The sequence below is a fragment of the Polyodon spathula genome, chromosome 4, assembly GCF_017654505.1.
Source record: "Polyodon spathula isolate WHYD16114869_AA chromosome 4, ASM1765450v1, whole genome shotgun sequence".
Lineage (NCBI taxonomy): Eukaryota > Metazoa > Chordata > Actinopteri > Acipenseriformes > Polyodontidae > Polyodon > Polyodon spathula.
Window position 1 is genome coordinate 50,597,510 of NC_054537.1, and position 144,179 is coordinate 50,741,688.

The following is a 144,179-nucleotide window of genomic DNA, read 5'->3' on the forward strand; positions in this document are numbered from 1 at the left end:
CTAAGGCGATGACCGACCTAATAGGGGAGTTAGGTCAGGCTTCAGGGAGGTCGCTGGCAGTGCTGGTTGCCATCCGCCGGCATTTATGGCTGACACAAGCCAAGTGGAGACCGAGAAGGTGGCACTACTGGACACCCCATTACACCGGGGCAGACTTTTGGGGCGACCATTGATGTGAGCCTTGAGAGGTCCCACAAGGCCTCAGAGGTCACCTCCAAGTTTTCGCACCTTCCGGCTTACCGTCAGCCCAAGGTGGCATCGCCCTTCACCCCAGAATAGACAAGCAGGCAGAGGGAGAGGCAGGGCCAGCGGCAAGGGACCACCGCAGGCCAGGGATAACCAGTTCTCCAGCTGGAAACCGAGGCCAGGGCCTAAGAAAGACCCACCCCCTCCCAAGCCCAAGAGAGACCGCCCCTGGGGCTCCAGCTGCCACCAAACCCCCCCACAATCGGACTGACCAACGGCAATGACCCATGGCAAGGCTGCACCCAGGACTCCTGGGTGCTATCAACAATGAGACAATTCCACATAGGTCTACAATTCCGCATAGGTCCGCAACTCTTCAAGGGGGTGCTCCCCACCACCGTCGAACCAGCGAGGGCAATATTCCTTCAACAGGAGATCACCAATCTTCAAAGGAGGTATGCTGTATGCTTGGTAAGCCCAAGTGATGCCCTCATCAGCTTGGCAAAAGCACACGCTGAAGCACATACAAAAGAGGTCATAGATCATGTGACGAAGTTAAGGCTCTCAATACATCAACAGAAGAGCAACTTCGTACCGTCTCAGTCTACAGTATTCCTGGGGATCAAATTGAACTGAGGGAGCATTCTTGCCTCGACGTCGGAAGACAGGATTCGGTTGTTGGAGGCCACACTCTCCCTATTCAGAGAGGACGGTCTCCTACAGGTCAGAATATATCAAAGGTTGTTGGGGCTGATGGCAGCCACCTCGAGAATCCTTCCACTAGGGCTGCTGAGAACACGCCCGCTTCAAGCCTGGGTAAATACGCTCAAGGAGCACCCAGTCCGAGATCAGTACCGGCTGATGCGAGTATCCAGACAATGCCGGAAGACACTGGAGTGGTGGCTCCGTCCTGGCAATCTACACCTCAGGTCTCCCCTTGGATCCTCTCACAGAAGGGAAGTGATCACTACAGATGCCTCCAGCCTGGGATGGGGAACGGTCTGGAACGGAGGAGGAATAAAAGGTTAATGGAAGGGACTTCGACTGGCACAAGTCGACCTCTTTCCCACAGCTGAGTCCACTCATTGCCCCCTATGGTTCTCCATGGAGAGAGACAGGAGCCCCATGGGAGTAGACACGCTAGCTCACCCCTGGCCACAGGGGCTATTTTATGCGTTTCCTCCGCTACCATTATTACCCCTGACACCAGAGAGGATCAGGGTGGAGAGAGCACAGGTTTTGTTGATTGCACCCAGATGGCAGAGGCGCCCCTGCTTTGCCCTCCTCTCCAACATATTGTCGGGTCAGCAGTGGCAGCTCCCACTGCGCAAGGACCTCCTGAGCCAAGTGGAGGGGCTATTATGGCACCCAAACCCAGCCGAGCTCCAACCCTGGGTCTGGCCGTTGAACGGCACTGTCTATTTGGACGAGGTTTGCCAGATGCAGAAGTAGAGACACTACAGTCTGTTAGGGCGTCGAGCACTAGAGCCCAGTACTCATATAAATGGAAACTTTTCCAAGACTGGCACCTTGCTGAAAGTCACGATCCTGTGACTTGCCGTATTGAGACAATATTAACCTTTTTCTTGTTTGACGCGGGAAAATCAGCGTCCACTTTGAAGGTATACCTGGCAGCAATATCAGTGTGCCATGACAAAATTGACTCGGTGTCCCCTGGGGCACATTTCCTGGCAGTGCAATTTCTTAAAGGGGCTCGGAGGCTTCGTCCTCCCATGAAAAGTATGGTTCCCAAGTGGGATCTAGAACTGGTTCTGCGGGCCCTTATGGGACCCCCATTTGAGCCCATGGCATCAGCAGAACTGCGCCCTGTTTCATTAAAAGTGGCATTTTTAATAGCCATTACGTATGCCAGACAAGTAAGTGAGCTTCATGCGCTGTCCATCGATGACACATGTATGGCTTTCACTGGAAGTGACTCGCAGGTAACATTAAGAACAAATCCATCCTTTTGGCAAAGGTGGTATCCTCATTCCATATTAACCAATCAGTGGTTTTGGAAACTTTCAGACCTCCCTATCATGAGTCAGAGGAGGACTGTAGACAACACACACTATGCCCAGTTTGGGCTCTGCACTGTTATTTGGATAGGACGGCGTCCTGGAGACAGTCCAACCAGCTGTTTGTCTGCTATGGATCCCGCTCTAGAGGTCAGGCCCTATCGAAGCAATGTCTAGTGCACTGTGTGACAGATGCGATACACTTGGCATATGAACAGACGGACTCCCCGTTATTGTTGGACATTACAGCCCATTCTACCAGGGGCCAGGCAACATCATGGGCTTTCCTTCACGGCGACTACTTAGATGAGTTATGCAATGCTGCTACATGGACAGTTAGTCAGACATTTGTGCGTTTTTACCGCCTTGATGTGACAAACTGAACGAGACCCTCACTGGGCACTAGAGTTTTGCAGGCGGCATGCCCTTAGGCATCATGTGGGCTTGTGACGGAGAGCGAATGAATCCGAATCAAAAATCTCCCTCTTGACCAGTGAGGGCACTGTACAACAGGAGCTGCGGGCTTCCTACTGAATGGTTGGGCAGTTCATCCTGGGGACAGTCGGGAGCCGGCCATTCAGGAAGAGGGCGGCGTTATGGTACCTGGAGTCATCGCCCTAGTACGCTGAGCGAAGTTTCAGTCATGAATTGGAGGAGACGTGATTGAACTAGCTATTGGAGGGGGCGGGGCTTAGGGTACTTTAGGGGGACGTGACGCCGTAATCGGCTCCTTTGTTGTGGTTAATGGGAGGAGACAAGGACGGAATCTTGAATGAGGTGTGGGTTCATTGAGGAGTATTGTGTTTGTTTTGCCAGACGGCTGATACGAAGCTGGAGCTGCAGCAAGAAGCCCGGACCTGAACGCGCACGAGCACCAGCACTCAGAGCACCGCACCTGCACCAGAGCACCCAGTTTGGAGATGTGTTTTTGTGTTTATTGTTTCGGGACTGCAACCCCTTTGTTTTGTAGCTGGTAATACCCATTGCTGGGTAGAACCAGCTTTATTATTTTGGGTCCAGTTTTCAGTGGCAATACTCATTGCTGGGTAGAGCCAGCTTTATTATTTGAAACCCGGTTTAAAAAGGGCATTAAAAGAAACCTGACCGGTAGACTTTGTGTTTGTCCTTTGTTGGAGCACCTCAACTCACCTATACACCGGAGCACTACAAACCACTTTGCCACAGGGCTCTGTTGCTATTGCTGTGGGGCTGTACTGTTGGTAATCTTGAGCCACGACAGCTTTGGTACAGCTTTCCCATTCGGTAATGGTTGTCATTCAAATTGAAAGGGAACCTTAGGTTATTATCATAACCCTGGTTCCGAAAAGAGAATGACAACTTTGAGGTCGTGTCCCCAGCTAACCTCTGTTTTTGAAAGAAAATGGCGATGTGCTACTGTGAGGACGTCCCTCTTCAGCAGGAGGTGAGCGGGACTTCCCCCTCACAGCAGGGCCCTGATAGGGCAGCTTTTGTAGATTTGCTTAGAGATTGACGGTCAGAGAGGCTCTTCCCATTCGTTAATGGTAGTTATTCTCTTTTCAGGCAACCAGGGTTATGGTAATAACCTAACACTTTTTTTACCAATGATTTTTCAGTTGCTATTACAAGTAGATCACTCAGACCAGGATTGGTCATGGAAGTTTGTAAATCGTTTTTAACCAATCTTAAGACAGAAAACAGACCCTCATTCTTGCAGTGGTTACTGGAAGAGTGAAGACTACCTTGATGATTTTTAGTAATATATAAGTGTAAGTAATAGTAAGTATCCTTTTAGAGTTGTACCAGTTCAAAAAAAGAATAAAAACTACGTTGTCAGTGGTGGCGTCAGTTTCGCTTTTCGTTCCCCTCTTCGACTCAGTAATAACTTCTTAATTAGTTAAAATGGCACTGGTTATTATCAGAGCCGGCACCATGTTTTTGTGGGTCAGGGGCAATTGCAAATATCTTTCTATCAAAAAGGTTTTCATAATCAGTAGTCCCTCCCTAAACTGGACATGTTGGAGACATGAGTTATCTGATTTAAAAAAAAAAAAATGAATAGCTGTAGCACCCTTTCTTGTTTACTTTACCTTACCAATAACACACAATAAATCATGCTGCTGCATTTTACACATTACTATATAAGGTGAAAATAGTATTAAATATATATATATATATATATATATATATATATAAAACTATCGCTACAGTAGGCGCCCGTTAACCAGTGTTTCAATAAACCATGAATTTTAATCAGTGACGGCTGGTGGACAAAATTCTGGGGTGTTCACACCTCAGATCCAGGTGAGGGGGTGGGGTCCAGGTGTGTGGGGTCCAGCAGACCAACCTCAGTGGTAGAAGCACTGTCCAGTGGATTTGTTTCTTGTCGGTAGCAATTCAAAACGTTTGCTCTGCAATGTCTTATCGTGGCAAATTTTTCGATTATTTTATTATTAAAGTCAGGCATCATGTCTTTTTCAATTGATAACAAGGCTACAGCATTTAATCATTCAGTTTTCATACATTTATATATATATATATATATATATAGATATAGATATATATATATATATATATATATATATATATATATATATATATATATATATATATATATATATAAGTGAGATGTTGAAATAAGACAAATACATTAAACACAGATGTATATTTATTTAAATTTATGTTGTCCTCTAAATCAATCCCAAATTCAAAGACCAGGAACAGGAAAAAATAATACCTGAAATGAAAGTCACAGTTAAGGCCAAAGGAAGAGAAAAAAAAACACTAATTAACAAAAAAGTAGATTTATATTGTTATTTTCAGGACACATAACACTTACCCATCTTAATTTATATTATATAACTAAGACGACTGTTTCTGACTGTTTGTCACAACAGCAAAAAATAAAAGATTAAAACACCTAGGAAGTGGAAAAAGCCTGACATCGGACTACCGATTTTTTTTATATATATATATATATATATATATATATATATATATATATATATATAGCTCTGGAAAAAATTAAGAGACCACTGCCCAATTATCAGTTTCTCTGGTTTTACTATTTATAGGTATGTGTTTGGGTAAAATGAACATTTTTGTTTTATTCAATAAACTACTGACAACATTTCTCCCAAATTCCAAATAAAAATATTGTCATTTAGAGCATTTATTTGCATAAAATGACAACCGGTCAAAATAACAAAAAAGATGCAGTGTTGTCAGACCTCGAATAATATAAGAACATAAGAACATAAGAAAGTTTACAAACGAGAGGAGGCCATTCGGCCCATCTTGCTCGTTTGGTTGTTAGTAGCTTATTGATCCCAAAATCTCATCAAGCAGCTTCTTGAAGGATCCCAGGGTGTCAGCTTCAACAACATTACTGGGGAGTTGATTCCAGACCCTCACAATTCTCTGTGTAAAAAAGTGTCTCCTATTTTCTGTTCTGAATGCCCCTTTTTCTAAACTCCATTTGTGACCCCTGGTCCTTGTTTCTTTTTTCAGGCTGAAAAAGTCCCTTGGGTCGACACTGTCAATACCTTTTAGAATTTTGAATGCTTGAATTAGGTCGCCACGTAGTCTTCTTTGTTCAAGACTGAACAGATTCAATTCTTTTAGCCTGTCTGCATATGACATGCCTTTTAAGCCCGGAATAATTCTGGTCGCTCTTCTTTGCACTCTTTCTAGAGCAGCAATATCTTTTTTATAGCGAGGTGACCAGAACTGCACACAATATTCAAGATGAGGTCTTACTAGTGCATTGTACAGTTTTAACATTACTTCCCTTGATTTAAATTCAACACTTTTCACAATGTATCCGAGCATCTTGTTAGCCTTTTTTATAGCTTCCCCACATTGTCTAGATGAAGACATTTCTGAGTCAACAAAAACTCCTAGGTCTTTTTCATAGATTCCTTCTCCAATTTCAATATCTCCCATATGATATTTATAATGTACATTTTTATTTCCTGCGTGCAGTACCTTACACTTTTCTCTATTAAATGTCATTTGCCATGTGTCTGCCCAGTTCTGAATCTTGTCTAGATCATTTTGAATGACCTTTGCTGCTGCAACAGTGTTTGCCACTCCTCCTACTTTTGTGTCGTCTGCAAATTTAACAAGTTTGCTTACTATACCAGAATCTAAATCATTAATGTAGATTAGGAATAGCAGAGGACCTAATACTGATCCCTGTGGTACACCGCTGGTTACCACACTCCATTCTGAGGTTTTTCCTCTAATCAGTACTTTCTGTTTTCTACATGTTAACCACTCCCTAATCCATGTACATGTGTTTCCTTGAATTCCTAACTGCGTTCAGTTTGAGAATTAATCTTTTGTGCGGGACTTTGTCAAAAGCTTTCTGGAAATCTAAATAAACCATGTCATATGCTTTGCAATTATCCATTATCGATGTTGCATCCTCAAAAAAATCAAGCAGGTTAGTTAGACACGATCTCCCTTTCCTAAAACCATGTTGACTGTCTCCCAGTACCCTGTTACCATATAGGTAATTTTCCATTTTGGATCTTATTATAGTTTCCATAAGTTTGCATATAATAGAAGTCAGGCTTACTGGTCTGTAGTTACCTGGTTCAGTTTTGTTTCCCTTTTTGTGGATCGGTATTACGTTTGCAATTTTCCAGTCTGTCGGTACCACCCCTGTGTCAAGAGACTGCTGCATGATCTTGGTTAGCGGTTTGTAAATTACTTCTTTCATTTCTTTGAGTACTACTGGGAGGATCTCATCCGGCCCAGGGGATTTGTTTATTTTAAGAGCTCCTAGTCCCTTTAACACTTCTGCCTCAGTTATGCTAAAGTTATTTAAAACTGGATAGGAACTGGATGACATGTGGGGCATGTTGTCAGTATCTTCCTTTGTAAAAACTTGTGAAAAGTAATCATTTAACATATTTGCTATTTTTTTTTCTTCCTCTACGATTTTGCCATTTGTATCTCTTAAACATTTAATCTCCTCTTTGAATGTTCTCTTGCTGTTGTAATATTGGAAAAACATTTTGGAATTGGTTTTAGCTCCCTTAGCAATGTTCATTTCTATTTCTCTCTTGGCCTTTCTAACTTCCTTTTTGACTTGCGTTTGCAGTTCCGTGTACTCTTTCTGCGTACTTTCTTTTTGGTCCTTTTTTAATGCTCTGTAAAGTGCCTTTTTTCGCTGAATATTTTTTTTAATTGATCTATTAAACCATTTTGGCAATTTAGTTTTACATTTAGATTTGTCTACTTTAGGGATGTAATTGTTTTGCGCCTCTAGTACTACATTTTTGAAGAACAACCATCCTTCTTCTGTGGGTGTTTTCTCTATTTTACTCCAATCTACTTCTGTTAGTCTCTGTTTCATGCCTTCATAGTTTGCTTTTCTAAAATTGTAAACCTTAACTTTAGTCTTTACTTTTGGGGATTTAAAAAACACTTCAAATGAGACCATGTTATGGTCTGAGTTTGCCAGTGGTTCTCTGACCTCTGTTTTAGTTATTCTATCTTCGTTATTTGAAAAGACTAAATCAAGGCATGCCTCCCCTCTAGTGGGTGCCTTCACAAATTGTGTTAGGAAGCAGTCATTTGTCATTTCCACCATTTCTATTTCATCCTTCGCGATACCCACCGGGTTTTCCCATTTTATTTGGGGGAAGTTGAAATCCCCCATTAGTATGGCTTCTCCTTTGCTACACACATTTCTAATGTCATTGTATAACATATTATTGTGCTCACCGTCTGAATTTTTGTCCGTTATTCTGACCCATATTGATTCGGTTTTATTTTCTTTGTCCAGGTTTAACACCTGGGCTTCAAGACTGTTTCTTATGTATAGCGCTACCCCTCCTCCTCTTCTGTCCTGCCTGTCTTTCCTATACAGTGTATACCCACAAATATTATATTCGTCCCCATCACTCTCAGATAACCACGTTTCTGTAACACCTATCACATCATAGTTACCTGTTAGTGCAGTAGCTTCAAGTTCTAGAATTTTGTTTCTGATACTTCTAGCATTTAGATAAATACATTTAATGGTTGTCTTACCTGAGTTGTTGTTCTTGTGTCTTACCTGAGTTGTTGTTCTTGTATAATGCAAAGAAAATAAGTTTATATTCATTTTTAAACAACAAAATACTAATGTTTTAACTTAGGAAGAGTTCAGAAATCAATATTTTGTGGAATAACCCTGATTTTCAAGCACAGCTTTCATGCGTCTTGGCATGCTCTCCACCATTCTTTCACATTGATGTTGGGTGACTTTATGCCACTCCTGGCGCAAAAATTCAAGCAGCTCGGCTTTGTTTGATGGCTTGTGACCATCCATCTTCCTCTTGATCACATTCCAGAGGTATTCAATGGGGTTCAGGTCTGGAGATTGGGCTGGCCATGACAGGGTCTTGATCTGGTGGTCCTCCATCCACACCTTGATTGACCTGGCTGTGTGGCATGGAGCATTGTCCTGCTGGAAAAACCAATCCTCAGAGTTGGGGAACATTGTCAGAGCAGAAGGAAGCAAGTTTTCTTCCAGGACAACCTTATACTTGGCTTGATTCATCCCAAAGCTGCCCGATTCCAGCCTTGCTGAAGCACCCTCAGATCATCACTGATCCTCCACCACATTTCACAGTGGGTGCGAGACATCGTAGCTTGTAGGTGTCTCCAGGTCTCTGTCTAACCATTAGACGACCAGGTGTTGGGCAAAGCTGAAAATTGGACTCATCTGGGGGTGCTTCATAAGAACATCAGAACATAAGAACATAAGAAAGTTTACAAACGAGAGGAGGCCATTCGGCCCATCTTGCTCGTATGGTTGTTAGTAGCTTATTGATCCCAGAATCTCATCAAGCAGCTTCTTGAAGGATCCCAGGGTGTCAGCTTCAACAACATTACTGGGGAGTTGATTCCAGACCCTCACGATTCTCTGTGTAAAAAAGTGGCTCCTATTTTCTGTTCTGAATGCCCCTTTGTCTAATCTCCATTTGTGATCCCTGGTCCTTGTTTCTTTTTTCAGGTCGAAAAAGTCACTTGGGTCGACATTGTCAATACCTTTTAGAATTTTGAATGCTTGAGTTAGGTTGCCGCGTAGTCTTATTTGTTCAAGACTGAACAGATTCAATTATTTTAGCCTGTCTGTATATGACATGCCCTTTAAGCCTGGAATAATTCTGGTCGCTCTTCTTTGCACTCTTTCTAGAGCAGCAATATCTTTTTTATAGTGAGGTGACCAGAACTGAACACAATATTCAAGATGAGGTCTTACTAATGCATTGTACAGTTTTAACATTACTTCCCTTGATTTAAATTCAACACTTTTCACAATGTATCCGAGCATCTTGTTAGCCTTTTTTATAGCTTCCCCACATTGTCTAGATGAAGACATTTCTGAGTCAACAAAAACTCCTAGGTCTTTTTCATAGATTCCTTCTCCAATTTCAGTATCTCTCATATGATATTTATATTGTACATTTTAATTTCCTGCATGCAGTACCTTACACTTTTCTCTATTAAATGTCATTTGTCATGTGTCTGCCCAGTTCTGAATCTTGTCTAGATCATTTTGAATGACCTTTGCTGCTGCAACAGTGTTTGCCACGCCTCCTATTTTTGTGTCGTCTGCAAATTTAACAAGTTTGCTTACTATACCAGAATCTAAATCATTAATGTAGATTAGGAATAGCAGAGGACCTAATATTGATCCCTGTGGTACACCACTGGTTACCACACTCCATTCTGAGGTTTTTCCTCTAATCAGTACTTTCTGTTTTCTACATGTTAACCACTCCCTAATCCATGTACATGTGTTTCCTTGAATCCCAACTGCGTTCAGTTTGAGAATTAATCTTTTCAGCAAGGCTGGAATCGGGCAGATTTGTCTTTGTGAAGGGCGCATGAATCAAGCCAAGTATAGGTTGTCCTGGAAGAAAACTTGCTTCCTGCTCTGACACTGTTCCCCAACTCTGAGGATTGGTTTTTCCAGCAGGACAATGCTCCATGCCACACAGCCAGGTCAATCAAGGTGTGGATGGAGGACCACCAGATCAAGACCCTGTCATGGCCAGCCCAATCTCTAGACCTGAACCCCATTGAAAACCTCTGGAATGTGATCAAGAGGAAGATGGATGGTCACAAGCCATCAAACAAAGTCGAACTGCTTGAATTTTTGCGCCAGGAGTGGCATAAAGTCAACCCAACATCAATGTGAAAGAATGGTGCAGAGCATGCCAAGACGCATGAAAGTTGTACTTGAAAATCAGGGTTATTCCACCAAATATTGATTTCTGAACTCTTCCTAAGTTAAAACATTAGTATTTTGTTGTTTAAAAATGAATATGAACTTATTTTCTTTGCATTATTCGAGGTCTGACAACACTGCATCTTTTTTGCTTTTTTGACCAGTTGTCATTTTATGCAAATAAATGCTCTAAATGACAATATTTTTATTTGGAATTTGGGAGAAATGTTTTCAGTAGTTTATAGAATAAAACAAAATAAAACAAAATCGAATCATACTGCTTCTATTTATAGCCTTATTGTCTTGGCACATGAGCTCTGATCGCCTGATCACCAGTGTTGCCAACTCCACAAAGTAGGAAGTCGCTAGAGAAACCACATAAAGTCGCTAGATGTCACTATTCAGACATTCTAAAGTCGCCAGAAATGTCGCTCGACAATTTATCACTCTTTGAACCGCTTAACCAGAGTAAACACCAATATAAACAATATTAAATGTATTAATGATAGATGGTCATTTTTAAACGTCCTGTTTATGTTTGTCTGGATTATGTATACAGATAATCTATATATAGTTAGTCTGGAGTAATTGATTTTATTGTAACATTATACATCACTTATCACTGATTTAGTACATTACGTTTGTTTAAATAATTGATGTCGTTCGCTTCCGCTAATAAGTGGGCAGCAGTTGTAGTTATTTGCATTAGGATTAGCAGGTCACTCGTGATCTCTTTGGTTCTTCATAGCCGCAACCAGCTCTGCAGCAACTTTTCAAAGCTGCGCTGGGCTGTGCAGGATCTGCACAGATTTCTGCGGTTGGAGTTGAGTGACGTGACGCAGCAGCCCTCGAAGAACGTGTATCTCTGCGATTATGTCGATAACTGCAGATCTGTGCAGAACTGTAGGAATCTGCACTACGTGAAAAACGCACTGTGCTACTTCAGAGCGACAGAAGCGTGGTGTATTGAGCTGCGTGTGACTTATGTTGTGATAAGTATCTGTACGGTGGGAAATATTAATACAACACTTTCAGACATGCCACCCTTTATAACATATGTTGTGGACGAAGGTGGGTAATTTGTCTACCCTACCCCCCCCCCAGTGTCACAGGTGAGCACTCGTTGACCCCCCCCTCCCCCCCCCCCCCCACCCCCCACCCCCCCTCCATACAACAGGGTGTAGTCGCACACCATCAGCGTGTGGTGTGTGGGGGTGTCCATGTGAGCGAGGGGGGGTTGAGTGTCCAGGTGAGTCAAGTGGGGGGGGGGTTGGGTTTCCACGTGACTTGCTCAGGGGGGTTGGGGTCCACCCCACAGCTCAGGTGCACTCAGTCACATGCACAGGCACTCAGGGCATTGACAAAACACAAAACAATGACACAAAACCATATACCACATAACACAAATAGTCCAGATCGCTACACAGCTGTCCCCGAACAGACAATACTACAGTCCTGAAGTGATCTGCTATTGGCCGCAAGGTTGGCCAAGGTGAACTCATGTACCACACTGCCAAGTTGTGGTCACGGTCACGGCGTTGTCAACTGCTTCTGGGGGGGGTTGAACTCTGCCCCCCCGGCTGTGCTGTTGTGTCCTCATTGCTGTCATAGGTGCAGTACATCTCTGCCGTCTCCCACTGGCTGGATGAGCCCTGACGTTCAGCATCGGCGTAAGGTGCTCCCTCTAACAAAGACAAAAAGTTTGCCCCTAGACAGCAATCAAGATGATGTGTCAAAACAGCAACTTCGTGCACTCTTCACACATTCCATAAAGGAAAAATCAAAAGCAGGCAAAAAAAGGAGGATAGCAGAAGCCAACAAGAAATGTATGTTTAGATAACGATAGGCTGTGGATACAACCCTGGTTCCCTGAAAGAGAAAATAACCATATGTGGGATATTGCCACCAGGCAGTAGGGATTGGCTGAGCTTTATGGCAAAGCTGCCGATAGGCCTCTGCGCGAGCTGCCGTGTAAGCCCGCCCCCCTGGGAGCTTACTATACGCAGCGTGCAGAGACTCTCTTCCTCTTTTGCTCTTCAAGCTGTCCGGAGCGACCTCGCGGCTTGATGGTTATTTTCTCTTTCAGGGAACCAGGGTTGCATCCGCAACCTATCTTTCCCTTTCAAGTTGAAAATAACCATCAAGGTATGGGAACAGTGTATCCAAGCTGTCGTGAGGAAGGATTCTCGGCAGCAGGACAGACTTGCGTCATAACGCAACTGCACAGCCAATACATCTACGCATATGCGAGGCTGCGCCTCAGCGTCTATGCTCGCAATGACACCTGTCCTAAGGTGGAATAGTCAACACCATGTTGGCATCCTGAGGTGCCATAGAATGTAGTACAGATGCTCCAAATAGTGGAGCAGAGGAATCCAGTATGCAGAATCCATAAAAGTATGCAGTGTAGCCCAACTGGCTGCCGCAGAAATGTCAGACACCGACACCCCTCTAAAGAGCGCTAGGATTTCGCCATACCCCTAGTGGAATGCATCTTCAACTGCCCTGGTGGCGGAAGGCCTGCAGATTCATAAGCTAATTTAATAGCATCCACTATCCAATGGGAAAGGCGTTGTTTAGACAACGGCTGACCCAAAGTCTTAGAACCACGGCATATGAACAATTGTTCTGTTTGCCTCACAGTCGTTGTATGGTCAGTATAACACCTCAATGCCCGCACGGGGCGGAGCATGTGCAACCGTTCTTCCTCTGGGGAAGAAAAAGGAGGAGGATGGAATGCCATCAACTCGACTGGTTGGTTCATATGAAACGAAGATATGACCTTGGGTAAAAAGGCTGGATTTGGGCGCATGGAGACCTTAGAACCGTCTCCTGTGAAACAAGTACACAATGAATGCACTGACAGTGCATGTAACTCGGTTACACATTTGGCTAATACCACTGACAGCAAAAACACAGTTTTTATAGACATGAGTTTCATATCCACGGTGTGGAGAGGCTCGAATGGTGCCTTGGTAAGGGCTTCTAGCACCACGTCAAGGCTCCATGATGGTAAACTGGTCGTTTTTGGAGGCTGCAAACGTCTTGCACGAACTGCAAGCCAGAAAATGGCAATCTGGTGATAAACCGTCAATGAGTACATGACATGCCGATACGGCTAAATACACTGTAAGTGTAGTTCCCTTCATCTAACAGTTTCTGTAGAAACTGTAATATCACTGCCATAGGGAAAGATATTGGGTCATGGACCCCCGCCAGACACCAATCTTGGAACAACTGCCACTTGTATGTGTACTGTGATCTAGTAGAGGGCGCTCTAGCAGTTTGAATGGTCGAAATCACCGCCGTAGAGAGCCCTAAGGCTGACAGGCGCTCCCATTCAGGGGCCAAGCCCATAGCTGCATGAGCTTGGGGTTCGGGTGCCAAAGCCGTCCTTGGGCCTGGGACAATATGTCCGCTCGCAGGGGAAGCTCCCGCGGTTCACCATGCAGCAATTGCACCAGGCTCGGAAACCATATCCTCCGAGGCCACCAAGGTGCGACCAGGATCACTGTTGCCTGCTCTACCCTGACTTTCTCTTAGAAGGCGGGGAGCTTCGGAATCAGTGGAAAAACATATAGGAGCCCTGGCGGCCATTCGTGAGCCAGTGCATCGACTCCAAGGGGGCTGTCAAAGTTCCTCACCGAGAACCATAGGGGGCAGTGCGTGGTCTCTCGCGAAGCGAAGAGATCCACTTGCTCTATGCCAAACCATTCCCAAACGCACCCTACCAACTGAGGGTGGAGGTGCCATTCCCCCTGCAAGAGGGCCTCCTCTGGATAGGAGATCCGCTGCATAATTGACTCTGCCCTGTAGGTGAACCACACGCAGAGAGGTCAAACGCGACTGTGCCCATAGCAACATCCGTGTTACCATCCATAGAAGGCGAGGGGAACTGTAGGCCGCCCTGGCAATTGATATACGCCACAACCGTGGTGTTGTCTGACCACACCAACATATGCTTGCCTAGAAGCACTGGCAAGAAGTGTCGAAGGGTGAGGTCCACTGCTCCGAGTTCCAGAACATTGATGTGGGCTGACCTCCAGGGTCCTGACCACACTCTGCGGGTCCCTGAGCCGTTCCAGACAGCTCCCCAACCTCGGTTGGAAGAGTCGGTCGTGACAACCTCCCTTCGGAAGATGGGACCCAAGCGCACGCCCTGGCGGATGTTCAACAGAACTTTCCATCAGCTCAGTGCTTTCCAGCAGGTTCGGGATACCGTCAACCTGCGGTGTTTGTCTCTCCGCGGATGCAACGCGAAGGCATTGAACCAGGCCTGCAGAGGTCTCCGGTGTAATAAGCCCAAAGGAAGGGCTTGCGAGGCGGCAGCCATCAACCCCAGCATGCGCTGACACAGCTCCATGCTGACTGTTTCTCTCAACCTGAATAGGGAGAGACACCGCTCCAGCGAGGCAACTCTTTGAAGAGACAGGGTCGCTTCCATGGACACTGAGTCTAGATGCAGACCCAAGAATTCGGTCTGTTGGCTTGGCACGAGGTGGCTCTTTTCTGAATTGATCTTCAGACCTAGCCGCTGAAGATGGTCTGTAACCATCACTGTGTGCTGTGCCAACTGCTCCTTCGACTGCACGCAGACGAGCCAGTCATCCAGATAGTTCAGCAGTGGGAAGCCTTGAGCCTGCAAGGGAGCTAGAATAGCATCCATACATTTCGAAAAGGCTCTTACAGGCCGAATGGGAGGACACAAAACTCGTACACCCTGCTCTGAAATGCGAAACGCAGATACTTCCTGTGACCCGGGCAGATGGGAACGTGAAAGTACGCATCTGTCAGGTCCACAGTGGTGAACCAGTCGTCGTGTTGGACTGACTGAATGACGTGCCTGTGTGTAAGCATCCTGAATGATAACACCCGCAGGTATTTGTTCAGTACTCGCAGATCTAAAATAGGGCGGAGCCCGCCGTCCTTTTTCGGCACCAAGAAGTATTTGGACTAGAACCCCTGGTCGAACAGAGCAGGGTCTACTTGTTGAATGGCACGTTTCCTGAGCAATGCCTGTATTTCAACATTCAGAGCTGAGGACTGAACTGAGTCCTTCACAGCAGTTACGACCACCCCCCTGAAGGGGGGAGGCTTTAACTGGAACTGAAGTGTATACCCGGTGGATATAGTTTTGTGTACCCAGATGTCGTCGGTGCATTGTTGCCAGAACTGGAGCTGTGGGACAGTGTAGGGGTGGGTTAACAGCTGCCTGGAGATTTCAGGGCTGTTTTGGCTGCCCTCATTCGCGAGGGGACTGGCCAGAGCCACGAGGGCGTGGCCTGCCACCTCCTTTAGGGCGCTACCCTCCGCGCTGCAGTCCTGAAAATGGAGGCTGACCGCGCGCTGCTGCAGCTGAAGGAGGTGTCTTAGCACCCCGTGGCCGCGGAAGGTGTTGCGGTGGTGTTCTACGCCACTGGTGCTCCTATTGGAGCTTAGGCTGGAAGGGCTTATGCGGCCTGTCGTGGAACTTTTCAGGTCCGCAACTAAAAGAGCCAACTGCACCAGGCATTCAGAGATATAAAGCCTTATTAGTTCGCGCAAACGAGAACAGCTCAACACATCAGTGTTAGAAAGCCCGAGCAGTGTTCTCTCATACAGAGTTAGCATACAGTTATTATACCTTTACAGAGAGAAAGGTGGTTTCCCTTTCAACCAATAAGCTAGAGCCAACTCAGTTGGTATAACAAAGAAAGGGGGACAGGTATTTACAAGGTAGTACAATAAAGGTTAGGTAGAAAGGTGGGTTCGCCCTGATCAACCGATAAGCTGGAGCCAGCTCAGTTTTTTTGTAGCTCTGAATGTTCAGTACCTGACTGTATTTTTTTACTCACTTGCTGAAAGTATGTAAATGTGAAGAAGCAAAATAATTAGATTTTTTTTTTTCAAAATAAAGTGGTTACATTCATTCAGCTAATAATAATAATAATAATAATAATAATAATAATAATAATAATAATAATAATAATAATAATAATAAATGTAGTGTGGATCCATTACACTTATAAATCCTGAAGAGGCTCCAATCCATCTTCAAATGCTGCATCACAGACGCTGAATCAGGCTCTCCAACCCAGAAAGTCATTTTCACCGTCACTTTCACTATTATCCATCTCCTCCAAAACTTAAAAAAGACTGAATCGACTTCTTTTGGGATGCTTTGGAACACTGCTCACCATTTCGTTCAATTTTATAAATTTTATAAATTGAAAAATGATCAGAAAACGGTAAGAAACCTTGATCCTATGTGCATAACACTGCGCTCTCGTTTGCAAATATGTGTCTTGTTTACATACGCACATTGATTACTCTTCAATGGATTAGGCTACAAACAAAGTCAAGGTATGATTGGACAGCTTGTGACCTCCCCTACAACGTGATCACAGAGATTTCACCATCAACAGATACATGTAAGGCCAGAGTAGTGAAACGCACAGCTAGTCGATCGGAGTTGTTTTTGAACCGTGAGGTACTAGACACATTACGAAGGGAATATCTCAGCGGTGAAGTGACGAATTCGAAAAATTCCTTCGCTGTTTGATGATAGGAAAACAACGTTTCTGATATTGAGTCAGTTTTTTGCTGTTTTGCTTTTGTAATAATATTACAGATGATTTTGGAAATATAATGTGCCAGCGGGACACAGGGGCGTAAGAGGTTAAGAAAGGGGGACAGGTATTTACAAGGTAGTACAATAAAGGTTAGGTGGAAAGGTGGGTTCGCCCTGATCAACTGATAAGCTGGAGCCATGTTCCTTTTGTCACACCACCCACAGTTTGGTTTTCAGCTACACATACCTGCAGTTTAATACATTTACTTTATCTCTAAAGTCTTGAAATGCTTTAAAGCATATAAGATGCTGTAACAAAGTGCCCACCCCTGTGTATATTATCTGTTATGTGTTGCGTGTGGTGTGTTTAAATGTTGGTGTATAGACATTGGTACACGGGATATAAACGGGTCTGTGTAACACGAGTGTTTAAAAATGTATATGTGTATTTAGGCACGAGGATTGCACAGCACTTCACGTGCAAGTAAAATGTAGTAATATGTGAGCACGGGGAATTGCACTTTATTAATTCACGTGCTGGGATTCAAGTGAATAATTAATTGGTAATTGAATCCCAGCACAATAGTATATATAGATGCACGTTGTCACATACTGGCGGTTGGGTGTTCGGTGAGCGGAGAACGGGATTGGAGACGGAGGAAATAAGTATAGTAGTAGTAATAATAATAATAACAGAAAGTATCTGCTCACCGTGTTTGTCAGTGTCTGTCCGTGCACCGTTTTGTTAAGTTTAGTCTGTTTTTGTTTGTCTATTTTGGCGTAGAGTGCCGTGTCGTGTGTTTTCGTGTTTGTTTAAACCTTTTATTTTGTAATAAACCGGCGCCAACAGGCGTCTTCATCATTTCATTTCACATCATCGTCTTTGTATATTTCATTCCTTCCTGGTTCTGACGCCGCCCACTTGGCCGTCTTTGTGACACGTGGTGTCCTGTGTGGGATTTAACAGCGCCTCCAAGCGTCAGACCAGGAGAGGTTTTTTATGTGTGGAAGAAAAAAAAAAAAGGGGGCGTCTTTGGATTACAAAAAAAAAAAAGAAAGAAAGAAATGGGGAGAAGCAGGAAAGAGGATAAAGAGGTGAGGGACAGGGAGGAGGAGTGCCGCCTAAGGGCCAGACATCCCCGGCGATGTAACCAGTCCTTGCCGGGGTGCCTCCTCTGCAACCAGGACCATCTCTTTGCCAATTGTCCCTTCCGCTGCCCCTACCAGGAGGGAGAGGAGGAACTGCCACAGAAGAGGAAGGCAGAGGTCCCACCGCTGTCTCCAGAGCCGCACCAGTCTCCTGCAAGCGAGGGAGAGCCGCTCCAGTCCCCTGTAACAAGGGGAGACTACATGCCGCTCCCACCTCCACCACCAGGAGACTACACGCCGCTCCCACCTCCATGGGCAGGAGCAGAGCAGCAGGAGCTGCCTCTGCCTCCGCCACCTCCACCGGCAGGCGCAGAGCAGCAGGAGCTGCCTCTGCCTCCTCCACCTCCACCGGCAGGAGCAGAGCAGCAGGAGCTGCCTCTGCCTCCTCCACCTCCACCGGCAGGAGCAGAGCAGCAGGAGCTGCCTCTGCCTCCGCCACCTCCACCGGCAGGAGCAGAGCAGCAGGAGCTGCCTCTGCCTCCGCCACCTCCACCGGCAGGAGCAGAGCAGCAGGAGCTGCCTCTGCCTCCGCCACCTCCACCGGCAGGAGCAGAGCAGCAGGAGCTGCCTCTGCCTCCTCCACCGGCAGGAGCAGAGCAGCAGGAGCTGCCTCTGCCTCTGCCACCTCCACCGGCAGGAGCAGAGCAGCAGGAGCTGCCTCTGCCTCTGCCACCTCCACCGGCAGGAGCAGAGCAGCAGGAGCTGCCTCTGCCTCCTCCACCAGCAGAGGGTGAATGCCTGCTGGGTCCCTGTCCACCAGCAGAGGGTGAATGCCTGCTGGGTCCCTGTCCACCAGCAGAGGGTGAATGCCTGCTGGGTCCCTGTCCACCAGCAGAGGGTGAATGCCTGCTGGTATCACTTCCCCCACCAGCAGAGGGTGAATGCCTGCTGGTATCGCTTCCCCCACCAGCAGAGGGTGAATGCCTGCTGGTATCGCTTCCCCCACCAGCAGAGGGTGAATGCCTGCTGGTATCGCTTCCCCCACCAGCAGAGGGTGAATGCCTGCTGGTATCGCTTCCCCCACCATCACGAGGAGAGGAGCTGGAGCTTCCTCTGCCTCCACCTCCATCAGGGGGAGAGGAGCAGGAGCTGCCTCTCCCTGCACCAGAAGGGCCAGGACTAGATGCTGGCGGTCCTCAGCAGCCCTTGCATAGGCTGCTGAGGGAAGCACGGGGAAGAACCTCCCGGCTGCAGTGGCCGAAAAGAGGGCCAACACCCGCACCCCAGCTTGTCCTGACTGCCAGCCTCGCTTCGCCCAAGGATGCCAGCCTCGCTTCGCCCAAGGATGCCAGCCTCGCTTCGCCCAAGGATGCCTCTGCATCGCCTGGGGTTGCCCGCCGCTCTGCATCGCCTGGGGTTGCCCGCCGCTCCGCATCACAGCCGGAAGTACTGTGGCCGGAACCCCACGAAGGGGAGCTGCCGGCCACGAAGAAGGGGGAGGAGGTCTGGAGACCGCCAACCCCAGCAGCAGTTTCGCTGCCGGAGAAGGGGGAGGAGGTCTGGAGACCGCCAACCCCAGCAGCAGTTTCGCCGCCGGAGAAGGGGGAGGAGGTCTGGAGACCGCCAACCCCAGCAGCAGTTTCGCCGCCGGAGATCGTGGGGGAGGTCCGGAGACCTGCTCCCTCTGCAGTTTCTTCCCTGCAGGAAGAACGGTGGTTGAAGCCCCACCAAGGGGAGCTGCCGGCGCCGAAGAAGGGGGAAGGTCAGGAGACCACACCCCAAGCAGCCTTTCCGCTGCTAGGACTACCCTGGCAGGAGAATGCTACCCCGCTGACAGCATTACGACCTGTGGGCCCCTGGAAGCCTCTGGTCCTGGCCAAGGACTTTGGGCGGGACTTTTGGGCTTTTAAGGGGGGAGGTGGCCATTGAGGCCATGTGTGCTTTGCACAGGAGGGGGTATATGTAACAAAGTGCCCGCCCCTGTGTATATTATCTGTTATGTGTTGCGTGTGGTGTGTTTAAATGTTGGTGTATAGACATTGGTACACGGGATATAAACGGGTCTGTGTAACACGAGTGTTTAAAAATGTATATGTGTATTTAGGCACGAGGATTGCACAGCACTTCACGTGCAAGTAAAATGTAGTAATATGTGAGCACGGGGAATTGCACTTTATTAATTCACGTGCTGGGATTCAAGTGAATAATTAATTGGTAATTGAATCCCAGCACAATAGTATATATAGATGCACGTTGTCACATACTGGCGGTTGGGTGTTCGGTGAGCGGAGAACGGGATTGGAGACGGAGGAAATAAGTATAGTAGTAGTAATAATAATAATAACAGAAAGTATCTGCTCACCGTGTTTGTCAGTGTCTGTCCGTGCACCGTTTTGTTAAGTTTAGTCTGTTTTTGTTTGTCTATTTTGGCGTAGAGTGCCGTGTCGTGTGTTTTCGTGTTTGTTTAAACCTTTTATTTTGTAATAAACCGGCGCCAACAGGCGTCTTCATCATTTCATTTCACATCATCGTCTTTGTATATTTCATTCCTTCCTGGTTCTGACGCCGCCCACTTGGCCGTCTTTGTGACAGATGCTTTAAAGCATATAACTCAGTGAATAATTGTAGTACAGAGTAGCAACAAACAGGTACAGGAATGGTTCTATGCAATTATTCCCCTACAGGCCACATCTTTGCCATCTGCTGAGATGCCTCCCAGGCTTGAGCAGAGCGCTGTAGCATCTCTTCAACCGCTGGGCCAAACGTGTGCCCTGGTGTGATGGGAGCCAGAGCTGCCTTCTGGTGACTACCAGGGATGCAATACTCCTGCCTTGAGCCTGTGCGTTTAGCTGGGCTATATTAGCTAGGAGCTGAGCGACCAACACCAGTTCCGCCCTCAGAGACACCGAAAGGTGCTCTGGGAGAGCTTTCACCAGCGACGCCTGGTAAACTGAAAGGAGGCTGGCCACGTTGGACAACCTAACTGCCTCTGTAGCCACTGAATAGCCCTTCTTTAAATGAACCTCCGTGGTCCTACACTGTCTGTTAGGACATGCAGGGTCTTTAGTTAGGCCCGAGAGCGTCGGCGTTCTCGGGGGCTGCAAAGGCGGCATCAACTGGTGGGTGACGCCAGTCCAGCCTCACTCACTCCCTGCATGGCAAAAGCGGAAGCCTTCCGCGAAGTTGCCGGTGAAGAAGCTGGGGCTGCCCAGGTGGACTGTACCTCTTTAATAAAATCAGGGAAGGCTGAGAGCGTCCTCCCAATAGTACTCAAAGAAATGAAAGAAGTTATTTACAAACCGTAACCAAGATCATGCAACAGTCTCTCTACTCTCATAGGGGTGGTATCGACAGACTGGAAAATTGCAAATGTAATACCGATCCACAAAAAGGGAAACAAAACTTAACCAGGTAACTACAGACCAATAAGCCCGACTTCTATTATATGCAAACTTATGGAAACTATAATAAGATCTAAAATGGAAATTTACCTATATGGTAACAGGGTCCTGGGAGACAGTCAACATGGTTTTAGGAAAGGGAGATTGTGTCTAACTAACTTGCTTGATTTTTTTGAGGATGCAACATCAATAATGGATAATGGCAAAGCATATGACATGGTTTATTTAGATTTCCAGGAAGCTTTTTACAAAGTCCCGCACAAAAGATTAATTCTCAAACTGAACGCAGTAGGGATTCAAGGAAACACATGTACATGGATTAGGGAGTGGTTAACATGTAGAAGACAGAAAGTACTGATTAGAGGAGAAACCTCAGAATGGAGTGTGGTAACCAGTGGAGTACCACAGGGATCAGTATTAGGTCCTCTGCTATTCCTAATCTACATTAATGATTTAGATTCTGGTATAGTAAGCAAACTTGTTAAATTTGCAGACGACACAAAGGTCATTCAAAATGACCTGGACAAGATTCAGAACTGGGCAGACACATGGCAAATGACATTTAATAGAGAAAAGTGTAAGGTACTGCACGCAGGAAATAAAAATGTGCATTATAAATATCATATGGGAGATACTGAAATTGAAGAAGGAATCTATGAAAAAGACCTAGGAGTTTTTGTTAACTCAGAAATGTCTTCATCTAGACAATGTGGGGAAGCTATAAAAAAGACCAACAAGATGCTCGGATACATTGTGAAAAGTGTTGAATTTAAATCAAGGGAAGTAATGTTAAAACAGTACAATGCATTAGTAAGACCTCATCTTGAATATTGTGTTCAGTTCTGGTCACCTCACTATAAAAAATATATTGCTGCTCTAGAAAGAGTGCAAAGAAGAGCGACCAGAATTATTCCGGTTTTAAAAGGCATGTCCTATGCAGACAGGCTAAAAGAATTGAATCTCTTCAGTCTTGAACAAAGAAGGCTACGCGGCGACCTAATTCAAGCATTCAAAATTCTAAAAGGTATTGACAATGTCGACCCAAGGGACTTTTTCGACCTGAAAAAAGAAACAAGGACCAGGGGTCACAAATGGAGATTAGACAAAGGGGCATCCAGAACAGAAAATAGGAGGCACTTTTTTACACAGAGAATTGTGAGGGTCTGGAATCAACTCCCCAGTAATGTTGTTGAAGCTGACACCCTGGGATCCTTCAAAAAGCTGCTCGATGAGATTCTGAGATCAATAAGCTACTAACAACCAAACGAGCAAGATGGGCCGAATGGCCTCCTCTCATTTGTAAACTTTCTTATGTTCTTATGTTCTTAATAGACCGTACAGACTGAGAATCAAACAGTGACCGCCTAGGTAATTCTACGGTTGGCCACTCAATCCCCAGGTGGCGAGTTGCTCGCTCCACCAGTGACCACAAGGGATCATTGGTGTCCAGCACCTCCAACTCAGTGTTTTGCTCTGACTGCTGGGAGGTTAGTTCAGCTTCCACACTGTCCTCCTCAAGGAGAGGCTCCACAAGCATCCCTTGAGATGGCATCTACATCCCAAACCCCTTGGGGCTGTTGGGCGATTGGGGCGGGCAGAGCCGGTTGATCGGCAATCGGCCCGACCTGTGCGTCAGTAGCCTGTGGCACCATGTTAGTCAGTGAAATGAGCAGCGATTGCTGACCCATCATCACGTCCATAAACTGGGACATCTTTGACGTGAGCTCTGCCACATCTGACTTGTCCCTATAACGCCTGTCTCGACGAGGGGAACAAGAATGTCCCCTATGGCGAGGTGACACGGAGTGAGACCGTGACCGACAAGGGCGTTTCCTGCGAGGGGAGGGGCCTCGGGGTTGGATAGACAGGCTATAAGAGCTTTCCCGAGCACATCTAGCGTCTGGGGATCTCTGACCAGCTGTAAGCTGAGAGGGGCTCCTGGATAGTCGCAGCTTGACAGCCGAAGTCGCTGTAGTTGACGGTGGGACAGACAAGGTGTGAGACGACCCAGAGGAGGGGGATTGGCTCCCAACCGCTTTCCTCGCCCTCTGGTAAATAGCGCTCGGCTGAAAATTAGCGCACAATGCGCAAAATGATCTGTCTGCCAAGGCAGACGCGGCGTGCTTTGGTTCCAGGCATGCCACACAGTCCTCATGCGGGTCGCTTGCCGGCAATTTTGCCTGGCAAATGATGCAACGGTGGAACACAGACATCTTTAGACACGCTGATCGCCGAAGCATCACATGTCGATGGGTTGCGTCGAGCCCAAAGCATCAAAGCTGGGCGTGTCAACAAACGTCCAGGTGCGTGCACCGATCAATGCGCCGAGCGTCAAGGCATCGATGCACCTAGCGTCGAACGCCGAAGCGTTGAGCGTCAAGGTGCGTGCGCCGAGCATCGAGGCGTCGAAGCGTCGAGCGCCGAAACGCCGAGTGTCGAGGTGCCGAGTGCCAAAGTGTCGAGGTGCGTGCACCGAGCGTCGAGGAGTCAATGCACCGAGCATCGAGGCGTCGATGCACCGAGCGTCGAGCTCCGAAGCGTCGAGCATCGAGGTGCATGAACAAGTTGCCAAAGCACTACACCAATGCACCAAGGCGCTGACACCGAAAACTCCAAAGCGCTATGCGCCGGAGTGCGTGTACTGAGACGCTATGCATTAGACGCCGAAACGTCAGCTGACCCGTAGAGCAGAGACGCTAAATGCTAGTACAGTGTCTTAGTCTAAAAGACAATGGTGTTGTGCTATACTTACCTGTTGTTAAAAGGGGCAACTGAAAAGTATAGTTGGCGGTAGTCTTCGTAGTATGTTGTACGGGAAAAAATAAATCTTATTATTTATAGCGTAGCTACAGTTATACAGCAACTACGCAGTGTGATGTTATAATCCAAAAATTACGTGGCCTACCAGGTGTGCAACGAGTCCTCTAAACTCTATTTAATACCTAGGGGGAGAATAGACAATACCAAAAACCCAAAAACAAAAATATATATCAATATTAATAATATTAAAATGAAGGAAGACAGAGAGCCAACGCGGAAAGAACACAATGCCGAAGCAAAGCGTGAAAGTGAAAAGAATATATATATATATATATATATATATATATATATATATATATATATATATATATATATATATATATATATATATATATATATATAATGCTCAGTAGAGCGAACACTGAAATAAACTCAAGCTCAAGGCTGACGAGTACAATCAGTGATGTAAAACTCTCAGAGGAAAAACTTACCAGCTCAATGTTCTACAAAGGCTGAAGGCAAAAGAGGAAGAGAGTCTCCGCAGGCTGCAACTAGTAAGCTCCCAGGGGGGCAGGCCTACAAGGCAGCTCGCGCAGAGGCCAATCGGCAGCTTTGCTATAAAGCTCAGCCAATCCCTACTACCTGATGGCAATATCCCATACTTTGAGGGTTGTTTTCGACTTGAAAGGGAACTGCACTATTATTTCATCATATTAAGAAATTAATATGAATATTAATATTAAGAAATTAACTTAAGTGATGAGGAATCCATTGTAGGGAAGAAATGTGGTCAATTGAGCAACTCCACAAAGGATGTCTCTGGTTTGTTATTCTGTACACTCATGTTTTATACAATCATAACTGCATTTTTTTCCAGGTCATAAATGCTACTTGGCTGTTCTGAGGCAAAAAATCAACAGAGATGACACCCGCCACTTTTTAATCATGCATTCCTATATTGCAGTTCTGTGGGATAAATGGGACACCTGGTTGTTCAAAATGGTGATTATTCAATTATTTCACACTTAAAAATAAAGACTTATACTAAAGTGATAAATAAATATAAATAATTGGATGCATATTTGCTCTAAATGACATCATGGTCTAGTTTTGGTCTGAGAAGTTTATGTGGCAGTGACTAAGCATCCATTTGTTTGTGTAATTGTAGTCTTGTCATTTTATATTTGTGTCAGTTAAGTTTAGTAAGTTTTGGCCATCATAAGTACTTGCTTAATGTTTGCAGTCATACAAGTTTTTGGGAATATCTGATGTCTTATCTGTTCCTTTAATAAAAAGAATAAAACAGCAGCTGTCCTTAATTTATTGAACAAAATTCGGGAGAGACAATCGGACAAGGTTCAAGGCGTAGTAAATTGCTCTATAGTTATGTCCTTAGGGGACTGCTTTATACATATTGTTAGTACCAAATTGTGGTAACTACACAGTAGGAAATATATGTTTCACCAATCAGCATTCAGCATGCAATTATTTTAGTAAATTTGCAATAACACTGTTAGCATATTAACAGTTTGCATAAGTAACCTTGAACAGTTAACACAGGGGTTGCATCACTCACTAATGTCACTTCATCTATGTATCTTTGTCAGAAAGATGGCTACAGTGGATGATGTCAGACCAGAAACAGGAACCAGGAAATAAACAACAAATAGGTGGAGTTGAGTGGAGCTGAGCGATTGGTTTCGCTCAGCATTTAATGAATGAACAGAACAGTAAATAAAAAGGCTTGTAACAAACAAAAAACAGGACACAGCACTTTCACCAAATGAAAGAGACAAACAAAACGGAATACACAGACAAACATGGTGAGCCGATATTATAACTATTAACTATTATTATTACTATTATTATTATAACCTCTGTCTCCAACCCCGTTCTCCACTCACTGAACACACAACCCTGAGTGAGTGAAAAGATGATGCTTTTATGCAGCTGTACCGAGACTCGATTGCTAATCAATCATTCAATTGGAGTCACGGTACAACTGTACGTGAATTAATAAAGTGCAATTCCCTGTGCTCACATATTATTACATTTTACTTGCACGTGAAGTGTTGTGCAATCCTGTGACGGAAAGATGAGTTCTGGTGATGAATCTTCCTCCCGACCTGTGAGGGCGCTAAAGAACGGGAGGAGAAGTATCTGGAAGGGCTGGCCTGACAGTTCGTTTCCGGGTCAGGGAAGTGGGTCAGCCTGGAGAGAAGCGCGACTCTGTTGTAGGACCGTATTGATTTGAAAGGTAAACAAGAGGCAGCTGCAAGTAATAAGGCAGCTGCAACCGTTTACCTCGATATCATGCGGGATTACATATAGGGGCCAGGGTAACTCTGATCTTCTCCTTCGTTTGGGTTAACGTTAGGAGAGAAGGACTGAGAGAGGAGCTCTCAGAGACTATTTGTGAAGAGTGTTGTACGTGCTGTGTGTTATTTTCCGTCTGTCTGTAATTGTCTGTCTTTGTCGCACTAATAGACAGTTAACACATATCTCCGGAGCTGTCGAAAGGAGAGCACTATCCGGAGCACCACTGCACAGAGGACCTGCACGTTTTCGATCACCCAGGACTGGTGACCGTACCGTTGTTTTTGTTCGTTGTTTTTGCACAGACTTGTTTATAGCCAATATGTACCAATGACTATACACCAACATTAACACACAACATACAACACAAAATACACACAGGGGCAGAGTACTTTGCCACATATACCACCCTTGTGCAAAGCACACATGGCCTCAATGGCCACCTCCCGCCTTAAAATCCCCAAAGTCTCGCTCAAAGTCCTGGACCAAGAACAGGGACTTTAAGGGGTTGATGAGCAGCAATGTTGCCAGTAGCCAGGCTGCTACTGGCCATGCTGTCAGCAGACGTGCTGACAGTGGGGCGAATCTCTCTTCCCGCTGTGCCACTGGTAGAGGAAATGCTGCCAATGGTGCGGCCGTCAGCAGATGTGCTGACAGCTCCCAGACTGACTCCTTCAGCCGGGGAAAGTCCAGCAGCAGAAAAGCTGCTGGGGTTGGTGGTCTCAAGACCTCCCCCATGATCTTCGGCAGCGAAACTGCTGTGTGGGAAGATGGACCCAGCAGGCATTCACCCTCTGCTGGTGGACAAGGACCCAGCAGGCATTCACCCTCTGCTGGTGGTCAAGGACCCAGCAGGCATTCACCCTCTGCTAGTGGAGGTGGCAAAGGCAGAGGCAGCTCCTGGCGGTGGAAGTGGCAGAGGCAGAGGCAGCTCCTGCTGCTCTGCTCCTGCCGATGGAGGTGGTGGAGGCAGGGACAGCTCCTGCTGCTCTGCTCCTGGCAGTGAAGGTGGCAGAGGCAGAGGCAGTTCCTGCTGCTCTGTTTCTGCCAATGGAGGTGGCGGAGGCGTGTAGTCTCCTGGCAACGGAGGTGGCAGAGGTGTATAGTCTCCTGGCAACGGAGGTGGGAGCGGTGTGTGGTCTCCTGGCAGCAGAGGTGAGAGCGGCATGTAGTCTTCTGGCAACAGAGGTGGGAGCGGCATGTAGTCTCCTGGCAGCGGAGATGGGAGCGGCATGTAGTCTACCCTTATTACAGGGAGCTGGTGCGGCCCTCCCTCACTTGCAGGGGACAGGTGCGGCTCTCCCTCACTGGTAGGGGAAGGTGATGGAGGTAGAGGCAGCACCTGCTCCTCTCCTCCAGGTGGTGACAGTGGTGGAAGTGATACCAGCAGGCATCCTCATCCTCTGCTGGTGGAGATGGGGTCAGCAGGTATTCTTCCTCTGCTGGTGGAAGTGGGAACAGCTCCCTCTCGGGCTTTGGTTTCCCACGGCCCCCCCGTCTGGGCGCTGGACTCTCGTGTTCCCCCGTCTCGACGCTGGACTCCCGCGGTCCCCCTGCCTGGGCACTGGAGACCCTGCTACCTGGGCTGCTGTTCTGTTTACACCTTTCTCCAGGGAGTTTGGGGTGTGTTCCCTCTCATACGCCTCCCACAGCTCCCTGTCCTTCAGCCACAGGACCCAGATGGTTATGGGCATAGACTGGGTCTCCAGCCCAGCATTGTCCTGGATAGAGTCCCTCAGCCTGACGATCCCTCTTCTGACATTTTTTTTTTTTTTTTTAAACAAGAAACTGCGGTTCCTGCTCTGGTCTGCGTCTAGGAGGTGCTGGTAATCCCATGATGACACCATGTGTCAGAAAGATGGCTGCAGTGGTAACGTCAGACCAGAAACAGGAACCAGGAAATAAACAACAGAGAGGTGGAGTTGGGTGGAGCTGAGCAATTGGTTTTGCTCAGCATTTAATGAATGAACAGAACAGTAAAGTTGTAACAAACAAAAAACACAGGACACGGCACTTTTGCCAAATTAAAGAGAAAAACAAAACGGACCACACAGACAAACACAATGAGCTGATATTTTAACTATTACTGTAACATCATCCCTAATAGCCTGGAATAGGGTTTTGATAGACTTTACCATTAATTATATTGCATTTGCTGCATGGTGCCCCCTGGTGGCAGAATGTATCATGCCTTGTGCATTGCATGTATTTGTTACATCGTTATCTCGTTGTTGGAATTCAGCGTTTATTCCATTCGTGGTAGATTGGGCTGCCCCAAACCATCCTGCTAATTCAGACAGTATGTCACGTCGGTTACGTGTTCTACTTATTGAAGCAAGTGTGCTTTGTTGTACATATTTTTCAAGACATTGGTTTAATTGTCCTTGAAATATGTTTATTAAGGTGGGGAAACTAGAACAATTATGTGTGAATATTTATTTTGAGTAATTGCAATGTGCGGTTACTCTATTCCATATTACATTTTCCATTAATCCCAGTGGGTCCCTGTAACAGGGCGAGGAGCCCTGTACATGATTTATTTTTAGAACGAGGTTACCCCCTCCGCCCCTGTGTTATTTTGTGTTTGTTTATTAAGATTTATTTATTGTATTGTATTTGTTTAAATGACGGTGTAGCCGCGTTTGTTTTATTATTGTTTTTATTAAGACGTGTTCTCGCAGAGGCGAGGGAGTAACTCGTCCTCTGCCAGGAATGATTAAAACCTTGTGCAGAAGGTGGCCATCTCGTGAATTAATAAGTAATTGTTTTGTAGAGAGAGAGAGAGAGAGAGAGAGAGAGAGAGAGAGGAGAGAAAATACATTTAAAAATAAAAAAGTACAGGAACAGTGAAGGCGATTTGCCCAGCCTGACTGGGGTTAAATGTTTTCTTTTTGTGTTCGTGATTATTTTGTTTAAATCTTTTATTTCGCTCTGTAAGCAAGTCTTTTTTGTTAAAACCTTTTATTTGTTTTTGTTATTTGAAAATAAAACGGCACCACAAGAGCCATTTGCACCCTACCTGCAGTACCTTGTTGATGTTATTCTTCCTGCATCTGGCCCGACGTCACCGCAACTCCAGCCTGTCATAGTACCCAATTTCAATTAACCCATGAGAAGGAGGTGCATAAGTATCTGGTTTCATCAAGGTTTCCCATGGATAGGGGACTGCATCTGATTAGTTGAGTTTAACAGAGTATACGTACCGTATTGCCAAATGCCATATGGATCTCTTGGCCCATACTTATGTGGCAAATATTGGACAATATTAGTCTGGTTACTGCATACGTCACAATTTTGACATTGAGGATACATATATCTAATCATGTATAGTGTGCAGTTAGTGGGTGTTGCATGGGTTTCATTTTTCTCTCTTGAGGTTCGCTCTATTTTTGTACAATTTTCATTGGAGGGGCTATTCCCTTATCATACCAAGCCATTATGGGATCGGCTCTTCTTCGAGTTCTTCGCAGGGGCCCGTTTCGGTCCCTGCCCTGTGAACACAAAATAGGTTAGGGTACATCTTGGGGTTCCGAAATACAAACAAATTTAGTTAGTATGTATTCCTGTGGAGCCATAACCACTGGTTCCACATGCCGTGCCATCAAAAGTGTCTCACCACTGTAGTTCTGGATAACAGATCTTTTCACAGATCAATTGTGCCACCCAGTCTCCCTTCTTAACCGAGAAATTGATTTTTCCAAAATTAAACAGTATTATTCCCACGTTTCCTCTGTAATCTTTGTCAACTACCCCAGCTCCTACATCAACAAAGTACTTAGATGCTAGACCCAATTGAGGTGTCTAAATTGTAAGTCAGTCCGTACCACGGCTTACATAGTCATAGGCACTATAAAAGTCATACCATGCTGCTTTTGCTGACCCCTTGGTTGGGGTCGTAACATGTTCAGTTATTTTTATAAATTCCTTTATTAAAGATTGTCTTTCTTTTGTTTTTGTAAGAGGAGCAGCTCTAACAACCTCTGTTTTGTTAATTCTGTATAGTTTGGTTTGTGTCTTGTGTACCCATTGTCCTTAGTTGTTTCTTTGAATACACACACTGGTAGGGGAGTTCATCAGCACCATGTGGGTTCCGTTCCACTGGGGACTCAGACCCTGTTTTACATGATGTATTAGCATGACTTCGTCTCCCATTTCATACTCTGTTTATTGAGTATGTGTTTTTTGAGTGCTTGCTTCTTGTTTCATCAATTGTAAGTGTTCTCCAATGCAGCTGGCAGCGGCCCCAGGGGAAGCATAGCCAGCAACGGCTCCAGGCTAAGCAGAGCCGGCAGTGGCCCCAGGCGACGCAGAGCCGGCAGCGGCCCTAGGGAAGCAGAGCCCTCAGCGATCCCAGGCGAAGCAGAGCCCTCAGCGACCCTAGGCAAAGCAGGACCGGCAGCAACCCTAGGAGAAACAGAGGAGAGACAGCCAACCCCAGGCAAAGCGGGACCACCAGCACCCCCAGGCGAAGCGGGACCCTCGGCAACCCTAGGTGATATAAGAGAGACATAGCATAGGATGCAGAGCACCAGGTAGCTCCAGGCGATGTGGAGCACCAAGCAGCCCCAGGCAATGTGGAGCAACAGGAAGCTCCAGGTGATGCGGAGCACCAGGCAGCCCCAGGTGATGCAGAGCACCAGGCAGCCCCAGGCGATGCAGACGTGGCATCCTTGGGTGGTGCGAGGCAGGCATCCTTGGGACAAAATTCAAAATACCACAGCCAGCAAAATGACTAATTTACCTGTTCACTTACATTGTTCTCAGCTAACTTACATTGTTATAAAAGATTATATTGTACTGTACGGTCACACTATTATGTAGAGTATTTGAATCCTTTTAAATATAATTATAACATGAAGATATCCCTCTGCAATTGTTTTCTTAACTGATTAAATATATCTACTGTGCTTCAGTTCTCTAGTGAGTGTTTCTAACTGTGATTGCCCAGGCCACACAAACAGTACCGTACTTCTGTTTTGTTCGTTGCTTTTGCTTGTTGCTTTTTCTTTACTCTTTCATGCTACGCAATTGCACGCTTTTTCAATTTCAAATACATTTTTACTAATTTGTGTTAACAATTGCATGCCTGTTCATGGTCACATTCTATTTTTTTTACTTTTTTATACTAACGAGTACATGGATATAATAATCTCCAAAAATGTAGAAGTTATTGGCTTCTTAACGTGATAACTGAAATATAATTGGGCAAGCTAAATAATTGTACTTATTTTGATAACACTTTAGAATTAAATTTGTCATCAATATAAATTAATTTCACTAAACTGTTAGTTCTAAATTAACAAAATTCTACCTGAATAAAATGGATTCTATAAACACAGTTGAACCATTTTATCTAAACAAGACCATATTGTTCCACAGAGAATCTAAAGGACTTATGCGCTACATGTGGAGAAAATAACACAACACATCATGTCATCTGAAGAGAAATTGGTACATTTCTAGTTTTTATAGTGACAGAGTGGGGGGGGGGGGACAAAGGAAAATATAGTCCTGGGGTTAAAATAGGTAGCAGGACTACTTCCCCCAGAACATATGTGGTCTTGAATTTAGGTAATCAGGTAAGACTTGTTAACGGCTGTAATAATGTTTTGTTTAACTGGTAAATGGCTTATCAATCCGGTTGTGAGACAGGGATCTAGCAAAGCTTTGTTTTCACTCCTACTTGGAGTTAAGTGTTTGTTTTATTTTATGAATAAACTTACAGGTATTTCCCTTTTTTTAAAAAAAAATCTTTGAGTGCTGTTCATTTTACACACAGGCTTTTTCTTTGTGATGTTTTTTTCCTTCATTTTTATCTTACAGATTTCATGTGGTTTGTGCACTTGATGGTTCCACCTTGTTTGTGTCGGCAACTGTGGCAAAGTGTCTGCTGATTATGAACAGGTGCAGAGGTGATACAGTGCAGGAATAATCTCACAGAAGGAAACTGTAATCCGTGTAATCTGTAATCGACAAGTTATCTGCCCCACAATAATACTTGCCATGATCACCCATTCCAGTTCATGCAGTAGTGCTCATAGTGGGTGATAACAATTTATTATAGTTCGTGACAGTTTTAGTGCAGTGGTGATCCGGTTTTGTGCTGGCCCAAGGCGACAGCGCCAGATTTGCATTAGCCATCTGGTGGTTCAAAACACAGCCAGTTACTAACAATTACAAACAAAACAAACACTCACAAATATCTCTCTTAAAACACAACTCTGTGCCTTGATTTAGTCTTTTCAAATAACGAAGATAGAATAACTAAAACAGAGGTCAGAGAACCACTGGCAAACTCAGACCACAACATGGTCTCATTTGAAGTGTTTTTTAAATCCTCAAAAGTAAAGACTAAAGCTAAGGTTTACAATTTTAGAAAAGCAAACTATGAAGGCATGAAACAGAGACTAACAGAAGTAGATTGGAGTAAAATAGAGAAAACACCCACAGAAGAAGGATGGTTGTTCTTCAAAAACGTAGTACTAGAGGCGCAAAACAATTATATCCCTAAAGTAGACAAATCTAAATGTAAAACTAAATTGCCAAAATGGTTTAATAGATCAATTAAAAAAAATATTCAGCGAAAAAAGGCACTTTACAGAGCATTAAAAAAGGACCAAAAAGAAAGTACACAGAAAGAGTACACAGATCTGCAAATGCAAGTCAAAAAGGAAGTTAGAAAGGCCAAGAGAGAAATAGAAATGAACATTGCTAAGGGAGCTAAAACCAATTCCAAAATGTTTTTCCAATATTACAACAGCAAGAGAACATTCAAAGAGGAGATTAAATGTTTAAGAGATACAAATGGCAAAATCGTAGAGGAAGAAAAAAAAATAGCAAATATGTTAAATGATTACTTTTCACAAGTTTTTACAAAGGAAGATACTGACAACATGCCCCACATGTCATCCAGTTCCTATCCAGTTTTAAATAACTTTAGCATAACTGAGGCAGAAGTGTTAAAGGGACTAGGAGCTCTTAAAATAAACAAATCCCCTGGGCCGGATGAGATCCTCCCAGTAGTACTCAAAGAAATGAAAGAAGTAATTTACAAACCGCTAACCAAGATCATGCAGCAGTCTCTTGACACAGGGGTGGTACCGACAGACTGGAAAATTGCAAACGTAATACCGATCCACAAAAAGGGAAACAAAACTGAACCAGGTAACTACAGACCAGTAAGCCTGACTTCTATTATATGCAAACTTATGGAAACTATAATAAGATCCAAAATGGAAAATTACCTATATGGTAACAGGGTACTGGGAGACAGTCAACATGGTTTTAGGAAAGGGAGATCGTGCCTAACTAACTTGCTTGATTTTTTTGAGGATGCAACATCGATAATGGATAATTGCAAAGCATATGACATGGTTTATTTAGATTTCCAGAAAGCTTTTGACAAAGTCCCGCACAAAAGATTAATTCTCAAACTGAACGCAGTTGGGATTCAAGGAAACACATGTACATGGATTAGGGAGTGGTTAACATGTAGAAAACAGAAAGTACTGATTAGAGGAAAAACCTCAGAATGGAGTGTGGTAACCAGCGGTGTACCACAGGGATCAGTATTAGGTCCTCTGCTATTCCTAATCTACATTAATGATTTAGATTCTGGTATAGTAAGCAAACTTGTTAAATTTGCAGACGACACAAAAGTAGGAGGAGTGGCAAACACTGTTGCAGCAGCAAAGGTCATTCAAAATGATCTAGACAAGATTCAGAACTGGGCAGACACATGGCAAATGACATTTAATAGAGAAAAGTGTAAGGTACTGCACGCAGGAAATAAAAATGTACATTATAAATATCATATGGGAGATATTGAAATTGGAGAAGGAATCTATGAAAAAGACCTAGGAGTTTTTGTTGACTCAGAAATGTCTTCATCTAGGCAATGTGGGGAAGCTATAAAAAAGGCTAACAAGATACTCGGATACATTGTGAAAAGTGTTGAATTTAAATCAAGGGAAGTAATGTTAAAACTGTACAATGCACTTGTAAGACCTCATCTTGAATATTGTGTGCAGTTCTGGTCACCTCGCTATAAAAAAGATATTGCTGCTCTAGAAAGAGTGCAAAGAAGAGCGACCAGAATTATTCCGGGCTTAAAAGGCATGTCATATGCAGACAGGCTAAAAGAATTGAATCTGTTCAGTCTTGAACAAAGAAGACTACGTGGCGACCTAATTCAAGCATTCAAAATTCTAAAAGGTATTAACAGTGTGGACGCAAGGGACTTTTTCAGCCTGAAAAAAGAAACAAGGACCAGGGGTCACAAATGGAGTTTAGAAAAAGGGGCATTCAGAACAGAAAATAGGAGACACTTTTTTACACAGAGAATTGTGAGGGTCTGGAATCAACTCCCCAGTAATGTTGTTGAAGCTGACACCCTGGGATCCTTCAAGAAGCTGCTTGATGAGATTTTGGGATCAATAAGCTACTAACAACCAAACGAGCAAGATGGGCCGAATGGCCTCCTCTCGTTTGTAAACTTTCTTATGTTCTTATGTTCTTATATACACAGTAACAGAACACAGCTGTTACAGCGGTATACAAAATATTTGCACTACAACATAACAAAGGTGTATAAACAAAAGTTTCATATAGTAAAATAGTGTGGAGGGTATTCTGCAATTTTCCAATCAGACTTTATTGTTCAAACTGCTCTCCAAATAAAGTGAAACATACTGAGTAAAAAATAAATATAAAATATCCAGTGAAAAGTCAACCTTCATGTTACTAATAGGCATGTTTAGTTACAAAGCACACCTTCTCTTATTTATCTACTGTTGTTGACAGGGAGATTGGGGGATGTTTTTTCAGGAACCACACTTTTGGACTTACTAATTAGCTCTGCAAGGGTCAACTGTAATTCAGTACCATAAGAAATAATACAATTACTCTGTATACTTCACAAATTCAGTTAAAAAATAAGTTGTAGTGGTTTTCACTACCTCTTTGTTGAATCAAGTTCTTGTGAAAAAATTGTCATAACTATTATTTTGTTGTTCATGTAAAGTGCTGTCACTACAACAGAACACAGAAAAACCCTGTATAAACAGTATGTTACAGGAATATAAACAATGTCAAGCTAGCTATCATTGTGTTACCAGATCGGCTTTCTGAGACACAGGCAGCACTCTGCTCCTCTCTTATTGTTGGAAATAAATGTATCGCCATTCAAAGCATGTTTATGTGTGTCTGGAGTTAAAATAAAGATACTATGTGAATTGTATTGTTCAGAGATCATCACTGTCTTAATATATGGGGGACATCAAATAACACAGCCACAGACTATGCTACTGTCAGCTGTCTAATTTGGTAAGCCCTCTGTTTTTCACTGCAAATACAACATAGCATGATGCTGCCACCACCATGCTTCATGGTAGGGATGGTGTTCTCTGGATGATGTGCAGCATTAGGCTTGCGCCAAACATAGCACTTAGCGTTGAGACAAAAAAAGCTCTATTTTGGTCCCATTAGACTATAGAATCTTCTTCCACTTGGTCTCAGAGTCTCCCACATGCCTTCTGGTAAACTCTAGCCAAGATTTGATGCGAGTTTTTTTCAATGATGGCTTTCTTTTTGCCACTCTCCCATAAAGGCCAGTTTTGTGAAGCACCCGGGCTATTGTTGCCGTATGCACAGTGTCTCCCAGCTAAGCCATGGAAGACTGTACCTCCTGACTAGTGCCCTTCTCGCCCGGATACTGAGTTTTTGAGGACAGCCTGTTCTAGACAGATTCACAGTTGACATATTCTCTCAATTTCTTAATAATGGACTTTACTGTGCTCCGGGGGATATTCAATGCCTTGGAAATGTTTTTATATTCTACCCGATTGGTGCGTTGGAAAAATCTTATTCCAGATTTGCTTTGAATGTTCCTTCAACTTCATGATGTAGTTTTTGTTAGGAAATGTAATAACCATGGGACCTCCCAGAGACAGGTGTATTTAACCTGAAATCATGTGAAACACAGTAATTGCACACAGGTGGACTCCATTTAACTAATTATGTGACTTCTAAAGACAATTGGTTGCACCAGAGCTTATTTAGGTGTGTCATAGGAAAGGGGGTGAATACTTATACAATCAATTATTTTCTGTTTTATATTTGTAATTAATTTAGAACAATTTATAGTTTTTATTTTTCACTTTGACATTATGGATTTTTTTGTGCGTTGATCAGTGGCAAACCTCCTAATTAAATCCATTTTGATTCCATGTTGTAACACAATAAAATGTGGAAAAGTCCAGGGGGGTGAGTGAATACTTTTGAGAGCCACTGTAACAGCACAAGCCACAATATTAAATGAATTCTCACATTGGTGAAAACGTTCGTAATTATTTACTTTCAGCTTTAAAGTTTTGAAATCCAAAAAATGATTTAAAAAAAAGGCTTATTTGAAATCGGGAAAATCGTTTAAAAACATGTAGGTCGCATAGTTAAGACATTAAGCATTAATTGTTTAAAGACTGTTTTAGCTGCGCACGACAAAGACGTTTTTTTTTTTTTTTTTCATGAAAACACGCCATAACTGCTACACATCCCAAATAAATCATGTCGTCCTGTCGTAAGTTAGTAAATTATTGCAAAATGCAGCCGGCAACTGCTGCGTGTGAACATCACTTGTACTTCAGTCATAATGTAAACAAACTTTGCACCCCCAGCTTTTTATTCATGTTGTTTTTTTTTTTGTTTTTTTTAAGTATTTCCACGATTAACTCTGAGCACATCAACAATCTAGGTAGTTATCTACCAGGCAGCTTCGGAAACTCCGTTGGTTATGGATGCTTGGATCTAAGCCGAGAACTGGGAGTGAGACCTTACACTTCAGTAGTTTACACAAAAAAACAAAGGACGGAAAATGGATACAACTTCAAAACAAAGACCCCATGCAGCCAGCAGTACCACTGTCTTCCTGTGCGAGCCCCCTTATCCCCCTCCCTCTCACCGCTTTGCATTCTGGGGAAAGTCGTTGCCATTCGACCTCTGCAGGGCCTGCGCGGACGCCGAGAGGAGAAACCAGAGATTGATTATGCGTTTAAAACCTTTATTTATTTCCGCATAACCTGCATACTCTGTCCAGGAGGCCAAAACACAAAATACATTTAGAATACGAAATATATAATTAAATTATATATTTATATATTAGTGTATAGGGAATTTGTAAAGAAAGTGTAGATTCTAATTTATTAGATAATGTCTGGAGAAAGAAACCGCAGGTCGCTGGCTTTCCGAACGGGTGGATTAGCTGCACCTGGCTGCAGTGCCAGTGGTATCAGCAGTAGCAATAGTAACAGCGGGGAGGCCCAGGTCTGGCAAGAACGGCATTTAAACGGGAATAGGCCTGAACAGGACGAGGAAGTGGACCAGGAAGAAAGATCAGCGTTGGAGGGAGTGGAGGACGGGGTATCCATTAGCGATAGCACCGGGCATGAGGCTGAAGAAGAAGAGGACGCGGAAGGGGGCAATTGGGCAGCTGGGAATGGGGTTGATTTAGGGGTTGGCATCATAAGCGGCGACGGCAGGCTGTCTTTTGAAGCTGGCGATGATGGTCAGGGGGAAGGGGGTAGCTGGGGAGCTGGGAATGGCTTGGATGATGTAGACGGGGTCGGTTTAGGTAGCGGTAGCACAGTACCAGGGGAGGACGAAGTAGAAGGGTCTAGCAGGGTAGATGGGGAGGAATCTGCGGGCAGGAAATCGGGGTTAGAGATGAGACCTCAGACTCTTCTCCAGAAGCACTGCCTGTTTCAGTGCGCCTGGCTACAGGAGTTCCCTTGGCTACGTTTTTGTCAAGAGACGGGTCTCATGGCCTGCTCTTGGTGTCACAACACAGGGAGCAGCTGTAATGATGAGCTGGCCAAGGGAAGCCGGAATTATAAAAGGGCCTTGCTCTTTCGACATCACCTGTCCGCTGATCATAGGAAGAATGATCCGTCAAAACAGGTAAGTGTTGATTTGTAGAATACGTTTTAAAATGATGTTTACTGATTTGTGCCGCATGACTAATGATATGAAGGAAATAACCTTTTTTATTTTTTATTTTTTTTAATTGTGTAATAATACCCCTAATTTTGTGTAGTAATACCCTTAATTGGTCATTCGATGTTTTAAATTAGGACGTAAAAAACTATAGTGACATTTAGTAGATATCGATGTTGAATGACCAGTTTTATTACAATTCCCATTTAGATCACCAGATTGATAAAAGATGATAGGTCAGAATGCTTATGTTTTGAGCTTTGCAGTGTTTTATACTTGGGTGAATTTTCTATTGTATGTGGTACTGAGTGACCTCTGGTGCAATACAGATTTAAAAACCGCAAATATGCTTTCTAAATGCAGGTGAATAATAGAAAAGGGTGGATTTGGCACATTAGATTTGTAGTCGAGCACATGTAAACCGTATTACGTTGATGTGTTGCACTACTGACGAGTTATTTTTGTAGACGCAATTTGAGCAAGTGGTATGACCCTGTTAACATTAATTGCTGTAGTCATTATATGTTGGTTAACACAACTGTTATTAAATCTTTCAGCGTTAATATTTTATTGTATAGTTATGTAAGTTTCAGTCATACAGTGTTAATAAAAAGAACGTCTTGGTAGATTCTCACAAGTGAGGAGTGTAGTGCGTCTGCGCTTGACATTATGACCATTGCTGGATTTTACAAACTAATGTCAGTGTAAATGACAGTTTCTTTTGATTAGAGACACGGTTTTGGTTAATTCTTATTTTTAACCTACACAAGTTGCATTTATGATGTGTTTGTTTTGCTACTGCATTTTTTCGTCATTTTAACAATAACAAAATTCAATGTTATCAGATATTTAAACTCTATTGTATTACATATTAACGTATTTTACCTTTTATTACACATTACAAGGAGGAGCATTTTTACATTTCACTAATAAAAAATAGAGAAATGTGTGGGCTGAATTAATATGAAAGCTGCAAAAATAATTTTTCACACAGCAATTAATGATAGGGTAATAGGTTAGCATTTGGTGATTTGAAGGCCTATGTTGTTTATTTAAGCCTGAGTGTGCATCCTAAGCCATGTTCACACTTGTATTGGTACGGTACTAGTACAGTTTGTTTCGGTATAGAATATACCGGTGCAAAACCACTTTCTGGCTTAACTGACTTTTCAATACCGGTGTCCTGGGAAATAAGTTAATCAAGCTCAAGAATTTAAAAGGGAGGTTCTGTTGTTTCTGATGTCAACGGGTTTATGCTGGGAAATAAGTAGATCGGATATATTAACAAACGATAAATAATTACAAATTAATTTGTAAGTACCGTTATATAAATGAGTAGATTGCATGTATTCGACAGTATGACGCTAGATAAGAGAATGTAAATATCACTGTAGATCAGATATTAGCCTACCAAAAAATAATTAATTTTAAAGTTAATTTTGTAAGTATAATGTATATTAATTAGTAGATCGCATAGATTGGACGGTGACGCTAGATACGGGGATGTGAATATCGCTGTAATATATATTAGCAACAAATACATAATTTTAAATTAAGTGGGTAAGTAGCCTGTGATATTAATGTGTATTTCTGTTTGTGTAACAAATGTGTTAACTAGCAGAATGTATTACATATGTAACGTTATTTTGAATTTCTGGAGGTGGTGTTGTTTTGGAGTAATTTGGTGCCAGTGATTTCCCAAAAGTTAAAACATGAGTTTCACATGAAAAAAATTGAGCTCCATGCTGCGATTAGTAACTAGGCCACGGTGTACATCAATCACATGGTGAAGAATGTTGCTTATACATTATTATTTTATTTTGTATTATGCGCTTTGTTTAATTAATTTTTATATACAATACTTTGTATAATTAGGACAGAAAACTTAGGTTATCACACATGTATTTCAATTACAAGTTTGGGAAGAAACAATACATTCATTAGTTAAAAACTAAAGAGTTAATGTCTTTGCTAAACCGTGGTAAATACCTGTAGTTAAATACCAACCAAGATAGCTATTGTAAGAAAGAGTGGTCATACAATATACGTAGGCTACTGTATATCAGCATGATTTGAGAAGGGGTTGTAGCATTCTGTGGTCCGCACCACTCAGCGCTGTGACGTCACAGTGGCCTGGACCACTAGGACCACTCCAGCTGTCGCTGTTATGTTTCTGATTTCACAGTTTCCTTTTCCTTTTCTTTATTTGCAATTATGTTATTGTACAAATGCATATGTTACAGTAATATGTGCCAGTGTTAAGGTTTATAATAATAAGTACAGGGGTGTGACAGGATGACGAGTGGTGACATCAGGCCAGATGCAGGAACTGAAAACACACAGACAAGTACTGCAGTCCAAAAGACTCTGGTGCGCCGTTTATTATACACAAACAAAAATAAATAAAATATTTGAACAAAAACAAAACACTTTGCTCACAGTGCACAAAAGAAAAGGTTTGAACCAAAACAAATCACGAACACAAAATAATAATAAGATCCTAGGTCAGGCTGGGCAGTTGCTGTTAGAATGTGTAATTTTAGTTTGCTAAAATAGTGGTCCTGACTATGAAAACAGTACAGCAGCAGTGGTCCGGACCACTCAGCGCAATGAAAAGCAACATAGTCCCATATACTTATTATTATAAACCTCAACACTGGCCTGTATTACTGTAACATACGTATTTGTAAAATAACGTAATTGCAAATAAAGAAAAAGAAAACTGTGACCGAGTGATCAGAGTTGCCCGGACCATTGTGACGTCACAGTGCTAAGTGGTTTGGATCACGGGCCACAGAATGCTCCAACCCTTTCTGCATGATTTTAAAAAATGGTAATGCAGTGAACCTCCTTAAATCAAACTGTTGCCTCGCCTTACATCTGCTTAGTTTTGCATTACTGCGCTTGCGCGATCAATTTATTTCCTACGACACCGGTACAGTCCCGATACAGTTGCAGTATACCTGTCCACATTCATGTATGTTTAAATCGACAGTGTTAGGGTTCTGAAGTCGTTTGCATGATGACTGCTGTCACATCTGATAGAAATAGATCCATTATGTAATACAGCATGTTTTGCCATTCTGTCCATGAACAGAATATTGTTTGTTTGGGCAATCATTAAGAACACAAAAGGACAAGACGAACAAAAAGGCGAAAACAATTAGCCGTTTTTAAAAGCATGAGGTTGCCAAGACAACGGGCTAGCATCACGACTTTGGGTATACGTGTTTTTCTTTTTGCTTTTTGATATTCCCTCACCAGGGATTTTATTTTAGAGTGTCACTGCTCTGTAGTACGCTTAGCCTCATAGTAATCATCACTCATCTTGTGGGGATTATTTTGTTACTTATTTTTGGCATCTTTTTGATGAAGCCATGATAAAGGGGATGCTTGGTAAAATTTAAAGTATTTAAACTGTAAAGCAAGACGTGCGCATGCTTTAGAGTATTGATTTAACGGTATCGATACCGTGTCGGTTTATCTGTCCACACTTCGAGTCATATCGAACCAGTACCAGTGCCCTGTTCACACTAGCATTGTTTAAAAATGTAATGTTTTGCATCATATTTCTCGGTGTATTGCAGACAGTATTTTTCTTTTAAAACTTGACGTCTTATTTCTCGAAGTGTAAATGTACATTTTAAGTTTTTTTATAAATACATTTTGTTTAAAGTAAATCGCTCACTGTGTTTGTATGTGCAGTGTGGTTTTTAGCAAAAAAATATTTTAAAAACATTATTTTGTCAGTATAAGTTGTTTATGTAGACTTAAAATCACTACTTGCCAAATATTTATTTCCTTTACAAAATGTCGTTTCATATCATACTGTGGCGTAAGTAAATATAAGTGTTTATTCTATGTAGGCTCAAGTTAACAGAGTTTTTATTCACGGTAATATGCTCTTTTAAAAATAAATGTTATGGTAAGTGGGTACAAACGCTTTTATTGATACAGAAAATAATGTTTGTGATGTTTTAATCAAGTTTACATGTGGGAATACATAAACCTGTTTTATTATATACAGAAAACTTACACATTTTTAGTGGTGTGGTTGGTGTATCTCTCTCAGAAATGCCAAAATAATAACAGAAACGACAAAATTATTTAAGCAACTTAAGGAGAAGCGCATTTACGTCTACTTAAATCACGGTAAATTTACGTATTTTTCATGGGTAGGTTGCGGAATAAAATTAGTATTTTGCGGACATTTCGCTGACCTGTTTAAACATGAAATCAGTGTAAGTAGACAGTATTTCAGAGCACTGTAAAGCCTAAAAATAGTGGTTCTTCCTTCCTAAAAATTTCCCAGGAATATTTCAGAGTTTATTTTACACATATTAAAACAGAGATAAAATTGGTAAAAATGTATTTTTAATTGAAACATTGGTAAAAGTCAGGGGAGAAAATCTCAGTATACACACTTCACATGTGGAATATGATGCATAGCAGTTCTGGTTTTTGATTAAGTTTAATATCCCTGGCATATATGATGAAGCAGAATCTGTGTAAGTTGAAGCCATATTTTCCTAAGTTAGCTGGTAGGTGTACTTTTGTGAACTTTGGACAATTGCTGTGCTGACAGAAATAGTGTTTGCAGCTCCATGCGTTCTCGGCCTCATCAGACCCACTTCTTCTGTTTTTGCTTTTTAAGAACATAAGAACATAAGAAAGTTTACAAACGAGAGGAGGCCATTCGGCCCATCTTGCTCGTTTGGTTGTTAGTAGCTTATTGATCCCAAAATCTCATCAAGCAGCTTCTTGAAGGATCCCAGGGTGTCAGCTTCAACAACATTACTGGGGAGTTGATTCCAGACCCTCACAATTCTCTGTGTAAAAAAGTGACTCCTATTTTCTGTTCTGAATGCCCCTTTTTCTAAACTCCATTTGTGACCCCTGGTCCTTGTTTCTTTTTTCAGGCTGAAAAAGTCCCTTGCGTCGACACTGTCAATACCTTTTAGAATTTTGAATGCTTGAATTAGGTCGCCACGTAGTCTTCTTTGTTCAAGACTGAACAGATTCAATTCTTTTAGCCTGTCTGCATATGACATGCCTTTTAAGCCCGGAATAATTCTGGTCGCTCTTCTTTGCACTCTTTCTAGAGCAGCAATATCTTTTTTATAGCGAGGTGACCAGAACTGCACACAATATTCAAGATGAGGTCTTACAAGTGCATTGTACAGTTTTAACATTACTTCCCTTGATTTAAATTCAACACTTTTCACAATGTATCCGAGTATCTTGTTAGCCTTTTTTATAGCTTCCCCACATTGCCTAGATGAAGACATTTCTGAGTCAACAAAAACTCCTAGGTCTTTTTCATAGATTCCTTCTCCAATTTCAATATCTCCCATATGATATTTATAATGTACATTTTTATTTCCTGCGTGCAGTACCTTACACTTTTCTCTATTAAATGTCATTTGCCATGTATCTGCCCAGTTCTGAATCTTGTCTAGATCATTTTGAATGACCTTTGCTGCTGCAACAGTGTTTGCCACTAATGTTTGTATACCTACAAACATTAGTTTTCTTTTGTATATTCATAAACTGATTTATTTTTTCTTCCCATTCCTCATCCACTAAAATTTGTTTTTTTTTTTTAAGTATTTCAATTTAGTTTTTGATCAACATAATCCGGTGATAATGTGTTCGTGAACAGAGAACCACATTTGAATGTTATTTGATCTTCAAATGTCTAAACATACCTGCTGTATCCTAGGATACAATGTAAGGCTGCTTATTACAATATCTTGCTACAAATGATGTGGTGTCATCGTAACAAAAGTTCTGAAATTACAGCGCATCGGCAGCAAAGGGTAAACATCTTAAACTCTTACTGTCTGTAAACTAAAATGGAGCATAAATGGAGCGAAGACGTAAAAAAAATGTAAAAAAAAAATACTGCACTGAAATGGTATTCTGAAGACATGTCTTGCCCCGTTATAAAGCGCCTGCACCATCACATATCCAGTGAAGTGATTCTGATGACATTGCAGTGGGGTCCCAAATAGACAATTGAGCACTGTGTTAAGACCTGCTGAAACCAGGATTATTTAGTGGTGCAATTAGGAACTTTAACAGTTGAACACACTATGAAAAGAAAAGTAGTCCTAAGTAACAACGGCGTGTGTTTGGACCTACACAGAAAGAGGAAATTAAAGAAAGAAAAATATGTGACTGGGAGAGTGAGGGGTATTTTTCTCTAGCATACTCCATCTCTAAATTCTTGTAGTTCACATTCAGAGGATGCCACAATCATTTTATTTATTTATTTATTTTTTAGAGACTTTTACACGAGAAATGTCTTGTGTAAAATGCTTTTTTTGGTTTCCATTCGACTTAGTTTAGTTTAGTCGAGTAAACCAGGCTTTTCACCTGACGTCATGCAAAAAGAAATGGGGGTTGATATGTAAATTAGCTGTGCGTAAAGTACTCTGGTTTTGAAGATTACTAGTGAATTTTCTGAAAATGTGGTTTCCATGCGCAGAGAACTGGTACACAAGTGAATCTAGATTGCTGTAATAAAGCAAAATACCTCGTGCCTGACTTGTTAATAATGTGTTTTACTGCTCTTGTCCAAATTGTTGTTTTTCAAATGTCATTAGTAGTGAATTCTGTCTTAACTAATTTATCTTACTACTCCTTGATTAAAAATAAACTCGGAGGTATAAAATTAAACTGATGAACAGTATTGCAGATCACCATGGCTGAAAACCAGCTCTGACTCTATTTATAATCAATAAAATTTTATATATATCTATATAGATCTCTCTATATATAATATATATATATATATTATATAAATATATCATGTAACAATTTATTTATTTATTTATTTTGTTCCTGGGTAGTAAGTGTTATTTCCTAATTGCTTATGTCTCAAAAGTATAGAAAAAGTAGTTTTTCGAGATTTACGATTATACTGTAAATACAGTATAATCGTAAATCTCGAAAAACTACTCACTTCTAAATTTTTTGTAGTCATTTTTGTATTACTTTAGTATAAATACATGTTAATTTGGATTCATATGTTTTTTTCTGATTTTATGTGAACGAAAAGACACACATTTGCCCGTTTTCCCATTGGAAATAGCGATATTTTGAAATATCACTGTCCTGGTCACAAAAGCAAAGTCTGTGGGGAATAATAGCCATTTTCTATACTTTTGAGGCATAAGCAATTAGGAAATAACACTTACTACCCAGGAACAAAAATTGTGTTACATAGTGTAATCAGTGGCGGCTGGTGAACTTTGAGAGGGGTGGGGTGTCGGAGAACCAACTCTTATTTTATCCCCCAACCATAACCCCCGTATTTGACCTCTTCTAAATACAGGTATAACATAAAAACGTTGCATACTACTTACACTCAATGTACTGTATTTAACTGTTTTTCAGTTATCCTCCTGTAATTGCTACTATGCATTACATTACTGAAACAAAAGCCTGTGATTTAAATGACCAGAGATACTAGGCTACTGATTTCTGTATATTCAAATAAATAGGTCTACAGAAGTGGTAGGCTGTGTAAATAACTAGCATTTGATAGAAATACAGTATGAATAACCATGCTTAAGTATTACTTTTAGTGCAGAGGGAAAGCAAATGTAGGGTACCAGGTTTAATCAGACAATAGATGACGAATCTCTGCGATTTATTTTACTTTCTTTTCTGCAGGAGCATACTGTAATTATCACATTAAAACATGTTTCACCTATTTTAAAAGTGGCTTGATTGTTTAGAATATCCTACTGTAGTCATGACAGCTATACACTTTCATAACTGCCACAGGCACTGGGTTCAGCGCCTCAGAGCTAATTGAAAAGTCGCACTGCTTCTACCTGCTAAGAGATTAGACATCACTACTGCACATGTGCTCCCCGGGGGAGAAAGGCTTCAGTGCCCCAGAACTTGTGATCTGTTCCTCACAGCCACCCCATACTGCATGTGCAGGGTTAAGAAATAATGTGTTGTAATGCAGGTAACAGTTATCGTAATGTTAATTATAGTAGCTACCGTTTTAATTTAGATCATTATTATTACTTATTAATTTAAACTGGTGGGGCGGCGCCCTTTGCGCCTGTATACACGAGCCGCCGCTGGTGTGTGTGTGTAATATATATATATATATATATATAATCTATCTTTCATTCAGGCAGTGCAGCATATAGGGGATGAGGTGATGCTACTACCTTGGCTTAGAAACCCTACCTGTCCAGATGGCTGATAGCTGCTGAGGATGCATTCAACACCACGTGGGAGGTGGTGGATACTGATGAAACGAACTGAAGTGTATTAATTCGTTCCCAAAATTGCCACTGAGTGCTGTATCCTGCACAAACTCTTGTCAACAACAAAATTAGGTGGAATTAGTGGCGCTTGTGAGACAAAACAGGAAGGTTACAGTTTCACGAGAAAAAAAAGCGTCACTGCCTACTACAACAAGCCCAAAATAAGCGCAACCCATGTTAGAATTGGTGTTTATGCAAATTACAACCCGTGACTCTCAAACAAGCCCAATTCCGCTTATTATAAGTGGGCTTGGCAACTGTGAAGGTTACCTCAGCTGCCAGTTTCAATTGGACAGCAGGGATTGAAGGAGGCTCATGCTGTCAGAGATTCTCTTCTTTTTTTTTTAAATTGTTTTGGGTTTACTGTTGTGTTAAATATTAATGATGCAAACAAATAAAACACAATCAATACGTTAATTTGTAATTTTTATTTGGTCAGTTCTGAGAGGGCATCAACAACTTCTTGGATGTTTGTTGCACTGTTATGGGTGATCAAGCTGGTTCATGACATCCAGTTCACCAACTATATTAACGTCGAGGGCAGACACACGTTGTCTTTGGACATAGCTGGGATCAAAAAAAGGATGGGAATTAGACATTTAAGCAGCTCGTAACCACTAACCTGCTACCTTGCAATATTTATAGTTAAGAACAAACACGCTCATTAACATTTACACGTGAAATGCGGGTTTCCATGCGAAATTTGGCGTGGATTTTCCTGTGTGTTTCGTCATGTACACGAGTAAATGAGATTTACACTGTCCTTCTCTTTCGCTGTTTTTTTCAGCCACAAACCTGATTGACACGAGTCATTCTTCCAAAAGTGCACATGCAGCTCCATTTCACGTGTAAATTGACCCGCATGAAAACCCCATGAATGACAAATAATTTGCTTTATTTATGAATTCATTTAAGATTTAGTAATTTCGTTTGGTATATAACTGTTCACAAACTACCATTTCCAACGTTCTTAAACTTAGTTTTGTAGTACTGTAGAGCTACAAATGTGGTACTACAAAATAAATTCCATAATTTTTAAAAAGAAAAAAAAAAGATTTAAATCAATCAAGTCCAATTTAAAAAAAAATCAGCAACCCTGCACTGGGGTCAAGTGATTATAACATGGTTACATTCAAAATTACCAGGGATTCCATGCACACAAGGCTGCACTAAAGTGTATAATTTCAGAAAGGCTAACTTTGAAGTGATGAGACAAGAACTGAGCAGGGAAATTGGAAGTTATGACGGTTGAAGTTCAATGGAACAGATTTACAGTTATAATTGGGCTTGTTACTTTTTTATATTAATTGGTAAAGCTTGTTAAACATCAAATTCCCAAAAAATCTGAGTTTGCCTGAAATAGATTTATATAGGATAAACGTCGGTAAAACTACTCGCTATTTTTTTATTTTCTTACCAAAAGTAATAATTTAGAAATCATAGTTCGTGCAGTTTTTATACTTGCTGTCTGTCCCGTCTCCCTTCCGCTCTGAATGGCTAGGCATTACTGTCGGTCAGTGGTCCAATAGTACTGTGGTTTCACTGTCACTTCACCCTGTTCTGACAGATCTTTGCCTGAAGTAGTGCTAGAATGCTCTCATTTGTTTAAACGTCTGTCATTCAGACCGGCACCAACTGTGCACTTTCATTTGCCAACTACGGTGTCTGTCATTCAATGCAGCGACTTTGAACTTAGCGGGAAGGTGTAGGTAAGCTTTTGCTATGTATATGGTGACAGATACTTGTTAGATGTAAAAATTTGATGCAAGAGGAAAACACAAATGTGTAATATGCAGAATACCCTGACTTTTAAGTGAAAACTGTAAAGAAACGTGGGACAGGAGATAAAGAAAATATTCTTGTATGTAAACTGATATGTAACTGCAAAGCAGAAGTCTCTATTAAGGCTAAGAGAGGGGTTGAACACATGCAATCACAAATGAAGGGTAGCGCTCAGAAATTGTCTTAAAGTACAATGGAAGCTTGCTTGGTGAAAATGCTGGAAAAAACTCAATGCTATTAGTTTAGGCCGGTGTCTTGGACACATGGTATCTGAGTCCAGCTGTGTTGTAGCAGGAGAGGGGGAAGCTTAGACTGAATAATAAGTGCAAGTTAGTTCTGTTCAACTGTCTGTTTTGTTCTCTGCAAATTTTACTAGTAAATGTATGCTATACAAGTCTGTAATAATCATTTGAATGCTGTGTTTTCTGCGGTTTATTTGAGACCTTTTTTTAAAATTGTGTAGGATGTTTATCTGTACATAGATCCACATTGACCAAACGTCATTTCAATGTGAATGTTGTTCTTTTAGAATGTTGGTGACCATGGTTTTGTTGCATGCTGAATAATAAAGGGGTTTCGCATAGGCATAAACAGTCTGTTTTTAAAGCATAAAGGTCGATTTCACCCATTCTCTGCATTTTTCTGAATTGAAAAATAGATTAAAAAAAAAAAAAACCCTGATAAATTCTTTAAAAAATAAACACAGCTATTAGTATTAAAAAAAGTATTAAAATCGAATAGCGGCCAGCTTAGTTATAATGCAGGACAAGTATACCCAAAGCCTGGGACACACATAAGCAGAAAATAGGAGGCACTTTTATACACAGGGAATCGTGAGGGTTTGCAACCAACTTCCCAGTAATGTTGTTGAAGCTGATACCCTGGGATCCTTCAAGAAGCTGCTTGATGAGATTCTGCGATCAATAAGCTACTAACAACCAAACGAGCAAGAAGACAACTGAGTTTGACATCTCTCTCTCTCTCTCTCTCTCTCTCTCTCTCTCTCTGTGTGTGTGTGAAAAAGCATTTGCCCCCTGTCTGGTTTTCTGCATTTTTGCATATTTTTGACACTGAATGTTATGTGTTACGTGTGACAAAGTAACCGCCCCTTAGACTCAATAACTGGTTATGCCACCTTTTAGCAGCAATAACTGCAACCAAACGCTTCCTGTAGTTATTGATCAGTCTCTCACAGCGCCATGGAGGAATGCTGCTCGTTTCAGGTCCTGACACAATATCTCAGTGGGTTTTAGGTCTGGACTTTGACTAGGCCATTCCAAAACTTTAAATTTATTGTTCTTCAACCATTATGATGTAGACTTGCTTGTGTGTTTGGGATCATTGTCTTGCTGCATGACCCAGCTGCGCTTCAGACAAGCATTCATGTTCTTCTTAGTGAGCTGGTTTCTGCCTTGCTGCTCTGCCATGAAACCCATTTTTGCCCAGTGTCTTTCTGCTCTTGGAGAGATTTTGGTGTCATTTTTTTCTCTGGCTCCCTCTATATACTACTACAACCCACGAAAAGATCTGACCAAATTCAGTGTGAAAAATCAGACGGGGCAAATACTTTTTCACGGCACTGTGTGTGTGTGTGTATATATATATATATATATATATATATATATATATATATATATATATATATATATATAATATATATATATATTATAATATATATATATTATTTTAAAATTGTATGTACACTACCAGTCAGAAGTTTTAGAACACCTCCATTTTTCCAGTTTTTATTGAAATTTACACAGTTTAATGTCTCAGTGTATTCTGAAATTAAAGCATAGAACAAATAAACAATTGGAGGTAAAAAAGAAATCATGGAATTGTTTTGTTTTTCACAAAATTTAATCTAAATTTTTTACTCAAAGTAGCCACCTTTTGCAGATATAACAGCCAAACACACTCGTGGCATTCTTTCTACAATGGAAATCAAATATTGTTTGTAAAGTTCTTCTCAACACTGTTGCAGAAGTTCCCACAAATGTGTTGCTCTTGTAGGTTGCTTTGCTTTCACCCTTCTGTCTAGTTCATCCCAGACCAGCTCGATGGGGTTTAAGTCTGGAGATTGTGCTGGCCATTCCATGATTTGAAGCCTACCATCTTGTTCTTTTCTTCTAAGGTAGTTCTGACATAGCCTGGAGGTATTTTGGTGTCATTATCTTGCTGTAGGATAAACCCCTGACCAACTAGGTGTATACGTAGGGTATTGCATGGTGCTGCAAAATGCTGTGGTAGCCGTTTTGGTTCAGGGTGCCACTCACTCTGTGCAAGCCCCAGACCATCACGCTTCCTGCTCCATGTTTGACAGTTGGTGTCACCCACCGAGGAACCATCCTTTCGCCTACTCGACGGCGTTCAAAAACCCTGCGTGATGAACCGAAGATTTCAAATTTTGATTCATCGGTCCATAAGACCTTCTTCTAGTCTTCAGTAGTCCACTGGCGGTGCTTCATGGCCCAGGCAAGCCTCTTTTTCTTATTTTGCTATCTTAGCAATGGCTTTCTTACTGCCACTCGACCTGTCAAACCTGCAGCTCGAAGTCTTCTCTTCACAGTTGAAACTGAGACTTGCTTACTTCGACCAGTGTTAAGCTGTGCTTGAAGCCTTTTGATGGTGTAGGAAACTGTACTCACTGACACCTTGGCTTTCTTTGCAGTTTCTCTAAAGGAAAGACCTACACTTTTAAGGGTTTTAATGGGCTGTCTGTCTTCCATTGTTAATTGCCTTTTTCTCGCCATTATGATAGCAATATACTACTTCCTGCAGTACAATACTAATACAAATCCAAATAATGCTTAAGAGGGTGTAGTAACACAGTCTGTTCCAACACTGCTTTTATACAGACAGAGGGTTTGTAAGTAATCAACAAAAGTTGGGACACCTGTAGGAATTGTTAGCATCAACTTTCAAGGCTTAATTTACTTCCATTGCTGCAGAACAGCTGTAAGTTATTAACCCTTTACTTGTTCCCTGAAAAAGGCCTTTTTGTATAACTCTGAAATGTACATTATTTTTCAGTTTTTGGTAACCTAAGCCTTTTTTTTTAACCTCTGGCAGTTTACCGCTTACCTTTGTATCATTTCAGGTTATTCACTGGACTTGAACTGCTTAGATTTCAATAAAAACTGGAAAAATGGGAGTGTTCTAAAACTTTTGACCGGTAGTGTATGTATGTCCTATATAAACTGTATCTAAGCCAGTATATTCAAGTATACTACCAAGTACAAAACACAACTGGAAGCAGATTTCCTAGAACCCTGACATAAAACTGAATATCACAAATGTACGTGTAATATAATGGAGGAAAGACTTCTTTTACTTTCAATGTAAAAAAACAAAATGCCAATGCCAAGTCTCTATATTGAATTTATATCCCAAAATATAACGTTTTTAACAGCACTAAGTGGACACAATGGATAGGATAACGCAAAGGATAGCCATGTGTTCTAATTCTGCAGCTTTTCAACATAATGCCTGTTGATGCAGAACCCGGTGTAAGAAAATAGTTACTTCTGCATTTCTTTCATTTTTTTCCAGCACTCTGCTTCAGTGCTGGCAAATCCACTTTTTGCTCAGCCATGGTGCAAACTCTGTTGTACTCCCACCAGTAGTTTCTCCCAAGGTAATTCTGCACCTTCCATGTCATCTTGACGTTAGCCCTTTCCTTTTGTTGAGACTCCGTAGCTTCTTTCATTTCCAGTAAACTCAAAATGTGTTGTTTTAAGCAGTATATTATAGTGTCCTTGTATGGTATAATCTACCATAACTAATCCTTGCCCTGCTGGCAACTATCAATCAATCAATTTTTATATAGCGGCTTTCATAGTGGACCACCGTCACAAAGCGCTTTACAAGAAAATCCATAATACCTTAACTACAGAGAAGTGCATAATATATGATTGTAACATAATATGTGAAATAGTTGCAGTAATACTGCAGCTAATAGCAGATATCAGGCTAAAGAGCATGGAAAGCAATAGAGGACTGGTGAGAGTTGGTTTAAAGCGAGCGACGGTGGGGAAAAAAAAACCCTCAAGCACCATTGTAAGTCCCACCCCAGCTCCTACTTGAGAGGAGCCTCCCATCCCCTTAACACCTCCCCAAACGAGATGTTCGCTCACCCAAAAAACAACAATATCAAAGGTGTGTATCTTGCTCAGGTTTTGTAACACTCAGATACTCATGCTCCTAGATATATTATAAACATGGTTTGCAAACCCAGGAAACAAACATAGTAAAAGCTGGAAATGGTTATATTGAAAACAGATTGCAATGTACGTATGCCAGCCAGAAGTTGTACAGTAGTTCTGTCTAAGTAGTCTAACAACGAAGAACTACAGTAATAGGAAAGGCAACAAGTCTGAAATAGGAAGCATGACAAAAAAAATAGGACCGCAATCAAATTGTAATTTATCACTTATGTGAATTATAAATTACACAACAGTAAGTGATCCCACGTCTAATCGAATTACTAAATGAAATATAAAGACAATATAAAACCACCGCCAAAAGTTCATATACTCCAGTGCAAGGAAATGTCCATACAGGGCATGCAAACTCCGGACGACCATGCATCATGGCTGCTTGCGAAAAAAAAAAAAAAACTTTAAGATTGCAGTTTTCCCCAAAATAATCTGGCAAACAATTTTGGAATCTTCTGTGTTCGCCTCCACATTTCACTTCTGTGCAATCTCCAGTTACTTTTTCGCTACTGATTTAAAATTTCACACAAAGTAGAACAAATAATTTAAACAAGCCTTCACTTAGCTATCCTAATCAAATTATATGGGTGTGAGGAAACTGATCATGTGCACTATTTGTTTATTTTACTACACCTGTGAGCTGTGCTTGGCTTTAATGGGAATGTCACTCATACAGTGCAGACTGCACGTTGAATATGAGTGTTATATTAGAGACATGTTGTTATAAAGAAGATTTCCAAACCAATAAAGTAGACAGTACATCAATGCAATTTTATAAACTAATGGACGGGCCACCAAATATTGGCCTGTGGGCCATATGTTTTACACCCATGCTTTAGTATTATGTATTAAACTGTATCATTTAGCTTTAACTGCAACCTATTTAATAAACTGCAATTTACAAAAAAAAAAAAAAAAAAAGATTCTTAAAGGTTAACCTGTCAAGTTTCTCTGCATTTTTTACTGTTTTTCTACCAAAGTGCTTACAATATTTAGTGTAGGTGCCATCATATTCTGTGAAAACAATATATATACAATATAATTTTGTTTGTTTCTGTTTCTTTTTATTTATTTATTTATTTTTTAAACCGTGCAACATTTTACAGCTATTTTTCCTTGTCTTGTCCCGTGATGGCTAACTGCAACACTGCTGCAGCAGGGTGATTCTGGTTTCATATCCTGATGTTTTTTTTTTTATGTGGGGGACGGACGGGGATTACAGTCTGCATTTTACTTAATATTAAATATTGTACAGATAATTTCATATATAAGCATTTCATTTCTATCATTAAATTCAATCTTCATGTTTTAATAGTTTCACAAATCGATGGATTGTGCATGTCCAATAAATAACTTTTGTTTCTAGTAACAAAAAAGTGTTTTTTTAATATAGCTTTTAAGTAAAAAATGTAAATGTGGTAAATGGCAAACTAGGTTAGTAACACTAAAATAGAAAAAAATGTCATTACATTTTTTGTCAGGGCAAGTTTGTCTTGAAGTGCTTCTAAACAGTAAACATTACACTTCTTTTTTTAATCCTTTGCGGTCCATTTATTCAGTACCTGTCAGGCACGTCAGGTCTAATTTTATTTTTACACAAGCTGTTTATTTTAAAATTAATTTTATTTAAATTAAAACAGTTTTAAAGGACACTGTATATCAACATGACACTCAGTACTGCAGCCCTGCCCAACCCCTTGTTCCCTGTATTTATCATATACCTCTTCATAGTAGTACATACTGATAAATCATCTCCTGATCACTTGTTTCATCACCAAACTCCTCGGTAATGCGATCCAAGTCATTATTTTATTACTGTAACATCACAAAAAGCTTGGCAAATGTCAGTGATTTTCTGTGAGCGCTGGATGCGAAAGCAGCTATCTTGTTTATGTCTTTGAAGGGACTGCGTTTCACTCAGTTCCACCTCCATTTTTTTCTGTCTTCTTTTGACCATTGAAAGATATTTTTGGAGAAAAACTACTAGGGACTTGTGATTGATGACTTTTTGATGATGTCGGACAGGAAAGGAAAAATTTTAGTGTCAGACTTGGTCCAGCATAGGGCTGCAGAGTGGTAAACATCCATACAGGTACATTGACCATGAAATGTTATAAACTACATAGTATGGTGGTGTTTTTTTTTACTTTACTAGATTACAGCATTTAAATGTCAGGTTTGTGTATTAAGAAAGCAGTATCACTTATTTGCTAATTTGCAAAAAAACTTAAATTACACCTTCTAAATTTAAAAGATGAGCCTGTACGTTGCCAAAGACACTCTTGGCAGCCATTTCTGGGATTATTTGTAACCAATGGAAGATGAGCCTGATCCACAGGTAGCCAATCAGAAGCGATAGGGGTGGGCCGTAAACTCTTTAAAAAATGTTATGCTTGTCCGATGGACAAAGTGTAACGGCAAAACTTGTGTCCATCACACAGATCGTGTTGTCTGGGGTGTTGGGCGATACAAATTGTACACCCCTGTGAACACACACACACTTTTTTCATTATGCTTTATACTAACAGTAGACTGTTCACATGATGAGATGGGATTAAGCACTTCATCTACATCTTATTTTAATCTTTTTCTGCATTCCAATAACACTGACAGCAACAGCATCACTGTGTCTGTGTCTTAAGTGAAGACTCTTGAATATCTTTACATCTGCATGTATATGCATTTTTTTTTCTTCCCATCAGCTTTTTCACACACACTATCATGCCATCTCGATAAACAGCCCACAGGTGCTTCATCTCCCATTCAGAAGTTATATTTTTTATTTGTGTTTTTCTGCCTTACTACTGCTTGCAACTGCTTTGGTCACTGCAGTACTAAAAGTAAATATCCTTGCCAGTTCTTCGTGGACTCCACACAACATTGGAACCTTTCCGCTGGTGGGCTAGGAAAAAAGACAAACCACCCTCTTCTCCCAGAGGAAGGTCTTTTATATCTGTGCATTATAACACCACTCCCACCCAATAGTATAAAGGGAGATGACGCAGAAGGGTCAAATGTCCTGTATTTTTCCTTGTTTCGTAAAGCTAGAAAGCATGGACATAATAGTAGTAGTAGTTGTTTGTTGTTGTTATTATTAACATTCTTCGATTTCTTTCATTTCTAAATCGAAATTCCTGCTGAAAGTACCCACTTGCATTCTGTGCTGGTCCGTGTAAGCATTTGGGGTGCAGAAGAGATAATGGGCATTAGTTTGCTGAACAAGCCCTCATATTATCTATTGGAAGAGAATCTTCTTTCCAGCTGCTTTCTGCTTCTCACGCCGCATTACTTGCCCAGAGAGCGACTGTTCTGACTGTGTGGGCCACCGGAGACTGGCGTGGAGACTGACTTTAGTTATGATCAAAGTCAGGGGTGAAACACCTACGAAACATTATGGCTAATTGAGGAAACGTAAGGCAAAAGTGATCCAGCACCATCTCTGTCCCCCTCCCCCTCCCCCTCAAGTGGCTTCAATACGGCAGAAGCATCGACACTCCTATTCCCAGCCATTAACCCTTTGCGGTCCTTTGTGTCAGACCAAGTCCGACATTACAATTTTCCCTTTCCAGTCCAATGTTGGACCCTGTCCGACATCATCAAAAAGACATAAAGCACAGGTCTCTAGTTGTTTTTCCTCCGAAAAACGAAGAGAAAACCTTTCAATGGCCGAGTGAGACCAATAGGAGCCAAATGAAACTGAAAAAAAGGCGTATCTCATCCACTAGGAGGTAGCTGCTTCTACATCCAGCGTTCAAAGAATATCGTGGACATTTGCAGAGCTTTTTGGGGATGTTTTGTAGTAATAAAATAATAACTTGGATCGCATTATTGGAGTTTGGTGATAAAACGAGTGATCAGGAGAGGATTTGGTGGGGGTGGGCTTTAGATTGGCTACCAAGCCTTGGCATCCACTGCCCCTGTGGACCTACCCTCTCATCTGTGTCCAGTTAGGGGTAGAATTTCAGCTTTCCTTCTCCAATGGCAAAGCATTATCTCGGATACAGAGGTCCTAAACATTGTCCAAGAAAGATATTGTATCCCTTTTTACTTGGCACCCGTCAATCTGGTGTCAAGCATACAGCTCTAGATTGAGATTCAGTGAAGGGAGGTCTCTTCTCTGTTAGTGAAGCATGCTATAGGGCCAGTTCCCATAGACCAGCAGAGTCATAGGTTTTATTCCATTACTTTCTGGTTCCAAAAAGGGGAAAAAGGGAAACTCTGACCAATCTTAGACCTCAGGAGGCTCAACAAATCTATAACATCTCCAGCATTCAAGATGCTGACTCTTCACCAGGTAATAGTCACTAGCTCCATCATATTGGCTGGCACTAGTGAACATGAAGGACGCGTTCTTCCATGTGCCAATCTGGGACTAGGGGTGAAATGATTTTTCAATAGTATGATATATCGTGATTATGAATATTCGTGAATTTTTTAATTATTCAATAATCGTAGAAAACGATAATCACATACTCACTAAACATGGCTGGAATCAGAACAGATGCTTTTCTAGGGCTGCGATTTAATCAAAAATCTACTTTTCGATTGATTCCATTTTTCATCATATACATGGATGTAAATACTGGATAATCGATTAAATAATTATATTTTTGTAATGCATAGTTAACACAATTATTTAAGTTTATCAATGAAACTGCACTGAACTCCCTGCCTTGCTACTGACAGTATTTCTGCCAGACAAACAGTGGGCGTGCTGTTCTTTGCATGCTCTTGTACTCCCCTATGTGTGTTCACTATGTAAGCAAAAAACAAAAACAAAAAAATTCCACCTTGTATCCAGAGCAGGACGACAGGATTGTATTCATAGTAAGCAGCCTGTAAATAAATTGTGCACATTGAACAAAACTGACTGTATATGGTTTGTGCTGCTTTGGAGTTTCAAAATGAACTGTTATATAATGAATATTTGACAATATTAAATAACGTTAAATAAATAAGTTATTAGTGATGTTAAATGCAATTTTGGAGTAAGGATCAGCTAGCAGGTATGCAATTTGTGGTAAGTCAGTCAATTTGTTGCTGCTGCTGTTGTTGTTATCTTTTAGGCCGAGATTTCTGCATTGTGTGTTACACAGATAGTGAAGGTTAGGTGGTACAGTACATAAGAACATAAGAAAGTTTACAAATGAGAGGAGGCCATTCGGCCCATCTTGCTCGTTTGGTTGTTAGTAGCTTATTGATCCCAGAATCTCATCAAGCAGCTTCTTGAAGGATCCCAGGGTGTCAGCTTCAACAACATTACTGGGGAGTTGATTCCAGACCCTCACAATTCTCTGTGTAAAAAAGTGCCTCCTATTTTCTGTTCTGAATGCCCCTTTGTCTAATCTCCATTTGTGACCCCTGGTCCTTGTTTCTTTTTTCAGGCTGAAAAAGTCCCTTGGGTCGACACTGTCAATACCTTTTAGAATTTTGAATGCTTGAATTAGGTCGCCACGTAGTCTTCTTTGTTCAAGACTGAACAGATTCAATTCTTTTAGCCTGTCTGCATATGACATGCCTTTTAAGCCCGGAATAATTCTGGTTGCTCTTCTTTGCACTCTTTCTAGAGCAGCAATATCTTTTTTATAGCGAGGTGACCAGAACTGCACACAATATTTGAGGTCTTACTAGTGCATTGTACAGTTTTAACATTACTTCCCTTGATTTAAATTCAACACTTTTCACAATGTATCCGAGCATCTTGTTAGCCTTTTTTATAGCTTCCCCACATTGTCTAGATGAAGACATTTCTGAGTCAACAAAAACTCCTAGGTCTTTTTCATAGATTCCTTCTCCAATTTCAGTATCTCCCATATGATATTTATAATGTACATTTTTATTTCCTGCGTGCAGTACCTTACACTTTTCTCTATTAAATGTCATTTGCCATGTGTCTGCCCAGTTCTGAATCTTGTCTAGATCATTTTGAATGACCTTTGCTGCTGCAACAGTGTTTGCCACTCCTCCTACTTTTGTGTCGTCTGCAAATTTAACAAGTTTGCTTACTATACCAGAATCTAAATCATTAATGTAGATTAGGAATAGCAGAGGACCTAATACTGATCCCTGTGGTACACCGCTGGTTACCACACTCCATTCTGAGGTTTTTCCTCTAATCAGTACTTTCTGTTTTCTACATGTTAACCACTCCCTAATCCATGTACATGTGTTTCCTTGAATCCCAACTGCGTTCAGTTTGAGAATTAATCTTTTGTGCGGGACTTTGTCAAAAGCTTTCTGGAAATCTAAATAAACCATGTCATATGCTTTGCAATTATCCATTATCGATGTTGCATCCTCAAAAAAATCAAGCAAGTTAGTTAGACACGATCTCCCTTTCCTAAAACCATGTTGACTGTCTCCCAGGACCCTGTTACCATATAGGTAATTTTCCATTTTGGATCTTATTATAGTTTCCATAAGTTTGCATATAATAGAAGTCAGGCTTACTGGTCTGTAGTTACCTGGTTCAGTTTTGTTTCCCTTTTTGTGGATCGGTATTACGTTTGCAATTTTCCAGTCTGTCGGTACCACCCCTGTGTCAAGAGACTGCTGCATGATCTTGGTTAGCAGTTTGTAAATTACTTCTTTCATTTCTTTGAGTACTACTGGGAGGATCTCATCCAGCACAGGGGATTTGTTTATTTTAAGAGCTCCTAGTCCCTTTAACACTTCTGCCTCAGTTATGCTAAAGTTACTTAAAACTGGATAGGAACTGGATGACGTGGGGCATGTTGTCAGTATCTTCCTTTGTAAAAACTTTGAATGTTCGCTTGCTGTTGTATATTGGAAAAACATTTTGGAATTGGTTTTAGCTCCCTTAGCAATGTTCATTTCTAATTCTCTCTTGGCCTTTCTAACTTCCTTTTTGACTTGCGTTTGCAGTTCTGTGTACTCTTTCTGCGTACTTTCTTTTTGGTCCTTTTTTAATGCTCTGTAATGTGCCTTTTTTTGCTGAATATTTTTTTTTTAATTGATCTATTAAACCATTTTGGCAATTTAGTTTTACATTTAGATTTGTCTACTTTAGGGATGTAATTGTTTTGCGCCTCTAGTACTACATTTTTGAAGAACAACCATCCTTCTTCTGTGGGTGTTTTCTCTATTTTACTCCAATCTACTTCTGTTAGTCTCTATTTCATACCTTCATAGTTTGCTTTTCTAAAATTGTAAACCTTAGCTTTATTAACAAGATGCAATGCATGATCCTGAAGACTAGGCGGCAACCTAATTCAAGCATTCAGAATTCTAAAAGGTATTGACAATGTCGACCCAAGGGACATTTTTGACCTGAAAAAAGAAACAAGGACCAGGGGTCACAAATGGAGATTAGACAAAGGGGCATTCAGAACAGAAAATAGGAGGCACTTTTTTACACAGAGAATTGTGAGGGTTTGGAACCATCTCCCCAGTCATGTTGTTGAAGCTGACGCCCTGGGATCCTTCAAGAAGCTGCTCGATGAGATTCTGGGATAGATAAGCTATTAACAACCAAACGAGCAAGATGGGCCGAATGGCCTCCTCTCATTTGTAAATTTTCTTATCTTCTTAATTTACTATTTTAGTAACACTCCTGTACTATGTTAAACTTGCTTTAGGCTTGTTGCGAATGTTGTGTTTTTGTTTTGTTTGTTTTTTTCCTGACACTACCCAGGCGTATTTACCCCTCGCATTCAATTGTTGTACTCAAGCTTTTACTGAACTGCAATGACATTAAAATAATAACATCACAGGAAAAGGAATGCACCGAAAAATGTACAATCGGTATTTACTGGAACGATTATATTTTGTGTGCCCAATTAATCGACTGCTATTTTGAAGTTTAACTGACAGCCCTAGTGTGTACTTTCACTACAAAATTATATATATATATATATATATATATATATATATATATATATATATATATATATATATATATATAGCGGGGAAATACAGTACCATAGGATGTACATCCAATCCGCAGAGTGGCGAAAGCAGGAACAACTTCAAACATGACCTTCTGTACGTAGCACCCAGTGGAGTTAAGACATCAGCAGTCAACAAGCCTTGTCACTTAAGTTTTTTTTTTTATTTTTTTTTATTTTTTTTTCAGTCAGGCACCATCTGTACTGTCCTCTGTTCCACCCTCAATTATCAGTACATAATTTCAATACTTTCATTAAAATGTGCTCATTGTAGGCTATTATGCCACCAGAAAAACAGGCTACCTCGGGTAAAGTTGATAACGACATTGAAATGTATTTTCTTAAATTATAAATGAAATAAAGACAAAAAAAAGTAATAAAAAATGAATAGGCATAAAGAACATCATACCCATAGTGCTCTATTCCATACTTACAGGTTGTATAGTACAAAATGATTTATTTATTTTGCCGACTATTTGAAAAATAGTTGAGAATAGTTAACAGTATGTGTGTAAAACAAGTACTTTAAATGTATTGAAAGAAATACAGATGCATCATATTTTGTCTTTCTGTACTTTTTCTAAGTACATTTAAATAAATAAAATGTGTAAATAAGCAGGAGGAGGAAAAAAGCTTGCAATCACATTTTGGCAGACTTACATAAAGGGATATTTTTTTGCAACTTAATGATTTTAATATAAGGACAATTTCATTAAGATTATTTTCTTCCTGCTGTTTGCTAGTAATGTTTTTTAATTATTGCTGGAATCTTGCTCTTTTATAAAGTCTGCAGCTTCCATATCCCACAGAGAAAAAGACATAACTTGTTATTTTTTTCTTTTTATTCAGTTAAAAGGATTTCAAAATTAACCGCTACTATCGTGATAATCGGTGTATCGTGAAGTGGGCTCACAACTATTCGTATCGTGGAAATTTGCTATTGTTTCATCCCTATCTGGGACCCACATCGACAGTACCTTCGATTCACCATAAGGGCAACATTTTCAATTCTGTTTGTTCCCATTTAGAATTTCTAAATTCTAATTTCTGGGGAGAATTTCTAGGGTCTACACAAAGCTGGTGTCATAGGGGTGAGGGGATCCATGTGTACCCCTATATAGACAACTGGTTGCTAGCAGCTCGGTCACAACAGCGAGCTATCCGGGATCTTGCTACAATGCTGGATCGTTTCCAACAGCTAGGTCTGATGGTGAACGAAGAAAAATAAATACTGGTTCCCAGACAGAGGATCTCCTTTTTGGTGGCGACTCCGGATACTCCTTCAGCTACTGTGTCTCTGTCTCTTGACAGAAGGGCTGCGATAAAGAGGCTTGCAGCGAAATTTCTGAAGTTCAGCTTTGCTCCTGTGAGTGCATTCCAGCAACTGCTGGGTTACATTGCGTCAGCGATTCTCTTGGTACAGAACACCTGCCTGCACATGAAGGGCCTCCAGCACTGTCTTCTTCATCAGTAGTCTCCTCTACAGTTATCCTCACACCAGATGAAAATATCCTCCAGAGCAAAACAAGATGCAAACTGGTGGGGTTCCACCGATTGCACTAGATCTAGGCTGTCCTTTCAGGCGCCACCAACCAAAGGATATTCTATTCTCAGATGCCTCCCTGACGGGGTAGGGCACTCACATGAGGGGATTAAGGACGCTAGGGTTCTGGGATCTCTACCAACATTCACAACATATAAACTTCCTGGAGCTCTTAGCTGTGTTTCTGGCACTTGAACATTTCCGTCCCGTACTCAGGGGTAGGCCTGTCCAGATATATCTAGACAACACTGTAGCAGTAAACTACATAAATCACCAGGGGGGGAATAACAAAATCCTGGTCCCTATGCTCTCTGGCACTGGAGCTTGGAAGGTGGTGCACAATGAAGGCATCAAACTACACGCTGTCTACCTACCTACTAAGGAAGCAAAACGCGTTGGCAGACAGTCTGAGCAAATGCACAAGTCCATACGAGTGGCACCTCCTCGAAAAGGTGGTTCAGCAACTCTATCAGAAATGGGTTTGCCCTCAAGTGGACCTGTTCTCCATTCCCTGGGGGGTGGGTCTTCTGTATGCTTTCTCACCTTTCCCCCTCATTCCAAAGGTGTTACAGAAAGTGGACAGAGACCAGGCGCAGGTTTTACTGGTAGCACCTTTCTGGACCAAGAGCTTTTGGTTCCCCGCTGTCCTAAACATGGCATAACAGGGACCAGTTCATCTACCCTTCAGGAGAGACCTACTGTCTCCATGGAAACCCTGGTACGTCCAGTTAGCAGCATGGCTGCTGAAAGGCACATGTTAGACATGGCTAAAACAGTGACTGAGGTGAAATCTACCCACGAATGTTATTCTACAAGAATATCAGAATTTGTAACTGGTGCAGATCAAGGTCCATTTTTCCTGTTTCTGTATCGCTGCCGGGATTTATTGAATTCTTAAGACACCTGTTGGATTGAGGTCTCACTGTTTCACCACAACACAACCTCATGTTTCACTCCTATGCTGACGACACCCAGCTCTACTTAAAACTCGACCCTGGAGGCCCCTCTGCCATGGTCCGGCTCATGGCTTCCATTCAGTAAATTGAGGCCTGGTTGTCTGCCAATTTTCTTAGCTGAACACTGGCAAATCTGAACATTAGGATCTAAAACTCAACTTAAGAATCTCAGTATAGCTTCCATGAACCTCGGAAACTGTCTGCTACTGCCTTCCCCCACAGTTCGAAGCCTTGGTGTACTTCTTGACAGCAATCTCTTCTTTGATGCCCACATCTCCTCCGTAGTCGAATCTTCCTTCTACCTTCTTCAAAACATCTCCAAAGTCTGTCCCTACCTTTCCTTCCCGAATGCGGAGATACTTTGTCACGCATTTGGCTCCTCTCTACTCGACCTACTGCAACTCTCTCTATGGTGGTCTCCCGTCACGCATCATAAACCGACTGCAGCTAGTTCAAAATGCCGCTGCCAGGATCCCTACCAGATGTAAAAAATGTTCACTCCCTGTCCTACCTGCACTGGCTACCTGTAAAGTTCAGGATTACTTTCAAAACTGCCCTGCTCACCCACAATGCCCTTCATCACACAGGTCCTGAGTACCTTCTCAACTTGCTAACCCGCTATGTCCCTGCCTGCAAGCTGAGGTCCTCCAACTGTGGCCAGATGTTATCCCCAAGCAAAAGTGCACCACACTTGGAGAACGCTTGTTTAGCTTCGTGGCTTTGACTCTTTGGAACTCTCTCCCAGGCTTTGGTGTGTGATGCTCCTACTGTCGCTCGCTTTAAGTCAACTCTCAAGACCCACCTGTACTCTCTTGCTTTCTATGCTCTCTAAGCCTGATATCTGCTATTAGCTGCTGTGTTGTTGCTAGTATTTATGGTATTATGCTATGATTATGTATTATGCATTTTCCACTGTGTTTAATGTATTGTGTTTTTTACTGTATGTCATGTACGAAGATAGAATAACTAAAACAGAGGTCAGAGAACCACTGGCAAACTCAGACCACAACATGGTCTCATTTGAAGTGTTTTTTAAATCCTCAAAAGTAAAGACTAAAGCTAAGGTTTACAGTTTTAGAAAAGCAAACTATGAAGGCATGAAACAGAGACTAACAGAAGTAGATTGGAGTAAAATAGAGAAAACACCCACAGAAGAAGGATGGTTGTTCTTCAAAAACGTAGTACTAGAGGCGCAAAACAATTACATCCCTAAAGTAGACAAATCTAAATGTAAAACTAAATTGCCAAAATGGTTTAATAGATCAATTAAAAAAAATATTCAGCGAAAAAAGGCACTTTACAGAGCATTAAAAAAGGACCAAAAAGAAAGTACACAGAAAGAGTACACAGAACTGCAAATGCAAGTCAAAAAGGAAGTTAGAAAGGCCAAGAGAGAAATAGAAATGAACATTGCTAAGGGAGCTAAAACCAATTCCAAAATGTTTGTTTATTACAACAGCAAGAGAACATTCAGATTAAATGTTTAAGACATACAGCAAAATCGTAGATGAAGAAAAAAAAAATAGCAAATATATTAAATGATTACTTTTCACAAGTTTTTACAAAGGAAGATACTGACAACATGCCCCACATGTCATCCAGTTCCTATCCAGTTTTAAATAACTTTAGCATAACTGAGGCAGAAGTGTTAAAGGGACTAGGAGCTCTTAAAATAAACAAATCCCCTGGGCTGGATGAGATCCTCCCAGTAGTACTCAAAGAAATGAAAGAAGTAATTTACAAACCGCTAACCAAGATCATGCAGCAGTCTCTTGACACAGGGGTTGTACCGACAGACTGGAAAATTGCAAACGTAATACCGATCCACAAAAAGGGAAACAAAACTGAACCAGGTAACTACAGACCAGTAAGCCTGACTTCTATTATATGCAAACTTATGGAAACTATAATAAGATCCAAAATGGAAAATTACCTATATGGTAACAGGGTCCTGGGAGACAGTCAACATGGTTTTAGGAAAGGGAGATCGTGCCTAACTAACTTGCTTGATTTTTTTGAGGATGCAACATCGATAATGGATAATTGCAAAGCATATGACATGGTTTATTTAGATTTCCAGAAAGCTTTTGACAAAGTCCCGCACAAAAGATTAATTCTCAAACTGAACGCAGTTGGGATTCAAGGAAACACATGTACATGGATTAGGGAGTGGTTAACATGTAGAAAACAGAAAGTACTGATTAGAGGAAAAACCTCAGAATGGAGTGTGGTAACCAGTGGTGTACCACAGGGATCAGTATTAGGTCCTCTGCTATTCCTAATCTACATTAATGATTTAGATTCTGGTATAGTAAGCAAACTTGTTAAATTTGCAGACGACACAAAAGTAGGAGGAGTGGCAAACACTGTTGCAGCAGCAAAGGTCATTCAAAATGATCTAGACAAGATTCAGAACTGGGCAGACACATGGCAAATGACATTTAATAGAGAAAAGTGTAAGGTACTGCACGCAGGAAATAAAAATGTACATTATAAATATCATATGGGAGATATTGAAATTGGAGAAGGAATCTATGAAAAAGACCTAGGAGTTTTTGTTGACTCAGAAATGTCTTCATCTAGGCAATGTGGGGAAGCTATAAAAAAGGCTAACAAGATACTCGGATACATTGTGAAAAGTGTTGAATTTAAATCAAGGGAAGTAACGTTAAAACTGTACAATGCACTTGTAAGACCTCATCTTGAATATTGTGTGCAGTTCTGGTCACCTCGCTATAAAAAAGATATTGCTGCTCTAGAAAGAGTGCAAAGAAGAGCGACCAGAATTATTCCGGGCTTAAAAGGCATGTCATATGCAGACAGGCTAAAAGAATTGAATCTGTTCAGTCTTGAACAAAGAAGACTACGTGGCGACCTAATTCAAGCATTCAAAATTCTAAAAGGTATGGACAGTGTCGACGCAAGGGACTTTTTCAGCCTGAAAAAAGAAACAAGGACCAGGGGTCACAAATGGAGATTAGAAAAAGGGGCATTCAGAACAGAAAATAGGAGACACTTTTTTACACAGAGAATTGTGAGGGTCTGGAATCAACTCCCCAGTAATGTTGTTGAAGCTGACACCCTGGGATCCTTCAAGAAGCTGCTTGATGAGATTTTGGGATCAATAAGCTACTAACAACCAAACGAGCAAGATGGGCCGAATGGCCTCCTCTCGTTTGTAAACTTTCTTATGTTCTTATGTATTTAAAGTATTATGGATTGTTTTGTTACCGCATCTTGTAATTTGCTTTGTGATGGTGGTCCACTATGAAAGGTGCTATATAAAGTAATGATTGATTGATCTATTAAAGTCTATTCATCTGCAATCTAGCTTCCTGCCAGGATGGGCTGGTGTATCGGCAGGATCACATCCACTAGTGAGTAGGTTCTTCAAGGGGCTTCTACATCTGAGACCCTCCCATACGTCACATTGTACCTCAGTGGAGTTTGTCTCTTGTACTGAGGCGTCTTATGCATCCTCCATTGAACATCAGCCAATATGAAACACCTTACTTTGAAAACAGCTTTTCTGACTGGGATTATATTGGCTCACCACATCCATGAACTGCAGGCCCTAGTCATTGATGAACCATACATGCAGTTTTTTTAATAACAGGATTGTCTGCCAAACTTATCCTTCTTTTCTTCCTATAGTGGTCTCAGAGTTTCACCTATCACAAGTGATAATCTTGCCAGAATTTCATCTTCCACCTCATCAGTCAGTGGAGGATAAGGAATTGCATCTGCTGGATGTCAGACGGGCGCTATTGGTTTACATATCCAGGACCAGATCCCTTCAGAATAGTGGTCAGCTGTTCATCTCATTTGCCCCTCTCCTTAAGGGCAGACCAGTGACAGCAGCATGGCTTAAGGACTGCATCAAGCTCTGTTATGAACTTGAAGAAAGACCGCTGGTGAAGCACATCACGGCTCATTCTCTCAGGGGTGTGGCTACTTCCTGGGCAAATATTAGGACTGTTCATTTTAATGAAACATTGTAACTTGGATGTTTCAACCTCTCACCAGTTTGCTCACATGGTTATATCCATTGTAGAGGATAAGTCTTAAACAGCATTCATGTTTCTCCTTTTCACCTTTTTATTTTTTGGTATACAGAGGGATTCCAATGTTGTGTGAAGTCCACGAAGATCTGGTAGAAGACAGAATTTACCTATAAATGGGATTCTTCCAGTTCGGAGTGGGCTCCACACCTGTCTTCCTACCCACCTACCCCCACAGTTTTTGGTGTATAGATAAAATACAGGACATTTTAATCATTTTGCCTCATTTCTCTTTATATTATCGGGTGGGAGTGGGGTTATGCACGGATTTAAAATACCTTCTGGAAGAAGAGGGTTATTTGTCTGTTTTTTCCTAGCTCGACTGCAGAAAGATTCCAATGTTGTGTGGAGTCCACTCCAAACTGGAAGAAATCAGTTTACAGGTAAATTCCATCGTCTTAATATTGCTGCTTAAGTCAAATATGAGGAGTGATGGAGTGTGCCTTAAGCAATGCTGTTATAGTCCATGTAGGGTTGACTGAGTGATTTTTGTGGTATAGTGCAGATAGACGTACGTGGCAAGTTTGGTTGTAATCCTTTTTTTTCAATATTGAACTTGCCCCATAATATCTCCGATTTGAAGGGGAGCCATAGCATCTTCCACAGCTTTCTTTGCCGCTCCTTCCTCTCCTTTTTTTGCTGATTGAATTAGTTGCCAGATTATGCTGATGTGTTCTAAGCATCCTATGAAACCTGGAATGCCTGCTTTTTGTACTGAAGTGTCAATGAAGCAGTTCTTTAATAGGTAGGTTGACAATCTGAGCAATAATGCTGAAGACAATCTTGCTTTCTACATTTAATAGGGAAATAGGATGAAACTGACCAATGCTTGTAGAATCCTTTTCTTTTGGTATAAAGACTCCACCTGCTCGGCGCCATGGTCTTGGTACAACTTTATTTTCCCATGCCACTTTCATCAATTTCCGCAGGATTCGTAGAACTGCAGAAGCACTCTTGTACAGTCTGTATGGAACTCCATTAGGCCCTGGAGATGATGATGCCTTTGCGTTTTTCACAGCTTGCTGTACTTTCCACTTAGATGCACAGTCCTCCATTTGGTATTTGGGTGGGATGTCTGAAGGAATTGACATAGGCTCCTGCCTTTTTGCATCTGTATGTGTTTCCTCCAAAGCTCTCTCCAGCTCAAACTTAGATGATTTTAGTGTACCATTTTTCTCACTGGTGAATAAGGTTTTGTCTCAGTTCAGCTCCTCCTACATGGCACAAGGCAACCCCAGCTCAGCGGAGGAAGCTTGTAGTCAATGAGGTGCAAAAGCAGGAGGAGAGGATCAGGTGTGTAAAGGCCGTTTCCCAGGCCAAGCAGGGAGAATGGATGAGATGGGAGAGTGTGGAACAACGCAAGGTCGGCTGGCAAGACCTATGGACAATGGAACAGAGCAGGATCAGTTTCCTCATCAGATCAACATATGGTGTTCTCCCAGCACCACAGAACCTAAACCTCTGGGTGGGAGAGGATCCCTCATGTCCTTTGTGTTCATCACCTGCAATATTAAGGCACATTTTGACAGGATGTAAGGTGGGTCTTAGCCAAGGGCGGTTTACTTGGTGCCATGACCAGTTGCTGCGATGTTTGGCCTTTAGCATTGGAAGACAAGCGTAACTGGACCAATAATTTGCCACCAGTTCCATCAAAGCATTACGCACAAAAGACAATATTCCTCCATCCAGGAGAGCAACCACCAAGAAAAGGTGTTAAAACCAAGCCTCACCCAGGACAACTTGAAGCTGCCAGAGACTGAAAGATGAAGATTCTTGCCACCACTAACCTTCGTCCAGACATTGTCTTGTGGTCTGGATCAGCACGCCTTGTTCATCTGGTAGAGTTAACAGTGCCATGGGAGGATGCTGTGGATGAGGCGTATGAGAGGAAGAAACTTCGGTATGCTTAACTAGCTGCTGAAGCGGAACAGCGAGGATGGAGAGTCCGAGTTTACCCAGTGGAGGTGGATTGTCGAGATTTTGTGGCACACTACAACCCGGTTTCTCAGAGATGTCGGGTTCCGTGGCCAAGAGTTGCATTGCACAGTGAAGAACTTATCTGAAGCAGCAGAAAGGAGCAGCAACTGGTTGTGGTTGAGATGGAAAGTTTCTGAATGGGGATCTCAAGCACAATTGAAAGAAAGCAACGCTAATGTACGGGTAAGCAAGCTGGGCTGAGCTGAGTGGGGGATGCAGGGGGGGGCCAGAATCACTGTTGAGCCCTCTTGAGGTGTCGTGAGCTAGTCAACGAAAAACCGAGGGTGGAAGGTGCCCACTAGAAGACCCCAGAGATGTACCCTACTTAGCTCAATCTAGACAGTTGTCATGCTGATGCGCTGGGGAGAGCGCACTGGGTTGATCCCCGGAGCCAGTATCACAGCCGTTATGTGTGCTGATGCGCTGGGGAGGCAAAATAAGCTGATCCCTGAAGCCAGCATTACACTTCAACAGTCAACACCAGACAGAAGGATATCATCAGATGGAAAGCAACGCAAATGGATGGAGATACAGATGGATCACATTAGTTTACTGTATGCGCATCAAACCTGGACAAAGAGAATAAAGCCGAATCAATATGGGTCAGAATAACGGACAAAAATTCAAAGGGCATAATAATAGGAGCATGCTATAGACCGCCAGATTCAGACGGTGAGCAAAATAATCTGTTATACAATGACATTAGAAATGCATATAGCAAAGGAGAAGCCATACTAATGGGGGATTTCAACTTCCCCCATATAAAATGGGAAAACCTGGTGGGGAGCACGAAGGATGAAATTGAAATGGTGGAAATGACAAATGACTGCTTCCTAACACAATTTGTCAAGGCACCGACTAGAGGGGAGGCATGCCTTGATTTAGTCTTTTCAAATAACGAAGACAGAATAACTAAAACAGAGGTCAGAGAACCACTGGCAAACTCAGACCACAACATGGTTTCATTTTTGAAGTGTTTTTTAAAATCCCAAAAGTAATGACTAAAGCTAAGGTTTAGCTTTACATTTAAGGTTTTACATCCCTAAAGTAGACAAATCTAAATGTAAAACTAAATTACCAAAATGGTTTAATAGATCAATTAAAAAAAATATTCAGCGAAAAAAGGCACTTACAAAGCATTAAAAAGAGACCAAAAAGAAAATACACAGAAAGAGTACACGGAACTGCAAAAGCAAGTCAAAAAAGAAGTTAGAAAGGCCAAGAGAGAAATAGAAATGAACATTGCTAAGGGAGCTAAAACCAATTCCAAAATGTTTTTCCAATATTACAACAGCAAGAGAACATTCAAAGAGGAGATTAAATGTTTAAGAGATACAAATGGCAAAATCGTAGATGAAGAAAAAAAAAAGCAAATATATTAAATGATTACTTTTCACAAGTTTTTACAAAGGAAGATACTGACAACATGCCCCACATGTCATCCAGTTCCTATCCAGTTTTAAATAACTTTAGCATAACTGAGGCAGAAGTGTTAAAGGGACTAGGAGCTCTTAAAATAAACAAATCCCCTGGGCCGGATGAGATCCTCCCAGTAGTACTCAAAGAAATGAAAGAAGTAATTTACAAACCGCTAACCAAGATCATGCAGCAGTCTCTTGACACAGGGGTGGTACCGACAGACTGGAAAATTGCAAACGTAATACCGATCCACAAAAAGGGAAACAAAACTGAACCAGGTAACTACAGACCAGTAAGCCTGACTTCTATTATATGCAAACTTATGGAAACTATAATAAGAGCCAAAATGGAAAATTACCTATATGGTAACAGGGTCCTGGGAGACAGTCAACATGGTTTTAGGAAAGGGAGATCGTGCCTAACTAACTTGCTTGATTTTTTTGAGGATGCAACATCGATAATGGATAATTGCAAAGCATATGACATGGTTTATTTAGATTTCCAGAAAGCTTTTGACAAAGTCCTGCACAAAAGATTAATTCTCAAACTGAACGCAGTTGGGATTCAAGGAAACACATGTACATGAATTAGGGAGTGGTTAAGATGTAGAAAACAGAAAGTACTGATTAGAGGAAAAACCTCAGAATGGAGTGTGGTAGCCAGTGGTGTACCACAGGGATCAGTATTAGGTCCTATGCTATTCCTAATCTACATTAATGATTTAGATTCTGGTATAGTAAGCAAACTTGTTAAATTTGCAGACGACACAAAAGTAGGAGGAGTGGCAAACACTGTTGCAGCAGCACAGGTCATTCAAAATGATCTAGACAAGATTCAAAACTGGGCAGACACATGGCAAATGACATTTAATAGAGAAAAGTGTAAGGTACTGCATGCAGGAAATAAAAATGTACATTATAAATATCATATGGGAGATACAGAAATTGGAGAAGGAATCTATGAAAAAGACCTAGGAGTTTTTGTTGACTCAGAAATGTCTTCATCTAGACAATGTGGGGAAGCTATAAAAAAGGCTAACAAGATGCTCGGATACATTGTGAAAAGTGTTGAATTTAAATCAAGGGAAGTAATGTTAAAACTGTACAATGCACTAGTAAGACCTCTTCTTGAATATTGTGTGCAGTTCTGGTCACCTCGCTATAAAAAAGATATTGCTGCTCTAGAAAGAGTGCAGAGAAGAGCGACCAGAATTATTCCGGGTTTGAAAGGCATGTCATATGCAGACAAGCTAAACTAATTGAATCTGTTCAGTCTTGAACAAAGAGGACTACGTGGCAACCTAATTTAAGCATTCAAAATTCTAAAAGGTATTGACAGTGTCGACCCAAGGGACTTTTTCAGCCTGAAAAAAGAAACAAGGACCAGGGGTCACAAATGGAGATTAGACAAAGGGGCATTCAGAACAGAAAATAGGAGGCACTTTTTTACACAGAGAATTGTGAGGGTCTGGAATCAACTCCCCAGTAATGTTGTTGAAGCTGACACCCTGGGATCCTTCAAGAAGCTGCTTGATGAGATTCTGGGATCAATAAGCTACTAACAACCAAACGAGCAAGATGGGCCGAATGGCCTCCTCTCGTTTGTAAACTTTCTTATGTTCTTATTTAAAGCTACATCTTAGTTGGTGCTTATCTTGGCAAGAGCAGATTTCAAATCAGCATGAAGCTTAACATCTACTGTCATGTAATGGAAATCATTCCCCTGAAGTGGCCATGTACAGCAAACAGACAACTCAAACAAACAAACAAAACCAAAAAAAAAAATTTATTTTTTCTTTAACTACAAAAAAACCCTTCTCTTTTTGCAGGATAACATTTATATTAATGCCTCCAGCATTATAAGCTGTACCTGACACCACCTATCCCTCCTCTGTTCCCAGACTGAACCCCTGAATCCCATAACTAGAATTAAAAATTTCATTTTTTTAATTTTATAGCTGTTGGATGCATCCAAGGGTCTGCTATTTGAAACTATATGATAGGTAAAAATTCATTAGTGCTCTCATTTAATCATTTGGGGTAAACCTGAGGTTATATTACTCTCCTTCCACAAAATGGTGCCGACCACACCTAAGACTGCCGAATATAAATACTTACCAAAGTTATTTATTTTACTTTTACTAATAAACAATCAAGTTGAATTTTACAACCCACAATAATCCTCAAAGCAACAAAAGGTGCAAAATAATATTTGTTTTTTAGAGTATTTTTAAAGTATTTTGTGGTCATTTTGTTGCAATGTAGTTGATTTACCATGGATATGCATGTCTGTGTCCCTTCCCAATTCTGTCCAGTGTATTTATTTTGCTAAGTCTAGGATGCAAAATTGTGCATTAACGCGACCTCTGAGTGCAATATAACTCAATGTAAGCTTTGTGCTTTTGGTATTCACGAGAGCTTAAGCGTGTGACACCTGCTGGTAAAACACTATTTCAGTCATAATCTGTGACCAACCAGTTTTATTTAGTCAGATAACTCCCTCTAACATGCAGAAGATACAGGACAGGTTAACTAAACTGCATATTGCATTTATTTCAGAGTACCATGCCATTTTTATTTGTATTTTATAGCTGGTTTTGAGAACCACTGTATGAAGGTAAGTATACCTTTTGGTTTTGTTTGTAGCACAGGAATGGCTGCCGTTCAAAAAATAAAATGAAAATGGTTTCTTGCAATAAGGCTATAGATACTCGTTTGTGATGCAAAAAGACAAGACATTTTGTACATTTTGTACATGGGAGAATTAAATCTCTGCACGTTCTAGGATGGGTCAGAGGTAAAGTCAATAGTGGAAGGGGCTGGAGAGTACCAGTATTCAGTTCATAATTCAAAGTTTCCCCAAGACCTTTTTTTACAAAAAAAAAAAAAAAAAAAAAAAATGATTTGTGTGGGCCGCTGCAAGTCCAAGATAATCTGTGACAGTGATCTAAAACAGTGTTTTGTCGATCAGCTGCCAGTCATAGAACTAGCAAAAAGAATGTAGACAAAATGTAGCAAGAACATTCTTGATTTTTAGGAATCCAATACTCCCTGTCCAGTGGGCATCCCCCCAATGAGGATCGTTCAAAAAGCCACATCCACTGTCTCCATGTTTTCCGTAGCAGGATCAACTGAAGCAGCAGAAGGATTTGACTTAAGTTTGACACAGTAGTAGATGGGTTGGTAGAGATGGTTCTTTTGCAGATTTAAAGAGGTAATGCTGGCTGTGAACAACTTTGAGAGAAGAGAGATAGATAAGAAGGATTCAGTCCAAATTCTCATCTCTTTTGAGGACAGTTCCTATTAGAACCATTACCACCATACAGTCTGTGCTTTTTTTCAATCTGCTGACCCCTTAACGAAGGGGTACATTTTGGCAGCATGGTCTTCAAAAATTTGATTGGGTCCAAACCTTCGGATTCTGCTAAACCCACCAGCTGTAGGTTGTTTCTTTCGCTTCTGTCTTCCATGTCTATGGCCTTGTTTTGCAATTGCTCATGTTGGTTTTGCTGAGTTTAACTCGTGTTTGTTTGACCGCACAGTGGATTGTACATTTTCATGTCTGGACTGTAGCGTCTTCAGTGACTTTGTATGTGCGTCAAGGTCTTCTTAAAGCTTAGGTTGTATCCTTTGTGTTTTGTCTCTTTCAAAGCCTTAATTTGTAGTGAATAAGTCACCCACAATTTCTTGTAGTGCCTAGGCCATTTAGTTGTTTTTGCAGCGCATTCAAGATGTTGCTCAGTTGCTCTTTAGCAATGAACAGTGATTCTTTAAACTTTATCTATAGAGGAGAGCTCCCCTTCCCCATTTCCCAGGTTAACCCGGCTTAATCACATAATTCTAGTTAAACTACTAGCTCTATAGGTGACTGTTTTACAGATTCAAGTTAAAAGGAGAAAAGAGAGCTGCCTGGATGGAAGAAGTTTAAAAAAAAAAAGGGGACATATAGTCGAAGCGTTTGTCATTGATTTTAATTTTGTTATTTGTATTATTTCTTAATTTTACACCAGGGAATCTGTTTATAGTTATGCAGGACGTTCTTTAACATTTATTGAGAGTATCAGAATTTGGGGACACATGAAGGAACCTGTCAAATGTAAATTAATTAAAAAAGGTCATGGCAAATGGTGATACTTTATGATAACTTTTGTATTTACAGCTGTGGTGGGGAAATGGATATAACATGAATGAACCACAATATTTTCTCCCTTTTCAGTAATAACATTTTTCAGTTTGATTGTACACGTACTGACTCATTTCTTCTTTGTTTATTTTGATAGGAGTCAGATAAAGCTGGTGAATCAGTGGATGAGGAATATGACAGTTACAGAACGAAGCCAAATGAGAACTCTTACTGTTATCAGCTACTTCAGGAACTGAATGAACAGAGAAAAAAGGGCATTCTTTGTGATGTCAACATTGTGGTGAGCGGGCAGGTTTTCAGAGCTCACAAAAACATCCTGGTTGCTGGCAGCCGCTTCTTTAAGACACTCTATTGCTTAACCAAGAATGAAAGCTGTGACCAAACAACCATCACCCACTTGGACGTTGCTGCTGTTCAGGGCTTTTCTGTTATCTTAGACTTTCTGTATTCTGGCAATCTCCTACTCACAAGCCAAAATGCCATTGACGTGATGTCAGTAGCCAGCTACCTCCAGATGACAGAAGTTGTCCAATCTTGCCGTGCTTTTATAAAGGACGCATTAAACATCAGTATCAAGTCTGAAGCCCCTGACTCTGTAGTGGTTGACTACAACAGGAGGAGGGCAATCAATAAAGATGGCAAGGGATCAGAGAAGAAGCCCAGCAACTTCTGGGCGACTAGCATACTATCCAAACTGTCAATCAAAGCAAGCAGCCACATGGAGGAGCCTAGTGACCTAGAGTCTATCAATGATAACTCTGGCTGGGCCAATGACAACTCCTCCGAGTCTGCTGAAAATGAGCCCCAGGGTCATGGGACTGTGTTTGTCTGGAATGAAACGGCCACTCATACACCCCGGAAAGAGATAAAGCAAGAACCTGGTAGTGGCCGGAGGAAAAATCAAGCCACTAGGCGATTTGTTTACAATATTCCACCGGAACCTGAGGAAGGCTTTGAGGAGTTAATGCTTGTACAGCCATCTGCATCCTACTCTAAAGACGATCTTCAGTTTTTATCAGAGAATGCAGGTGAAGTAGTTATGCTTATATGTTTATTTTTTTGTAAATCTGTCACTGCCTGTGTTTCAACTTCTAAAACCTCATTAACCATTTCAGAAGGTTACTTCGTATTTTCAGTGTTATGGAAACACATTGAGCAAAATCTAATGATACTTGTCATTTTGGCTGCCTTGGTTTGGTATCTTCTTTTTGGGATCAGGATGTTAAGACCTAGTTTTTTTAGATAGTGTCTTCATACATGGTACACTTATGTATTCAATAATGTTATGGGTAAAGCTGGGTTTTATATGGTAGGTATCATTACAAGAAAAGTTTGACCTTTTTGTAGCATTGATTTCCCTCCACAGCTGAGAGATATAGTGAGGCTGGGCAGGTGTATGCAGACAAGGCTATCGGGGACGCGGGTACCCACGTTCTTTACGCACGCATAGTTTGTCGGGACTCTCAGATTTGCAGTGTTCTGCATCCCCAGGACACACATCCTGTTCGAATGATGCCCCACTGCAGATTATTATGTATTTTTTTTGTTGTTTTTAACAGTTTTTTTTTGTCTGTTATGGGGCAAAGTCCCATGGTTAAGCCCTGTCTAAACAGAGGCTATCTGAATGGATTACAGACAGTCAGAACTGACTATGAGCGATTGCGCCTTCCTGAAAAGCTCACTGCCCATTCCACCAGAGGCATGCAACTTCGTGGGCAATGTCAAGGACATTTGGAATGGCTACTCCCCATACCTTTACAAGGTTCTATAGACTGAATGTCATGGATCCACAAAACCCTGGCTTTCGAACTAGTATTGAGGACAGCTTCAGGGTTGACCATTGCAACATAAGAGGCGAGTTTCTCCCTCAGATTTTTAGCCCTAGCTACTGGTTACTGGGGTTCCATATGGTAACACACAAGGCAGCCTCTCGGCTTAGCCATGTAGCATTCCAGTCATTCTGCAATATTGCCCTTGCGATGGCTTTGGTACACTCACCCGTATGGTGATGGTTATATTTTGTACTTTTATTTCCCTGAAATAAAAATGTAGCCATTAACCTTGAAGGTCGCTGCATCCATGATTGCAGCATGCTTGAAGGAAAAATGATGCAAGTATGTGTGAGTGCAGCCGCCTTAAGCCTTCGGGGCGACAAGCATGACTGCATCACAGGCACTGGTGCACAGCTTTGGTCAGGTTTTGGGGTCTTTAGCAGGTAAACACCTATACAATAGTGGTTACATTTCTGTTTTCAGGGAACCCAGGGTTATGTTAATAACCAAACATTCTCTGATCTTGAGCCAGTTCAGTTTTTAAGGGCCCAAAAAAATCCATTAAACTTCTCTGTGCTATTTCTTTCTGTCAGCTGACGTCTTTCAAATTGTTACTTATATTTGTGAAGCAGTCATTAAGAAAGACTGAAATGGATTTCAGCAAAACATGCAACGGTACACAGGAGGTCACGTGAAACAGGCGCAAGTCAGTGAAGTTTTTAGTCCTTCAGTCCGCTCCAATTTAAGATGTACCAGCGTCCTTCTTTTCCAGTTCTACACAGCAGAAATTATAATGCAAGGTAAGAGGCTGCCAACATTCTGAAGGTTGCACCTCACACAATGCAGCTGTATTGTTGGATTTGCACTTACTCTTTTATATATATATAGATATATGAGATGTTTTAAACTCCTCTAAGTGGTTTTGTTCATACACCGAGCGTGCAATATGTCCAAACAACTTTTTTCATAATCAAGAAAATCAGAGCCACGTTTAATTTGAAGTTTTAATGAATCAGAGCAGTAGTAGTGCCCTTTCGGTTTTTTAAATGCTTTAAAAAGTGGATTGGTTGGTTGTGCAGACCACCATAAATCCCAAGTAATAAGCAATCTGGGTGATTCCAATGCTTCAACAGGTTTAACAGCATTAGTACTTCAATACAGTAATACAAATATGGCTATTAAGTATTTAGCCTTCAGGCTGTAACATGCAAAAAGATAAAGTGCCCACTGCTAAATCCTACAACATACAATATATCCTTCTCTTAAGACTAAAAAATAATTTCTATACCTTATAGCAATTCATCCAATGTAAATGAGATATAAATTCAAATATATGCTTACCTTCCGGTATATGGAAGTGTAGTGTTGGATATATTGAAAAATAAGAACTGTCTTTTAAAAGGCAGAGACTGCTGACTTCAACCCAACCAGCAATCCATTTTTCAGTGACCCTCAGAGCATGGACCACATCAGCTTGCCAGATCAAGATCATTGGTGGTGAAATGGGTCTTGCTATGGGCTTATATAGGATTTTCTCTCCATTGAATACATCAGGAGTCTCAATTAAATCTGATCATCAAACTGCCGTGACAGTTCTTATATTTGGAGTTAAGCATATATTCCAGAAGGATCCGGTCAACTCTTTTTAAAACTAATTGGAGTTATACAACAACCTTCAAAATTAAATGGGTATAACTTAATTCCAAAAGTATTGGAACATGATCTCTTAGTTCTCTTTTTCAACCCCTCCTTTCTTTAAAAAGTCAGGTGAAATAAAGCTCACAGGATCCTTGCTATAATACAATACGATACAAGTTTATATTTGTGTTGAGATGCTGTTTTATAAATAACACCAACTTTCTGCGTGATTATATTAACCTGATTCTACAATATATTTCCATCTTGTCAACTTTTCAGATTAGTTTAGTTTACTTTCATTTTTACAGGTGTTTTAACAAAGTATGGAACAAAGACTGTAGGAGTTTATCATAAGCCCTTGTATGAAAGTACTAGGCATATAGAGTTTAGTTATTACCATTTAAATTTAAGCTATAATGAACATGTTAAATATAATAACCTTATATAACTGCCATTCTTGGATTGTCTGCAGCAGCAGGTTCCAGACACAATGTTTACTTGCCAGACTAGTGTTTTAATTAATATGAAACTCCACAGTAAATGATTTTCCACATTCACTGCAATAAGTCATTTTTGGCTGACGAACATCATCCCAATTAAAGTCACTACCTATTTGATAAGAACTGATACTCTAGACAACTTTTCTAATTTAAATGAAATGCAAGTTTTCATTCATTTCTATGATATAGTGAAGAGAGTTCATTTTGTTCATTGTATAAATCTCACTTTGACTGCCAAAAAGAACTTTCCAGGTCTAGCACTGTTCTGTTCAAGGTAAAGGCTAGGCTATCAATTTTTCTTCCAGTAAGTCTATTGTGTACTGAAGTTATTAAATAGTTTACGCTTTGTCTTATATTCAAACTTAACAGTTTGTGTTTTTCATTGCCGTAAAACCTTTATATAACCTAAACATTTATATAGTTTTATTATATATATATATATATATATATATATATATATATATATATATATATATATATATATATATATATATATATAATATATTACATACACACACACGTACATACAGTGCCATGAAAAAGTATTTGCCCCCTGTCAGTCAGATTTTTCTGCATTTTTTATATTGAATTTGGTCCGATATTTTTGTGGGTTGTAGTAGTATATAGAGGGAGTCAGAGCAAAAAAATGATACCAAAGTTTGGTGGTGCTTTCATTTGTCATTCTTCAGGTGTGAAAAAGTTATTGCCCCCCCCCCCAGTTAACTCAACCCAATCGGGGATAATTAGGGTCAGCAGTTTGAATACTTTGGTTAACAATCAAACCTCATTTGGGCCAGCCCTGATCAATATAAATCTGACTAACTTTGGCCCTTACCATCAGAGTGAAGTTGTCAGCACACAGGTTCTAGAGGCACATTGTGCCACAATCAAAAGAAATAATTGAAGACCTCCGGGGGAAAAAAAAAAAAACTTTTTGATGCCTGTCAGTCTAGAAAGGGTTACAAAGCCATTTCTAAGGCTCGGGCTCCACCAAACTACAGTCAGAGCCATATTGTCCAAATGGAGAAAGTTTGGGACAGTAGTGAATCTTCCCAGGAGTGGCCGTCCTGTCAAAATCTCTCCAATAGCAAGGAATAAAATTATCAAGGAAGTCACAAAGAACCCTAGAACAACATCCAGGGATCTGCAGGCTTCTCTCACCTCAGCTAAAGTCAGTATTCATGACTCCACCTTCAGAAAGACACTGGGCAAAAATGGGATTCATGGCAGGGTAGCAAGGCAGAAACCACTGCTCATCTCATGAATGCTCATCTAAAGTTTACCAAAAAGCACCTGAATGATCCTCAAGATTTCTGGAACAATATTTTATGGATAGTTGAGTCAAAAGTGGAACTTTTTGGCTAATATGGGCCCCGTCATGTCTGGCAAAAACCAAACCCTGCGTTCCACAGTAAGAACCTCATACCAACGGTCAAGCATGGCGGTGGTAGTGTCATGATTTGGGATGCTTTGCTGCATCAGTACCTGGACGACTTGCCATCATTGAAGGAACCATGAATTCTGCTCTGTATCAGATAATTCTACAGGAGAAGCGCAGCTAAGTCATGCAGCAATACAATCATCCGAAACACACAAGCAAGCCTACATTAGAATGGTTAAGGAACAAGAAATTTAAAGTTTTGGAATGGCCTTGTCAAAGTCCAGTCCTAAACCCCATTGATGCTGTGGCAGGACCTAAAACAAGTAGCTTATGCTCAAACCCACAAATGTCACTAAGTTGAAGCAGTTCTGCAAGAAAGAGGGGGCCAAAATTCCTCCACGGTGCTGTGAGAGACTGATAAATAACTACAGGAAGCGTTTGGTTGCGGTTATTGCTGCTAAAGGTGGTGTAACCAGTTATTGAGTCTAAGGGGGTGATTTACTTTTTCACATGGGGGCATTGGGTGTTGCATAACTTTAATAAATAAATGAAAAGTATAAATTTTGTATTATTTGTTCACTCGGAGTCCCGTTTATCTAATATTAGATTTGGTGCAATATTGATGCAGAAATTCAGAAAGTGGGCAAATACTTCTTCACGATACTGTGTGTGTGTGTGTGTGTGTGTGTGTGTGTGTGTGTGTGTGTGTGTATGTATTATATATATTATATATATATATATATATATATATATATATATATATATATATACACACACACACACACTACTGTGCAAAAGTTTTAGGCAGGTGTGAAAAAATGCTGTAAAGTAAGAATGCTTTCAAAAATAGACATGTTAATAGATAATATTTATCAATTAACTAAATGCAAAGTGAGTGAATAGAAGAAATCTAAAACAAATCCATATTTGGTGTGACCACCCTTTGCCTTCAAAACAGCATCAATTCTTCTAGGTACACTTGCACAAAGTTAGGGATTTTGTAGGCATATTGTCAGATGTATGATTAAACCATTATACCAAACAGGTGCTAATGATCATCAATTCAATATGTAGGTTGAAACACAATCATTAACTGAAACAGAAACAGCTGTGTAGGAGGAATACAACTGAGTGAGGAACAGCCAAACTCTGCTAACAAGGTGAGGTTGCTGAAGACAGTTTACTGTCAAAAGTCATACACCATGGCAAGACTGAGCACAGCAACAAGACACAAGGTAGTTATACTGCATCAGCAAGGTCTCTCCCAGGCAGAAATTTCAAGGCAGACGGGGGTTTCTAGATGTGCTGTCCAAGCTCTTTTGAAGAAGCACAAAGAAACGGGCAGCGTTGAGGACCGTAAGCGCAGCGGTCAGCCAAGGAAACTTACTGCAGCAGATGAAAAACACATCATGCTTACTTCCCTTCGCAATCGGAAAATGTCCAGCAGTGCCATCAGCTCAGAATTGGCAGAAAACAGTGGGACCCTGGTACACCCATCTACTGTCCGGAGAAGTCTGGTCAGAAGTGAACTTCAAAAAGCCATACCTCCGACGTGGAAAAAAGGCCAAGCGACTCAACTATGCACAAAAACACAGGAACTGGGGTGCAGAAAAATGGCAGTAGGTGCTCTGGACTGATGAGTCAAAATTTGAAATATTTGGCTGTAGCAGGAGGCAGTTTGTTCGCCAAAGGGCTGGAGAGTGGTACACGAATGAGTGTCTGCATGCAACAGTGAAGCGTGGTGGAGGTTCCTTGCAAGTTTGGGGCTGCATTTCTGCAAATGGAGTTGGGGATTTGGTCAGAATTAATGGTCTCCTCAATGCTGAGAAGTACAGGCAGATACTTAGGCAGATACTTAGGAAATACTTAGGAAATAAAAATGTACATTATAAATATCATATGGGAGATATTGAAATTGGAGAAGGAATCTATGAAAAAGACCTAGGAGTTTTTGTTGACTCAGAAATGTCTTCATCTAGGCAATGTGGGGAAGCTATAAAAAAGGCTAACAAGATACTCGGATACATTGTGAAAAGTGTTGAATTTAAATCAAGGGAAGTAATGTTAAAACTGTACAATGCACTTGTAAGACCTCATCTTGAATATTGTGTGCAGTTCTGGTCACCTCGCTATAAAAAAGATATTGCTGTCTAGAAAGAGTGCAAAGAAGAGCGACCAGAATTATTCTGGGCTTAAAAGGCATGTCATATGCAGACAGGCTAAAAGAATTGAATCTGTTCAGTCTTGAACAAAGAAGACTACGTGGCGACCTAATTCAAGCATTCAAAATTCTAAAAGGTATTGACAGTGTCGACCCAAGGGACTTTTTCAGCCTGAAAAAAGAAACAAGGACCAGGGGTCACAAATGGAGTTTAGACAAAGGGGCATTCAGAACAGAAAATAGGAGACACTTTTTACACAGAGAATTGTGAGGGTCTGGAATCAACTCCCCAGTAATGTTGTTGAAGCTGACACCCTGGGATCCTTCAAGAAGCTGCTTGATGAGATTTTGGGATCAATAAGCTACTAACAACCAAACGAGCAAGATGGGCCGAATGGCCTCCTCTCGTTTGTAAACTTTCTGACCAGTTTCCCAGTCCCTGCCAATGAAAAACATCCCCACAGCATGATGCTGCCACCACCATGCTTCGCTGTGGGTTGGTGTTCTCAGGGTGATGAGAGGTGTTGGGTTTGCGCCAGACATAGTGTTTGCGCCAGACATAGCCAGAAAGCTCAGTTTTAGTCTCATCTGACTAGAGTACCTTCTTCCAGATGTTTGAGGAGTCTCCCACGTGCCTTTTGGCGAACACCAAATGTGTGTTGCTTATTTTTTTCTTTAAGCAATGGCTTTTTTCTGGCCACTCTTCCGTGAAGCCCAGCTCTGTGGAGTGTACGGCTTAAAGTGGTCCTATGGACAGATACTCCAATCTCTGCTGTGGAGCTTTGCAGCTCCTTCAGGGTTATCTTTGTTCTTTTTGTTGCCTCTCTGATTAATGCCCTCTTTGCCTGGTCCGTGAGTTTTGGTGGGCGGCCCTCTCTTGCCAGGTTTGTTGTGGTGTCATATTCTTTCCATTTTTTAATAATGGCTTTAATGGTGCTCCGTGGGATGTTCAAAGTTTTGGATATATTTTTATAACCCAACCCTGATCTGTACTTCTCCACAACTTTGTCCCTGACCTGTTTGGAGAGCTCCTTGGTCTTCATGGTGCCACTTGCTTGGTGGTGCCCCTTGCTTAGTGGTGTTGCAGACTCTGGGGCCTTTCAGAACAGGTGTATATATACTGAGATCTTGTGACAGATCATGTGACTCTTAGATTGCACACATGTGGACTTTATTTAACTAATTATGTGACTTCTGAAGGTAATTGGTTGCACCAGATCTTATTTAGAGGCTTAATAGCAAAGGGGGTGAATACATATGCATGCACCACTTTTCCATTATTTATTTTTTAGAATTTTTTTAAACAAGTTTTTTTTTTCATTTTCACTTCACCAATTTGGACTATTTTGTGTATGTCCATTACATGAAATCCAAATAAAAATCAGTTTTAATTCCAGGTTGTAAGGCAACAAAATAGGAAAAATGCCAAGGGGGGTCAATACTTTCGCAAGCCACTGTGTGTGTGTGAGATATATAATAGTAGACACACACACACACAAAGTGGTTTGCAGAAGTATTCAACCCATACCAATAATGTCACATTTTGTTGAATTACAAGTAATTAATGCCGGTTTTTCAAATAAACATTTTTATTCAAACCTGTAGTGGTTGAACTGAACACTGTTATATGAGGAGGAGGTTAAATGTCAGCAAGACTTGCAAAGAAAATGTACAAAATGCAATTTACTGGTTGCATGAATATTCAGCCCCCTAAGTTAGTACTTGGTAGAAGCACCTTCGATTCTGACAAGTGCCCCAGTCCCTGCCAATGAGAAACATCTCCACAACATAATGCTGCCATCACCATGCACCGCAATAGGGATGGTGTTCTTTGTAATGCGCTGTGTTGGGTTTGCGCCAAACATAACGCTTTGCATTTAGGTCATTTTAATTTAGTCAGGCCACAAAACTTTTTTGCCAGATAGCTACAGAATCTCCCGAGTTGTTTTGCATACTTCAAACGGGATTCAAGGTGGCTTTCTTTAGTAATGGCTTCCTTCTTGCCACCCTACCATACAGGCCAGGTTTGTGGAGTGCTTGGGATATTGTTGTCACATGCACACTTTGACCAGTCTTGGCATTAAAAGTCTGTAGCTCTTGATAGCCTCTCTGATCAGTCTTTTTCTTGCTCAGTCATCCAGTTTGGAGGGACAGCCTGATCTAGGCAGGGTCTTGGTGCTGTACACCTTCCGCTTATTAATAATTGTCTTGACCGTGCTCCAAGGGATATTCAAGGCCATTTATTTTTTGTTATACCAATCTGTGCCTATCAACAACTTTGTCCCGGAGTTCTTTTGAAAGCCCTTGGTGCTCATTGTTGAGTCTTTGCTTTGAAATGCACTACCCAGCAGAGAGAACCTACAGGAAGTACTGAATTTGTTCATGTGAATCACTACAGTTTAACACAGGTGGAGGCCACTTAAGTTGGAGTGTGATTTTGAAGGCGATCGGTTACACCTGAGCTATTTTAGGATTGCTATTACAAGGGGGGTGGACACTTATCCAACCAAGCTATTTCATTTATTATTTTTAATTAATTTTCTACAAATTTCTAGAATATTTTTTTCGCTCGGAAGTTGTGGGGTAGGATGTGTAGATAAATGAAAATAAATAAATAGATAATGCATTTTAAGCCCAGGCAAATACGGCAACAAAAGGTGAACATTTTGAAAGAGGGTGTAGACTTTTTATAGGCACTGTATATCGTGTTTTGAGGACAAAGGACATTGAATATCAGAAACTAACATTGTGAGATGAATGATGGTTCTTTTACCTCAGTTTTCGTGCGATGGCATATATCACGTTTTGAATCTAAACTCTGCATATCTATATCTGTCTATCTATCTCTCTATCTTTTCCCGATTTGTGGAGCTGCATTTGTGCCATATAAAAATGTGAGAAAGGTCATTCGTGTGTGTGTGTCCATCTGTCTGCGGTTATTGTTCTTATACAGTTCTATGTTTATGCACCATACAGCGGTGTGAACACGGTTTATATTTTCTGCACTCTTAAGAATAGTTCATACACTAGTACAGGGTGGTCCGTCAGCTCACTCGTGTTAGTGTGTTGCTTTGAGCACCCTATGAGATATTTAGATCAGTGGCGGGGGAAGATAGGCCCCACTTCAGAACTTTATTGTGGGACCCCCCCCTCCCCAAACGTTAATTTAAGCCTTATTTATAAACATACCAAATCAACTGTTCAATGTTGAACTGTATTTAATTGTCAGAATGTTAGCATGTATGAAACAGTATGTAACCAGAATGTTTTCTACTCACCTACTTTATTTTGCGTACATCTTTACATCCATCACTACGCTATTTATTAATCATAAACAAACAGATTTAATCACTAACCCTAACAGAAATTATTACAGAATTCAACATTCTGCACAGACATTTGCAGAAATTGTCTGTGTGCTCTTCAAGGACATCATGTTGCAAGTTCAAACAATGGTAATTTTTTTTTTGCGATATGTGCTGTTTTATGTACGTAAATAAATGGCTTAATATAAATGTTGTGAATATCAAACTGCTTGCGATCCCTGGTTTATTTTGACGTTGACCAACATGTGGAATCACGTGATTGGTAGATGTCCAGTTATTTAGCTTTTCTGTTTGTATAGTCGCTACACACTCTGAAAGTAAATGGAAGAGGAAGGAGAATAACAATATATTCTGTATAACATTGTGTGTAAGAGTTATTTATGTTTTTTTTTCACATTTGATGCAAGAAAGTTTGTCTTTTGGTACTGGTACAGATAGTAATTCTAAGTGATTTAATTTTGCCGCTGCAACATGGTGAAAACAGCAAAACTCTTGGAGCTGTATAGAGACTCTCAATAGTTTCAAAGAAGTTTTTCTAACTTCTAACTACCGTTCCTCTCAATCCTGTATGGACACATATACATGTTAAACACAGATAGAATGTAATGTAATTAGGAGACGCTAGGAACGATTTAATATGTTAGTTTGTACTTATAAACCTGTATTGTGGATGGACATATAAAGTAATAATCAAATATAGAAAGTAGTAGTATATATATATATATATATATATATATATATATATATATATATATATATATATATATATATATATATATATATATATATATATAATACATACATACATACATACATACATACATATACACACACACACACACACACACACACAGCTCTGGAAAAAATTAAGAGACCACTGCAAAATTATCAGTTTCTCTGGTTTTACTATTTATAGGTATGTGTTTGGGTAAAATGAACATTTTTGTTTTATTCTATAAACTACTGACAACATTTCTCCCAAATTCCAAATAAAAATATTGTCATTTAGAGCATTTATTTACAGAAAATAACAACTGGTCAAAATAACAAAAAAGATGCAGCGTTGTCAGACCTCAAATAATGCAAAGAAAATAAGTTCATATTCATTTTTAAACAACACAATACTAATGTTTTAACTTAGGAAGAGTTCAGAAATCAATATTTGGTGGAATAACTTTTCAAGCACAGCTTTCATGCATCTTGGCATGCTCTCCACCAGTCTTTCACATTGATGTTGGGTGACTTTATGCCACTCCTGGCGCAAAAATTCAAGCCGCTCAGCTTTGTTTGATGGCTTGTGACCATCCATCTTCCTCTTGATCACATTCCAGAGGTTTTCAGTGGGGTTCAGGTCTGGAGATTGGGCTGGCCATGACAGGGTCTTGATCTGGTGGTCCTCCATCCACACCTTGATTGACCTGGCTGTGTGGCATGGAGCATTGTCCTGCTGGAAAAACCAATCCTCAGAGTTGGGGAACATTGTCAGAGCAGAAGGAAACAAGTTTTCTTCCAGGACAACCTTGTACTTGGCTTGATTCATGCCAAAGCTGCCCGATTCCAGCCTTGCTGAAGCACCCCCAGATCATCACCGATCCTCTACCACATTTCACAGTGGGTGCGAGATACTGTGGCTTGTAGGCCTCTCCAGGTCTCCGTCTAACCATTAGACGACCAGGTGTTGGGCAAAGCTGAAAATTGGACTCATCTGGGGGTGCTTCAGCAAGGCTGGAATCGGGCAGATTTGTCTTTGTGAAGGGCGCATGAATCAAGCCAAGTACAAGGTTGTTATTTTGACCAGTTGTCATTTTCTGCAAATAAATGCTCTAAATGACTAATTTTTATTTGGAATTTGGGAGAAATGTTATAGAATAAAACAAAAATGTTCATTTTACCAAACACATACCTATAAATAGTAAAACCAGAGAAACTGATAATTTTGCAGTGGTCTCAGTTTTTTCCAGAGCTGTATGTATATGTGTGTGTGTGTGTACACACACAGTGGCTTGCAAAAGTATTCAGACCCCTGACCAATTCTCTCATATTACTGAATTACAAATGGTACTTTGAAATTTCATTCTCTTTGATATTTTATTTTTAAAACACTGAAACTCAGAATCCATTATTGTAAGGTGACATTGGTTTTATGTTGGGAAATATTTTTAAGAATAACTGAAATATTTTGCTTGCATAAGTATTCAACCCCCACACATTAACATTTGGTAGAGCCACCTTTCACTGCAATAACAGCTTCAAGTCTTTTGGGGTAAGTATGTACCAGCTTTGCACACAGTGTCGGAGTGATTTTGGCCCATTCTTCTTGGCAGATTTGCTCCAGGTTGTTCAGGTTGGTTGGATGACACTTGTGGACTGCAATTTTCAAATAGTGCCACAGATTCTCAATGAGATTGAGATCAGGACTTTGACTGGGCCACTGTAGGACATTCACCTTTTTGTTCTTGAGCCACTCCAATGTTGCTCTGGCCTTGTGCTTGGGATCATTGTCCTGCTGAAAGGTGAATTTCCTCCCAAGCATCAGTTTTTTAGCAGACTGAAGCAGATTCTCTTGCAGTATTTTCCTGTATTTTTTTTGCTCCATTCATTCTTCCTTCAATTGTAACAAGATGCCCAGTCTCTGCTAATGAGAAGCAGCCCCACAGCATGATGTTGCCACCACCATACTTCACTGTAGGGATGGTGTGTCTTGAGGCATGGGCAGTGTTAAGTTTGCACCACACATAGCGCTTTGAGTTTTGGCCAAAAAGTTCTATCTTGGTCTCATCTGACCACAAAACCTTTTCCCACATCGCAGCTGGGTGACTCTAATGCTTTCTTGCAAACTCCAGACGGTACTTTTTGAGTGACGGCTTCTTTCTTGCCACCCTCCCATGCAGGCCAGTGTTATGCAGAGGTCTTGATATGGTTGACTGGTGCACCAGTACTCCACTCCCAGCCACTGAACTCTGTAGCTCCTTCAAAGTGATTGTTGGCCTCTCCTTCTTGTTTGAGCGCTGAGTTTTGAAGGATGGCCTTTTCTTGGCAGTGTCTGGGTGATGTGATGCAGCTTCCACTTCCTGATTATTGATCCAACTGTGTTCACTGGGCTATCCAAACACTTGGATATTATTTTGTACCCTTTCCCTAATCTATGCATTTGTATTACTTTATCTCTAACTGCTGTAGAATGCTCTTTGGTCTTCATTTTCCTTCAGATTCACAGCCTTACCAATGAACCTCAACAGTGGGGTTTTTATCCAGAAAATGTGACAGCAACTTTAATGGTTCACAGGTGGAGGCCAATGGTAAGGTAATTGTGTCCTCGTTAGGGCAATTTCTTTCATCAGTGCAAACTGGGAGCTTCCACAGCACAGGGGTTGAATACTTATGCAAGCAAGATATTTCAGTTTTTTATTTTTCTTAAAAATATTTCCCAACATAAAACCAATGTCACCTTACATTAATTGATTCTGAGTTTCAGTGTTTAAAAATAAAATATCAAACAGAATGAAATTTCAGTGTACCATTTGTAATTCGGTAAAATGAGAAAATTGGTCAGGGGTCTGAATACTTTTGCAAGTGTGTGTGAGTGTGAATAAATGGCTAAAATAATATAATTAGGGTTTCTGATTTTTGGTTTTAACTGATAAAATATAAAAAATAAAAAGATACAACACCCTTGATACAAAAAAATGTAATCTGTGTATAGCCAATAAGCACCAGCAAAACACTGGAAATGGTTACTCAATTTAAAATGAACTTCACCACTTTCCCATTTAAAAACAAAAAACTTCTACTACAAAGAAAAACACCTTTCCCAGTGCAGCTGGTCAATGTCCCTCCTTCCTGACTTGTATCTATCATTGATTCATTCTGAATACTTCAAACCCACCCCAACTACTGAGTGGCAGCAAATTCCTACATTTCTATTTGTGACACTGCTTGCAAGATTTAGAACATAAGAACATAAGAAAGTTTACAAACGAGAGGAGGCCATTCGGCCCATCTTGCTCGTTTGGTTGTTAGTAGCTTATTGATCCCAAAATCTCATCAAGCAGCTTCTTGAAGGATCCCAGGGTGTCAGCTTCAACAACATTACTGGGGAGTTGATTCCAGACCCTCACAATTCTCTGTGTAAAAAAGTGTCTCCTATTTTCTGTTCTGAATGCCCCTTTTTCTAAACTCCATTTGTGACCCCTGGTCCTTGTTTCTTTTTTCAGGCTGAAAAAGTCCCTTGGGTCGACACTGTCAATACCTTTTAGAATTTTGAATGCTTGAATTAGGTCGCCACGTAGTCTTCTTTGTTCAAGACTGAACAGATTCAATTCTTTTAGCCTGTCTGCATATGACATGCCTTTTAAGCCCGGAATAATTCTGGTCGCTCTTCTTTGCACTCTTTCTAGAGCAGCAATATCTTTTTTATAGCGAGGTGACCAGAACTGCACACAATATTCAAGATGAGGTCTTACAAGTGCATTGTACAGTTTTAACATTACTTCCCTTGATTTAAATTCAACACTTTTCACAATGTATCCGAGCATCTTGTTAGCCTTTTTTATAGCTTCCCCACATTGCCTAGATGAAGACATTTCTGAGTCAACAAAAACTCCTAGGTCTTTTTCATAGATTCCTTCTCCAATTTCAATATCTCCCATATGATATTTATAATGTACATTTTTATTTCCTGCGTGCAGTACCTTACACTTTTCTCTATTAAATGTCATTTGCCATGTGTCTGCCCAGTTCTGAATCTTGTCTAGATCATTTTGAATGACCTTTGCTGCTGCAACAGTGTTTGCCACTCCTCCTATTTTTGTGTCGTCTGCAAATTTAACAAGTTTGCTTACTATACCAGAATCTAAATCATTAATGTAGATTAGGAATAGCAGAGGACCTAATACTGATCCCTGTGGTACACCGCTGGTTACCACACTCCATTCTGAGGTTTTTCCTCTAATCAGTACTTTCTGTTTTCTACATGTTAACCACTCCCTAATCCATGTACATGTGTTTCCTTGAATCCCAACTGCGTTCAGTTTGAGAATTAATCTTTTGTGCGGGACTTTGTCAAAAGCTTTCTGGAAATCTAAATAAACCATGTCATATGCTTTGCAATTATCCATTATGGATGTTGCATCCTCAAAAAAATCAAGCAAGTTAGTTAGGCACGATCTCCCTTTCCTAAAACCATGTTGACTGTCTCCCAGTACCCTGTTACCATATAGGTAATTTTCCATTTTGGATCTTATTATAGTTTCCATAAGTTTGCATATAATAGAAGTCAAGCTTACTGGTCTGTAGTTATCTGGTTCAGTTTTGTTTCCCTTTTTGTGGATCGGTATTACGTTTGCAATTTTCCAGTCTGTCGGTACCACCCCTGTGTCAAGAGACTGCTGCATGATCTTGGTTAGCGGTTTGTAAATTACTTCTTTCATTTCTTTGAATACTACTGGGAGGATCTCATCCGGCCCAGGGGATTTGTTTATTTTAAGAGCTCCTAGTCCCTTTAACACTTCTGCCGTAGTTATGCTAAAGTTATTTAAAACTGGATAGGAACTGGATGACATGTGGGGCATGTTGTCAGTATCTTCCTTTGTAAAAACTTGTGAAAAGTAATCATTTAACATATTTGCTATTTTTTTTTCTTCCTCTATGATTTTGCCATTTGTATCTCTTAAACATTTAATCTCCTCTTTGAATGTTCTCTTGCTGTTGTAATATTGGAAAAACATTTTGGAATTGGTTTTAGAACAAGGAGCCGTCACCAACATTGGATTTAAAACAAGAGATTACAGTTACGAATGCAGACTTGTTCATGGAATTTAAAAGCTGTATTACAGTTAAGATATGGAGGATTTAAAATAGAATTGAATATTGTGGCGAAATAGGTGGAAAAAAGCCTGCACACAACAACCCTGGAAGAATTTGCATGTGACCATGAATTAGTTGTGGAAGACAACCAAGGAAAGAAAGTACAACTTAAATGTGCAAGTAGTGTTGTGTTACTATACATATTTTGACAAACGGCCAAGCATTTTGGAATGTTTATACAGTATATAAAAAGCAAAAGCCCTGAAAAAAATGAAATTAATAAAAAATGAAAAACAGACTACTTAAATATAATATATTTCCGCTGTCCGGTGATTGTTGGTGACGGCTCTGTACGTCATTGACTCTGTGTATCTTTCTTCTCGTTGGTACCTCTTGGAGGTTTGCAATAAACATCCCAAAGCTGCATGATTGTCTTGCAACTGAAACTAAAACTAGCATCACGTGCCATTTCACGCCATAAATTGAAAGGAATTCCCAATGCGTTTTAATGCTTTGTCTGAGTATGGCAACTCTTATGAAAATGCAAAAAATAACCCCAGGATTACGCGTACCACAGTTTGAGAACCGCTGCATTAGATCATCTTGGAGCAGGGGACTTAAAAAGGAAAATTGTGCATAAAATCTAAATAACATATATAGATGTCCTAGATCAGATTCAAGAGCCCATTAAAGTCATGCCAAATGTACTATTTTATTCTTTTTTTTCAGCAGTAGTAACCACAGTTTTTTTTTTTCTTCCTACAGAATTAACAAACCAGATCCAGTACAGCTTGTTGCAAGAAACACAGCCTCGAGAAATTAAAAATGAAAGATTCAACTGGGAAAACGGTGAAGCATTTAAAAGCTCATTACATCGAATTTTAAAAAAATTGATTGGAGAATTACCTAATTGTTCCAATAAAAGACCAGAATTAATAGTTTGAATAGAAACTATATTCTGACCTGAGTTGTTGCCTGTTTTACACCACTTCGATCTCTTGCTTACTATAGTAAATATCTATCTGGTATCTCTGAATAGTTAGTTAGTTATTGGTGATCAAACAGTATGACAATGACAGTGGTACAGATAAGCATCCACACTTCAGATGTATGCAGTTGATAAGCAAGCTGTCTCCTAAGTCCAAAATGTATCCATTTTATGTATGACAAAGGACGGGGGGAGTAATTTGTTCACTAAATATTTTGGTAGGCCTATACCTTATTTAGGCAGAATTGTCCCCTATTTTAAAATAAAATCAGCAAGACCAATGTAAAATAACTGGGTGGGGTATTTGTTCATTTTACTTACAACAATGTTCTAATCAGAAGAAAACGAAGATTCAAAATTAGAATATATTTGTTTCATTGTTAAATTCATAATCAAGCTATATAGTTTGACACTTGTAGCCTTTTCACACTTGCACACCCAACCCAACCCGAGCCCTCACAGTATGGCTAGTTTCACTCTTGTCGAGCCGAGCCCAGCCGGAACCATGAAACTCTGGCCTCGCAAGATATCTGGTACTGGCTCGGTGTTGAGCAAGGCTGGGGGCGGGGTTAACTCGTACTATCCGAAACAATAGTCTACCAAAAGATTTCACAGGAATTGAGAAATACGGGACTAAACCACAGCGCAAAACAGTGTTGTGAAAAAATTAAAGAAATAAAACAGGTTACAAAAAAACTAAAGATCATAACAATAAAACGAGTCTGACTGTAAAAAAAGTAAACATTATGATTTAATGGACGCCGTTCTTGGTCACAGACCTGCAACCACCGGTGCAGATATGTTGAATTCGGTGACTTGTCGTCCGGAATCTGGATCGCCGGCTTATTTTAACCCCCTGCATTCATTGTCACTATTTTTGCTTTGAAAATAATTGGTTATTTTTTTTAGTAGCCATTTTTAACGTTTTAGCCTCTCAAAGTGCTTAACACAGAAAACCCGCCCCTTCAACTCTCCTGATTGGTTAAATTTTGTGTCAAGGCATAAAACAGCTGTCATGTGGTCCCAAGATTTTTATTTTTCACCCAGCAACGCGCAACTGATCTATTCTACTATAAGCACAACGTGCAGAGTCATATTCCTGGTACCTCTAGTTAAAAATAAAGTGCTTTCTTTCTAAATTCTCAACACAATTGTATTAAGTCTTTAAAGTTTTTGCATGTGCGCTAAAGAGAGACTGAGCCACGTTTGTAGCCTACTTAAATTACTTTACGATTTCAGCTTGAGTGCCTTTAAGTAAGATGACACTGGCTGCAACTCTGTTGTGGTTTTTTGTACACAAATAAGCTTACTTGATTTAAAAAAAACACCATAAACAATACAAGCAACTTCTTGTACTACTTGATTAAGTGAGTAGTACACAACAAAATATGAAAGCTGAACATTCATTTCAACAAAGAACAACTTTTTAATGAAAAAATATATATTGTAGCCTACTTCAATATAATATAGCCAGCTATATTTTATTAAACCAAAACAATAAAAAATAATAACGATCTAGTTCTCTCTTGCCTTTTTCAATTAATATAATTTAATTAATGGAGACTAAAAACATACTAACAACTACCTAGCCTAAGTGTTTTTTTTTTGTTTTGTTTTTTTTAAACTGTCATTTTTGTAATTTACCAGCATCTTCAGTTGCATAAACATCGCTGATAATAGTGCAGACTGTGGGTCAAACCAATGTTCATGTTTGGGTATTTTTATTTATTTATTTATTTGTTTTTTTTTATCAATGTCATCCTTCTGGAGTCCTCTTATGCCTTTTAAGTTGTTAGATTTTTTTAAACTATTTAAATAAAAAAAAAAAACATACAAAACATGTCGCAAAAATAGAATAACGTAAATTAAAATAAGCTTTTTTTTTTATTATTATTGTTATTATTATTATTTGTCCTGTGGTTGCCTTTAATTTTTTTGCATGTACTACTACTTTCTATATTATGTAGAATATGTGACTGTAAACATCTAACACGAGTACGTACAATACTCCTTCAAATAAACGTGTTATGATTTTGAATGTACGTTTCTTAGGGCGGTGTTATTGTCATTGCTTGCACCCCGGCACCACTTTACAAATTAAGCACTGGCACTGTGGTTTAGTCCTGTATTTAGGGCTCTTGATTTTCCATTCTTGGGAGTGGCAAATTCTGTTTTTCAAAATGACCAATTGTGTTGTTTTTTTTTCAGTTTTTACCAATTTATTAAGAATTAACAATGTAATTTGAACATAAATAACATTTTTACATAAAAAATCTATTGAATTCATTTTTTTTATTATTTAAGTCCCTGAGATACTGTAGTTTCCACAAAATTTTTCTTAAAGCAGTCCACTATTAACGATGTACTGTAGGTCAGTCAACAAGACTAGACTAGTGGGAAAACGAGGGGCATTATTATAAAAATATGCAATTTTCAAAAAATTACAAATTAAATACATTGTTCAGGACACTTGTCTCTCCCATCTGTAGTTTCATGTGCAATAAAACAGACTAGTTTATGCTGTACTTGCGGTAAAACTGCTTGCATGTGTTTTCTTATATACCCTGGACAGATAGTTGCCTAAGTTAGAGCAGGGCTCTTCAACTAGATTGCAAACAAGTTAGGAGTAGGTGGGCTAGAGTATTTTACTCTGCACATTTTAAACAATAATAAATATTACATAACTTCATGTGCATATGTTGAACAAGACTTATTCATTTTACCAAATGAATAGTACTTTAATAATAGAACAGTGTGAACATTTAACAGAGTATCATTACAAACATTTTAAAATGTATGTAACTGTGACAGGATGGCAGTGTGGTGACGTCAGGCCAGATGTGAGAGCCAAAAGACAGACACTGCAGATACAGTGAAAATTTTATTTTAAATAACAAAAATAAAATAAATATTTAAACAGGAAACACTGCTCACAGAGCAAAACAAAAAGTTGAACAAAAAACAAATAATGAACACAAAAACAAAACCTATATAGGTCAGGTTGGGCAATTGCTTTCACTGATCCTATCTTTATATTTTTAGTTTTGTTTTCAATCACCTCGCTCTCCTGTATTCTCCTCAGTTCACCCACCTCAAAGTGCAAAGAGCTGCAGGTATTTATACAGGTGACCATCTCCGGATTAGCAACAAATTCACTTAGTTAATTTGGGAGATGGCCATCTTCTGCATGAGGTTTTTAATTACTGGCAGAAGACGAGCTGCCAACCTCGCCTCTGTCAGAACACATTTAAACAAAACAAAACACACAGCACTTTTCCGTCATATATACCAATACAACAATACATACAAAAATAATAACTACTGCTTTTGCCATCATAAATATAATAAATAAATCATAATACACAAATAAACAATAACACGAGACACACGGGCGGAGGGGGATACCCGGTTCTAAAAATAAATGTACAGGGCTCTTCGTCTTGTTACAGTGACATTAATACTATAACTGTTAAGATGAGATCTGCGCGTCTACAGTTGAGCTTCTAACTCCTGTGCCCTCTGGATACATGTTTCCAAAAGCCTTTGTTTGGTTTCAAAATGCCTTTTCATATTGTATTCCTTAACCACTGACACACAATCATTGCACAACAAACACATTGGCTTTGCGTTCGGTGCAGTTGGTAAAATAAATAAGCTTTTATTGGTCCACTTGTTGAATCTACACTTGTCACCATTTTCTGTTCTTACTACAGCAGCTAGCCATGTTATAGCAACAGGAGTAAAAACAAAAAAGTCACTCTTGAGTACGTAGTATTATTCAGGAGTTAATGATAAATTAGAAATAATAAGTTATAAAACTAAAGGTTTCACCTCCACCACCTCCTTGGGTTGAATGGGTGATAGAGTAACGATTTGCTATAATAACTAAATTAATGCATAAATTCAATTAAGTTTTTTTTTATTTTTTTTTTATTTTCAGGTACTTTTTCTGAATATACAACTCCAGAATGACTCCACAGAATAGAACTCTCACAAAACAGCTAGTTGCTTTTTTAAACAACTCGACTCACAGAGTACACAGGCAGCGCCGCAACAGAGACAGACATTCCATCAGCGTAACGCCCACAAAACCACCTGTTTTCTCGTTATCCAATGATCGTTTCGGACAGTACGACCTTGTGATTCACTCCTCTGTGCGCCTGTTTCCACTGAATTCCACAGTGCAGCTTCTACTTTGAACAGTATGCGAACACACCCGAACCGTGCTGGGTGGGCTCTGCTCGGGTGTGCAAGTGTGAAAAGGCTATTCTCGAGTGGATTGTTAAAATGTTTACACCCTGTCAATTTGAGAAACTACTTGTAGAAAGTATATTTAGTAGCTTCAAATGTCTCTCTTAATTAATGTGTTTTCCCTACTCTCTTATGGTGTCTTCAATCATTGAGTGGTTATGGGTTCAGAGAGTTGAAAGATTACTGTCACGTGATTTGAATGGAATGATGAAGGCTGTGCAGTGCCTGTACTTAGGATATTAAATAGAACCACATGAGTGCATACACCATAAAATATTAGGGAAAAAAACTTAACTAAAGGCAATGAACTGTCGCAAAGTGTCTCACAATATATTTTTTTAATCTTTTTGTCTAGATGAATCTTCAGCTTCATCTGTAAACAAGCTGAAGTGTCCTCACTGTAATTACATCGCCAAACACAGACGAACACTAAAGAGGCATCTGATCATACATTCGGGAGTGCGTTCTTTTAGTTGTGACATATGTGGAAAACTGTTCACCCGACGAGAACACGTGAAGAGACATTCCCTGGTGAGTTGTTCAAATTCCATAGCTTGTAAAAACCTTGGAAGATATGTATTTAAGCACAACCTAACATTGTAACTAGATGTCATGCATACAGATACCCCCCCCACACTCACGCAGATGAACAAAAGGGTTCATGAGTTAATAAATACTACAAAAATTGAAATGAATCAAGAATCTGTATACCCTCTGGGATGAGATGGATTTGATTAGACCATTTTACAGCACCAGGGAATGCCCTGTATTGCATCAAACAACTATTTTTAGATACAATCATGGGATAAACATAGATGGATGGTTGATGCAATTCAAGAAGATTGCAGTGTAAAATCCATGATGGCTTGACCATTGAGTCTGTTTTAATTTAAAAATAAGATTCATTTGGTGAAACATTTTAATATGTTCTGCTGACATATCTGAACAAAATCAAGTCGTAGTCCTTTTCTTGAGTCTTTTCCCATGTCTCATGTTTTATCCGATTGATACCAATATATAGACGTACAATATACAACAGGAATGTTTAATAAATAATCTGTATTTCTGTAAACTGTATGTAATAACTTTCTGTTTTAGGTACACAAGAAGGACAAAAAATACAAATGCATGGTTTGTAAGAAGATCTTTATGCTAGCAGCCAGTGTTGGGATCAGACATGGGTCTCGGCGCTATGGAGTGTGTGTAGACTGTGCAGACTCGCATCAAGGTTCACAAGAGGGATTGGACCAGATGCAGGATCTAGAGTTCTCCAGAGAAGATGACTATGAGGAAATTGAGGGGGGTGAGGAAGACCTTGGGGATGAAGGTGAAGAGCCGATTGAGAATGACCAGTCTCCCTGGGACAAAGCTGATGCCGGCGACATGTCTGTCACTTTCGATGATAAAAGTGCTAACACTGATCATGGTTACATTTTCAAGACAAGCTTTGAGGGAGATATGCTGAACAAAGGGCCTTCAAAATAGATGCACAGGATTAGGAGTTGGACGCTGGAATCGTGGGCCCACTGGAGAAAGAGGAAAGAAAAGTCAGGATTTTGGTGATGTAATTAATTTGAATAGGATGTATACATGCATTTTTAATTCATGATAGGCCAATCATCTTAAAAGAAAAACTTAATTCTATTTATTTTAAGAAATACAGATATTATGGACTTATTAAACAATATAATTTTTTTCTTTAATGTTGTTTGTTAAAAGATTAAAAAAAAAAAAAAAACTCTATGCTACTTGAACACTGCAACTTTAATATAATTTGCAAATTAAAAAAAAAAAAAAAAAAAAAAAAATATATATATATATATATATATATATATATATATATATATAGATTATAATTTAACTATATATATAATATATATAACATACGTAATTGCAAACGCAAATGCTTTTAGTATTACTGGGGCACAAAGAGCTCACAATATTTAATTTTGGTCCCCTGTGAGATGTCTTATGTTGACAGACTTTGAATATATTAAATGGAAAATGTGCACCTTTTTATACATTGTTCTGTGTTAATTTTGGACCTAAAAATCTATTTGTGGCCTTTTAGTGTATTATGGCCCTAATGAATGTTTCATTTATGTAAGCCAAACAGAATTGTGTGAAACAGAAAACACCACCAACATTTCCCAGGACCCCAACTGACATTTTTAAATCTTTTCATGTTCGGCTTGGGGTTGTCTTGCACATGAACCCATCACGATGCAGAAAATTCACTTTAACTAAAGCTAATCCGATACAATCTCTTCATGTTAAAGTGAGATTACTTTGAACTACCAATCTGTTAGAATTATTCTCAGGGTAGCCCCAAATGTGTCAAACTAGGCTACTTTGGAAATAGAAAAAGACTAACCAAAAATGTTTATGCGATAATAATGACTTTGCATGTCTCTGCTTTTTAAATAAAATTATCAAACCATCTTTTATTTATTTATTTATTTACTGAAGAGAAATTAAACCTAACTTACTTCAGAAAGGAACATATTGTATTCAATTTAGTATATGTTCATCAACTACTTTAAACACTTAATTGTTAATTATAAGTTTTACCTAAAATTCTATCATTAAAAGAAAAAAAAAAAAAAAAACTGTGTACAATTCTACCCACAGAACATGTTTATTTAGTTCTCCAGGGTAGCCCCAATTGTGTCAAATTACAGTGGTGGCCACATTCGACTATAAAAATGACAAAATATAGTGCTGTACTCTCCTTGATAAAACTGAAGTCAATGCAGTATGTAGTTTTGTTAACCGATAGGGGACGTTGTCTGACTAGAAAGTGGTTTGTTACTGAAACACTGTGTTTACCCAGCGGATGCACAGTGTTGCAGTAAAAAAAATGTTTTACTGTACTGTTCCCGTGTTGCTCCTCAGTGGCGTATCTCTGTAGCTTGGAGATCACCAGTTCAAATCCAAGCTATGCCACTGCCATAGCAGTTGTTGTCATAACAACATTTTAAAAAATAAACTTGTTCAACTTTGTAAATTGCTGCGACATGCCTTAATGCTTAAAAACACAGAATAAATGTTATTTCTATCAAGAGAACGAAAGGAACAACATCCAGGACCCTATTAACAGTGGTGACCAGACAGCAAAAAGAAGGGAGGTCATGATTGTTGGGGACTTCATATTAAGAAATACAGCAAGTTCAGTTCACAGTTTGGATCCCCTTACTACAACAGAGTGCCCCCTTCCAGGAGCCTCTGTCACGCACATCACTGAGAACGTGGACAGGCTCCTAAAACGAACAGGAGACGACCCGGTAGTAGTCGTCCACATCGGTACAAACAACATTGGAAGAGAAAGACCAAAATCCCTGCAAAACAAATTCAGAGAGCTAGGAAGGAAATTTAAAGACAAGACCAAAACTGTGGTATTTTCTGAAATACTGCCGGCACCTTGCAAAGAACCATATGGACAGCTGGAAATAATTAATCTAAACGCATGGCTGAAGACGTGGTGCACACGGGAAGGCTTCACCTATCTTGATCATTGGACCACATTGTACAACAAAGACTACCTGTATAGACGTGACGGACTGCACTTCAATAAAAAGGGAACCAACCTACTTGGAGAACAGATCCTCGAGCAGGTTCAGAAGCATTTAAACTAGAAAGGAAGGAGGGAGAAATCAAAAACAGAAGGGAGACTGCATCAAAACAAGGAAAACAACTCAGGTAAGACAACTATTAAATGTATTTAGAAACAAAATTTTAGAACTTGAAGCTACTGCACTAACAAGTAACTATGATGTGATAGGTGTTACAGAAACTTGGTTGTCTGAGAGTGATGGGGATGAATATAATATTTGTGTACACTGTATAGGAAAGACAGGAAGGACAGAAGAGGAGGAGAGGTAGCACTATACATAAGAAACAGTCTTGAAGCCCAGGTGTTAAACCTGGACAAAGAAAATAAAGCTGAATCAATATGGGTTAGAATAATAATAATAGGAGCATGCTATAGACTGCCAGATTCAGACAGTGAGCAAAATAATCTGTTACACAATGACATTAGAAATGCGTCTAACTAATCCATACTAATGGGGTATTTCAACTTCCCCCATATAAAATGGGAAAACCCAGTGGGTAGCACGACGGATGAAATTGAAATGGTGGAAATGACAGATGACTGCTTCTTTACACAATTTGTCAAGGCACCGACTAGAGGGGAGGTATGCTTTTGATTTAGTCTTTTCAAATAACGAAGACAGAATAACTAAAACAGAGGTCAGAGAACCACTAGCAAACTCAGACCACAACATGGTCTCATTTGAAGTGCTTTTAAAACCCCAAAAGTAATGACTAAAGCTAAGGTTGACAATTTTAGAAAAGCAAACTATGAAGGTATGAAACAGAGACTAACAGAAGTAGATTGGAGTAAAATAAAGAAAACATCCACAGAAAAAGGATGGCTGTTCTTCAAAAATATAGTACTAGAGGCGCAAAACAATTACATCCCTAAAGTAGACAAATCTAAATGTAAAACTAAATGGCCAAAATGGTTTAATAGGTCAATTAAAAAAAAAAAAATTCAGCGAAAAAAGGCACCAAAAACAAAATACACAGAAAGAGTACACAGAACTGCAAATGCAAGTCAAAAAGGAAGTTAGAAAGACCAAGAGAGAAATAGAAATGAATATTGCTAAGGGGGCTAAAACCAATTCCAAAATGTTTTTCCAATATTACAGCAAGAGAACATTCAAAGAGGAGGTTAAATGTCTAAGAGATACAAATGGCAAAATCATAGATGAAGAAAAAAAAATAGAAAGTATATTAAATGATTACTTTTCACAAGTTTTACAAAGGAGGATACGGACAACATGCCCCACATGTCATCCAGTTCCTATCCAGTTTTAAATAACTTTAGCATAACTGAGGCAGAAGTGTTAAAGGGACTAGGAGCTCTAAAATAAACAAATCCCCTGGGCCGGATGAGATCCTCCCAATAGTACTCAAAGAAATGAAAGAAGTTATTTACAAACCGCTAACCAAGATCATGCAACAGTCTCTTGACACAGGGGTTATACCGACAAACGTAATCCCCAAAAAGGGAAACAAAACTGAACCAGGTAACTACAGACCAGTAAGCCTGACTTCTATTATATGCAAACTTATGGAAACTATAATAAGATCCAAAATGGACCTATATGGTAACAGGGTCCTGGGAGACAGTCAACATGGTTTTAGGAAAGGGAGATCGTGTCTAACTAACTTGCTTGATTTTTTTGAGGATGCAACATCGATAATGGATAATTGCAAAGCATATGACATGGTTTATTTAGATTTCCAGAAAGCTTTTGACAAAGTCCCGCACAAAAGATTAATTCTCAAACTGAACGCAGTTGGGATTCAAGGAAACACATGTACATGGATTAGGGAGTGGTTAACATGTAGAAAACAGAAAGTACTGATTAGAGGAAAAACCTCAGAATGGAGTGTGGTAACCAGCGGTGTACCACAGGGATCAGTATTAGGTCCTCTGCTATTCCTAATCTACATTAATGATTTAGATTCTGGTATAGTAAGCAAACTTGTTAAATTTGCAGACGACACAAAAATAGGAGTGGCAAACACTGTTGCAGCAGCAGAGGTCATTCAAAATGTTCTAGACAAGATTCAGAACTGGGCAAACACATGGCAAATGACATTTAATAGAGAAAAGTGTAAGGTACTGTATGCAGGAAACAAATATTGTGTTCAGTTCTGGTCACCTCGCTACAAAAAGGATATTGCTGCTTTAGAAAGAGTGCAAAGAAGAGCGACCAGAATTATTCCGGGCTTGAAAGGCATGTAATATGCAGACAGGATAAAAGAATTGAATCTGTTCAGTCTTGAACAAAGAAGACTAAGCGGCGACCTAATTCAAGCATTCAGAATTCTAAAAGGTATTGACAGTGTTGACCCAAGGGACTTTTTCGACCTGAAAAAAGAAACAAGGACCAGGGGTCATAAAAGGAGATTAGACAAAGGGGCATTCAGAACAGAAAATAGGAGGCACTTTTTACACAGAGAATCATGAGGGTTTGGAACCAACTTCCCAGTAATGTTGTTGAAGCTGACACCCTGGGATCTTTCAAGAAGCTGCTTGATGAGATTCTGGGATCAATAAACTACTAACAACCAAACGAGCAAGATGGGCCGAATGGCCTCCTCTCGTTTGTAAACTTCGTTATGTTCTTATTTACTATTCCGGTAACAGCTCGAATTTTAACATACCTTGAACAACAATTTATTCAGCTAAACATTGCCTAATAGTAAAAAACAATGTGTCATTAATGTGTATGCACACAACAGTAAGAATAAATAAATATCCTTCTCTTATCTGATGTTTCATTTTTTGTGTGTATTATGCAATCTACAATAGTAAATACACATTCATCATTTATTTTCACTTACCATGCAATTGTGAGCACCGAGAAGTAATGACTGTGTTGTCAACAACAATGTATTTCCCAGGGTGCAAGTCGACAATGTACAGTAAGAATTAAAATATAGTAGACTAGCGAGTACAGTAATTCATTATACGGTCTATGCAATGTATTATTTTTTTAAACATAACACTAACAAAAAGGGTTTTAATTGCAGTTTAGCATTTCATATTTTCAATTATCCATGAAATATTGAATTAAAATGAAATATTGAATTCTTAAACTAAATTGGTTGTTCCCTTTCAAGTTTCAACTTTCAAGTTACAAATGGGTGTTTCCCCTTTAAGACACCCGAACCTGAAACTTCATACCAAAGAATACTCGTCAGAGTAGTGTGACGCAACTGCTGCTGTGCTCCTGAGAACATAAAGGAGCTGCAAACACAGACAACAATGCTGTTTTCCTTTTCAAGCTGATCCTGAATACAGATTTTATTAAATTATCACTTTTTTGATTTCCCTTTCTTTCACATTATTTATTTATTTTTTTAACTTTGCATTTTAAATGTTGAATTAAAATATTGAATGCTAAAGTAAAATTATTTATTTCTTTTTTTTCAGCCGTGCTGGTAAAGTCCTGCCGCTGCCTATTGCCCTGCAACTCAAGTGCCGTCCTTCCTGGGATCCTTAGCACTCCTTCGGCTGTGCAATATTCTACTACTCAGTTTAAAAAAAAAAAAAAAAAAAAAGTTTTTACTTATTATGGTGTTTGCTTTGCATTCTGCTTGTGTGTAAATATATTGTACTATTTCCATATTGTTATAATATATTAATTTGTGTTTCACTCTCTTTCTCGCTGCTGAGAACAATTGAAACAAAACCAAGCAGCTACTGTGGGCGTGCCTACTTTAGCAGCTTGATGCTGCATTAGTGTCGCTATGAGCACACTACTACAAAGGCTTGTTTTACAAGCAGGATCTTTCCAGTCTTGTGTCTATATGGACTGGAAGGTTAGCCAGTGGTAACCTACAGAAGGATTGCTCCTGTTAATACACTATTAACGGTAACTGTGACACTGTCGCCCCCGCTCCTGGTAATACCTGGACCGAGGTGTACACTATCTGTATACTGTGTGCTCTGACACTGTGTGTATTATACACTGCTGTCCGGACACTGTCCATATTGTGCACGTACATTTTTGTGTGTGTTGTGTGCACTGACACTATTGTGTGTACTGACACTGTATTGTGCAATGACATTATTGTTTGACACAGTCCGTATTTTGCATATACACTAATTTGTTTGTGTGTTGTGTGCACTGACACTTTTCTAAGTCCATTGGCACTGTCCATGCTGTGCATGGACACAAATTTTTGTGTGCACTGAAGCTGTCTATTGTGTACAATAACACTGTATGCACTGACACTATACTTTGTGTACTGACCCTGACGTCTGCACTGATACTGCCTACTGTGTGTTGTGCACACAGTCGATAATGCCTTCTGTTGTACTGACACTGCTTACTGTTACTACTGTGTGCAGTACTACATAGTACAGGGTCATTCTACCTTCCCTGTAGTTCTTGCAAGGCCAAGTTGCCTCTAGAAGACGGACATGTTAACACTAGTAGGACTGGAGATATACTCTTACCTTGAAGCCCTGCAGCAGTCTTTGTGACGGCTGTATTCAAAACACTAAATAGCATAATGAAAGGAGAAACAGTCGGATGTAATTTTTATTTATTTATTTTTTTTTTTTTATTGAGTACGCCACAAACATCTGAACAACCGAAGCATATCTATATATATCTATATATATATATATATATATATATATATATATATCTATACATATACATATAATATACATATTTATATATGTATACATATGTGTGTGTGTGTGTATGTGTGTGTATATATATATACACACACATACGGTGCCTTGCAAAAGTATTCAGACCCCTGACCAATTCTCTCATATTACTGAATTACAAATGGTACATTGAAATTTCGTTCTGTTTGATATTTTATTTTTAAAACACTGAAACTCAGAATCCATTATTGTAAGGTGACATTGGTTTTATGTTGGGAAATATTTAAAAAAAAAAAAATAAAAAAAAAACTGAAATATTTTGCTTGCATAAGTATTCAACCCCCACACATTAATATTTGGTAGAGCCACCTTTTGCTGCAATAACAGCTTTAAGTCTTTTGGGGTAAATATGTACCAGCTTTGCACAGTGTCGGAGTGATTTTGGCCCATTCTTCTTGGCAGATTTGCTCCAGGTTGTTCAGGTTGGTTGGACGACACTTGTGGACTGCAATTTTCAAATAGTGCCACAGATTCTCAATGGGATTGAGATCAGGACTTTGACTGGGCCACTGTAGGACATTCACCTTTTTGTTCTTGAGCCACTCCAATGTTGCTTTGGCATTGTGCTTGGGATCATTGTCCTGCTGAAAGGTGAATTTCCTCCCAAGCATCAGTTTTTTAGCAGACTGAAGCAGATTCTCTTGTAGTATTTTCCTGTATTTTTTGCTCCATTCATTCTTCCTTCAATTGTATCAAGATGCCCAGTCCCTGCTAATGAGAAGCATCCCCACAGCAAGATGCTGCCACCACCATACTTCACTGTAGGGATGGTGTGACTTGAGGCATGGGCAGTGTTAGGTTTGTGCCACATATAGTGCTTTGAGTTTTGGCCAAAAAGTTCTATCTTGGTCTCATCTGACCACAAAACCTTTCCCCACATCACAGCTGGGTGAAATGCTTTCTTGCAAACTCCAGACGGTACTTTTTGAGTGACGGCTTCTTTCTTGCCACCCTCCCATACAAGCCAGTGTTATGCAGAGCTCTTGATATGGTTGACTGGTGCACCATTACTCCACTCCCAGCCACTGAACTCTGTAGCTCCTTCAAAGTGATTGTTGGCCTCTCCTTCTTGTTTGAGCGCTGAGTTTTGAAGGATGGCCTTTTCTTGGCAGTGTCTGGGTGATGTGATGCAGCTTCCACCTCCTGATTATTGATCCAACTGTGTTCACTGGGCTATCCAAACACTTGGATATTATTTTGTACCCTTTCCCTAATCTATGCATTTGTATTACTTTATCTCTAACTGCTGTAGAATGCTCTTTGGTCTTCATTTTCCTTCAGATTCACAGCCTTACCAATGAACCTCAACAGTGGGGTTTTTATCCAGAAAATGTGACAGCAACTTTAATGGTTCACAGGTGGAGGCCAATGGTAAGGTAATTGTGTCCTCGTTAGGGCAATTTCTTTCATCAGTGCAAACTGGGAGCTTCCACAGCACAGGGGTTGAATACTTATGCAAGCAAGATATTTCAGTTTTTTATTTTTCTTAAAAATATTTCCCAACATAAAACCAATGTCACCTTACATTAATTGATTCTGAGTTTCAGTGTTTAAAAATAAAATATCAAACAGAATGAAATTTCAGTGTACCATTTGTAATTCGGTAAAATGAGAAAAGTGGTCAGGGGTCTGAATACTTTTGCAAGGCACCGTGTGTGTGTGTGTAGTTCCTATAGGAAGTATTCACCCCTCTTGGATGTTTTCAGTTTGTTGTTTTACAACCTGAAATCTTGATGCATTGATTTACACAACCTACTCAACACTTTCAATGTGTGAAAAAACAAATCAATCAAAAAAAAAAAAAAAAAAAAAAAAAACCTGAAAAGTCTTCATTAGATAGGTATTCAACCCTTTGCTATGACACTCTTAAATAAGCTCAGATGCCACCAAGTGCCTTCAGAATTCACACAATAAGTTAAATGGGGTCCATCTGTGTGCAATAAAAGTGGTTCACATGATTTCAAATTAAATACACCTGTCTCTGTAAGGTCCCACAGTTGGGTAGTGCATTCAAAGCAGAGATACTACAATGAAGACCAAGTAGCTTTCAAAACAACTTTGGGATAAAGTTGTGGACAGGCACACATCAGGGGAGGGGTATAAAGATTTCAAAGTAATTGAATATCCTTTGGAGCACAGTCAAGTCGATTGAGAAGTGGAAGGTATACGGCAGCACCTAGAATGTGCTTAGAACAGGCCGCCCTCCCAAACTGAGCAGCCAGGTAAGAAGGGTATTGGTCAGAGACGCCACCAAGAGGCCAATGACAACTCTGAAAGACCTACAGCGTTCCATGGCTGAGATGGGAGAAACTGTCTATGTGTCAACAATAGTTGAAGTACTCCACAAATCTGGTCTGTATGGAAGAGTGGAAGAAGGAAGCCATTTCTGAAAAAAGCCCATGTAAAGTCCTGCTTGGATTTTGTAAAAAGGCATGTGGGAGATTCTAAAAAGATGTGGCAAAAGATTCTGTGGTCCGATGAAACAAAAATTGAACTATTTGGCTTAAATGCAAGTGTTATGTCTAGCACAAACCCAACAAAGCACATCACCCAGGTAACACCATCCCTACTGTGAAGCATGGTGGTGGCAGCATCATGCTATGGTGATGCTTTTCATCGACAGGGATTGGGAAGCTTGTCAGGGTAGAGGTCAAAACGGATTGTGCTAAATACATGCAAATCCTTGAGGAAAACCTGCTTCAGTCTGCAAAAAACCTAAGACTGGGACAGAGATTCACCTTTCAGCAGGAGAAAGACCCCAAGCACACAGCCAAAGCGACACTGGAGTGGCTTAAAAACAAGAAAGTGAATGTCCTAGAGTGGCCCAGTTAAAGCCCGAACTTGAATCCGATTGGATTGAGAATCTGTGGCAAAACTTGAAGATTGCTATCCACCAACGATCCCTTGGGTCAACACTGTCAATACCTTTAAGAATTTTGAATGCTTGAATTAGGTCGCCACGTAGTCTTCTTTGTTCAAGACTGAACAGATTCGATTCTTTTAGCCTGTCTGCATATGGCATGCCTTTTAAGCTCGGAATAATTCTGGTCGCTCTTCTTTGCACTCTTTCTAGAGCAGCAATATCTTTTTTATAGTGAGGTGACCAGAACTGCACACAATATTCAAGATGAGGTCTTACTAGTGCATTGTACAGTTTTAACATTACTTCCCTTGATTTAAATTCAACACTTTTCACAATGTATCCGAGCATCTTGTTAGCCTTTTTTATAGCTTCCCCACATTGTCTAGATGAAGACATTTCTGAGTCAACAAAAACTCCTAGGTCTTTTTCATAGATTCCTTCTCCAATTTCAGTATCTCCCATATGATATTTATAATGTACATTTTTATTTCCTGCATGCAGTACCTTACACTTTTCTCTATTAAATGTCATTTGCCATGTGTCTGCCCAGTTCTGAATCTTGTTTAGATCATTTTGAATGACCTTTGCTGCTACAACAGTGTTTGCCACTCCTCTTACTTTTGTGTCATCTGCAAATTTAACAAGTTTGCTTACTATACCAGAATCTAAATCATTAATGTAGATTAGGAATAGCAGAGGACCTAATACTGATCCCTGTGGTACACCACTGGTTACCACACTCCATTCTGGGTTTTTTCCTCTAATCAGTACTTTCTGTTTTCTACATGTTAACCACTCCCTAATCCATGTACATGTGTTTCCTTGAATCCCAACTGCGTTCAGTTTGAGAATTAATCTTTTGTGCGGGACTTTGTCAAAAGCTTTCTGGAAATCTAAATAAACCATGTCATATGCTTTGCAATTATCCATTATCGATGTTGCATCCTCAAAAAAATCAAGCAAGTTAGTTAGACATGATCTCCCTTTCCTAAAACCATGTTGACTGTCTCCCAGGACCCTGTTACCATAAAGGTAATTTTCCATTTTGGATCTTATTATAGTTTCCATAAGTTTGCATATAATAGAAGTCAGGCTTACTGGTCTGTAGTTACCTGGTTCAGTTTTGTTTCCCTTTTTGTGGATCGGTATTACGTTTGCAATTTTCCAGTCTGTCGGTACCACCCCTGTGTCAGGAGAGCATGTTAGTGACATTGGGGAGAGAGAAAAGGTACAGGTAGTCTGACTTTGAAATGGTACATGCTTATAATAACACTGTTAATGCATCCACAGGTTTTTCTCCTTTTTATCTGATGTATGAATGTATGCTCGTTTACTCATTGATTTGACCCTTCAATGGTCTTGGGAGGGACAAACTGTTGATGGGTGGGTGCAACAACATCACAAAAAAGATGTGTTATGCTTATGGGAAGGCTGGAGAATTGTCTGATCAAGCTGCTAGTGCATAGAAGTACCAATTAGATAAGAACTCAGAATGGCCCACTGATACCAGGGCACAGAGTGTTGATTAGAAGTAAATGCCATCAGGGAAAAGGTAAATTAGTTGATAGATGGGAGGTAGAACCATACTATTTTGTAAAACAGTCAAATCTGGACCTGCCAGTTTATGTTGTTAAAAGGGAAAATGGGGTGAGTGCTCCATCGTAATCTATTAACTCCCTGTCATCTTCCCCCCAGTTAAGCCCCCAGTAGAAGAGGGCCATTACTGTTGGGATATCCTGGGGTGGGTTTGTGTTTTCCTGGGGTATTATAGCTTCCAGGAGAAGGACCGGCTAACCATGAGAGTGAGACTTCTCGAGGAGAGGTTCCCACCCCTGCTATTATGTTTCCGAGGCTATCAACACCCCTGCAATGGCTTCAGAAGAAATGGCATCCCCTGTCTTCACCGGCGCAGACATTACTGAAAGCGTTGCTATCCCTTCTACCTCAGTTGATTTTCTTGGACCAGTAACCAGTGATGGTGACTCTGCTATGCCACCAGAATTTGGGAAAAGCAATGCAAGGCCTCAGAAGTCTAGAAGATGAATTAAGCCCCTCAGATATAGTGTTGATATATTTTGACTTCTTTTGTGTTGGACTGTGAAATCAAAAGTTATGGACTTTTTAATTGGACTGTTACAGGTGCTTAAGCTACCAAATCATTGCCTTAGGACATTGGAATAAAAGAAAAAATCATTCTTTACTTTTTCCTAAAGGAGATCAGCAAGGATGGATATTTTTAGTTGCCTTGGTCATGGGTGTGCAATGTGATTTATTTTTTTTATTTGCTGTAATTTTTGTTCTATTTTTTTATGTATGTTTATTCTGATAATGTGGTACATCCCCTTTAAATTTCCCCAAAACTTGTTGGTATCCACAGTAACTGCAGTGCTAATTCAGGTGTATAAAAACATGTCAGGTCAATCAAACAGGGGATCTACCGGGTTTGGAAATTGCGTGAGCTGAGAGCACGAGTCTGTGAACTACTGTTTGGTAAGGTTGGTTAAGTTTAAACTATAAATTGTAGTTTCTGTCAAAATGGGACTGCAAGCTTTTTAACTCCTGCTTTATTTACACATTTTATTTATGTATTTAAATGTACTATCAAACATAATTACAAAATATGAAGCATCTATATTTCTTTCAGTACATTTAAAGTACTTGCTTTACACACATACTGCTATCTATTCTCAATTCCTTTTCAAATAGTCTACAAAATAAAACAAATATTTTGTACTATACAACATGTAAGTATGGAATAGAACAGTATGGGCATGATGTTCTTTATAATAGCCTATAAAGTGTACATTTTAATCAACGTATTGAAATTGCATACTGATAATTAAGGGTGGGGAAAAAGTACATTATTAAAGTGACCTTGTTTGTTGACTGCTGATGTTTTTTAACTCCACCAGGTGCTAAGTACAGAAGGGCGTGTTTGAAATTGTTCCTGCTTTCGCCACTCTGCGGATTGGATGTACATCCTATGGTACTGTATATATATATATATATATATATATATATATATATATATATATATATATATATATATATATATATAGTAGTGAAAGAACACACTAGAGCTGTCAGTTAAACTTCAAAATAGCAATCGATTAATTGGGCCACAAAATATAATCATTCTAGTAAACACATATGATTGTACCATACATTTTCAGTGCATTCCTCTTCCCACGGCGTTATTATTTTAATGTCATTGCAGTTCAGTAAAAGCTTGTGCACAACAATTGAATGAGAGGGGGAATTACGCCTGGGTAGCATCAAGAGAAAAAGAAAAAAAATCACAACATTCGCAACAAGCCTAGCAAGTTTAACATACTACAGGAGTGTTACTAAAATATGTATTCCAAACAGATTACAGTACTTTGGAATGTAAGCTATATACACTAAACACAGCGACAGCTGCATCATTAAGCATTGCATTTTGTTAATACTGTACCACATAACCTTCACTATCTGTGAAACACAATGCGAAAATCCCAGCCTAAAACAATACTACTACTACTAATAATAATAATAATAATAATAATAATATAATAATAATAATAATAATTGATTTACTTAGCACAAATTGCATACCTGCTAATAGTGGATCCTTACTCCAAAATTGCATTTAACATCCCTGATCATTTATTTATTTATTTTTAACTTTATTGAATAGTTAAACATTCATTATATAAAAGTTCATTTTTAAAGTCCAAAGCAGCGCAAGCTATACACAGTAAGTTTTTTTCAATATGCGCAATTTATTTACAGGCTGTTTTGCCAAGAATACAAGCCTGTTGTCCTGCTCTGGATACAAGATGTCACATGTTTTGTTTTGTTTTTTTTTGTTTTTTTTTGCACAGTGAATACACAGAGGGGCGTACTTACAAAGAATTTTCAAAACTGATTCGTTGGTAGGATGGGACCAGCAAATCAGATGTTAGTTAACACGAGCAGGAAACAAGAGCATGCCCAGTTTTTCTCGCAGAAATATTGTAGATAGCAAGTCAGGGGGGTTCAGTGCAGTTTCGTTGATAAACTTAAATAACTGTAGTAACTATGTGCATTACAAAAATGTAATTATTTAATCAATTATCCAGTATTTATATCCATGTATATACTGAGGAATGGAATTGAAAAATAGATTTTTTATTTAATCGTAACAGCCCTAGTGCACACAGATGATTTTACCCTTATTTGGAGAGAAAAGCATCTGTTCTGATTCCAGCCATGTTTACTGAGTATGTGACTATTGTTTTCTACAATTATCGAATAATTAAAAAATGTTAACGATACGATCACGAATATTCATAATCACGATATACCATACTATCGAAAAATCATTTCATCCCTACTCTGAAGTGTGTTTGTGAAACTCACTATTTTTGAAGTGTTTGTGTGAAACTCACTATTTAAGGCATTATAGCACTTTTTGGCCCGATTTGCGGTGCTATTGTAATCTGCTGCTATATTTGACAATCTGTATGTTTTTTTGCTATCAAATTGCTGAGTGATAATTATTGTTGTACTGGCAAGTGTTTTCTTGGATGGAAATTAAGTACTAACTTACTGACTAGTTTTTAATGTGTTAATTGTCATACCCTACCCAAATAAAATATGTTACTTTTTACTTTGGTGTCGCCCTCACTTTATACACTTGCCTCTCTTGATTGCTAAAGAACCTGTTATTTATTTGGCGTTAACTTAGCTTACTTACTTAACTTAACTTACTTTAAATAACTTTAAATTGGCGTAGTCGTTAAACCTACTTAATTGGTAATTTAAAATAATCAATTAAATTCACAGTGGTAACCAGGGGCTGTCTCTTTGTCTCCTGTGTTGGGCTCCATTGGCATCCTAGGGGGCGCTACATTAATCAATTACATATGCAAATATAGCACATTGAAAATGTGTGCTATGCTGGAAGGTTTGGAGAAAGCGTTTCTCTAAAAGCTACGTGTGATGTCAGAAAGGCAGCACTCACGAGCAGTCAGTGCAGCAAGCTCTGGGTAATAGAATGCAGCAATTGAAATGTGTATTCTGTGTCATTGACAGTTTCCTTCAAAATACAGTATCAGTTCACAAAAAGATCTTCTTCAGACACTTTGCTAAGGCTGCAAGTACCATCGCTTGATTTAGAAGAAGCGTGTTTGCAGTTGAAAAAATGCGTTAACCGGTGTATAAAGGAATTTTGATTTTTTGAATGGTGTTTGTGGTGATGTCAGACCAGGAAGAAACATTCAGTACTGCCAGGTGAAATGTGAATTGCGCTGTTGCGCAGTTTAATCAATAAACAGAAAATAAAAGGTTGAACAAACGAAAAACACTTTGTAAAATAAATCAGCACAGTAGCCAAAACGAACAGACAGACAGACAAACGGTGGACGAACAAACAAGTATCGTGTTGGTTGTAAGCCAGCACGTACAATTGTTAATCTTAGTTTTTACCTCCTCTCCACATCCGTTCTCAACTCATGAACACACAACCCTGAGTGAGTGAAAACATGCTGTTTTTATGCAGCTATACCAAGACTCGATTGCTAATCAATCATTCAATTCAAGTCTCTGTACAACTGCATGTGAATTTACTTAGTGCAATTCCCAGTGCTCACATATTAAATTTTACCTGCACGTGAAGTGCTGTGCAATCCTCGTGCCTAAATACAAATATACATTTTAAACACTCGTGTTCATAACTCATTTATATCCCATGTACCAATGACGATACACCAACATTAGAACACTACACGTAACATACAACACAAATAAATAGCCCAGGGGTGGGGCACTTTGCCACAATACCGTAATGTACCTAAACCACGGTAAACCGGTACATCGACCCATCCCTACTCTACACACACTCAGTCACACTGCAGTCCTGTCTAGTCTAGCGTGTCATTTCCTTTTATACCGCCCTGTCCAGTCCCGCTGTTGCCCATCTCAACCAGTCAAGACCCTGTTGTGCACCCTCTGTCCCCCCTTTCCCGTCATTGACCGGGAGCGCAATAGCAGGACTCAGCCCGGGAAGCCCTGTACAGCAGCAGGATACATTCACTCACTCACTCACTTGCTTTATAATTTAAATACTTAATTTAAAGTTTGAAAAGTTCCTAAATTAATGGGATTTGGTAGGACTTTTATTCGCAGTTTACAGTATTCTTGTCCACTATATATTTGCTTTAGTCTGCTCACAGTATGTGTACAAATGATACTTGTTTCTTATGCTAAAAGGTTAACAGATTTATACTAATCATAATAGTAAACACTATTCAAACGATCATAATACTAAATAATCATTCTCAGATCGTTGCCACTTGTAGCCTCTCCCAAGTCAGCACCAATCTTACTGCTGATTCGAACGAGTCCTGTAAAGATTGTGAATGGCATTTCTGACCTGAACACATTGTATCCCAAATCAAAATGTTGGACAAAAAAACCTGGACAAAGAAAACAAAGCCGAATCAATATGGGTCAGAATAACAGACAAAAATTCAAAGGGCATAATAATAGGAGCATGCTATAGACCACCAGATTCAGACGGTGAGCAAAATAATCTGTTATACAATGACATTAGAAATGTGTGTAGCAAAGGAGAAGCCATATTAATGGGGGATTTCAACTTCCCCCATATAAAATGGGAAAACCCGGTCGGGAGCACGACGGATGAAATTGAAATGGTGGAAATGACAAATGACTGCTTCCTAACACAATTTGTCAAGGCACCGACTAGAGGGGAGGCATGCCTTGATTTAGTCTTTTCAAATAACGAAGACAGAATAACTAAAACAGAGGTCAGAGAACCACTAGCAAACTCAGACCACAACATGGTCTCATTTGAAGTGTTTTTTAAAACCCCAAAAGTAAAGACTAAAGCTAAGGTTTACAATTTTAGAAAAGCAAACTATGAAGGTATGAAACAGAGACTAACAGAAGTAGATTGGAGTAAAATAGAGAAAACATCCACAGAAAAAGAATGGCTGTTCTTCAAAAATGTAGTACTAGAGGCACAAAACAATTACATTCCTAAAGTAGACTAATCTAAATGTAAAATAAATTGCCAAAATGGTTTAATAGATATTTAAAAAATATTCAGCGAAAAAAGACACTTTACAGAGCATTAAAAAGGGACCAAAAAGAAAGTACACAGAAAGAGTACACAGAACTGCAAACGCAAGTCAAAAAGGAAATTAGAAAGGCCAAGAGAGAAATAGAAATGAACATTGCTAAGGGGGCTAAAACCAATTCCAAAATGTTTTTCCAATATTACAACAGCAAGAGAACATTCAAAGAGGAGGTTAAATGTCTAAGAGATACAAATGGCAAAATCATAGATGAAGAAAAAAAAATAGCAAATATATTAAATTATTACTTTTCACAAGTTTTTACAAAGGAGGATATGGACAACATGCCCCAAATGTCATCCAGTTCCTATCCAGTTTTAAATAACTTTAGCATAACCGAGGCAGAAGTGTTAAAGGGACTAGGAGCTCTTAAAATAAACAAATCCCCTGGGCCGGATGAGATCCTCCCAATAGTACTCAAAGAAATGTGAAAGAAGTTATTTACAAACCGTAACCAAGATCATGCAACAGTCTCTTGACACAGGGGTGGTACCGACAGACTGGAAAATTGCAAACGTAATACCGATCCACAAAAAGGGAAACAAAATTGAACCAGGTAACTACAGACCAGTAAGCCTGACTTCTATTATATGCAAACTTATGGAAACTATAATAAGATCTAAAATGGAAAATTACCTATATGGTAACAGGGTGCTGGGAGACAGTCAACATGGTTTTAGAAAAGGGAGAGCGTGTCTAACTAACTTGCTTGATTTTTTTGAGGATGCAACTTCGGTAATGGATAATTGCAAAGCATATGACATGGTTTATTTAGATTTCCAGAAAGCTTTTGACAAAGTCCCGCACAAAAGATTAATTCTCAAACTGAACGCAGTTGGGATTCAAGGAAACACATGTACATGGATTAGGGAGTGGTTAACATGTAGAAAACAGAAAGTACTGATTAGAGGAGAAACCTCACAATGGAGTGAGGTAACCAGTGGAGTACCACAGGGATCAGTATTAGGTCCTCTGCTATTCCTAATCTACATTAATGATTTAGATTCTGGTATAGTAAGCAAACTAAATTTGCAGATGACACAAAAATAGGGGGAGTGGCAAACACTGTTGCAGCAGGAAAAGTCATTCAAAATGATCTAGACAAGATTCAGAACTGGGCAGACACATGGCAAATGACATTTAATAGAGAAAAGTGTAAGCTACTGCACGCAGGAAATAAAAATGTATAAATATCATATGGGAGATACTGAAATTGGAGAAGGTATTTATGAAAAAGACCTAGGAGTTTTTGTTGACTCAGAAATGTCTTCATCTAGACAATGTGGGGAAGCTATAAAAAAAGCCAACAAGATGCTCAGCTACATTGTGAAAAGTGTTGAATTTAAATCAAGTGAAGTAATGTTAAAACTGTAGACAGGCTAAAAGAATTGAATCTGTTCAGTCTTGAACAAAGAAGACTATGCAACGACCTAATTCAAGCATTCAAAATTCTAAAAGGTATTGACAATGTCAACCCAAGGGACTTTTTCGACCTGAAGAAAGAAACAAGGACCAGGGGTCACAAATGGAGATTAGACAAAGAGGCATTCAGAACAGAAAATAGGAGGCACTTTTTTACACAGAGAATCATGAGGGTCTGGAACCAACTCTCCAGTAATGTTGTTGAAGCTGACACCCTGGGATCCTTTAAGAAGCTGCTTAATGAGATTCTGGGATCAATAAGCTACTAGCAACCAAACGAGTAAGATGGGCCGAATGGCCTCCTCTCATTTGTAAACTTTCTTATGTTCTTATGTTCTTATATAGGTGTTAAGTAAATTAGTTATAGCCGATAGTTAGATAAGTTATTAGATAAATAGGTAAGTTATATTCGATAGATACATTATAAGTTTTTTAATAGATAGACAGATCGTTTTTAGATAGAGAAAAAAAACAAAAAACAGACAGAAGACTCCTTTGAAGACTCCTACATCAAATTAAGGTAAGGAATTTTTAAAAGTGCCTTTTGTGAAATGTCAATATTAACGTCCTCACACAACAAACATTATTAATATAGATATGTTCTTTTTCATTTAGGCCTATACTTATATCAAATTTCTATTATTTTCTGTCAGTATGAAATTAATTTATTGTATTTTTTGTCAGACCAGGATGGGAGGATATCAGAAAAAAAATGTAATAACAAATAAGTGAACTGTTTTATATCATTTTAAAAATTTAAAATAAAAAAAGCACCAATAGGAATTTGAATTAGCTTCTCTCACTCACGAGCCCGGGAGCTCCCTGTGAAACTCAAACTGCTGAGACAAAGGAACGCGTGTGAGTTGCTAGGCTGTCAATAGGGCAACGTTGTTATTTAGAACTACTATGAATTATGATGGGTGGTCACTGTAAGGGGTTGTAGTATTCATATAATGTCTACCGGATTGGTATATTTACTTCTTAATGGTTCACCCCCCCCCCCCCCCCCCCCCCCCCCCCCCCCCCCCCCCCCCCCTTTTGTTTTGCATCAACTTTTACAGCAGAGGCTTTGCTTATGTCCAACAAAACAGAAGATTTTATATTTATGGAAAACTCTGTGACTGATTGTGACGGAAATATGAGTTCTGGTGATAAATCTTTCTCCCAACCTGTGAGGGCTCTAAAGAACGAGAGGAGAAGTATCTGGAAGGGCTGGCCTGACAGTTCGTTTCCAGGACCGGGAAGTGGGTCAGCCTGGAAAGAAGCGAGACTTGCTGTAAGACCGTATTGATTTGAAAGGTAAACGAGGGGCAGCTACAAGTAATAAGGCAGCTGCAACCATTTACCTAGCTATTGCGGGATTACATATAGGGGCCAGGGTAACGCTGATCTTTTCCTTCGTTTGCGTAAAACGCTGGAGAGAGAGAACGATCAAGAGAGGAGCTCTCAGTAAAAAAAAGAAAGAGTGTTGTGTGTTGTGTGTTGTTTGTGTCTGTGTAAATAACTGTCTGTGTTTTCAACACTAGACAGCTAAACGCACAAATCCGGAGCTGCCGCGAGGGTCAGCATGAATCGGATCACCACTGCACCAACCGTCACGAATTACCGGTGTCTTCACCACCGCACACGCACGTTTGCATTCACCCAGGACTGGTAACCGTGTGTTCGTTTTTGTTCGGGACTGTGCCCTGTTATTGCTATCCCCGTGCTTTACACATTGTTTTGTATAGCCGGGGATTTATAATTTGACGGTCACCAGACCTGGATTACAAATAAAAACACTTTTTCACTGGATATCGTTGTCTGCCTCCTGCATCGCATCACCGCTACACCTGTTCCCCTCCACCAGCCACTTTCCACACTGATCATAACTAATTGATTGGATATTAAAGCATTGTAAATGTGTTCGTTTACAGTAACATGGCAGCCTTTAACATTTATTTACCCGTGGTGCCTAACGTCCTGTGTATATAGCTAACTTGTATTTTGTACAGTAAGAAAGTATTTCATGTTTACGACACCCTATATTTTGTTTATATTCTATGTTTGTGTGCAGTTTATATATATATATATATATATATATATATATATATATATATATATATATATATATATATATGTGTACAAAACATTAGGAACACCTTCCTAATATTGAGTTGCACCCTCTTTTGCCTTCAGAACAGCCTCAATTTGTCGGGGCATGGACTCTACAAAGTGTTCCACAGGGATGCTGGCCCATGTTGACTCCAATGCTTCCCACAGTTGTGTCAAGTTGACTGGTAGTGGATCTCTTCTCCAAATAGCTCATTCCCTCTCATCCCACAGAAGCTCAATTGGATTGAGATCTGGTGACTGGGCAGGCCACTGCAGTAAGCTGAATTCACTGTCCTGTTCGTGGAACCATTCCTGGACAATCCTAGCCTTGTGGCATGGGGCATTATCCTGCTGAAAAAATCCATTAGCAGATGAATACACTGCTGCCATGAAGGGATGCACCTGATTAGCAATGATGTTCAGATATCCTGTGGCATTCAAACGTTGCTCCACTTTTATCAAGGGGCCCAATGTGTGCTATGAAAACACATTCCACACCATCGCACTATCACCACCAGCCTACAATGTTGACACACGGCATGATGGATGCATGTTCTCATGTGTTTTTCTCCATACCCTAGTGCTCCCATCAGCGTGAAACAGCAGGAACCGAGATTCATCAGATCAGGCAATGTTTTTCCAATCCTGCAGTGTCCAGTGTTTTCGTTCCTTAGCCCACTACAACCACAGTTTCTTGTGTTTTGAAGTGGGACTCTGTTAGGTCGTCGGCTGCCATACCCCATTCTTGTCAAGGTACGATGATTTGTGCATTCTTTTATGGGTCTTTCTGCACCAATGTTGTACTGGACTGTCAGTTGACTAACTGTAGCCCGTCTGCTGCTCTGCACAATTCGTATCAACATCCTTTGGCCTCTTTCATCAATGAGCCGTTTTCGACCACTGGCCTGCCGTTGGCTGGATGTCCTTTGGGTGGTCAACAATCCTTGATACACACGGGAAACTGTTGAGCGTTTAAAAAACCCAGCAGCATTGCCGTTCTTGACACACTCAAACCAGCGCGCCTGGCGCTTACTACCATACCCCGTTCAAAGGCACTTAAATCTTTTGTCTTGCCCATTTACCCCCTGAATGGCACACATATACAATTCATGTCTCAACTGTGTCAAGGCTTAAGAATCCTTCTTTAACCTGTCTCCCCTTCATCTACACTGATTGAAGTGGATTTAACAGGTTACATCAATAAGGGATGATAGCTTTCACCTGGATTCACCTTGTCAGTCTATTTCATGGAAAGAGCAAGCAGGTGTTCCTAATGTTTTCTACACTCAGTGTATATGTGTGTGTGTGTGTGTATATATATATATATATATATATATATATATATATATATATATATATATAGAGAGAGAGAGAGAGAGAGAGAGAGAGAGAGAGAGAGAGAGAGAGAGAGAGAGAGAGAGAGAGAGAGAGAGAGAGATATATACACAAGCGATCCTCGACTTACGACGCACGGCACTTACAACTTTTTTGCATTATTACCCTGCTTCGACTTTATGACATCAATACGGCATTTACGACACAGCGAGACCTGAGCCATGCATCGTGTGAGCATGCTTGGTACCTGCCGTGGTCGCCCTGACTTAGTCTAGCGGTTAAAATGTATTTTTTTTTTGTTCATGTAATTGTATTTTTTTTTTTTTTTTTTTTGCCGTTAACAATAGGTTATAAGAGCAATGGACTCAAAACGAAACCTAAGCTGTGAACTCTGTCACATGATGAGGGGCTTAACTTCAGGCAATCATATTTCCTGCTAGGAGTACCGCATACACACACTGAATACGTCTTTGGAAATTTTTTAATGAAAATGTAAATCTTGTCAATTTCAATGAAATGGTCACCCAAAACAAGGGGATTTCAGTCTGAAGCCTAAGTCAGTTAAAAGTCTGAAATGTGTACAACACAGTGTTAGAACACTGGCCTAAGTATAAAAGTGTCTTTGTTAGATGTTCTCAGATTTAACTAGCATGTTACCTAATTAACCTTTTGTCACCAATTATTGGTAACAGGTGAGGGTCCATGATTACTATAAATATAGGTAGCATAGGCACAAGTTTGTCATTCCTGAATGTAAGGGAGCAGAACATGGCAAAATATGCTCAGTTAAGCAAAGAAAAAAGACTGTAATTACTTTAAGAAATGAAGGTCAATTTTTAAGACAAATAGCAAGAACTTTGCAAGTGTCTGTAACTGCTGTGGCCAAGACCATCAAACGATTTCAAGAAACTGGCACTCATGGGGACTGAACAAGGTCAGGCAGGCCAAGGGTGACCTCAGAATCAGAGAACAAGTTCATTCGAGTCACAAGTTTGTGAAACTGGCGATTAACTGCCCTTGAAATACAAGCTCAGCTAAATGCTACTAGAAGTACAGATGTTTCAATATCAACTGTTCAGAGGAGATTGTGTGAAGCTGGCCTAACTGGAAGAATTGCTGCAAAGAAATCATTGTTAAGAGTGCAGAATAAGAGGAAGAGACTTGCCTGGGCCAAAAAAACACAGAAACTGGATGTTTGAGGAGTGGAAGTCGGCCTTATGGACCGATGAGTCAAAATTTGAAATATTTGGGTCCAACCGCCGAGTATTTGTGGGCGCATGAGTTCTGCATGTGTGGTTCCCACTGTCAAGCATGGAGGAGGCATTGTCATGGTCTGGGGTTGCTTTGCTGGTGACATAATTGGTGATCTTTACCAGGTCCATGGCAAGCTCAACCAGCATGGCTATCATAGCATACCTCAGAGGCATGCCATTCCATCAGGATTACGGCTAGTTGGGCAGTCCTTCATTCTTCAGCAAGATAATGACCCAAAACACACCTCAAAGTTGTGCAAGAACTATCTGGCAAAGAAGGAAAGTGAAGGACAACTCAATCTAATGACCTGGCCTGCCTAGTCTCCAGACCTCAATACCATAGAAATTGTAAGGGACGAACTGGACAGAAGAGTCAAAGCAAATACTTTAATTTAAAAGCCAACAGGGCACTATACCTCTTTTTTTAAAACAACAATTAAATAAATGTTTTAATAGCTACAATTAAGAACTTCTATTTGATATATAAAAAATCTCAAACACACTAATTCTGTTCTGTTCAGAACTGGTCACCAAAACTTTGACCCAACTCCTAATTGCAAATTACAAACCCAGTAAATAGGTCCCTTTGCAGACCTATTTACTAAAATAAGAGGTATGTAACTTACTTAGATAAGGTCAAAATATTTTCTTCTTTTAAACAGAAGCTATCAAAACTAATAATATATTAATAATAATATGTATACAAATGCTTATCTTATTATAATGTTTTCTCGCAGGAAAGTGGAAATAAAGTCAAACAGGAGCTGCAGATGGGGAACCATCCAATCTTTCTCCCTGAAATACCTCACTCTTGGGGGCCTTATTCATCCTAGTGAGTACTAATAAAGATTGCAGGTAAATGATTTGAGTTTAGACAGGGGTTGCCAATATCTGCAATTCTACAGGTATCTATGTCTTAACTCAGTTCAATCAAATGAAATCTTTACTAGTTCTCTCTAGGCTGAGTCAATGTTCAATAAACTCTGAAAATATATAATTGATCAATAAGTATAGTTTAATAAACAATGCATATGAAACTAAATTAATCAGTGAATAATGCTTTCAAATAAAGGGTGCCAAGACTTCAGTCTCCAACTGTATATATTTTTGGTCAAATTATATGTTGAAATCAATGAAATATTCCTACTATAAGATAAAAATATATAACAAGTTAAGGCAGGCCCTCATACATTTTTGTAAAATACTGTTTTTGTATAATCTTCTAATATATTAGTGAAAAGTTTGATTAAAGCAAATCTTCATATAATAATAATAGCAATAATAACAACAATAATTGGATACAAATGCTCATTTCACATTTTTTTTTCTCACACCAGGAAAGTGGAAATTAAGTGGAACGGAGCTGGAGATGGACAAGCATCCCACCCTTCTCTTTGAAACATTGCTCTACTAGGGGCATTATAGTGGAGAAAACTGTTAACAATACTTCCATAGCTTTATCATAATATGCTCAATTTGGCAGCACCCAAAGTATTAACCTCATTAATATTTTGCCAATGTTATGTAAGGTTCTATATATTAAATGGTTTCTTTTCAAAATTGTGCATGTCTTCTCTTTTCTGTCTTGTACTTCGTGTGTATTATATTGTATGTTTACATAAGGTTGAAGGAAAATAGTATGGTAATATATAATACAACAGATATGGTTATAAAATATGGGTAAAATTGTTATGTTTTTTATGTTGGATGCTTTGACAGAACAACAGACTATTTAGCCATGTGTAATTATGTAAAATGTATGTGTAGAGAACATTATGAGGTACTGTTTAAGTGAAATTTAAACTACTAATGGAAATAGTAATATTTGTCTCAGAGTAACTTAAATATATCGTTCTTTCTGAAACATTTTAACGTTAAACTAAATATATAACACAATGTACTATGAGACAAGAATATAAAGAATATGAATTTGGTATTTCAGTGTTTCAATGCAGGCTAAAAAAAAACACATATATATGTAGCCCACATAGAGCCCTGCGACAGAAATACAATGAGTTGTTGTTGTAAATCTCCCTCTCACAGCTGGAATCGTTTACTGCCAAATGCGGGTTAGCATAAAAGGGGCCAGAGAACCGCTCATCCCTCCTTCGCTTGGGTTGTATACATAAACCTGGAAGGACTGAGAGCTGCAGTAGGAACTGCCGAAGAATATTCATGAGTGTTTGTTTGCTTTGAGTATTAGTAATTGTTTTTTTTATTGTATCACTAGATGGCTAAAAACGTTCCGGAGCTGTCGCTTTTGGGACAGCACAAGCCAGAACTGCACTGCACAAACTGTCACCAAATAACATGTTATCACCCACCACGAGCACCACCACTATTACACGCACCCGGGACTGGTGACCGTGTTTTAGTATTGTGGGGTGGATAAAGTTTATTGATTGGGACTGTAAACCACGTGGGGCCCACTCGGACATGCTGGCCCACAGAAGCCATGTGGACTATACTATATACATTATACAGTTAAAAAAATATTACCGGCCCAGTTGGGCCTGTGGTGCGTCAACTACCGTCCAAGCTGCGCTCTCTACTGGCCCTGGGCCGCCGGGCCGCCGGGCCGCCGGGCCGCCGGGCCGCCGGGCCTTGGATAACATCGAATCCTGCAGCCGTCAGAAAGACTGCTGTGGGGCTTCTAGTTATGAGTATATCTCTGGTCCTTCTAGTGTTACTTGATTTGGCTGATGCTTTTATCAAGCGCAATTGACATTTGTATACCTATACAATACTGTGGTAAAGTGCCCACCCCTGTGTGTATTTTATGTTGCGTGTAGTGTGTCAATGTTGGTGTATAGTCATTGGTACATGGAATATAAACAGGTCTTTGTAACACGAGTGTTTAAAATGTATATTTGTATTTAGGCATGAGGATGGCACAGCACTTCAGGTGCAAGTAAAATGTAATAATATGTGAGCACAGGGAATTGCACTTTATTAATTCACGTGCAGTTGTACCGTGGCTCCAATTGAATGATTGATTAGCAATTGAGTCTCGGTACAGCTGCATAAAAGCAGCATGTTTTCAGTCACTCTGGGCTGTGTGTTCGGTGAGTGGAGAACAGCATTGGAGATAGAGGTTATAATAATAATAATAGTTCAAATATCAGCTCACCGTGTTTGTCTGTGTAGTCCATTTTGTTTGTCTCTTTAATTTGGCGAAAGTGCCGTGTCCTGTGTTTTTGTTTGTTACAACCTTTTTTATTTACTGTTCTGTTCATTCATTAAAAGCTAAGGGAAACCAATCACTTAGCTCCAACCAACTCATAAGAACATAAGAACATAAGGAAGTTTACAAACGAGAGGAGGCCATTCGGCCCATCTTGCTCATTTGGTTGTTAGTAGCTTATTGATCCCAGAATCTCATCAAGCAGCGTCTTGAAGGATCCCAGGGTGTCAGCTTCAAAAACATTACTGGGGAGTTGATTCTAGACCCTCACAATTCTCTGTGTAAAAAAGTGCCTCCTCTTTTCTGTTCTGAATGCCTCTTTGTCTAATCTCCATTTGTGACCCCTGGTCCTTGTTTCTTTTTTCAGGTTGAAAACGTCCCTTGGGTCGACACTGTCAATACCTTTTAGAATTTTGAATGCTTGAATTAGGTCACCACGTAGTCTTCTTTGTTCAAGACTGAACAGATTCAATTCTTTTAGCTTGTCTGCATATGACAGGCCTTTTAAGTCCGGAATAATTCTGGTCGCTCTTCTTTGCACTCTTTCTAGAGCAGCAATATCTTTTTTATGACGAGGTGACCAGAACTGCACACAATATTCAAGATGAGGTCTTACTAGTGCATTGTACAGTTTTAACATTACTTCCCTTGATTTAAATTCAACACTTTTCACAATGTATCCGAGCATTTTGTTAGCATTTTTTATAGCTTCCCCACATTGTCTAGATGAAACATTTCTGAGTCAACAAAAACTCCTAGGTCTTTTTCATAGATTCCTTCTCCAATTTCAGTATCTCCCATATGATATTTATAATGTACATTTTTATTTCCTGTGTGCAGTACCTTACACTTTTCTCTATTAAATGTCATTTACCATGTGTCTGCCCAGTTTTGAATCTTGTCTAGATCATTTTGAATGACCTTTGCTGCTGCAACAGTGTTTGCCACTCCTCCTACTTTTGTGTCATCTGCAAATTTAACAAGTTTGCTTACTATACCAGAATCTAAATCATTAATGTAGATTAGGAATAGCAGAGGACCTAATACTGATCCCTGTGGTACTCCACTGGTTACCACACTCCATTCTGAGTTTTTTCCTCTAATCAGTACTTTCTGTTTTCTACATGTTAACCGCTCCCTAATCTATGTACATGTGTTTCCTTGAATCCCTACTGCGTTCAATTTGAGAATTAATCTTTTGTGCGGGACTTTGTCAAAAGCTTTCTGGAAATCTAAATAAACCATGTCATATGCTTTGCAATTATCCATTATCGATGTTGCATCCTCAAAAAAATCAAGCAAGTTAGTTAGACACGATCTCCCTTTCCTAAAACCATGTTGACTGTCTCCCAGGACCCTGTTACCATATAGGTAATTTTCCATTTTGGATCTTATTATAGTTTCCATAAGTTTGCATATAATAGAAGTCAGGCTTACTGGTCTGTAGTTACCTGGTTCAATTTTGTTTCCCTTTTTGTGGATCGGTATTACGTTTGCAATTTTCCAGTCTGTCGGTAACCCCCCTGTGTCAAGAGACTGCTGCATGATCTTGGTTAGCGGTTTGTAAATTACTTCTTTCATTTCTTTGAATACTACTGGGAGGATCTCATCCGGCCCAGGGGATTTGTTTATTTTAAGAGCTCCTAGTCCCTTTAACACTTCTGCCTCAGTTATGCTAAAGTTATTTAAAACTGGATAGGAACTGGATGACATGTGGGGCATGTTGTCAGTATCTTCCTTTGTAAAAACTTGTGAAAAGTAATCATTTAACATATTTGCTATTTTTTTTTCTTCCTCTACGATTTTGCCATTTGTATCTCTTAAACATTTAATCTCCTCTTTGAATGTTTGCTTGCTGTTGTAATATTGGAAAAACATTTTGGAATTGGTTTTAGTTCCCTTAGCAATGTTTATTTCTATTTCTCTCTTGGCCTTTCTAACTTCCTTTTTGACTTGCGTTTGCAGTTCTGTGTACTCTTTCTGCGTACTTTCTTTTTGGTCCTTTTTTAATGCTCTGTAAAGTGCCTTTTTTCGCTGAATATTTTTTTAAATTGATCTATTAAACCATTTTGGCAATTTTGTTTTACATTTAGATTTGTCTACTTTAGGGATGTAATTGTTTTGCACCTCTAGTACTACATTTTTGAAGAACAACCACCCTTTTTCTGTGGATGTTTTCTCTATTTTACTCCAATCTACTTCTGTTAGTCTCTGTTTCATACCTTCATAGTTTGTTTTTCTAAAATTGTAAACCTTAGCTTTAGTCTTTACTTTTGGGGTTTTAAAAAACACTTCAAATGAGACCATGTTGTGGTCTGAGTTTGCCAGTGGTTCTCTGACCTCTGTTTTAGTTATTCTGTCTTCGTTATTTGAAAAGACTAAATCAAGGCATGCCTCCCCTCTAGTCGGTGCCTTGACAAATTGTGTTAGGAAGCAGTCATTTGTCATTTCCACCATTTCAAATTTCATCCTTCATGCTACCCACCGGGTTTTACCATTTTATATGGGGGAAGTTGAAATCCCTCATTAGTATGGCTTCTCCTTTGCTACACTCATTTCTAATGTCATTGTATAACAGATTATTTTGCTCACCATCTGAATCTGGTGGTCTATAGCATGCTCCTATTATTACGCCCTTTGAATTTTTGTCTGTTATTCTGACCCATATTGATTCGGCTTTATTTTCTTGTCCAGGTTTAACACCTGGGCTTCAAGACTGTTTCTTATGTATAGCGCTACCCCTCCTCCTCTTCTGTCCTGCCTGTCTTTCCTATACAGTGTATACCCACAAATATTATATTCGTCCCCATCACTCTCAGACAACCACGTTTCTGTAACACCTATCACATCATAGTTACCTGTTAGTGCAGTAGCTTCAAGTTCTAGAATTTTGTTTCTGATACTTCTAGCATTTAGATAAATACATTTAATGGTTGTCTTACCTGAGTTGTTGTTCTTGTTTTGGTGCGGTCTCCCTTCTGTTTTTTTGTTGATTTCTCCCCCCTTCCTTTCTAGTTTAAATGTTTCTGAACCTGCTCGAGGATCTTTTCTCTGAGTAGACTCGTTCCCTTGTTATTTAAATGCAGTCCGTCCCGTCTATACAGATAGTCCTCGTTGTAGAATGTGGTCCAATGATCAAGATAGGAGAAGCCTTTCCGTGTGCACCACGTCTTCAGCCATTCGTTTTGATTAATTATTTCCAGCTGTCCATATGGTCCTTTGCAAGGTGCCGATAGTATACCCGAAAATACCACAGTTTTGGTTTTCTCTTTTAATTTCCTTCCTAGCTCTCTGAATTTGTTTTGCAGGGATTTTGGTCTGTCTCTTCCAATGTTGTTTGTTCTAGGAACCTGTCCACGTTTTCAGTGATGTGCTTGACCGAGGCTCCCGAAAGGCAGCACACTGTTGTAGTAAGGGGGTCCAAACTGCGAATTGAACTTGCTGTTTTTCTCAATATGGAGTCCCCAATAATCATGAACTCCCTTCTTTTTGCTGTCTGTTCACCACTGTCAATAGGGTCCTGGATGTTGTTCCTTTCGTTCTCTTGTTGTTGGTTCTGCTCATCAAAATTCTGAAGTGACTCAAATTTGTTGGTTGTTTTGATTTCTGGTGGCTGTGTTTGACAAATTTTCTTTTTTTCCCTGCTTCTGCCTACCTGAACCCAGCTGTTCTGACCTTCTATCTCCCTGGTGGCTTTCAGTCTGTTAGGGGTGATGCAGACTTCTATGAGTTGTGGGTGTGCCAGTTCCTCAAGATCCTGTTGCTTCATTTCTAGCATACTTACTAGTTTATGCAAGTCCTGGATCGCACAGCACTTTACACACACTTGGTTTAGCTCCGCTGGGTTTTCCCGGATTTCCCACATCAAGCAGGTGTCACAGATTATTGGCTTGAAGACCATGTTGAGGGTTTTTTTTTGAAGTTGAGTTTCTTCTGCAGCTGTCAACCTGCTTTCAAACTGCTTCTAAACTGCTCTGCACTTTTCCACGCCTGTACTTCTCCCACTCGCTGTCGCTTCCACACGCTGTCGCTGGGAAGACTGCCTCGTTTAACTGTGTTGTTCTGCTGTGCTGTTGGCTGCTCCCCTCACCCGTGTCTCAGAACGGCGCTGAATTTGAATTAGCTGCTCCGAGTTTCAGCTTGTTTGTTATCAGAAAAGTACATGCGGCTGTCTGACTTTGAGCTGCTGCTGTGTTTCCCAAATGTCCTGTGTTTTCTGATTAAAGCAATTAAAGATGCAATTTCTCCTTACTGCTTCTAAACTGCTCCGTACTTTTCCACACCTGTACTTCTCCCACTCGCTGTCGCTTCCACACGCTGTCGCTGGGAAGACTGCCTCGTTTAACTACTGCCTCGTTCAACTCCACTTCTCTGTTTATTTCCTGGTTCCTGTTTCTGGTTTGGCATCCCCCAGTCCGGCCGTCTTTGTGACAAATACGTTTCATGAAAAAAAAGTTACACAACGAGACATTAGTGCTTCTTCACTTGTAGCATATGTGGAGTAGTGGTTAGAGCACTGTGTTCTTGACTGGAAGGTCGCAAGTTCCACCCAGGTTGGAAGCAAAACGCGATATATGTTGTTTGCACCGAAAATCTAGCTAAAACAGGATCATTCATCTCACAGTGCCTACTTTCTGTTGTTCAGTGTTGTTTGTCCTCAAAACACTATATACACCATGTTAAATACAACTCAAATGATCGTTTCTTTCCATAACTTGCTATATGCCAGGCTTCTAATTTAGCAAAATCTGACATATCCACTGAGCCAATCGGTGTGCAGTATCACAGTCTTGTGACCCTATTATGGCAGTGCCCAGGAGGAGTATAGTAGCATGTTTAACTTGTAAATTGTGATTTCGTGATTAAATGATGAATAATTTAAAAAAATGCATTGAAGTCAATTTTCTAACAGGGTGTAGCAACGGTGAATAAGCATTCACAAACAATGCTTAGAAAACTATCATTCAATCGGAACTGTGAAACCTCCCTTCATCTCACTTGCAATGCCAACCCCACTTAATGATGTTTTCCATTTGTGTTCTCCCTCATGCGCGGGATGTGAAGTTTATCATTTGAATTTACTGAAACGCGTTGCATCTTTAGATGTAAGTGTGGAGATTTATACTTGGTTATGACCCTGACTGAAGATGTCATTAGCAAAGGGGGCCAATTGTACTAACCAGATCCAGACTGCCATGCTTGATCATATGCCTGTAGAGGACATTCATCTTATGGACTGTGGACTGCTGAAAAAGAAGAACACCTACAAGGCTGACTGCAGTCATACAGTTGGACTGGAAACTACCATATGAGTCAAACTAGACTGCAAACTGGTGCTTTGCAAGAACATTGACATTGCACTAGTCTCATCAATGGGGCAATAGGGAAGCTTCAAGCTGTTTCCTACTATCTGGAAAACACAGATATGTTCAAAACCATAACCATCAAATTTAACAATGGAGTCATCCATACCTTTTAATGTTTACACTCAAAGTTTGAAATCTTGGACAGAGTCTACATTGATCGAGAGCAGTTCCCAGTCATTGGTGCTCATTGAATTACCATTCACAAATGCCAGGGTAAGATTCTAAAAACAGTTAGGATGGATCTTGGTAACTCCATTTCCTCCTATGGACAAAGTTTTGTTGCACTTTCCAAAGTTACATCCTTAAGCAGTGTCCACCTTCTCAACTTTTTGACTGCATCTGCATTAAGGCACCTCAAACTGCAGTTGCAGAGTACAATAGGCTCAGAGGGATTTATTGCCCTAAGTTAATAAGCTTGAAGGAGACCAACATGCACAAGGGACACAAGGTAAAAGATCGAGTGCATTTCATTCACTGAGCCATCGTTAATTTTCAGGAACAGCAAAAGCTTCAATCTTCTAAGAGAACACTTGCAGTTACATATCCATTCACATGCTTGAACAACCCCAATTTCAGCTCAAGCATGCAGTTCCTTCTTCACTTGCAACCTCTAAAACACAGTCAACAAGAGTCTACTAGGAGTTTTTTTTACAACTATGATCACTTGCCATCCACTGCATCTCTAACTACTGTGGATATTTGTCACTTCTTAGGAGAACCCTTCAATAGAGGTGAGCAGCAAGATGTTGCAGAGTTTCTCACCAAATTGTCTGAATTTTGTCCTGAAGTACCTGTCATGGTTTCAGTCACAATAAGTCATGACATTCTCTGTACTAGATGTAACTACTGCTCATCAAACCGACAGGTGTTGCATGTTTACCCTCTACATGTACCTGCTGGTACAGATTCCATGTGTTTGGAAGAAATCATTGATAGAAATGACAAATGGGCAACGATTCTTGATAGCAAATGTAGTCAATGCAAAACTTCTCCAATCATGAAATTTGAACTTATTCAGTCAGCAGGAAGAATGATTGCAGTCCAAATCAGACAGGAGCGTTAGAAAGTGACACAACGCCAAGTTACCTGCCCTTCAGTTTTAAGATATCAGTAACTGGAAAGGATAACTAACTGCAGTACACTTTAATGATAGGCATTTGCTAACTCTCTGTTTTCAAACTTATATATGGTTCACTAACATAACACAGTGGAATGATCACAGTACCATTTATTAATTGTAGGCATACCCGCTGGCAGCCCACCAAAAAACATATGCAGAGTCAAAACCATGTACTGCCCCCCCCATCTCCCTCCAAAAAAACCCCAAAGAAACAAAAAAAATCTGCCAAGTCAAAATTGAAGTGCATCAACAAAGGGAAAGGAAAATCAAATCAACATCAGTGTTATTGTTAAAAACAATCCCATCTAATTGTAATCAAGACGTCTTTGTGCTTTAGGGAAATATTTGGCCCACTATTGCAAATTATAGTCTTTAAGGAATATGTCACAACAACCCTTCAAAGATAGTTCTAAGTGCAGCATCAAACATCAAAACACATACAGAAATAATACACATTTAACACTTGCTCTAAACTCTAACCCTAACATAAATAATTTATTATATAAAATGTTATAAAAGATTAAGCTACATAATAAAAATTATAATTTTACTCACCATTTTACACTTGGTCGTCAAAAACAATTCGCCTGTGTGCAGAACACTTTTCTGCAGAACACATTTGATATCCAACTCCATGTCCCGATGTATGTTTAATAGTGCAAGCCCTTTAATCTTTCCTGGCACATTGTACTCCACAGATATACCATAAGACGTCAAAGGCAACTAAATGATCGTTCAACAGAAGCAGTAGACACAGGCATTGTTAAGAGAATTTTCAGAATGCATGTATGTTGAGGTATACAGTAGTTGGTGCGTGATTTTCACAGCAGAAGTTCTCAGTCAACGCTATCTTCATTAACAAGAAAATTAGACTTTGAGCTGCAGTGTTTCCCCAATGTCCTGTGTTTTCTGATTAAAACAATTAAAGATGTAATTTCTCCTTACTGCTTCTAAACTGCTCTGCACTTTTCCACGCCTGTACTTCTCCCACGCTGTCGTTTTCACTCGCATACCTCGCATACTGAGGTAAAAGGTATTTAGCTTTCAGGCATGGCAGAGGTTGGCCAAGGCAGACTTGTAGTTGAGATATTAGGTGATCGATAAATGGGAGAAAGGCATTTATTCTACAGAACTCTTTAGTGATGCATCTAATCCTGAGTTGGCATGATGACGCTGGTGTACATTTGTTCTTGGTGCGCAGACATGAATATCATATACAGACGAGGTAACACAAGCACTGCTCCAAATCTCATTAAACAATTCTTCATCTCTTTTAGCATTTAAAATGGCCAAAACACCCACCTCCAGCTTGTTCAGATGCCCTAACAAGATCGCAATCAGACAATTGTAATGTATGACAGAGGCACATAGTGTATTGCAGCAGTCTTTGGGTCAGTTTTGCGCTGATCAGAAACTCACATTGGCTTGCAACTTTCCTGGAGCTGTCCTGTTTTAGATCCTCAAGAGTAGTGATAACATTACCAAAACTTTCCAAAAATGTGGGTACACTTTTTGATTTCTGACTGAGATTTCAGCCTTTTTCGAGACTCGCCGCAGTTTTGTTAATACACATGGAATCTCTTTGCAGAAGCAGTGGTAAAACAAATGACTTCTTCCATAACTGTGTACATGTTACGAATAACAGGTACGTTGCAACTTTGACACAGAACTAAATTCAGATTATGGCTACAGCAGTGTAGGTACTGTGCTAATGGGTTTTCCTGTTATATGCATGCCTGCAGCCCAAGATATTTCCCAAACATGTTTGAACCACCATTATATCCTTGCCCAACCATATTCTGTACATCTAAACCCAGGGCAATGCGGTTTGTAGTGATATTTTCATACAGAGCTTCACCGGTGACTTCTTCAGCCATTACAAATCCAACAAGCTTCTCTTTAACTGTAAAATCTACAGATGACACATTATATAAACTTAAAGATAATCAGCAAGCGAATTAAATTGGCGTGCTTTTTTGCACAAGTCTACAGTCTGTTTCTGAATCTGATTTCCACACAGGATAATGAATTAATTTGGTATCTGATGACTCGCATACCTTGCGTTTTTTGGTGCATATTTTTTTTTTTCAAATACTTTGTTAGAGCTCTGTCCGTTTTTATTCTGTATTCCAGAAGAGCGATTCAAGTGATTTGTAATTCCATTCAACTTTGTCTTTATAGGTCTTGGAAAGGCATTTCTTAATACTGTCCTGTTTTCTATCACGCATGATTAAGAGGTTTGCGCTTAGACTGCAGGTAGTACAGTGTGCTTTTGAATCCAGATGCTTTTTGACATTTTTTTATTTGCGCATTGCTCCAGTCATGGAGCGAATCCCATAAGAACATAAGAACATAAGAAAGTTTACAAACGAGAGGAGGCCATTCGGCCCATCTTGCTCGTTTGGTTGTTAGTAGCTTATTGATCCCAAAATCTCATCAAGCAGCTTCTTGAAGGATCCCAGGGTGTCAGCTTCAACAACATTACTGGGGAGTTGATTCCAGACCCTCACAATTCTCTGTGTAAAAAAGTGTCTCCTATTTTCTGTTCTGAATGCCCCTTTTTCTAAACTCCATTTGTGACCCCTGGTCCTTGTTTCTTTTTTCAGGCTGAAAAAGTCCCTTGGGTCGACACTGTCAATACTTTCTAGAATTTTGAATGCTTGAATTAGGTCGCCACGTAGTCTTCTTTGTTCAAGACTGAACAGATTCAATTCTTTTAGCCTGTCTGCATATGACATGCCTTTTAAGCCCGGAATAATTATGGTCGCTCTTCTTTGCACTCTTTCTAGAGCAGCAATATCTTTTTTATAGCGAGGTGACCAGAACTGAACACAATATTCAAGATGAGGTCTTACTAATGTATTGTACAGTTTTAACATTACTTCCCTTGATTTAAATTCAACACTTTTCACAATGTATCCGAGCATCTTGTTCGTCTTTTTTATAGCTTCCCCACATTGTCTAGATGAAACATTTCTGAGTCAACAAAAACTCCTAGGTCTTTTTCATAGATTCCTTCTCCAATTTCAATATCTCCCATATGATATTTATAATGTACATTTTTATTTCCTGCGTGCAGTACCTTACACTTTTCTCTATTAAATGTCATTTGCCATGTGTCTGCCCAGTTCTGAATCTTGTCTAGATCATTTTGAATGACCTTTGCTGCTGCAACAGTGTTTGCCACTCCTCCTACTTTTGTGTCGTCTGCAAATTTAACAAGTTTGCTTACTATACCAGAATCTAAATCATTAATGTAGATTAGGAATAGCAGAGGACCTAATACTGATCCCTGTGGTACACCGCTGGTTACCACACTCCATTCTGAGGTTTTTCCTCTAATCAGTACTTTCTGTTTTCTACATGTTAACCACTCCCTAATCCATGTACATGTGTTTCCTTGAATCCCAACTGCGTTCAGTTTGAGAATTAATCTTTTGTGCGGGACTTTGTCAAAAGCTTTCTGGAAATCTAAATAAACCATGTCATATGCTTTGCAATTATCCATTATCGATGTTGCATCCTCAAAAAAATCAAGCAAGTTAGTTAGGCACGATCTCCCTTTCCTAAAACCATGTTGACTGTCTCCCAGTACCCTGTTACCATATAGGTAATTTTCCATTTTGGATCTTATTATAGTTTCCATAAGTTTGCATATAATAGAAGTCAGGCTTACTGGTCTGTAGTTACCTGGTTCAGTTTTGTTTCCCTTTTTGTGGATCGGTATTACGTTTGCAATTTTCCAGTCTGTCGGTACCACCCCTGTGTCAAGAGACTGCTGCATGATCTTGGTTAGCGGTTTGTAAATTACTTCTTTCATTTCTTTGAGTACTACTGGGAGGATCTCGTCCGGCCCAGGGGATTTGTTTATTTTAAGAGCTCCTAGTCCCTTTAACACTTCTGCCTCAGTTATGCTAAAGTTATTTAAAACTGGATAGGAACTGGATGACATGTGGGGCATGTTGTCAGTATCTTCCTTTGTAAAAACTTGTGAAAAGTAATCATTTAACATATTTGCTATTTTTTTTTCTTCCTCTACGATTTTGCCATTTGTATCTCTTAAACATTTAATCTCCTCTTTGAATGTTCTCTTGCTGTTGTAATATTGGAAAAACATTTTGGAATTGGTTTTAGCTCCCTTAGCAATGTTTATTTCTATTTCTCTCTTGGCCTTTCTAACTTCCTTTTTGACTTGCGTTTGCAGTTCTGTGTACTCTTTCTGCGTACTTTCTTTTTGGTCCTTTTTCAATGCTCTGTAAAGTGCCTTTTTTCGCTTAATATTTTTTTTAATTGATCTATTAAACCATTTTGGCAATTTAGTTTTACATTTAGATTTGTCTACTTTAGGGATATAATTGTTTTGCACCTCTAGTACTACATTTTTGAAGAACAACCATCCTTCTTCTGTGGGTGTTTTCTCTATTTTACTCCAATCTACTTCTGTTAGTCTCTGTTTCATACCTTCATAGTTTGCTTTTCTAAAATTGTAAACCTTAGCTTTAGTCATTACTTTTGGGGATTTAAAAATACTCCCATCGTATGTAATGTTGGATACAGCTCGGAATTTAAAAATTCTTCAGGTTCATGTCGTTTGTACTTCCCAAACGTACGAACAAGCGCCTGCCATCCTCGTGGTGGCTCGAACCGGGTAGTAAGTAATGATTTCTTCAAGTTGCTAATGAGCTGTTTGCGGGTGTCAGTTTGGCATCGTTGTTTCGCACATTCAACCACTTCACTGTTTAACACAGCACCAGGCTGGGTCTGAGTTGGGGCAATCGTTGAATTGGTGCAGAGGGATTTGCCTGTTTTAACCCATTTAGCATGACTGCATTGTAGCTAGCTGTCAGTTGTTAATAAAAATTGAAATACGTTATTGTCTTACTGACAAGGATTTTCGCGCAAACACTACCACTTCCCGTGTTTGTTTTCCCCGGAACATTGAGGGTACCAGACTACGTGTTTGTGTATGCCTAGTTGCAGGCTTGATTGTAGGACAGTATTGGCACATGTGAAAACTTTAACAATAAAGTCGAAACTAAAACATTTAAATTTGAACCTGGTTAACAGACAAGCAAGCACTGACAAAATCTTTTTTTTTTTTTTTTTTTTTTAATATTGTCAAGAACTAATTTATTTTAACACATTGTTTAGGGACGTTGCGATACCTGCACTGTGGGTGTCTTAATAGTACTATTTACATTGTATCGACAATAACAATCCAAATTTGCACCATATGTAATAATCTATAACATTAATATTATGGGTCAAATATATAAAAATATCTTGCCATACAGTACAGACCATTGTAAATGGAGGCTACGTTTATTGTAATTTGCCAGTATTGTATGTAATTTTTCTATTAGAATACAGTAAATCTGCAGTAGAGCTGTGGTCAAAGGTTTTGCAACTCCTTAGATAATTAAATCATTTTGCTTCACAGAGTCGAATGAAGCCTGTGGAATAATGCTACATTAGCATATTGAACTACATACCACTTTGTAGTTTTCCATACTTAACAAAAAACTGATATTTAAAAATGTGACATTTCAAAATCCAACATGCCTTAAATACTACTTTATAACTATTATGGCTTCTGGCAGACTTTTGCGATATCGTTCTGTAGTTTTTCTTGATTACATGATGTTAAATAAAACATCTAAATTATGTTAATCTGGGCTTTTTTTAATTGTCTCAATCCATATCCATATATATATATGATGCAAAAGTTTTGGCTTTAGCTGTAGCATCTCTCTCAGAAAAAAAAAACCCATAAGAATAATAAAAAATAAAAACGTAATCGTTGATAGTCTTCAAGCAAGGATGTTTAATTTTAATATAACCATTAACATGTTTAATATATAATATGTAATACACTTAGCATTTTGGATGTTCAAACTCATAACAAAAACTAAGAAATTATGTTAGTATTAAAATATAATTAATATTTAAAAAAAAATAAAAAATTCACCAGTTTTCGATCCACATGCCCGCCTTTATTTAGCCAAGGACCCAGCGATGATTAATGTTTTTTTTTTTCGGTTTTCACTGGAAAGACCAAACAAACCAGTTCCATTTAATTAGATTGGGATCAGAGGAAGACAATGAATCTGGGTCTCTTGTCTTTCAAACTCGAACAGAGGCTGAGATATCAGCAATTCAAATGGAAGGAGGTACTTCACACTGCTGCATGGGGAAGTGCTGTCTTCTCAGGCAAACCTCTCTAGATGACTCGACGGTGGCTGTCCACAATCTTTTTTCGCCAGAAGGAAAGAACCTCACGAAAGAAGATCCCCCACATGACAAAAGAAATTACATTTTTAATAATTTTTTCACAATAGTAATTTATTTTTTTAGGTTGAATTTCACGGAGAAAAAGTGAGATTGTTCTTCTTTTCTCTATCTGCAACTTACCAGCACATCACTCAATCTAGTGATGTGCTGTCACCAATTATCCAGTCGCTATCCTGACTCTAAAAACACTCCCCATTTCTAGCAGTCTCTCTCTTTTGAGCTTTGTTTGTTTATTGCCGATTCTTTATTACTCTTGCTAGGTACCTGGTTTGATCGTTTTGCTTATCATTTATTCCCTTTGGATTATCCCCACTCATTTCTGGCTGACGACTACTTCTCTCTGGAATTGCCTTTGATTACAGGCTTTTGACTCCTATCTGGGATTATCCCTTTGCAGTGTTTCTTGAAAAACAGACAGCGCTTCATTTTTTTCTGAAGAGAGCGGGCTTGCTGACAGCAGGACACCTTTACTTCAAGGATTGATCGACTAACAAGCTCCTGAAGGCGTTGTTTGATAGGGATAAGTCTATCCCAGCTGGGTCGGATCGCAACACCATGTTCCTGCAACTGTGCAAGGCGAGGTCGGCAGAATCAATCTTCCCTCTACCTCCTGCTGCCAGGACCCGCACCCAGGTTCCAAAAGCAGCAGCATCAGTCTCATCATCACAGACTCCCCAGATATCATCGATCTCAATTGTTGCTTCTACACCAGCCACACATGAGGAGAAGCCTCCCGCAGCCAGATCTAGAAGTCTTTCCCCACTTCAACCTTGCTATAGGGTTATACCTCCTTTCAACCATCTACAGCTATCCGTCGCTACACTTTCTCCCCTCAAATCAGAAGTCAGATCATCAATGGTAAAAATGAATTTAGTTTCAATATTAATTGCGTCCTCTGAATTTCTAGACCACTGAGTGATCGTTTTGGTGATCTGTCTGTAACATTAAAGTCCCATGATCCTCATCTGTTAAAGAACTTAACAATTGGTGACTTCGTAATAGCTTTTTTTATCTTCAGGAAAACATTAGGTTCAGCCTATCCAACCCACAGCCAGGAATTGGACCAGTATCTGCTGTACCTCGCGGCAATGTTCTATGAATATCACAAGTGCTTTTCAGCCAAAGCAGCCTCTATTCTCGAAATTGACAACCTCATTGTCAACTGGGCGGAACCAGACATGGACCTGTTCAACAGGATCTTTGAAGGTTTAAGAGCTAATGCCTGCAGAGTCTGCTGCTCTACTGCTCACTCCACACCCCTGTGCCCAAAAACTGCTTCTTGTTCTTCAAAATCCTATCCATTTGCAGGGTTGTTGCAATGAACCTCATTCACGCATCAGCCCCTGCATCATCATCTACCTCACAGAATAAATACGGAAAATCCATAAAGTTTTTAGGAGTTAGACAGGTTTGCAACAATTTCAATCAAACATCCTGTCTATCTAAGTATTGCAGAAACCTACAAATCTGCAGTGGCTATGGCAATGCGCATTGCTTTTCAATCGTCCCAGTCACCAATAAAACTTTTCTAAATTAATATGCTTCAGGCCTCGGCACTTGTCCTGTCCAACAAAAAGGCAGCAACATCAGGACTGAGGTCCACTGTACAAGCACTGATTGCAGTGTCAATGCCAGTTAACATCCCAGTCCTGACAGAGGCCCCATCTAATCACAATGACCGCAGCTTCTTCAACTATTTAATCAACAGCTTACAATTCTGCTTTTCTACTGGACTCACCCAACTTCCATCAGAGTCCTTCCAGTGCAAGAACCTGCACACTGCAACATCTGAACCACAGGTTGTCAACTCACTAATTCAAACTGAAGTAGATAAAGGATTCATGGTCTGTGTTTTCTGATTAAAGCAATTAAAGATGTAACTTATCCTTACTGCTTCTAACTGCTCTGTACTTTTCCAAGCCTGTACTTCTCTCACTCTGTCGCTTCCACTTGCTGTGAGGATGGCTTTCTTCTAGGTTGTCTTACTAATCTTGTTACGTCCTATTTGTCTTCTATTCTACAGTGTTGTGCAGGGTGCAGTCTTCTTTCCCCTCACAAGTGTGGGATTGTTTCTAGCGGGGAGCCGGGGGTGATCAAACTTCCCCTAGCCTCTCAGGCATCCAGCGCTCAAGCTCTCAGCAGGACCCCCAGCCACAATCATCTTACCTTTCGCATTATGTGCACTATTCTGCTACGTTTCCATCTATACTGGACCTTTAGTTCCTCTACTCTCTCAAACTTTGTAATTATACTAACACATGTTTCTGTAGTGTCCCCTCTAAGTGCCATTGCTGCGTAATCATTTGGGCCTCTCTTTATGTTATTTTCTTCCTTCAAGGACTTGATCACAAGTCCATTCAGCCCCACTGGGTCGAGGCTATTCTCCTGTGGGTTTGCATCCGCATCCAAGCCGCCGCCGCCGCAGCTCTCCTGTGAGTGGGGGACTGTGGCAAAGTGGTTGATTGTGTACAGGTGCAGGAGTGATGCAGTCCACAATAAACAAACAAGGAGAGTTATAATCCAGTTGGAAAGGTACTTTATTGTATCCAGGTAACCAAAAATGATTTCCATTACATGAGATGTTAAACTTCATGCTGATTTGAACTTGGCTCTCGCCAAGATAAGCACCAACTAAGACTTTACAGTAAAGTAATGTGATCCATCTGCATCTCCATCCATTTGCGTTGCTTTCCATCTGATGATGTAGATATCCTTCTGTCTGGTGTTGATTGCTGAAGTATAATGCTGGCTCCAGGGATCAGCTTATTTTGTCTCCCTAGCACATCAGCACAAACAATGGCTGCAGTGCTGGCTCCAGGGATCAACACAGTGCGGTCTCCTCAGTGCATCAGCATGACAGCTGTCTGGATTGAGCTAAGTCATCTCTGGGGTCTTCAAGTGGGCACCTTCCATCCTCGGTGTTACATCGACTAGCCCACAACACCTCAAGAGGGCTCAACAGTGATTCTGGCATACTAGCATCACCCCTCCATCCCCCACTCAGCTCAGCCCAGCTTACCCGTACATCAGCATTGCTTTCTTTCTATTGTGCTTGAGATCCCCATCCAGAATCTTTCTGTCTCAACCACAGCCAGTTGCTGCTCCTTTCTGCTGCTTCAGATAAGTTCTTCACTCTGCAATGCAACTCTTGGCCACTGAACCCAACAATTCTGAGAAACTGGGTTGTAGAGTGTGCCACAAATCCTCAACACCCCACCACTGGGTAAACTCAGACTCTCCATCCTCGCTGTTCCGCTTCAGCAGTTTACTTGAGCATACCAAAATTTCTTCCTCTCATGCGCCTCATCCACAGCATCTTCCCATGGCACTGTTAACTCTACCAGATGAACAAGGTATGCTGATCCAGAACACAAGACAATGTCTGGTCAAAGGTTATTGGTGGCAATCTCAGGTGGAAAAATAAGCCGTTGACCAACATCTGTCAGCATCTTTCAGTCTCAAGCAGCTTCCAGTTGTTCTGGGCGAGACTTGGTTTTAACACCTTTTCTTGGTGGTTGCTCTCCTGGACGGAGGAATATTGTCTTTGTGTGTAATGCTTTGATGGAACTGGTGGCAACTTATTGGTCAGGTTATGCTTGTCTTCCAATACTAAGACCAAACATCGCAGCACCTGGTCATGGCGCCAAGTAAACCGTCCTTGGCTAATACCCACCTTAGGGAAAATGTGCCTTAATATTGCAGGTGATGAACACAAAGGACATGAGGGATCCTCACCCACCCAGAGGTTTAGGTTCTTTGGTGATGGGAGAACATCATATGTTGAACTGATGAGGAAACTGATCCTGATCTGTTACATCCGTTGAGCTTGGGTTGCCTTGTGCCGTGTAGGAGGAGCTGAACTGAGACCAAGACCTCCTTTTCCATGCTGAACTTGCCCCATAATATTTCCAATTCGAAGGGCAGGCTTATCATCTTCCACAAATAATAAGACCCCCAGTAATACACAACAATGTGTACTGCGCTGCGTAAATAACAACAGGTTGCAATCCCAAATAATAAGCACAAATATCTGCCCCACAATAATACTAACATGGTCACCAGTCCTGTGTGTGCAGTAGTGCACGTGGTGGGTGATACAGTTTATTAGTGACAATCATGCAGTGCTGTTCCAGGTTAGCTGCGCCTGTGAAAGATTAGGAAAATAATGTGTTCAAGGTTGCTGTATTTGTGCGAGAGAGTGGAGTTGTTTCCCCAGGCTTTGAGCAAAAAACAACTCCTTATAGGGAGGATTTCGAAACTGTTCTATGATATTGTTGATGCATTAGTCTGCTCAATGTTGCTATGCTGAACATGTATAAGTATTGGGCCACCTCATCTTAAAACTAAGAGAGTGTGTTCATGTTACTGCCGCGGTGTGTTCATGTAACTGTTTCTCTTCCCTTGCGTGCATTGTAATAAACTTCTTGAACTTCTACTGATTGAAGTCATCAGTCATTTCATACAACAGGATATATTTTCCTGACTACAACAAAGAGAATTTTGATGGTCTGGAATCAACTCCCCACTAATGTTGTTGAAGCTGACACCCTGGGATCCTTCAAGAAGCTGCTTGATGAGATTCTGGGATCAATAAGCTACTAACAACCAAACGAGCAAGATGGGCCGAATGGCTTCCTCTCATTTGTAAACTTTCTTGTTTTCTTATGTTCTTAGTTCTGGCCCTTAGTGACAGCTCCAGAATCGTGTTTAGCTGTCTAGTAATATACAACACAAAACAATTACAACAAACAAAACAAAACACTCACAAATGTTTTTATTTGTCACGGGGGCTCTCGCAGTCCTTACAGTTCAAATGCTTTAAACCAAAATGAAGGAACAGATACATCACCTGGACCCCTATTTATACCGTCACTCATGACCCCTTGGTAAACGATTGCAGCCCCTCCTCCAATTTGCGACTGCCCCATCATTTCCCTTCCGGGTCAATGAGTTAGTGTACCGAAGCTCTGTCTCTTTTCTACATGACCGACTTCCTTTTAATCCTCGGAACAAAGTGTCAGGCCAAGTAGTCCAGAGTACTCTGTTCTCGTTACTTAGTGCCCTCACAAGTCAGGAGGGAGATTTATCACCAAGAATCACTGTCTTTCTGTCACATGGACTAACAATTTATGTTTTCCAGGTCTTGGAGGTCATCCGACCAGCCTTCTGACAGCAAGGTTCCCAATCACGTGACCAAGGTTTTTCTATCCACTCTGGATCTCGGAAACCACATCTCTGAGCAGAACTAAATGGCTCACAGAGATCTAACCAAAGGGTCCACACATCTAAATTTTTGTGCAAATCCATTGAATGGGGTCAAAGTTATTAAAGTACAGAAATTGGGGTTTAACATTAAACTGCCTACTCAACCCTAACTATAGTGCCTTGTCTAGGGGGAAGATGACCCAAATGAACCCAAAGTCCATTCATCTAATTCATAGACTACATTCATCATAGTTTGCCAGCATAAGGGCGGCTAAGAAGCTCCAATAGGCAAGACCATGGACCAAACTCAAATATCAAATCATAGGCATGTTTCTCTGTCAAATCAATAAATATTTCATTTCATTCTACTGGTGGTGTCTCCTTTAGTCTTAGTAGATTCCCTTGAAAGGTGTTGTTTTATCTATTCCAGATTTTTAAAAAAGTATATTGCCTAGATGGTTTATATTGTAAGTTATCAATCTGGGGCAGCTTTCTGTCCATTTATTCTTTTTAACACTAGAAGGACCGGAGATATATTCATACCTAGAAGCCCCACTGCAGTCTTTCTGACAGCTGTATTCAAAACACTGTAAATAGTATAATGAAAGGAGAAACAGTCAGATGTAATTTGTTTTGTTTTTTTTATTGACTACGCCACAAACATCTGAACAACTCAAATATATGTGTGTGTGTGTGTGTGTATATATATATATATATATATATATATATATATATATATATATATTTTGCTTTTTGTGTTTTGTTAGCTGGTGTAACAGGTAAACAGCTTAGCTGTCCTGTTGTATAGTTTAGGTTCCTGTTCATGTTCAGTTAGTGCTCTAGTAAGAGCTAGGTGTTTGTTTTTGTTTATTTTCTGTAATTAAAAGTGAACCTCAGCGCTGTTCCTTCCAATCCTGTGTGTTTAAAGAAGGGAAAAGAACCCGAGCAAGCCTGTGTGGCGAGTCTCCAGTTCACTATATATATATATTATATATATATATATATATATATATATATATATATATAAGTTCTATATAATATCTATATACTATATATCCAAGTAGGCTCATGAGCCAACTGCCCAATGTTTCGATATGTTGTACATATCTTTCTCAAGGTTTGACGGCATGACAACTACTTGTTATCAAATATTCAATTGGAGGTATTTATAGGTGTTTGACTGCATGACAACTACTTGTTATTGTTTATATTCAAATCCATGAATTCATTCTTACATGATGTAATGGTGTTCTATATGTGACATCACTTTTAAAATCTATATTAATTCTAATTAACATTATCTTATATAAACTTATATTTATATTATCATGCAATGCTGGCTCTGAGGATCCGTCTTGATATGGTCTCCCTAGTGCATCAGCATGAAATAATTTTGTTTATTTCATTATTTTTAACTTTTATATGTTTATTGGAATTAATTAGTTCATTCTTTTCTGTTGAGTCTCACTGGCATAATTGTGTTCAGTCTATTTATCCATTTACTTTCTTTTATTCTTCTATATGTCTCATTGTCTAATTTTAGTTGTTCTAATACTACAAACTTTACATCATTTATGTCATGTCCTTGATTAGTGAAGTGCTGTACTATTGGTTCATTCTTTTTTTTTTTTATTTCGGATTAATGAAAAGTGGTTCTGAATTATTTTATATATAGTTGTTCCAGTCTCTCCAACATATTTTATTTCATCACATTTTTCATAAACAACATTGCTATTTTTACAGAATATATTAGTTTTTAGTTGATATGTGGTGTTCTTATGTTTAATTATATTTTTACTTTTGTCCATGTATTTACAAACTTTACATGTACTAGTGTAAGTATTTGTAGAACCTATTCTGTCAATTATTATTTTATTTATATATATAAACATACTGTATATATTTATAAAACTGAAACAATAGCAATACATTTTTTTACTTTTCAACAGGAATCGGTTTATTATAAGGTGAGCAACAGCAACTGAACAATGTAGATAAATAAACTTAGAAAAAAACATTTT

The 144,179-nt window shown here is 39.9% G+C and overlaps 1 protein-coding gene across 2 annotated transcripts; it reads left to right on the plus strand.

Annotated features, from left to right (window-relative positions):
• The first annotated feature begins 37,509 nt into the window (after nt 1–37,509).
• On the plus strand, nt 37,510–98,299 carry zbtb10 (zinc finger and BTB domain containing 10). 2 transcript variants are annotated; one of them, XM_041248051.1, is made up of 5 exons: nt 37,511–38,484; nt 74,956–75,847; nt 92,168–92,251; nt 96,997–97,172; nt 97,740–98,299. In XM_041248051.1, the coding sequence occupies exons 1-5, from the start codon at nt 37,738–37,740 to the stop codon at nt 98,124–98,126; spliced, it is 2,286 nt and encodes a 761-aa protein (XP_041103985.1). In that variant the 5' UTR covers nt 37,511–37,737; the 3' UTR covers nt 98,127–98,299. The 2 variants fall into 2 exon arrangements, with proteins under 2 accessions (XP_041103986.1, XP_041103985.1); XM_041248052.1 differs by lacking the exon at nt 92,168–92,251 and having other exon boundaries at nt 37,510–38,484.
• Nucleotides 98,300–144,179: the final 45,880 nt, after the last annotated feature.

Excerpts from the sequence above, each read along its gene's own strand:
- zbtb10 (XM_041248051.1), top strand. The coding sequence starts at position 37,738 with ATGTCTGGAGAAAGAAACCGCAGGTCGCTGGCTTTCCGAACGGGTGGA. Across the intron at positions 75,848-92,167 it reads GTTTTTATCAGAGAATGCAG|AATTAACAAACCAGATCCAG; the intron begins GTGAAGTAGTTA and ends TTCTTCCTACAG. Across the intron at positions 92,252-96,996 it reads AAGATTCAACTGGGAAAACG|ATGAATCTTCAGCTTCATCT; the intron begins GTGAAGCATTTA and ends CTTTTTGTCTAG.